At 38.2% G+C, this 121,896-nt stretch overlaps 1 protein-coding gene and 4 long non-coding RNA genes across 7 annotated transcripts; 1 reads left to right on the top strand and 4 right to left on the bottom strand.

Moving 5' to 3' along the window:
• Window positions 1–592: 592 nt before the first annotated feature.
• LOC122321273 (uncharacterized) lies at window positions 593–31,030 on the bottom strand. Of its 2 annotated transcripts, none has more exons than XR_011442534.1 (3): window positions 30,797–31,030; window positions 26,254–26,499; window positions 593–751 (listed from the first exon to the last, which is right to left on the bottom strand). It is a non-coding gene; the product is annotated as an uncharacterized lncRNA (long non-coding RNA). The 2 variants fall into 2 exon arrangements; XR_006246043.2 differs by lacking the exon at window positions 593–751 and adding an exon at window positions 25,912–26,046.
• Window positions 30,084–58,020, top strand: stw (straw). Its single transcript, XM_017243146.3, has 8 exons — window positions 30,084–30,446; window positions 41,339–41,828; window positions 42,105–42,865; window positions 46,010–46,194; window positions 56,257–56,452; window positions 56,512–56,724; window positions 57,283–57,513; window positions 57,584–58,020. The coding sequence occupies exons 1-8, from the start codon at window positions 30,335–30,337 to the stop codon at window positions 57,730–57,732; spliced, it is 2,337 nt and encodes a 778-aa protein (XP_017098635.1). The 5' UTR covers window positions 30,084–30,334; the 3' UTR covers window positions 57,733–58,020.
• Window positions 50,949–54,587, bottom strand: LOC138926162 (uncharacterized). Its single transcript, XR_011442533.1, has 3 exons — window positions 54,356–54,587; window positions 51,295–54,206; window positions 50,949–51,233 (listed from the first exon to the last, which is right to left on the bottom strand). It is a non-coding gene; the product is annotated as an uncharacterized lncRNA (long non-coding RNA).
• Window positions 58,021–65,673: 7,653 nt separating the features above from the next.
• LOC138926163 (uncharacterized) lies at window positions 65,674–118,768 on the bottom strand. 2 transcript variants are annotated; one of them, XR_011442535.1, is made up of 3 exons: window positions 118,523–118,768; window positions 66,566–66,829; window positions 65,674–66,499 (listed from the first exon to the last, which is right to left on the bottom strand). It is a non-coding gene; the product is annotated as an uncharacterized lncRNA (long non-coding RNA). The 2 variants fall into 2 exon arrangements; XR_011442536.1 differs by having other exon boundaries at window positions 65,674–66,592; window positions 66,651–66,829; window positions 118,523–118,767.
• Window positions 118,769–119,352: 584 nt separating this feature from the next.
• Window positions 119,353–119,882, bottom strand: LOC138926164 (uncharacterized). Its single transcript, XR_011442537.1, has 3 exons — window positions 119,828–119,882; window positions 119,554–119,743; window positions 119,353–119,493 (listed from the first exon to the last, which is right to left on the bottom strand). It is a non-coding gene; the product is annotated as an uncharacterized lncRNA (long non-coding RNA).
• Between the last annotated feature and the right edge of the window lie 2,014 nt (window positions 119,883–121,896).

The raw sequence follows: 121,896 nt of genomic DNA, 5'->3' as shown, positions 1-121,896 counted from the left end.
TCGGTAGCGCTAACCTCAGCCATGAATCAATATCTTAATCACTGTAGAAACATTAGTGTGGCTTTTGGCGAAAGTTTTTTTTGAAAAAGGGCACCAACAAGAATGCAAGGACTTGAATCTGCAAGAACGAGTATCGCGGGTCCTTGTCCGGGGTCACTATGTATTAGCTGTCAGGCTTTTTTAACAGCCTCGAATTAGTTTAAAAAAAAACATCGGCAATTCCAGATCATTGAACTTTATTAAGATTAAATTCGCACCCACTCCGTTCAGTGGCTCAGCTCAAAAAAAAAGCAAGCAAGACCCCAAACCCCATGCATTCCACAAGAGCGAGAAGCTAACGGTTCACACAATAAATGCATTTCGCCGTGTACAAGTACTTTATTAAGATCGATAAAGACAATATAATTCCGAAGCGCTGCTGAGCAAGAGATCGACATGGGATAGTCAGAAAGAGTAATAACTACAATAGATAACTAAGATAAAAAAAAAAAACTTTATGCTAAACTTTATGTATCAGCGGCGTCGCTATTTTATATTTTACTTCTGTATATTTGCTTAGTATTCGCAAAAATCAAGGAGAACTAAAATACTTATCGGGAGCTTCGGTAGATGCGAGCTTTTTTTCGAAAGCCTCACCTATGCGTCCTGTTTACGGTTTGCTCATTCCAGGTGATCACCGTTGAATTCTATTTTTAACATTCTTCTCAGCGGACCAATCATTTGCCGGATCCATATGTGGAGCTACAATGAACTTCAAAGAGAAGAAAATGTGTTTAAAAATTGGGCTACTGTAATGCCAGCCGAGACAGCGATATGAACGAAGTGGTGTTTCATACATAAGCTGCAATGTTGAGGCTATAAAAAAAAAAATTTTAATATATATTTGTTTTATTTTCATTGCGATTTTAAAACGATTTTCTTAAAAACGTTTTCTTAAAAGATTTTAAAACTTTTGTGGGCCACGCTATTATAATAATTTGTAGTACATCTTAAATTAACTTAATTTTAGAATAAGTTACTTAGGTAACTAAAATAAATTATACTTTAATGCAAAATCGAATTATCATTTAATTTTTGGCATTTTGGCTGGAAAGGTGATTTCGCGCGTACTGAAAGAACCTCTTCACAATCCAGTCGAACTCTTCGCACTCCAATCCAAAAATTTGTTGAGACGCACATGGGTTTAATATAGTAAAATATTTTTAAAATATAAACACTACTTCTTTAATTCTTGTTTACTTAATAAAATACTAATTATTCATATTTGTTAAGTCATAGCATTTAATATAAATTTACAAAATATTATAAAAAATAAACAAAGTATAAGGTCATGAACTTCACGAAAAAATGCTGACTACATAAACACCAACAACAGCATTAGAGAAATATTGCGACATCTTCAAAGACGGCTGTGACAAGCTAATGCAAACACGAATCGTAGGGAAGGCGCTAAAGATCAGGTCGTCGAAAAAGAGAACTAGTAGAGTCTGTAAGAGGCGACAGTTTAAGGCATAAGAGGGTGCCCCTAACGACTTGCTTAAATCATTATGGAGTCAAGTCCAGGAAATCCACCTGACCGTCAAGACGAATATAAAGATCTAATAGACAGTGAATACAACAAGCAGGCATACCGTAAGCTTCCGTACGCCACGCTTCAACGATGGATTTCACTTTCTTCCAGCACGGCTCGGGATTTTCCCTCGACAACGAGCAACAGGTCCTCCGCATACGCGCTAATAGCACAGTATGGCTGGAGGCGCCACAGCAGGTGACAGATCAGCAGATAAAGTCGGCGCTGTGCAACACTCCATTCGACATTGTCGTGGCGTACGAAAATTAATGTCACATTTTCCACCAGCAAGACGGTAATAATGCTGCTGGAGGGATCCCTCGCGCTTACCCCGTCTGTGAGATTTGCAGGAGCAAGTCTTCCATACGCTCCCAGCTGCCTTGGCATCACGGTCAGCGAACGCATGAATTTCTTCACGCATATCGCATCGCTGCGTCAGCGTACGACCTGAGTCGTGGGAGCATTGGCGCGTGTGCTGCGAGTTGACTAGGGTTTCAGTTATCGCGCCAGGTGGACCATTCATACCGGACTCATGGTGCCACGGCAAGTTTTTGTCAGAAGGCAACTTCTTGCCTTCTAGGGGCTGATCCGGTATGCTGGACAGTGTCAACCCTGGCACAGCAGGTGCTGGAGCCCCGCTTCTTGCCCCACCGGCTGCTATGAAATTAGCAGTCAAGTATATTTTGAAGCGTGAACACCCATTGGATGGAGAAGACTGGTTTTAAGGTGAGAACCTTATGGTCTGAGCTGGACCCAAAAAGCCGCGTGAATTGAGTATGACTTTGCTTCGTTCGTCTTTGTCTGGTTCGTCTTTCAAAATCAAAACTTTGGATTCTCGATAAGCGTTGCGTTTTTGGTGCTGTGATCCCGTTGATCTGCACCTCTTATCCAGAGGCAGCATTCTCCCTCCGCCTCATACTCTCCCGGAAAGCACATATTCGAAATGTACCAGACTGGTCGCTATCTTCATAGCTTTAGCTGCTAGTCTGGGGCGCTGGCAGGCGTGCCCAAGAATTAATTGGCAGCATAATTAATTGAACAAACACTTGGAAGTTCGCTTTTGTTGTGAAATATTCTCGATGAGTGCAGCTGCGCTTCGCAAATGAACACTGCTTCAATTCTGTTTTTAGGGTGTGTTTGGCGGTCGAGCGGAGCGGACGTTCCTAGTGAACTTAGTTTATCCGGTCGTGCGCCTGGGCTCTGTGCAAACCTCTTCTAAGACTTTTCAACTTATCTTTGGAAACCTCAATTTTTCCCCTTAAGTGGAAGGAATCATTCATGATTCCCCTACATAAAAAAGGGAAAAAGTCCGAGACTGCCTACTACAGAGGCATCTCTAAGTTGTCGGCAATTCCAAAGTTATTTGAAAAATTATTTACCCCTCATTTGCAACACCTTTGCTGTTCGATTATCACTCCTTGTCAGTATGGCATTACAAACTTATTGGAGTTGACATCCTTTGTCATAGATGGTTTTTTTTAAGGGATATCAAACCGATGTAATTTACACAGACTTCAGCAAAGCATTTGATTCAGTTTATCACTCACTCTTGTTGAGTAAACTGAATATGCTGGGTTTTCCTAAAGACCTCTTAACGTGGATCTCCAGCTACTTAGATGGAAGGACACAAAGAGTCTTATTTAAAAACAAACATTCCCGTCTGGTCCGTGCTACATCCGGCGTCCCTCAAGGAAGTCATCTTGGCCCGTTATTATTTACGCTTTTTATAAACGACTTGCCCCCTGCTTTAACGAACTCTCTAGTTCTTATGTATGTAGATGATGTAAAGCTTTGTCTTCAGTACAAATCCATCTCTGCCCAATGCAGTCTTCAGTTTGACCTTGCTTTTGATAACTTTCTAAAATGGTGTTTGGCTAATGATCTAATACTTAATGGATCAAAATGCAAGCATATGTCTTTTTATCGTACTTGCCCTCTGCAAGCTACTTATTCTATTAATGGGATTGCCTTAGAAAATTTAACCCAGGTTAATGATCTCGGCATCCTATTAGATATCAAACTTAAATTTTCCGACCATATTTCCTTAATGGTTAATAAGGCTAAAGGAGTCCTTGGTTTTATCAAAAGGTGGTCAAAAGAATTTAATGACCCCTATATAACCAAAACATTATTTATTTCTTTGGTCCATCATATACTTGAGTACGGTTCATGTGTCTTGAGTTCCCAATATGGAGTACATAATAGTACAATATGGAGTACATATACTGGGATGAAAATCTTCAGCTTCCATCTTACAGTAGCAGACTTTTACTTATAAACTTACCTAGCTTAACAAATCGTAGGACAATGCTCGGTTTTGTCTTTCTGCATTACCTTATTAACATTAAACCCTTAGGGCGCACAATTTATTAGTTCTGTTTAATCATCTTTATTTAAAATGTTAATAACATTCTTGGAGGCGAAGCCCTTTTCTTTAAGGACGGTTTTTATTTCCGCAGGGGTAACATCGGGTTCGATTCCTTTCACTTTCACTTGTAGGCCCTTGCTGCTTTTCCGCTGGTACGTGTAACAGTTTTTGAGAATTGTCCAGATATTTGGACACGATTCGGAAGTGCTCTTCAGTCTTTGTTCATGGATATTCTTTTTGATAAGCGGGACAAAAATAAATTGTCACCGTTCCTGATCAACGCCGCAATTCGGTTGACCAGGGCCCTCGAGCTTTTCTCCCTGATATAGATCGGTGGGGGCGAGATTTTTTTTTAGGTATACTGCGCTTGTTGGTTTTCCTCACCTTCCTCCAGTAGGCCAAATCTGTTGCTACTGAATCTGTCTGGTTCTTCGTCGATCTTCTGGACGCGGTAAATTTTAGTTTTTTTGCTGCCGGACTACTCTGCGGACTAAGTTGGCGCTTAATTTGGATGTAGCGATCCATTCCAGTCTGTGTCGCCGGGGCCGCTTTGGCACTTTTCGAAGTTGTTGTTTTTATACTCGCTGTAGTCATCGACGTCGCGGTATTTTGAATTGCAGTGGTTGTCTCTGTCGTTGCAGAAATTGTAGCACTGCTTGTTGTTGGTGCGAAATTCGTTTCCGCCATTGGAGGGGGGTTTTTACACTGCGAACTCCATGACGCGGGAGTCGGAGTGAGCAGAGCGGGTGAGCAAGACCGTGCCTTTTGGCTTTCAGCGAGTTGCTCTTAATTGCCGATTTTTCCATTTCAGTATAGCGGGTTGAAAAATAAGTGTAGAAGCCGTTTCTTTTGTTTGCACTAATTTTTGTTTTGACACATCATAACTGTTATATAAAACTTATCTATTGCTTTTTATAAATTTTGGTTCGGCATCTTTTCGCTTTTATTGGGTTACCCCATTTTTTTATTGTTTGGTTAACTGTTTTATGTTTCAGTTTTCCCGGAGCTCGGGCACGGCACGTCTGCTCAGTTCGGTAATTCGAACAATGTTTTTCCAAGGCAAATATGCAATTAACAAAACTCCTGTTTGGGCTTAATTTTTCCCTTCTATTTTTCAACCAGCGCTAGATGACATTCTTAGGAAACAAATTAGGTATTCCGTCTACATTTCAGACATTATTATATTCAGTAAAACAAAGAAAATCATCCACAATACATAAAAAATCATATCCAACATTTTGGATAAATAAATTTTGAATAGATAAATGCAAATTTTTTAAGAAAAAGTTGAATTTTTAGGATTTTTAGTAGCAGATACAGAAATAATGAAAAACCCCGAAAAAGCTGAGAGCAATTGTCGCATTTCATTAAATTAAAGATTCATTAAAGATTATGCAAAGCTTAAAAAACTCTAACAGCCCTTTGAAGAGGGCCGAGGACGTATCTCAAAAAAACGCCTCTTGCAAAACTCTGATCCATCTTGACAAAGACTCTAAGTAGGTCAGAACAAACTTGTGCTCCAAACAAAAAGGAAATGCCAGATATAATCTGGTCAATACAGACTCTTCAAAAATTTCTGTACGGTCAGACCAAGGTGAAAATATTTACAAACCATGAATCTCTCACACACCAAACTAACCTGAAAAGCCGTAACGGAAGAAGAGATGATGAAAATACAACCGTGAACTGCTTTACAAACCCGGCAAGGCCAAGGTTGTTACCGATGCTCTAAGTAGACCTCCGATTCAAAGTCCTGCTCTGATGCCGATGCTCTGAGTAGACCTCCGAGGGGAAGTAAACACATTAACTGGCACTACTCACAGCAGTTCTAGTTCTCCTGTGAGACTAATACCAATGGCAGAAGAACCAGTAAATGGTTTTAAAAATAAAATACTATTAAATTTAGGAGAGACGCCCTCCTGTAAATTCGAACTCGATACATATTCGATACATTATTACGGATTCAATCTTTAATTTATTAAAAATTAAAAAAAAAAAACTGTCACTAACGGTTTTCATACAGACAAAAAAAACCTTAGGTCAACTCCAGAAAGTCTATCCACTTTTCAATAATTATAAAACCAGATTCTCAAAACTATTTAAAAGTCGTCTCAATTCCCAGACTATTTAAAAGACGAAACTGATCAGGAAAATGCAATTATAACAGAGAATAGAAGAGCACATAGAAAGAGCAACGGAAAAAAATAAAAATTGCCAAACAAAGTTTACTTTCCACAGATGAGGGCTAAAATAATAAAAATTGTAAAAGATTGCCAAATTTGTAAAGAAAAAAAATACACAATACCACAATACGCAGTTCAAATTAAATTTTGTTATCACAGAAACGGTAGCCAGAGATAATGAGAAAGCACTTGCTTCGGCACCCGTCATGCGAATGCTACAAGGTCAATTTAATGTCGAAGTTTACGAAGCATCCCATATAACAGTTCAGCAAACGGCAAAATCAAACCCTTCCATTCAACACTCTCCGAAATTATTCGGTGCTAAAAGTACACGCTTCGTTAAAAGATCTCTTAGACAGATCAGTTGTCAAATATAATTATTCAATACACTCAACCAGTAGCGGATACTAGGCGGATACTTCTGAAAAAAGGTGCTTCACTTAAGTGCGTCCGACTCCTCAGAAAACGCGTGAACGGAGTGAACTGGCGTAAACTTTGGAAACCTGCGTATTACAGCGTCAGTCGCCAGTCCTTCCTTCCCACTTCTTCGCTCGCGACGCGCTTATCGCAAATGGCTAATTATCTAAAATTTACCATCTGCAATTATAAAATGATAATAAAGTATCGTTTAACGATTTATCAATGTTTCAAATACATAATTCCACAATTCACTTCCCTCTCTTTCTCTTAAGCGAACGGTCGTGTTTTTTTTGTGCGCACTGCGTTTTATTATAAATATTGGTAAACCGGTGTTTACTCACTTAATCAATTGCATACATATATTGTGAATCTTAAGCTTAAACCGTATCGCTTCGCGAGTGCTGTGGTATATTTGGAGTCGAAATAATAAATTGAATAATTTCAATTCCAAGCATAGCTCAGCTCTGCTTCTTTCCCGGCTTATCTCTATTTCTCTTTTGCACTATTCAAAGCTCCCGCTTCAGCTTCCTATTTGGCACAGTGGTTCAAGGTATTGTGTTCTTTAACTTTTTATATATTAATTTTTGTTTTATTATTTAAAAAAAAAAAATGGGATTTAAACTTGTCTGCGCTATAAAGTCTTGTAACAAGATAATTTCCACATCCCAGCCTACCATCCATTGCTGGTTATGTGAAAACGTCGTGCACGCCAAGTGTGCCGGATTCACTGCCTCAGTTTCGGATGCCATTTTCCGTAGGGCGGGTATACACTATTGTTGTGAAAATTGTCGTGCTGTCCAAGGCGAAATGAGGTCGTTCATGAGACAGACCAAAAATGGATTTAAAGAGTTGATCACTGGTTTTCGTAAAGTCAATGACCAACTCTGTGCGCTTGACACTCAGTTTAGTGGCCTTCAGCTGCTAAATGAGTCCCCTAAGCGTAAGAAATCCGCAGTTTCTGATCCGCCTCAGCCTGCTCAGCCGACATTAATGCAGCCGCTTGTATCTCTGGCCACCCCAAGGGCTAGAACTGAGAAAAATTCGTCCGAATTTCTCAGGGATAATGAGCAATTGTCTGATATGTCCGCCATGGCATCCCTTCAAGTGATGCCACAGGTCCTAGGGAACGAAACCCCCATTAGAGTCACCCAAAAGGGTATTCAACAGTCCGGACCACCGGCACCGACTGATGCTGCAGTTCTCGTACCTGCGACACCAAAACCCTTACAGGTGATTCCTCCATCGAAACATATATTTGTTTCTCGGCTTGCCCCTGATACTTCTGAGACTGATATCTTGGCTTATATCAAAGCCAAAACTAAAGCCGATATAAAGGTGGAGGACATACAAAAATTTAAATATAATTATACAAGGCGCACGTCTTCTTTCAAGATTCGTGTGCCCGCGCTGATGTTCAAGACGATTTGTTCTCCCAGTTTTTGGCCAGAGAATTTTTTCGTCCAAGAACATCAGCCTAGTTCCGTGAAGAAAAAAGTTAATAAACCAGTGGGAGTGAGACTTCCCAATATCGGAAACACTGACCAAGCCTCCACCTCTTTTTTGGCCACTAACCTAAAAAACTAGTTTCGTTACTAACACTTACCTATCAGAATACTAGGGGGCTACGTAGCAAACTCCCTAAACTATATTCTGATAGTTCTTCCTTTGAATCCCACATTATAGCTTTTACAGAAACTGGGTTTAAGCCGGAGATCTTTAGCTCCGAAGTTTTTCCAAGTAAGTACACCACTTTGAGACGGGATCGACCTCAGCGAAGGGGGGGTGGAGTCTTCATTTCGGTAGACTCTACTCTTGCTTCTGAAGAGGTGAAATCCCAAGAGTTTGGTGACATAGAATTTATTTGCGTTAAAATCACTCTGTCCGTGAAATCTTTATACATTACATGTTCATATATACCGCCTATGTCTGAACCGCCTACATATTGGCAGCATTTGTCCGCTATTCGACACGTCTTTAATCTTATGACGGATCGTGACCAACTCGTAGCGGTGGGCGACTTTAATATCCCAGAATTAAAGTGGTCCAACGTCGATAACTCACCATCTTTGTCACTTATCACTCACCATGACTTCACCGCGGGCATGTTTGACATGTCCCTAGGTCAGATTAACCATGTTAGAAATTCGTTAGGTCGGCTTTTAGACTTATGCTTTGTATCTGATCCTGATGGTACCGCTCTCTCCAGAGCTTTTCCCCTTTCAACTCCAGAGGATCCTTATCACCCCACGATGGAGGTCTCTATCGAAACTATTCCTGGTATCGATCAGATGTCTCTATGCGTGGCAAATGAGATTCGCTGCTTCCGTAAAGCTGATTTTCAGAAACTTAATAACCTTATTGATACATACGATTGGTCCGATATTCTGGCATGTACTGATCTTAACGTCACCTTAGAAAAATTTTACTTTACTTTAAATAAATTTTTTGACTCCTGTGTGCCATGGGAATATCCGTCCGCTTCAACAAATCCTCCTTGGTATACAGGTGCCTCACTAACCTAAAAAATATTAGAAATAGGCTCGTACTAAAATACAAAAAAACCTGTAGTAGTGTTGATTTTTCAAGATACCTACTAGCTCGGTCGAATTTTACCGTGCATAACGCGGAATGTTATAGGAATTATATTGACCGCTGCCGGATACAATTTACTCAGGATCCAAAACAGTTTTATAATTTTGTTAACATTAAGCGTAAACACGTATCTTTTCCACCTCTGCTTACTTTAAAAAATTCTCCTGCAACCCTTGATCAGGCCATTGCCGATCTATTCGCAACATTTTTTCAAACAACTTATTGTTTTCCTAAAACGACAGATCAACCTTACGAATACAACATTTAATCAGAAAATTTTATTTTTTGTCTCGCTGTGAGCTATAATACTTTGCCATGGCTCTGTGAAAACTTCCACATAGACTTTTTAACTTATTTTTGGATACTTCGATTATTTCCCTTATGTGAAAGAAATCTTTCGTAATTCCCTTACATAAAAAATGGAAAAAGTCGGATGCTGGAAACAACATGTATACCTCTAAATTGTCGGCTATTTAAAAGTTTTTTGAAAAATTAATTAGTCATTATTTGCAACACCTTTGCTCTTCGATCATCTCTCAATGTCAGCATGGCTCCATTAAGCGTCTCTCCACCACCACTTATTTACTGGAGTTGACATCCTTTGTCATAGATGGCTTTTGAAAGGGATATCAAACTGATGTTATTTACACAGATTTTAGTAAAGGATTTGATTCAGTTAATCACTCACTCCTGGTGACTAAACTGAATCTTCTGGGATTTTCAATAGACCTCTTAACGAGGATCTCCAGCTACTTAGATGGAAGAAGACAAAGAGTCTTATATTAAAAATATACATTCCCGTTTGGTCCGTAGAACGGAATCTGCCGTCCCTCAAAGAAGTCATCTTGGCCCGATACTATTTAATCTATTTATTAATGGCTTGCCCCCTGCTTTAACGAACTCTCTAGTTCTTCTGTATTTAGATGATGTTAATCGTTGTCCATCTCTGCCAAATGCAATCTTCAGTCCGATCTTGAAAATTTTTAAAAATCGTGTTTAGCAAATGATTTAATAACTATTTGATCGAAATGCAAACTTATGTCTTTTCCAAGCTCTCCAAGTTACGTATTCTCTCTATGCCTTATTGCTTTTTTTTCCAATTGCCTTAGAAAAATTAACCTAAAATTTCTACAATGGTTAATAAGGCTAAAGGTGTTCTTGGTTTCATTAAAAGGTTGTTAAAAGAATTTAACGATCCCTACATTATTAAAAGCTTATTAATATCTTTGGTCCGTCCGATATTGGAGTCTGGTTTATATGTCTGGAGTCCCCAATATGGAGTTCAAAAGAATTTCCTAACATTTTCACTTAGAAATCTTAACTTGGATGCAAATCTTCCATCTTATAGTAGCAGACACCTACCAAGCTTGACTAATCGTAGGCTGGTTGTAGGTTTTCTACATAACCAAATCAATGGGGTAGATAGCCAACGTTTACTAACACGCTTAAATTTTAATATTCATAATAGAAGGACTAGAAATTGTAGTCCTCTATTCCTTAGCCATTGTAGTTCAACATATGCATAGTACGTCCCTTTTATGGTTCTATGTTCAAACTACAATGGTATCTTCTCTATCGTACCTCTTTTCTGCCCTTCAAATTTAAAATCAAGTATTTTAAATGTCCCTACTAATTCTTCTTAGTTGAAAAAATAACAAATAAATAATAAATCGTTTCTCGAGTGCCCCTCGGTCGTCTGGGCCTCTAAGCTTTATGATGAATGCAGGAATGCTAGCTGATGCACTAGTTGATGCACAAGCCATTTCCAAAATTCTGAAAGACTGTGAAAAGGATTAAACAGCACTAAAAAATTGTGCGGCCTAAGGGTTTAATGTTAATAAGGTTATGCAGAAAGACTACACCGAGCATTGTCCTACGATTTGTTAAGCTAGGTAAGTTTATAAGTAAAAGTCTGCTACTGTAGGATGGAAGCTGAAGATTGCATCCCAGTATAGACCTCTAAGTGCGAATATTAAAAAATTATTTTGTACGGATTCTATGCGGTCCTTATGTACTCCATATTGGGGACTCCAGACACATGAACCGCACTCTATTGTCGGACGGACCAAAGAAATAAATAAAGCTTTGGTTAAGTATGGGTCATTAAATTCTTTTGATCACCTTATAATAAAACCAAGAACTCCTTTAGCCCTATTAACCATTAAGGAAATATGGTCGGCAAATTTAAGTTTAATGTCTAATAGGACGCCGAGATCATTAACCTGAGTTAATTTCTCTAAGGCAATCCCATTAATAGAATACGTAGCTTTCAGAGGGCAAGAACGATAAAAAAGACATATGCTTGCATTTTGATCCATTAAGTATTAGATCATTAGCCAAACACCATTTTAGAAAGTTATCAAAAGCAAGGTCAGACTGAAGACTGCATTGGGCAGAGATGGATTTGTACTGAAGACAAAGCTTTACATCATCTGCATACATAAGAACTAGAGAGTTCGTTAAAGCAGGGGGCAAGTCGTTTATAAAAAGCGTAAATAATAACGGGCCAAGATGACTTCCTTGAGGGACGCCGGATGTAGCACGGACCAGACGGGACTGTTTGTTTTTAAATAAGACTCTTTGTGTCCTTCCATCTAAGTAGCTGGAGATCCACGTTAAGAGGTCTTTAGGAAAACCCAGCATATTCAGTTTACTCAACAAGAGTGAGTGATAAACTGAATCAAATGCTTTGCTGAAGTCTGTGTAAATTACATCGGTTTGATATCCCTTAAAAAAGCCATCTATGACAAAGGATGTAAACTCCAATAAATTTCTGGTGGTGGAGCGATGCTTAATAAAGCCATGCTGACAGGGAGTGATAATCGAACAGCAAAGGTGTTGCAAATGAGGGCCTATTAATATTTCACGAAGGCGGTTTATACGCACATGTAATGTATAAAGATTTCACGGACAGAGTGATTTTAATGCAAATAAATTCTATGTCACCAAACTCTTGTGATTTCACCTCTTCAGAAGCAAAAGTAGAGTCTACCGAAATGAGGAAATGAAAACATTTGAGAGCGGGTTCCACGACAAACGGCTGGCAGATGAGAGAGGGAAAGAGAGAATTATATGTTTAGATCGTAACCTCCATGGAACGATGAAAGTTTGAAACGTTCAAATCGAACGAGTGTGACAGCAAAGAGATCAGAAATATCTTCTACTATCCTTCCCCTTCAGCTCTGATTTTGGTACGGATTCTCGCGCTTCCTTTAACACCTTTTAGTATCATTAAACCAACTTCGAGGGTAGCCTAGATGGATGGTGCGCGCTCCTTGTTCTTGGGGTTCTGGGTTCGATTTCATTAGCGGGCGGGTGTTTCAATTTTTAGAAAGTTGTAGTTTTTTGCTTCATTTTATATTTACTTTTATTTTTTTTATTAATTTTTCTTTATGTTAATATAATTTTTTTTAATTGCATTCTATTAAAATTGTTGTAAAAATAAGTGACGGACGTTTCGGATGCAAAATGCCGGAAGAACTCCCTTGAAATTTTATTAGCATTTTATTAGCGGGACATAATGAAGAATAAAACAATTTTACAAATGTAAAATTAAAGAAAAATATTAGAATTGAGGAAAATTAAAATAAAATAATAATTATAAAAGAAAGAAAAAGTTCCTTCTTACGAGTCCTTTCGAGGATTTGAACACAGAAAATACATAAAGTAACTACTCTTTGCTCTACGCTACCACCCTGTCTCGATCTGCAGCGTTTAAAAATAGTATTTTCTCTACTAACTACCACATCGGCGCATTGAAAACAGAAACGAAAAATTTAAATTGAAATTTGGAAGCCAAAACATTTTTACGCCGTCGTGCGAGCAGTAACACATATGTATAAAGGTTCAAATTTTTGTTGACGGATACATGTAAAGAGTTCTAAAAGTATAATCGTATGCATGTGCGTTCCCCCCTCACCAACAAGCTCGACGAAAAAGTTGACCGTTGGGCCCTGATATTCCATCTATGTATTTTATAATCTTTGATTATATACAAAAATTTTAAATAAATCTATTATTCTGAATCTTGACTTTCAGAGTCGGACAAAAACGACAAAAGATTCTCTGCTACAAGCAAGCTCTTACCGTCTTTGTCCATAATAATATTTTTTGATGACGAAATTTTTGAGCCATTTGACATTGAAGATATTAGAGGATCAGAAGAAATAAAAAGCGTATTCATTATATCCTCCATTGTGTTTTTTTTTGAATTTTTGCTTGTATTATTCTCGCGTATTTTTCGATAATCTTTATTTTTTGATTTAAGTGCTTCCTCTGACATCATACCAATTGGAAGATAAAAACTGTTTATGATGTCTGCTTCATGAATTAAAATTCTGTGAAAGATGGCATGAAAAACCAAGGGTATTTATAAACAAAAATTTCTGCAGTTTCCATAGCATTTCCCCGATTTGAATGCATCCGTGCTTAAGTAATGTCCACAGGCCAATGCTCGCAGGACAACGCTAAATCGGAATACTCCTGTTATGCTGAATTTGGTTGCCGAAAAAAATCTTCGTGCAGTGTTTCAATTGTTAGTTCTTCCAGTACCGGCAGTACTTCCAGTACTTATAATATCCCCGGTAAGCGCCTCGTCAGCATTCAGCTTCGACAAAAATCTTAATGAATTGCGCCTTCCGGTCTTTTACAAGCTGCTTCTTTTTCCGAAATGCCTGATAGTTTGTTGATTTGAGTTTTTTGCAACTCTCTGAAATACCTTTCTCTGGGCGTCCAAATTTCTAAATGATGATCTTTTTATCGACACTTGAGGCCTGTCTTTATTTCTTTTTTTTTAAAGTTGCCTTATATCTATCGCATTTCTTCTACTTCTGGACAAGCCTACTATTGAAATTGCGCAACTTTTTTCCAATTTTGGAAAGGTCCCTTTCGTTACAATCATGTTTGTTACAAACTTCTCCTAATGCAAAGCTTTCCATTACTAATAACTTTTTAGTGGGGATCGATTCGCCGTGCCATACTAAGAAAAGTACGCGCTTCGACACTGACATTCTTCCTAAGAAGACATTTCGGACAGATAATTTTTCACACTTTAACAAAAAATTGCAACCAGAGTGAATCCATGTGAATCTGTTAAGTTCTACTTCACGAAAGACTGGTCAGCGCTCTATTCCGCGCATTGTTAATACACTTAATATCCTTTCTGACATGCACAGATTTTCTATGTAGCACATACCTTAATAGTTGTTAGGGGCCGTCCATATATTGCGTGACGCGAATTTCAGACTTTTTTGACCCCCCCTTGCGTGACAAACCATGACACGAGGTTAGACCCCCGTGACCACAAACCGTGACGTTAACCCGGACCCCCTCCCGCCCCCAGGCGCGTCACGCAATATATGGACGGCGCCTTAAAAACCAAACCTGCACTAGAATAAACGTAAACTGCACTATTTATTCTAATATGCAACCAATAAACAAAAGTGTGCATATTAAAAGATATACAATATAGATATACATATACAATATAAAAAAGTATATACAAAATTTGTATATATCACCTGCTGAAACATATGTTTACTTTGACAGTTCAAAGCTGATCATCAGCTGATTGATAATCTTAGAAAACATCAATAAGCATTTAATCAAGGTGCATGTTATCGATAGGTAAACTTAAATTAACGTTTATTTAAATTTGAAAATCATAATTAAATGCCGCTAGCGAGTCCAAATCGACCACAGTGCATCGTAGGGAATGGTCCATAAAAGTCGTCGCAAGATTCCCATTACTTGAGACATCATTCTTGGTTTTTAATAAAAACAGTGCGTACATCTACGCACAATTTTTTCGACTACTTGTCGAGCGTTAATGATGCATAATTTATCCCGTAGGAGTGACAGTAAAACATTTGGGCCTGCAAAGAGACTTAACCGGTGCAGATAGTCATCGAATTTTTCTGTGAATCGATGTTTTTAAGATAGGACAGCTGGACATCCTTTGTGGCTTCCGAAAGAGATTTCAATCTTATGTTATCCCAAAGAGTCTTATTCTAAAATGTGCATTCACGTTTGGTCCATGCTACATCTGGCGTCCCTCAAGGAAGTCATCTCGGACCGTTATTATATACTCTTTTTATTAATAACCCAAAAGGTTATTACTAAAACCTAATTAGGCAAATCTGGGCTCATAATTTCGGCTGCTATGCTACAGGCGCTTGGAACTTGGTACTTGGAAGTTACCCCATCCCACAGGTACTTGGAAGACTCACCTAGCCAAAAAGCGAAAGCAGTGTGAAGCAAAATTAAGGGGTCAGTCTCATGTGTGGGATTGAAAAAATCGATTTTTTTTTTCTCATATTTCGAAAGTACTGTTTCTTTAGAATGTACTGTTTTTTCAAATAAAAATATCAAATAAAGACAGAGATACAGCCCATAATCGAGAGCGCGCCTACACCGAATAGTATGAGTTACTCGGTAGCGTCTAACATTTTTGCTTAAATAACCTCTAAGCGTAGGCCGGGACAGGAGACTACACCCTTAAAGGCGTACTATTGGCTGAAGCTGAGGACCTCTTCAAAAATCCTAATCTACAAGGCGATTATTGGGCCATACGGGATTCAACTTTGGGGCTCGGCCAGGCAGACTAATATTCGGACTATCCAGACATTTGAAAATAGAGCCCTCCGTATCGCCACTGGGGCCCACGTCTACCACGATAACTAGACAATCCACGAGGTGCTTGGCTTCCCATGGTTGAAGGAGGAGATACAGAGAAGCAGCAGCAAGTACATCCAGAGGCTACACAACAACCCCAACGAGTTGGCGACCACTCTCTTCGACAACAGCGAACAGATGCGGAGGCTGCGCAGAACTCACCCGCTGGACCTCATCCGGAATAACTCTTAGACATTCTTATTTTTCCACCTCTAACTTAAGTTACACATAAATTTCCCCCTGTCAGTCAATCACTAACCCCTGTTGAGTAAACTGGATCTTCTGGGATTTTCTACAGACCTTCTAACGTGGAACTCCAGCTACTTAGATAGAAGAACACAAGATGTCTTATTTCAAAATGCACATTCCTGCTTGGTCCGTGCTACATCTGGGGTACCTCAAAAAAGTCATTTCGGCCTGTTACTGGGCCGTTACTTGTCTTCAATACAAATCGGCTTCTGCTCAATGTAAGCTTTATTCCGATCTCAAAAGTTTCAAAAATGTTGTGTAGCGAATGACTTAACCCTTAATGGATCAAAATGCAAATGTTATGTCTTTTTATCGCTCATTCTAGGTGTAGTTTTTCTACATAACTTTATTAATGGCGATGTAGATAGTCCGCATTTACTTACATTTTTACATTTCAACATTTCAAATATAAGGACTGGAAACTTTATTCCTCTATTTTTAAGTCCTACGAAATGCGAATGTCACGAGAGTCCCCTCTGGACAGATCTGTCAAGGCACATCAAGGGTGGGGTGCAAAAGGGTGGGAGTCACGGCAAGGTGGTCGCTCAGGGGCGCGTCGATTCTGCTAATTATTGCCATTTAATTGGCCGACACCTCATCCGGGCTAGCTTCCAGTAGGCATACCACTTTGGCATACTCCGGGGAAGATCCGCTATCTTCTCGAATCTGGAAGCCGATCGATCGGTTTCTTCACTTGACTTGAGTTCACGAGTCTCGCAGGATCACGCCTATTCGTTGCGATTCAGGAGTCGATAAGGCGTACGCCAGACATGTCCGACTCGTTGCTTCATGGCAAGGCTACCTGCCGTGGCCGGAAATAACCCAACTCGACTTCTCGACCCCGGGCTTTAGTGGAACCGTCCTTCTAAGGCTTCTTTTCCGCTCGTACACTCTACTCTTCTTGATCTGTTGGACCCTCCAGAGACGATCCTTCAGCTCAAACTACTAGATATTATTAGTAACGCTTTAACATTTGAATGTCGGACTCTCCAAAGACGGTCCTCCAACTCAACGCTACAAGCTTCCGTAGAAATCTCGTCCCGATACCCTTCAATGGGTCTTCTTATATACTGCTTGAAGTGCCCGGTAATCCTTCACTTCCCTCTCTTTCTTTCAAGCGAACGGTCGTTTTTTTTTTTGTGCGCACTGCGTTTATGACAAATATTGGTAAACCGGTGTTTACATACTTTGTGAATTAAATCTTATGAATCTTAACAATCTTAAAGCCTAAACCGTATCGCTTCGCGAGTGCTGTGGTATATTTGGAGTCGAATTAATAATTTGTCTAAATTCTATTCCAAGCATAGCTCAGCTCTGCTTCTTCCCCGGCTTATCTATATTTCGGCATTTCTCTTTTGCACTATTCAAAGCTCTCGCTTCGGCTTCCTATTTAGCACAGTGGTTCAAGGTATTGTGTTTTTTAACTTTTAAAATATTAATTTTTGTTTTATTAAATAAAAAAATTAAAAAAAATAAAATGGAATTTAAACTTGTCTGTGCCATTAAGTCTTGTAACAAGACAACTTCCACATCCCAGCCATTGCTGGTTATGGGAAAACGTCGTGCACGCCAAGTGTGCCGGATTCACTGCCTCAGTTTCGGATGACATTTCCCGTAGGTCGGGCATACACTATTGTTGTGAAAATTGTCGTGCTGTGCAAGGCGAAATGAGGTCGTTCATTGTCTCCAAAAATGGATTTAAAGAGTTGATCACTGGTTTTCGTAAAATCAATGACCAGCTCTGTGCGCTTGACACTCAATTTAGTGGCCTTCAGCTGCTAAATGAGTCCCCTAAGCGTAAGAAATCCGCAGTGTCTGATCCGCCTCAGCCTGCTCAGCCGACATTAATGCAGCCGCTTGTATCTCTGGCTAGGCCAAGGGCTAGAACTGAGAAAAATTCGTCCGAATTTCTCAGGGATAATGAGCAATTGTCTGATATGTCCGCCATGGCATCCCTTTAAGTGATGCCACAGGTCCTAGGGAACGAAATCCCCATTAGAGTCACCCAAAAGGGTATTCCACAGTCCGGACCACCGGCACCGACTGAAGCTGCAGTTCTCGTACCTGCGACACCAAAACCCTTACAGGTGATTCCTCCATCGAAACATATATTTGTTTCTCGGCTTGCCCCTGATACTTCGGAGATTGATATCTCGGCTTATATCAAAGCCAAAACTAAAGCCGATATAAAGGTGGAGGACATACAAAAATTTAAATATAATTATACAAGGCGCACGTCTTCTTTCAAGATTCGTGTGCCCGCGCTGAGGTTCAAGACGATTTGTTCTCCCAGTTTTTGGCCAGAGAATCTTTTCGTCCAAGAACAACAGCCTAGTTCCGTGAAAAAAAAGTTAATAAACCAGTGGGAGTGAGACTTCCCAATATCGGAAACACTGACCAACCCTCCACCTCTTCTTTGGCCACTAACCCAAAAAACTAGTTTCCCCACCAACTCTTACCTATCACAATACTAGGGGGCTACGTAGCAAACTCCCCAAGCTATATTCTGATAGTTCTTTCTTTGCATCCCATATAATAGCATTTACAGAAACTTGGTTAAATCCGGAGATCTTTCGCTCCGAAGTTTTTCCAAGTAAGTACACCACTTTGAGACGGGATCGACCTCAGCGAAGGGGGGGTGGAGTCCTCATTTCGGTAGACTCTACTTTTGCTTCTGAAGAGGTGAAATCCCAAGAGTTTGGTGACATAGAATTTATTTGAGTTCAAATTACTATGTCCGTGAAAGCTTTATACATTACATGTTCCAATATACATCCTATGTCTGAACCGCCCACATATTGGCAGCATTTGTCCGCTATTCGATACGTCTCTAATCTTATGACGGATCGTGACCAACTCGTAGCGGTGGGCGACTTTAATATCCCAGAATTAAAGTGGTCCAACGTCGATAACTCACCATCTTTGTGACTTATAACTTACCATGACTTCACCGCGGGCATGTTTGACATGTCCCTAGGTCAGATCAATCATGTTAGAAATTCGCTAGGTCGGCCTTAGACTTATGTTTTGTATCTGATCCTGATGGTACTGCTCTCTCCAGAGCTTTTCCCCTTTCAACCCCAGAGGATTCATATCACCCCACGCTGGAGGTCTCAATCGAAACCACTCCTGGTATCGATCAGATGTCTCCGAGCGTGGTAAATAAGATTCGCTGTTTCCGTAAAGCTGATTTTCAGAAACTTAATAGCCTTATCGATACATTTGACTGGTCTGATATTCTGGCGTGCACTGATCTTAATGTCACTTGAGAAAAATTTTATTTTACTTTAAATACATTTTTTGACTCATGTGTGCCTTGGAAATATCCGTCCGCTTCAACAAATCCTCCTTGGTTTACAAGGTGCCTCACTAACCTAAAAAATAAAAAAAAATAAGCTTTTACTTAAATATAAAAAAACCTGCAGTAGTGTTGATTTCTCAAGATACCTACTAGCTCGGTCGAATTTTACCGTGCATAACGCGGAATGTTATAGGAATTATATTGACCGCTGCCGGATTCAATTTACTCAAGATCCAAAGCAGTTTTATAATTTTGTAAACACTAAGCGTAAACACGTATCTTTTTCAGGCCATTGCCGATCTATTCGCAGAATTTTCGCAGATCTATTCGCAGAAACTTTATTCCTCTATTTTTAAGTCCTACGAAATGCGAATGTCACGAGAGTCCCCTCTGGACAGATCTGTCAAGGCACATCAAGGGTGGGGTGCAAAAGGGTGGGAGTCACGGCAAGGTGGTCGCTCAGGGGCGCGTCGATTCTGCTAATTATTGCCATTTAATTGGCCGACACCTCATCCGGGCTAGCTTCCAGTAGGCATACCACTTTGGCATACTCCGGGGAAGATCCGCTATCTTCTCGAATCTGGAAGCCGATCGATCGGTTTCTTCACTTGACTTGAGTTCACGAGTCTCGCAGGATCACGCCTATTCGTTGCGATTCAGGAGTCGATAAGGCGTACGCCAGACATGTCCGACTCGTTGCTTCATGGCAAGGCTACCTGCCGTGGCCGGAAATAACCCAACTCGACTTCTCGACCCCGGGCTTTAGTGGAACCGTCCTTCTAAGGCTTCTTTTCCGCTCGTACACTCTACTCTTCTTGATCTGTTGGACCCTCCAGAGACGATCCTTCAGCTCAAACTACTAGATATTATTAGTAACGCTTTAACATTTGAATGTCGGACTCTCCAAAGACGGTCCTCCAACTCAACGCTACAAGCTTCCGTAGAAATCTCGTCCCGATACCCTTCAATGGGTCTTCTTATATACTGCTTGAAGTGCCCGGTAATCCTTCACTTCCCTCTCTTTCTTTCAAGCGAACGGTCGTTTTTTTTTTTTGTGCGCACTGCGTTTATGACAAATATTGGTAAACCGGTGTTTACATACTTTGTGAATTAAATCTTATGAATCTTAACAATCTTAAAGCCTAAACCGTATCGCTTCGCGAGTGCTGTGGTATATTTGGAGTCGAATTAATAATTTGTCTAAATTCTATTCCAAGCATAGCTCAGCTCTGCTTCTTCCCCGGCTTATCTATATTTCGGCATTTCTCTTTTGCACTATTCAAAGCTCTCGCTTAGGCTTCCTATTTAGCACAGTGGTTCAAGGTATTGTGTTTTTTAACTTTTAAAATATTAATTTTTGTTTTATTAAATAAAAAAATTAAAAAAAATAAAATGGAATTTAAACTTGTCTGTGCCATTAAGTCTTGTAACAAGACAACTTCCACATCCCAGCCATTGCTGGTTATGGGAAAACGTCGTGCACGCCAAGTGTGCCGGATTCACTGCCTCAGTTTCGGATGACATTTCCCGTAGGTCGGGCATACACTATTGTTGTGAAAATTGTCGTGCTGTGCAAGGCGAAATGAGGTCGTTCATTGTCTCCAAAAATGGATTTAAAGAGTTGATCACTGGTTTTCGTAAAATCAATGACCAGCTCTGTGCGCTTGACACTCAATTTAGTGGCCTTCAGCTGCTAAATGAGTCCCCTAAGCGTAAGAAATCCGCAGTGTCTGATCCGCCTCAGCCTGCTCAGCCGACATTAATGCAGCCGCTTGTATCTCTGGCTAGGCCAAGGGCTAGAACTGAGAAAAATTCGTCCGAATTTCTCAGGGATAATGAGCAATTGTCTGATATGTCCGCCATGGCATCCCTTTAAGTGATGCCACAGGTCCTAGGGAACGAAATCCCCATTAGAGTCACCCAAAAGGGTATTCCACAGTCCGGACCACCGGCACCGACTGAAGCTGCAGTTCACGTACCTGCGACACCAAAACCCTTACAGGTGATTCCTCCATCGAAACATATATTTGTTTCTCGGCTTGCCCCTGATACTTCGGAGATTGATATCTCGGCTTATATCAAAGCCAAAACTAAAGCCGATATAAAGGTGGAGGACATACAAAAATTTAAATATAATTATACAAGGCGCACGTCTTCTTTCAAGATTCGTGTGCCCGCGCTGAGGTTCAAGACGATTTGTTCTCCCAGTTTTTGGCCAGAGAATCTTTTCGTCCAAGAACAACAGCCTAGTTCCGTGAAAAAAAAGTTAATAAACCAGTGGGAGTGAGACTTCCCAATATCGGAAACACTGACCAACCCTCCACCTCTTCTTTGGCCACTAACCCAAAAAACTAGTTTCCCCACCAACTCTTACCTATCACAATATTAGGGGGCTACGTAGCAAACTCCCCAAGCTATATTCTGATAGTTCTTTCTTTGCATCCCATATAATAGCATTTACAGAAACTTGGTTAAATCCGGAGATCTTTCGCTCCGAAGTTTTTCCAAGTAAGTACACCACTTTGAGACGGGATCGACCTCAGCGAAGGGGAGGTGGAGTCCTCATTTCGGTAGACTCTACTTTTGCTTCTGAAGAGGTGAAATCCCAAGAGTTTGGTGACATAGAATTTATTTGAGTTCAAATTACTATGTCCGTGAAAGCTTTATACATTACATGTTCCAATATACATCCTATGTCTGAACCGCCCACATATTGGCAGCATTTGTCCGCTATTCGATACGTCTCTAATCTTATGACGGATCGTGACCAACTCGTAGCGGTGGGCGACTTTAATATCCCAGAATTAAAGTGGTCCAACGTCGATAACTCACCATCTTTGTGACTTATAACTTACCATGACTTCACCGCGGGCATGTTTGACATGTCCCTAGGTCAGATCAATCATGTTAGAAATTCGCTAGGTCGGCCTTAGACTTATGTTTTGTATCTGATCCTGATGGTACTGCTCTCTCCAGAGCTTTTCCCCTTTCAACCCCAGAGGATTCATATCACCCCACGCTGGAGGTCTCAATCGAAACCACTCCTGGTATCGATCAGATGTCTCCGAGCGTGGTAAATAAGATTCGCTGTTTCCGTAAAGCTGATTTTCAGAAACTTAATAGCCTTATCGATACATTTGACTGGTCTGATATTCTGGCGTGCACTGATCTTAATGTCACTTGAGAAAAATTTTATTTTACTTTAAATACATTTTTTGACTCATGTGTGCCTTGGAAATATCCGTCCGCTTCAACAAATCCTCCTTGGTTTACAAGGTGCCTCACTAAAAAAAAATAAGCTTTTACTTAAATATAAAAAAACCTGCAGTAGTGTTGATTTCTCAAGATACCTACTAGCTCGGTCGAATTTTACCGTGCATAACGCGGAATGTTATAGGAATTATATTGACCGCTGCCGGATTCAATTTACTCAAGATCGCAGATTTTATTATTCGCAGAATTTTTTCAAACAACTTATTCTCCTCCTAAATTGACTGATCAGCCTTGGAGTTGTCATCCTTTGTCATAGATGGCTTTTGTAAGGGATATCAAACCGATGTAATTTACACAGACTTCAGCAAAGCATTTGATTCAGTTTATCACTCACTCTTGTTGAGTAAACTGAATATGCTGGGTTTTCCTAAAGACCTCTTAACGTGGATCTCCAGCTACTTAGATGGAAGGACACAAAGAGTCTTATTTAAAAACAAACAGTCCCGTCTGGTCCGTGCTACATCCGGCGTCCCTCAAGGAAGTCATCTTGGCCCGTTATTATTTACGCTTTTTATAAACGACTTGCCCCCTGCTTTAACGAACTCTCTAGTTCTTATGTATGCAGATGATGTAAAGCTTTGTCTTCAGTACAAATCCATCTCTGTCCAATGCAGTCTTCAGTCTGACCTTGATAACTTTCAAAAATGGTGTTTGGCTAATGATCTAATACTTAATGGGTCAAAATGCAAACATATGTATTTTTATCGTTCTTGCCCTCTGCAAGCTAATTATTCTATTAATGGGATTGCCTTAGAAAAATTAACCCAGGTTAATGATCTCGGCATCCTATTAGACATCAAACTTAAATTTGCCGACCATATTTCCTTAATGGTTAATAAGGCTAAAGGAGTCCTTGGTTTTATCAAAAGGTGGTCAAAAGAATTTAATTATCCCTATATAATTATAGGGTTCATGTGTCTGGAGTCCTCAATATGGAGTACATAAGGACCGCATAGAATCCGTACAAAAGAACTTTTTAATATTTGCACTTAGAGGTCTATACTGGGATGCATCGACAATGCTCGGTGTAGTTTTTCTGCATAGCCTTATTAACGGGGATGTAGATACCCAGCATTTACTAACACGCTTAAATTTTAACATTCCTAATAGAAGGACTCGAAACTTTAGTCCTCTGTTCCTTTGCCGTTGTAGTTCGACATATGCACTGCATGACCCTTTTAGGGTATTATGTTTGAACTACAATGGTCTCTACTCTATTACATCTCTTTCCTGTCCCTCTAATTTAAAATATAGAATTTTAAATTTCCTTACTAACTCCTCTTAGCTTAACGAATTTTAAATAGCTTAATATGTACTAACAAATCGTTTCTCGAGCGCCCCTCGGTCGTCTGGGCCTCTAAGCTTTATGATCAATACAGGAATGCTAGCTGATGCTCTTATTGATGCACAAGCCATTTCCAAATTCTGAAAGACCGCGAAAAGAAGAGTTCCGCGCCTAATCAATCCTTCCAGAATCACACCACACTCCCGTTTGCGGGTCGCCGTCCGTACCTCCTCACCTTTTCCGGCCACGGACCTCTGCTATTGCTATTCGGGGCACCGACGAATTTAGAGGGCCCGCTACACTTTGCACTTTTGACGTTCCACGGTGTTTTTTCTTTACGCATTTTTTAAACAACGCTGACGCTGCCGTTCCGCGAACCGTTAATATTAATGAGATTTTGATCACATTCTAACAGAAAAAGAGTGAAGATAAATTAATTGTACCAAAGATTTGCATGGATGGCGCCACTTTGGCAATATCAGCCTTTAAAACAAATAAAACTGAAACTTCCGACTGAAGTTTTGGAAATTCTATCAAGCGAAGGTGGCCCTTCGGTTAAAGAACCAATTCCCGTATATAAAAATCAAATTTTAATCTTTGGGGTTTCAGATCCCCAATTTCAGATCTTCTATACTCAACCTTTAAGTTGATTTAGTTTTTAGTTCAATTAAGAGTTATGTTTGTTTTTGGCGTTAAGCCCTCTTATTTTTTGTTACTTTTATTTAAAGCCTTCGTGTTCAAAATAACCTCGAATCAAAAAAAGTACATATGGCAGGACCATAGTGGCAGGACCATAGTGGCAGGACCATAGTGCGGGTGTCTCGAAAACACCCATGATTCCGGGTGCATGCCTTTTTATTTACTTGGTAAGTTTCTTAAGTATGGTCGCAGGCACACACAAAAAACGGATGGGTGGATCCGGCACAAAAAGAAGATCATAAAACGATCGTAAGAAAGGGTTTTGTTGTGCACGAAGTGTAGACGCTTAGGTAGTTAGAAAGAAATGGAAAGAAGGATTTTATTTGGCTTAAGATCTTTGTTTTCTTAACTCAATGTGTCGCATTGGAATACAAAAATAATTAAAATTTAAAATAATATGTACGTACATAGTACATTTAAAAACAATAAAATTAATATAAAAACTTTAAACAAAATTTTAAAAAATTGAATAAAACCTTTTTAAACCAAAAAAAAATGTTTACGAATTTTTATAAAAATTTGACTTAAAATCCAAATGTAATGAAACTGACAAAATTAAAGTAATGTATAATCCATAAATATACTTATGTACTGCATTGCGAGAATGAACAAACATCTACTCGTTGGATCAAACAAATTGCTTAAAAATATTATTACCCAAATAGCATAGAAAGCAGCCGATCAATTCTTAGATGCTTTTTAAATGCTATTTAAAACACTCGGGTATTTTCCAAAACACCCGAGTCTTTCATGTGTGTTTTCCTACCCATGCTCTATTTCAACGAAAATTTTTTTACATCTTCTCTTATTCCACTCTTTTTGAGGATTACAGGTATGATCTGCAGGTATGAGCGAACAAAAAATACCCGGGTGTTTTGAGTCTTAGGACATACAGGCGTAAAATCACGAGTGCAAGAAACAGCAAAGCAGACTTTGTACTCATACAAAAATTGTGTGTGTCGCTATCTTTTGTCTTATGAGGGGCGAGTGGTACGCGCACACAATTTTTTGGGTGCATACCCCATATAGGGTGTCAAAAAGTGTCACCCGTGCCGTGCTCTGGTGGGCCGCTCCTCGCACCCGAAAACACTTGGCCCCCAGCTGCCACAGGACGGTCCACCTTTGTTTAGACATTATGTTGAACATAACAAATAAATGTTTAAAAAATTTAAAATATTCAAATTCAAATTAAATAATACTTTCACTAATTATCAAAAGAAAAAAATTTATTTACAAAATATTTATTCATAAATATATATATAAATTTATAACAAAATTTATTCAAAAACACATCATATTTACACCTCTTTTTGTGTCCCTTTCCAGTATGTTCAAGCATTGATCACGATATACAAATTATAAAGATAGAGTTTCAGGAATCGGACCCATGAAATACGAGACAAACAGCATGGTCTAAAACCGATCCCCTTCAGCCTAAGACAAATACATACATAAGTGGAGCGCTTATCGTACTTGAGAAAGGGTCGCATAGCATGTCGGCGTGCAGTGCGTTGATAAGTAGTTTTAAATAGATTTAAGATTTTCATGTATATTTCTTATAAGAGAATTGTACAAAATAAATAGAGTTTCCAAAGGGAATTCATTGGAATAAGACCTTTTATTGGGGCTCCTCTTACCTACCTTCCTGGCCACCCTTGCATCCTCTTCAACTCACTCGCCACCTATGCGCTGAGTTCTGAGTTCCCATCTGCTCTCTCCCTTTCAGCTCCTGCCGAAACCGGGCAAGAGCTCTAGCGGGCAAGCGTTGGTCTTGCTGGCGTTGGCCATATCCCTTGGTTCATGGCTCCTCCTCCTCGCGTTCCTCCCTGGCCCATTGCACGGACCGCCGCGACCGCTGCTGCTATTCTCTTGGAGGATCTTTTCTCTCTGAAAGAGAGAACATAAAATTCAATCACCAAATCTTATTATATTCCCGTCTTTCGCCGAGAACAGCTTATTATCAAATCTACGCAGACTTTTCAACTTATCTTTGGAAACTTCAATTTTTCCCCCTGAGTGGAACGATCATTAATAATTCCCTTACATAAAATAGGGAAATAGTCCGATGCTGCCAGGAATCTCTCCTACAGAGACATCAAATAATTACTCCATATTTGCAACATCTTTGGTCTTCGATCTTTTCTCCTTGTCAGCATGGCTTTATTAAGTAGAAGAACACAAAGAGTCTCATTTCAAAATATACATTCCCGCTTGGTCCGTGCCACATCTATGGTTCCTCAAGGAAGTCATCTTGGACCGTTTTGGTAACTGTTTGGTCATTGAGGGTTTTCAATGCCGTAATCCGCATCAAAATAAAATGCTGGATTTAAGTAATGTTAAAACGGTGTGCATTTTTGTTTCTGCTTGCATGATGCCGAATGCTCAGCAGATAGACCAGCTTTTGGTGCATGCAGAGACTCAATGTTATTTACAGAGAGGGCGGCCCGACTAGTCAGAAGCTAAAGCATTCTAAAAAAAGGCCCGTTGAGTCGAGCGGCCGATAGAGAGTCGACTTGCGACCAACTAAGTGCTTTGTAAAACCTTAAGCCTAAATAAATAAACATCACACTAAACATTACATTAACATTAAGCCGCTGTGCGGCTGCCTGACCCGACACCATATTTTTTATAATGGTTAATAATGCTTGATTTTATTAAAAAGGGGTCAAAAAAATTACCGACCCCCTTACAAGCAGACTCTTACTAATTAAGTTACCAACCTTAACTAATCGTAGGATAATGGTGGGTGTAGTTTTTCATAACCTCATCAATGGTGATGTAGATAGCCAGCATTTACTAACACGTTTCAATTTCAATATAAGAAACTAGAAACTGTAGTCCTCTATTCCTTAGCCATTGTAGTTGGACATATGGACAAACCGACCCTTTTAGGTTCTTATGTTCGATCTACAATGGTCTCTACTCTATAACATCTCTTTCCTGTCCTTCAAATTTAAAATAAAGTATTTTAAATTTCCTTTTTAATTCCTCTTAGTTTAATTAATTTTAAATTTATAATAATAATAAGAGGCGCTTTCTTGAGCGCCCCTGGTCGTCTGGGCCTCTAAGCTTTATGATGAATGCAGAAATGCTAGCTGGTGCACTAATTGGTCCACGAGCCATTACCAAAATTCTGAAAGACAGCGAAAAAAAGATCCCAAAGCCAAGTCCAATCGCCAATCATCAACCCATCACAGTCGACAAGTCTCGACCTACAGTGAGACAATGAGAATTCACCTAGGTAAGGCGGCTTCAGAACCATCTCAGCAGAAGATCAAAAGTTAAACTAAGTCGACTTCCAATGAATAAATGTTGGCAACTAATGCCAAGATAGAGCGCACCAACAACAGGCGCTGCAGCACAAGCGAATGCCCGAATCAGCCGTTTAGCAGCAAAACTGACCGACTGTGCAAGCGGAACTGGAGAACCTGACTCGGACCGGAAGGTGACCAAGTGATACGCAGTTTTCTGTAAAGTTGGCGTTTCTCACTATTTAAACCAAAACAATGTAGACAATGCAAAACAGGAGTTTCCTCCCGCGAATCCAAGTTTGAGCGGTAGTCCCAGGGACAACCTCTATGTAATATTTACACCATATGTACATATTACATATATATTTACATATATATTTTACAGTATGCAAATACAATATTTACATACAGGTTGAAATGTCTAATGAATTTCTTGCACTGAAACGTTTTTGGCACTCCAACAACAAAATTCATTCGGATTAGCACGATTGAGAAGAATAGGGAAAGCACGAAAAATTGTTATTTTAATTGCCCTATGCCTATGCTGGGAGCAACGAAACTTATGGCGTGAGCAACGAACCTTATGGCGTAAGCAGTCTCACACAACTCCGTATGCATGAGCATTTGCAAAAACAAACAAGAAAGGAAAGCTAACTTCGGGCGGGCCGTAGTTGATATACCCTTGCAGTTAAAACCGGATATATATCGCAAAAATCGGATATAGTTGGCCGATCCGTATGAGAATATGATAATATAACCCAATTTATTATAATACAAAATCTAAAAAAAGTCCCAAACTTCTGTCTTCAAAAATACCAAAGTTGATATTTCTACCAAAAACTATTTCCGATCATTCAGTTATATGGCAGCTGTAAGATATAGTCGGCCGATCCTTACGAAAGTCGCATGTCGTATTATTTTGCCAAAAATAGCTCTCATGTAAAATTTGAACTCTCTAACTCTAAAAACACCGAAGTTATACCCGTTCCGATCAATCAGTTATATGCCAGCTTAAGGATATAGTCGGCCGATCCCGGTCGTTCCGACTTATATACTGCGTGCAAAGGAAAGAAGGGTGTGTGCAAAGTTTCAAGTCGCTAGCTTTAAAACTGAGAGACTAGTTTGCGTAGAAACAGACGGACAGACAGACGGACAGACGGACATGCTTATATCAACTCAGGAGGTGATCCTGATCAAGAATATATATACTTTGTAGGGTCGGAGATGTCTCCTTCACTGCGTTGCACACTTTTGACCAAAATTATAATACCCTCTGCAAGGGTATAAGAAGTTTTTTTTTAACAATATGTTTCAATCCTTGCATTCAATATTGACTTGACAGACTTTACATTCTGTTCGAATGTATGTCCCTATGAGTTCATTTTATTTGTAATTTTGTATATACAAATACACATATAAATTTATATGTAAATACAAAAAAAAATTTTTTATGTACATATACATATGTATTTACAAACATGCATAATTGCGCGCATGTAAGTTCGTACGTTCATATGCGCATGTATTTATATATGTATTCATTGACAAACATTTGGAATTTACTTAAGATGCATATATTTACAAACATACATAAACATAAACATAAACATACATATACCTAAACACGTACATTAAAATGTATCTGTATGTGCTGATATTACTAAAAACAGCTTTTACTTTTTCTTAGATGAAGAGGCCAATGCCAGGCTAGGTAAATTAATTTACTATCTCTTTATGTTAACAGAGTATGTAAGTGATTTATGTTGTAGATACTAAAGGGACAGAAAGTGATTTTATTCAAACGTTATAATGTTATAATAAACGGCCAAAAATATTTGTTTATGGGAACTAAAATATTTGTGCATATGTACACACATACGTACATATATGATATAAAACCAATACTTATATTTATTTCTATGTGTCAGGTAGAATATATATGTATACATATAGTTTAAGTAGTTTTTATTTAGCTTCTAAAATTTATTGAGACTAAAAGACTTCACGGTTTATTATTTTACTCATTTATATTTTAGTAGGGCTTTACAAAGCTTTTGTGGTTTGAGCCATGCGCTTGATGTTGTTGCTTTGAAATCGTGATCAAGTTGGCTGCTGCAATTTCTTGCGCTCTTTAAGCCATGGTATGATTCACTCAAGCCATTCCTTTCCCCGACTTGTTCGTAAGCTCGCTTTGCAGTAACTTTTCTGTTTAGGAAATTGTATATAGTCATACATACGCAGACATTGCTTCAGTCTGGTGCCTCATCGTGTAGCGCGTACTTCAAAAAACAGTTTTTGATTCAAAAAAATCTATGAGAGAGTTTAGTATTTAAAAAAAAAAAGACATTTCATATTTGCTCTGCATATTATGAAAATATACGGGAAATAAATATTACAGTGCTTATTTAATAAGTTTCTTAATAGTTGCAAAGTTAAAATTTGTGAAAAATTTGTGGAATTTTTACTTTAAAATGGGAAGGCTCCAAAAAATTTGCAATTGTATTTTGATTATACTTTATGTATTATCAAATATTCCTAAAAACGTAGCGGTCCGCATCTCTAATTCAAACCAACGTATTAAAGGTAAAAAAAATTTTATTATAGATAATATGCACATACTTGTACATTTTTTTTCAATTTTGATGTGTTTGTAAAAAAAAGGCTTATAAAAATAAAAAAAATGTTTCACCCCTTAAAAAATGGAAACATTTTTAAACATGCATACAAACATATTAACATAACGATTTTTATTTATAATTAACATCGAGAAAGGATCTGGAACACGAAAACTGTGTTTCTGTTGTTTTCAGTAAAGATTAACAGAATATATTATATATACAATATGTATTAATATGAATTTATATATTTTTATTTTTTATTATTTGTATACCAATAATTAAAATACTCCCAATTTTAAAAATTTCTACTCTTACTTAAATATGAAACCGTTATTGTAGGCAAAAGATAAATAGTTTTTTTTTGGTTAAAAACCATATTGTGAAAGTATTGTATGAAATATTAAAATACTATTGACATCATTAGGTTCATTCAAGTTATATAAATCAAACGTAAAAAAATGCCTTCACAAATAAACTACTTTGGATAATCTTATGTACATTCACTGTGGCAACGAGTTCACATTCACATTTCGTTTAAGACTGGTCTACCACGACATAACCGGTACCTATTCACAAAAACAGACAAGAAAAAGGGGCCATACAACGATTCGGCGAATCTTGCATACCCTGCCATGCAGATTTAGACATTCTTATAGAGTAATGCTTACATTTATTATTAGACGTTGGTATAAAGATTTAATTCCATTTAAATAATTTAAAGCATAAGTTATTTTTCTGAGAGTATTAACAAAAATGTATGACCTAAATAAAATGACCTATGTATAAAAATGACCTAAGATATGCAATAAAAGGTCGAAATGTACATATATAAGTTATATACAAGTCGAAACGGCCGGGATCGGCGAACTTTATAGCCATATGTGTACATACATATATCGGAAATGTCATAAATTTGGTGCTTCTTAAGGTAGAGTTTTGGGACATTCCTTGCACTGTACTTAAATGACTTTCTATATCCGATAAATATAAACTATAAAAATTATATGAACTTCCACTTAACTGTAAGGGTATAAAAACTTCGGTTTCGCCTGTAGTATATTTCATATATTGTTTGCACTACATTTGATACAGAAGTTAAGATGTTTTTTATCTTTATACGAAAACCGGTCATTATATAGTATTATTTCGAAATCCCACATTGGCAAATTATTGTGCGATTTTCATGCGATGTTGCTAAGTAAAGCGTGTTGTTTTGTTTAAAAAGCTTTTATACGGATAAACAAATACATTTCATATATATATATATATACATATATACATATGTATGTACAATGTGTGTTTAAATCTAACGGAAGTTCTATCTAAGCTGATCAGAATATTTATGATATTGAAAGGTGGCATTGTATGACTTGCTAAGTCAGGTTGTTATATACCAAAATAGAATAAATAAATAAACATGAAAATATAGTAAATAAGTTAAAAATTATTTGTTGGGAAATAAACTAGATATAATCGTGGACAAAAGTATTTTGACAAATAAAACGCGTTTTTTTTTGTAATTACAATATATAGTATGTATGTACATGACATTAATAAAAATTCAAATATTAATAAAAATATAAAATAAAAATTCATTAAAGTGGGAGGTAAAATTAAATAAATAAATGAAATAAATTTTATTTTGCAAACACGCAGGATCATAAGTTTTGAATTGTTTCCATGGTAATATCTCGAAAATACTACGACTTCAGCATTTGTTTCCATATTGAACCTTACTAAATTTATCTTCCTCTTTTGTTCTATTTAAGCACAAATTATGTATGTATAAAGATTTCTATCTATAGGAATATATATTTCTATAGGGTTCGAATCACGTGCCTTAGTATATGCGAGGAGAGTACTAAATAGAACCTAAATGATATACCAATCGGAGGCTTGAAAGATGAGCAACTCTGTTTAACTCGATGGTATTGAGTGGGAGCCCTTTTGAATCAAACGTTCGCCCGAAGTATTAAGAAATTGCCGCCGTTGCCGTTTCCTACATTTAACGGAGGCTACGCACAAAAGCATGAGTTTTGGTTCGATGTTCCCAACGTTTATGTGCAGATATTAACCAGCTTATAAATCGAGAGTCTGCATTAGAAACTGAGTGCTCACTGCGCTCAAAAAATAATAAGTTTTAACACTTGAAAAAAAAGTCCGACTGTCCTTACCTTAGGTTTTACCAAAGATTATAAAGTACATAGATGGGAAATCAGGGCCCAAAACGTCGAGCTTGTAGGTGAGGGGGGAACGCACATGCATACGATTATATTTGCGCACTATCCATCTAGGCTACCCTCGAAGTTGGTTTAATGATACTTCAAATTGGTTTTAAAGCAGGGATCGGCACCCCAATACATTGATATGATTTTACCGCATTAGTGTTAGTAACGAATAGCAGAAAGTAGGCTGTGTGCATGACGTTTCACACATGTATACTGTGTGTGTGTGGCAGAGCTCGGGCAGAGAAATTTCCTATGACCCCGAGAAATTTCCGTCGTGGAACCCGCTGTAAAAATGAAAACATTTGAGAGCGGGTTCCACGACGTGGCCTGACAAAATGCCGTAGAACCCGCACTCATAGACATTTTTACAGCGGGTTCCACTACGAACTGAGACGATGTTAAGGTAATTTTAAAATTTGGTATTTTTTTTATTGGAATATAATTATTGGTTCCAGCGCTGGAACCCGCCATAGTACATTTTTCTTTGTATGAGATGTCCCATTTATGTACTTTATAATCTTTGGTTTTACCTACCCATAAATATTTATGTTTTGTCGATTTGCCGGAGATACAAAGCACAACATTCGGTTGCAAAAATTTTAAAAATTTTTTTAAAAAACCATACGGCTGTACTGGCGTAAAAGTTAACAAGAAAAGAAAGCTAACTTCGGGCGGAGCTGAAGTTTATATACCCTTTCAGTTACAACCGGATATATATCGCAAACATCGGATATAGTTGGCCGATCCTTATGGGAATATGAATATATAATCCAATTTATTACAATACAAAATCTAAAAAAAGTCTCAAGCTTCTTTCTTCAAAAATACCGAAGTTGGTATTTCTACCAAAAACCATTTCCGATCGTTCAGTTATATGGCAGCTAAAAGATATAGTCGGCCGATCGTTATGAAATTTGGTAGGTCGAATTAACTGACCAAGAATATAATCTGTACCAAGTTCCAGCTTTCTATCTTCAAGAACAAAAAAGTTGGGTCATTTCCGATCGTTCAGTTATATGCCAGCTGTAGGATATAGTCAGCCGATCCTTATGAAATTTAGCATTTCGTATTATTTTGCCAAAAATAGCGCTCGTGTAAAATTTGAACTCTCTAACTCTAAAAAGTTAAACCGATACACCGAAGTTATACCATTTCCGATCAATCAGTTATATGGCAGCTATAGGATATAGTCGGCCGATTCCGGTCGTTCCGACTTATATACTGCGTGCAAAGGAAAGAAGGGTGTGTGCAAAGTTTCAAGTCGATAGCTTTAAAACTTAGAAACTAGTTCGCGTAGAAACAGACAGACAGACGAACATGCTCATATCAACTCAGGTGGTGATCCTGATCCAGAATATATGTATTTTATAAGGTCGGAGACACTTTTGGACAAAATTATAATACCCTCTGCAAGGGGTATACCTTGCTATATAGTTCCGCAATATCAAAGCCGGGCCACTCTCTGGTTGTGAGCTTAAGCTTTGCAGTTTCTATTCGAGATGCACTGTATGTACATATGTTACTGCATTAGCACCATAAACTGGTCTATCTTCTGCATCTACAGGCGGAATAAATATTCTTATAACTTTTTAATAATTTAGATAAAGATTTAAATAAGTATTTAAATAAAGAAAACTTAATGACCAAACAAGTGCAATAATTAACAACTAAATTATAATACCAAAAGGATAAAATAAACAAACATTTATTTTCTTTGAGATGCTTTAAAGACTGAGATTCCGTTTCAGAGTTCCCTCCCTTAGTTAGAATACTCTAACCAAGTAAGCTAAGCTTGTGGGGCTCATTCGAGTTAGTTTTCTTTTTGGAATCTGCTGCATTGCAAAGGTAAATCTTATAGTAAAGTTTTGACCTCTTAACGATTAAGAGACAAACAGAAACTTCAAGCTGGTTAGGCGCTGCGTCGTACACAGCTTGTGCGGTTAAGCCCAGCGATTTATATCCTGGCTCTAGCCATTTTTATATTTTTTATTTAAACATATTTTTGTTGATTTTTTGTTAATATTTTTTTTTTTAACTTTGCTTTTATTTCTTGAATCTTTTCTTTGCGAGACTAACAAGAGGTGTATCAAATCTTATATTTTTAACTTAACTAACAGTCATATTGACTGATACGGAGTTAGACGGCCCTAAAAATCGATTGCTGGGTTGGGAGGTCATTGCGTCTAAGGCGGGATACGCTAGAAACCCGAGTCAATCCCCGAGCGAGAAAATTTGGGTGTGAAGACAGTTTTTCTCTGTATGACTCTTTTTGCTTCTGGATTTCGTCTTTCACTGCGAGGATGCCCCGATCCCGGTGGATGTTTTCGTTGCGAACATACCAAGGTGCCCCTGTGATAGTTCTCAAGATTTTTGATTGTGCGCGCTGTATGATGTCTATGTTGCTGCTGCTCGCGTTCCCCCACAGCTGGGAGCCATACGTCCAGATTGGCTTTAGGACTGAATTGTACAGTAGTAACTTGTAGTCCAGGCACAGTGGCGATCGTGAGTTTATGATCCAGTGGAGGCTGCTGGCTTTCAGTTTTAGGTGCATCTTTTTGCATTCGATGTGCTTGCGCCAGGTAAGTCGTCTATCAAGGGGAACGCCAAGGTACGTTACGTCGTTAGCTTGAGGGATCTGCATACCGTTTAGTAAAAGCGGAGGGCATGTTTGTCTATTAGGAGTAAACGTTATATGTTTACAATTTTGTTCGTTTATTTTAATGCGCCAGTCGGACAGCCACCTTTCCACTATTGTGAGATGATTAGCCAGTTGGGTTGTTGCCTGCGTTGGGCATCTGGAGCGACTAAGAATAGCGGTATCGTCGGCGAACGTTGGGGTTGTTAGTTGTGCGCTTGTAGGAATATCCGCAGTATACAAAACATATAGACACGGGCCGAGTGCGCTTCCTTGTGGAACTCCAGCTTCGATGGTGTAGTCGCCCGAAGTAGCTGCGTTGCATCTCACTGAGAATACCCTATTGTAGAGGTATGATTCCAGTAGCTTGTGGGTGTATGTTGGAAAATACGTTTTAATTTTGTGCATGAGTCCGATGCGCCAAACTCGGTCGAAAGCTTGAGATACGTCGAGGAAAATAGCGCTGCAGTATTCTCGCTGTTCGAAGGCTGAGCGTATTTCGGATGTTAATCTGTTCACTTGTTCAATGGTTCCATGCTTCCAGATGTGGTATTATGCGAGTTAACAATGAAGGTTAAGTCGCTAATGCGACTGGCTAAGGGGAGGACTCTGGCTGAATTTCTGGCAGGAGGAATGATTTTGAGGCTGGGTTTGGCTGGAAGACACTTTGGAGATGTGTGGCGAATGTTTCAGCTCGGTCTTCGTCGCTGCGAGCCCAGCATCCCGAAGAGTTTCATATCGGGGTGGTCGTTTCAGTTGGGGCGCTAAGATTTGGGTGGGCCCTCCACAGGGGGTTCTTTGTGCTTGTTGGCGAGAGATTCTGGATGTACCTCAGCTGTGCATTTGCTTCCTGTTGGTGAAGAGCCTGGTCGAGTGATCGGGTTGCTTCCTTAAGGCGTTGTTTTGAAGCTGGTGATCTGCTGTTTTGCCAATCACGACGCGTGCGCCTCTTTTCTGGCACGAGCTGTTCGATTTGCTGATTAGATTTGAAGTGTTTGTTTCGGTCCACATCTTTCCTATGAGGAGTAGAGATTTTAGCTGTCGCAACGAGTACTTCTTCCAGGGCGCTCGTAGTGTAGTGAATGTCCGATTCCATGTTAAATTCCGAGGCGAGTTCTATGTGGGCACTCACGTACTTTTTGTTTTTTAGCCAGTTCGTTTTTGGCGTCGTCAGGCTGAAGGGGTGTTCGGTTATTTCTGGGCTTTGAAGAAGCGAGTGGTCTGATGATAAGTCCGAGACTGCTTTGGCACTTATTAGATTGCGAGGTATGTTTTTTGTCACTGCAAAATCAATAAGGTCTGGGAGCTTTCGTGAGTCTGTTGGCCAGTATGTGGGACTTCCAGGAGAAACGTAGTCCAGTTTATTTTTCACATTTATAATTGCATTGTACAATTGTCTTCCTTTGGGAGTCACTAGACGTGATCCCCAGTGCGTATGTTTGGCGTTGTAGTCTCCTGCGGTTATAAATCGATCCCCAAGTGAATTGTAGAAGTCCATAAATTGTCCTTCGGAGATTGAGAAACGAGGAAAGCAGTAAACGGCAGCGATTGAAAGGATTCCGTTGCTTGACTGAATTTGTATCGATGTGGCCTGCAAGAAGTTTGTTGCAAACCTTTTGTGAAAGTGGTGTTTAATGCGTTCTCTGATTAGAACTCCAGTTCCGCCGTGGGCTTTCCCATCTGGATGATCTGTGCGGTAGATTGTGTAGCCTCTTATATGAAAGATGTATTTGCTTGTTAGATGCGTTTCCACCAGTAGCATAACGTCAATATGGTTTTCGGTTAAGAATTGAGATAATTCTAGTCTATGCCGTGAGACACCATTGGCGTTCCACATTGATATTCGTAGCGCCTGCATAGATTATTTAGACTGTTGTGCTACGAGCAGCTGTATCACCATGTTCTGGTTTTGAACAAGCGTTTGCATGGTCGTTTTCATGAATGACATAAGCTCCATCATACTTTGTTGGAGGGTAAGCATCATAGTTTCCATTTTGCTGTGCGGCTGTTCTGGGGCCTGTTAAGCCTTTTGAGAGTTAGGCTGAATTGGAATTTCCCTTCCAGATCGTAGAGCATCGGCGTAGGAGAAGCCGTTGGTGGTGTTTAGTGGACCGAATGAGGATCTCGCAGCTTTGGCGAAGAAGACGTCTGGCGTAGTTTTTGACGCAATGTACACATTCTGTGGATTTTGGTTGCGCGTTGAGGTCGCTTGACGCATGCGACTCTTTAACTCCTTATACACCATACATCCTCTATAGATTGCTGTATGGCTGCCTCCGCAGTTTCCACATTTCTTCACGGTACTATCCTTGTTTGTAGTGCAGAAAGCAGAGTTTTGGGCGTCCCCGCAAACTACACAGACATCCCGAAGTGTGCAGTAAGACCTGGTGTGTCCATACTCTTGTCAATTAGTCCATTAAACTGGACCGTTGCGTTTATGTGGCTCTTCAACAGTGATTTTCCGGTGCGAAAGATATTGCAGGTTGTAGATTGGGTGGACTTCGTTCTTCTTCAGCGACCTGCTTTCTGGCTCGAGCTCGACCTTGAAGAGGGGTTGTGGCTTTTTATCTTTATTTAGAATGTTAATAAAATTCTTGGCGGCGAAGCCCTTTTCTTTAAGGGCGGTTTTTATGCTCAATGAGCTCATTGCGTGGCTCTTCCTTTTTTTTTGAACAATGCTCTAGTTTTGGTTAAGCACATCACAACTGTTATAAAAAGCTTGTCTGTCGCTTTTAGTAAATTGTAGTTCAGCGTCTTTTCGCTTATATTGGGTTACCTCAGTTTTTTTATTAGCTGTATTATGGTGCAGTTTTCCCGGAGCTCGGACAAAGCACGTCCGCTCAGTTCGCTAGTTCGTAAGTTCGTAAGTTTTTATATAAAAAACTTTTTTTTTGTTTTGCCATATCTGGTTTCAGTAAGTCTTAATATAATTTTGGGCTCATGAGCAAATCTATTCGGGAAAATTTTGGTTAAGTTTGGTACTAGTTTCGATTCACTAAATTGGAGCCAGGGAGAAAATTTGAGTTACCACACAAAATACATTTTATTGATCACATTCACGACTTTTGAACACGCTTCAAATGGAACCATTCTGATCAAAAAACAAGAAAGGAAAGCTAACTTCGGGCGGAGCCGAAGTTGATATACCCTTGCAGTTGAAACCGGATATATATCGCAAACATCGGATATAGTTGGCCGATCCTTATGAGAATAAGATAATATAACGCAATTTATTATAATACAAAATCTTAAAAAAAATCCTAAACTTCTTTCTTCAAAAATACCAAAGTTGATATTTCTACTAAAAACCATTTCCGATCGCTCAGTTATATGGAAGCTATAAGATATAGTCGACCGATCATTATGAAATTTGGTAGTTCGGATTAACTGAAAAAAAAAAATAAAATCTGTACCAAGTTCCAGCTTTCTATCTTCAAAAACACAAAAGTTGGGTCACTTCCGATCGTTCAGTTATATGGCAGCTATACGATATAGTCGGCCAATCCTTATAAAATTTGGCATGTCATATTATTTTGAACTCTCTAACTCTAAAAACACCAAAGTTATACTACTTCCGATCAATCAGTTATATGGCAGCTATAGGATACAGTGGGCCGATCCCGGCCGTTCCGACTTGTATACTGCGTGCAATGGAAAGAAGGGTGTGTGCAAAGTTTCAAGTCGATAGCTTTAAAACTTAGAGACTAGTTTGCGTAGAAACAGACAGACGGACTTGCTCTTATCAACTCAGGAGGTGATCCTGATCAAGAATATATATACTTTATAGGGTCGGAGATGTCTCCTTCACTGCGTTGCACACTTTTGGACAAAATTATTATACCCTCTGCAAGGGAATAATAAAACCTTCAGAGGTTAGTCAAGAAAAAAACTTTTACAGCGTTTCCAAAATAAAAAAAATTTTCTATTTTTTCTAACTGTTCACTTGTTTTTTTGAGTGTTTGCATAACTTTGTTTATACCCTTGCATAAAAAAGTATATAATAATAATATATAAATAATACGACGGCAAAATAATACGACGTACCACATTTCATAAGGATCGGCCAACTATATCCCATAGCTGCCATATAACTGAACGATCGGAAATGCTATCTGGTAAAAATAACAACTTTGGTTTTTTTTTAAGATAGAAGTTTGGGATTTTTTTGAGATTTTGTATTGTAATAAATTGGTTTTATTATGATATTTTCATAATTATCGGCCAACTATAACCGATTTTTCGACATATTTTCGGATTTCACTGCAAGGGTACATCAACTTTGGCTCATCCGAAAGTTAGCTTTCCTGTTTAAATCCTAACACAAAATTTTGTTGTTGGTCAATTGTTGTTAGCTCTTATAGTTTTAAAAACTTCTTAAACTGTCGTATGTGACTTAAATATCCAAAGCTATAAGCTACGACTTGTAGGAATTGTGTTGAATGTCTGTTGCGTGAGTGTTTCCCTAGGGTGGATCAATAGCGCAATTAAAAGCGGCATTTTCCCGGGCTTTGCTATAAGAGGTCTTCTCTAATGGATGGGTTTACTGGGGAAGTTTTTAAGAATGGATATCCCCACCATTCCGGATTTCATCTATGTCTATGTATTTATTGTATGCTATGTTGTTGAGCGATGGAGTATTTTCCAGTGTGTGAAAATGTGCCAGAATGATTCATCTCTGAAGTCACCTGATAGGGTCCGAGGTATCCTTTCAGAATATGTAAGTTTTGTCTGGTTTCATCTTTCGGTTGGTATATCATTTATTCAGATCGGAAGCACAAAAAACAAGAAAGGAAAGCTAACTTCGGGCGTAGCCAAAGTTTATATACCCTTGCAGTTTAAACCGGATATACATACATCGCAAACATCGGATATAGTTGGCCGATCCTTATGGGAAAAGGAATATATAATCCAATTTATTACAGTACAAAATCTAAAAAAAGTACCAAAATTCTATTTTCAAAAATACGAAAGTTGATATTTCTACCAAATACCATTTCCGATCGTTCAGTTATATGGCAGCTATAGGATATAGTCGGCCGATCCTAATGAAATTTGGTAGGTCGAATCAACTGACAAAAAATATAATCTGTACCAAGTTCTATCTTCAAAAACACGAAAGTTGGGTCAGTTCCGATCGTTCAGTTATATGGCAGCTATAGGATATAGTCGGCCGATCCTTACGAAATTAGGCATGTCGTATTATTTTGCCAAAAAAAGCTCTCACCTAAAATTTGAACTCTATAACTTTAAAAACACCAAAGTTATACCATTTCCGATCAATCAGTTATATGGCAGCTATAGGATATAGTCGACCGATCCGGGCCGTTCCGACTTATATACTGCGTGCAAAGGAAAGAAGGGTGTGTGCAAAGTTTTAAGACGATAGCATTAAAACTGAGAGACTAGTTTGCGTAGAAACAGACAGACGGACAGACAGACGGACAGACAGGCGGACAGACGGACAGACAGACGGACAGACAGACGGACAGACAGACGGACTGACAGACGGACAGACGGACATGCTCATATCAACTCAGGAGGTGATCCTGATCAAGAATATATATAGTTTATAGGGTCGGAGATGTCTCCTTCACTGCGTTGCACACTTTTGTACAAAATTATAATACCCTCTGCAAGGGTATAAAAAATGGTTAGCTTTTTGGCTTTATATAGTTGCCTACTCAAGCAAGGTATGCGGTTCATTATTATTTGGACTGTGATACATAGTAATACACAGTAACAAGCCGGCGGTGGTCCGAAAGACGCGAGGAGCTTATGACAAGTGCAAGTACGCCCGAGCGAGACAAGGCCGGGTCATACCGCGATAATAAACCAGACAGATAAGACTGCGGAAGCCGATCAGAGATGCATCATCGACCTTAACCACTGTCGCTATAACTAAATATATATACCATAATATTAGAGCATAATAACATAATACAAGAATTAACTCTCACAAGATCAAATACTAAATAATTTTATTTTGTTATTAAGATAATCAAGGTGACCTGTCAGCATCGGGATCTTACTGGCAACAGCATGTGACTCCTTCCAGCGGAACGACAGCCTATGAATCTCCATTTTATTCGGCTACACACGGTCTTGTGCAGACCCATCCGTCTCTAAGTACCGGCCAATCAGGCCCAGTTCCGCTAAATAACAACAATCTGGGAAGTGGTGTGCCTGTCACTGGTGCAACCAATAGTAAGGCTTCCTTAACAGCAGGAAGCGGATATTTAAACTCTCGGGGAAGCTTGCCAAACTCTGCGCGCTATCCGTCTCATAAACTTACTGGAACTGTGGTTGAGCCAAATCCAAAGTCTCCCTTCCGACACTTGGATTTCTCTACTAGTGCAACAGCTGAGTTACGGCGAAATCCTTCTTTATCTGCTCCAGATGAATGCGCACGCGCTTGTCGTGAGGGAGAACCTCCTAGAATTTGCTATTATCACTTTACTCTGGAGTATTATACCGTTTTGGGAGCGTAAGTAAATAACTAAAATACATAATTTTTCTACCCGATTATACAAAATGAAAAAAAAAATACTTTGTATATGTAAATAACACATTTATTTTCTTAAGAAGCAATTTAAAAATCACTCTTCCAAGCCAACGATTTTTTATACATAACGCCATAATAATGCCATGCCTCACACATATTAATAACTAAACTAAAACTAACTAGCAAAAAACAAAAACATAAATAAAAAAATAAACTACGTATAAACTTAAAAAAAAAATTTTTTTTATTATTAACTAGCGCATGCCAGGTGTGTACACCAAACGCAACAAATACAGTTTGGAGCCATTGCCAGTGTGTTTTGGCTGATGGAGTGGAGCGCGGAATTCTTACTGCCAACCGCATGATACCTGGTCCAAGTATTCAGGTGTGTGAGAATGATAAGGTTGTTATTGATGTGGAGAACCATATGGAGGGAATGGAGGTGACTATCCATTGGCACGGAATATGGCAACGGGGCTCTCAATACTATGATGGAGTACCTTTTGTCACACAATGTCCGATTCAGCAGGGAAATACCTTTCGCTATCAATGGACTGGAAACGCAGGAACTCACTTTTGGCATGCGCATACAGGTCTTCAAAAACTAGATGGACTTTATGGAAGCGTAGTCGTTCGCCAACCTCCATCAAGAGATCCAAACTCTCATTTATACGATTTTGATTTGACTACACACATCATGTTGATCAGTGACTGGTTACACGAAGATGCCGCGGAACGATATCCTGGGCGTCTTGCGGTAAATACAGGCCAAGACCCAGAATCAATGCTTATTAATGGCAAAGGTCAGTTTCGTGATCCAAACACGGGATTTATGACCAACACGCCTTTGGAAATTTTTACAATAACTCCCGGCCGGCGCTACCGCTTTCGTATGATAAATGCCTTTGCTTCGGTCTGTCCGGCTCAAGTAACTATTGAAGGGCATGGAATGACGGTTATTGCAACTGATGGTGAACCTGTACAGCCAGTTGATGTAAATACTATAATTTCATTTTCGGGTAAGTTATTTTAAATATTATCGGTTTCGGTGTTTTAATTTACAAATGACTTTTATACACTTTTTTCTATCAAAACGTAAAAATTACGAGTTGCTATTCTCTCTTTAATATTTCCCCTTAATTTTACGAAGAGCCTTATTTAAAAACATACATTCCCGTTTGCTCCGTGCTACATCTGGCGTCCCTCAAGGAAGTCATCTTTGCCCGATATTATTTACTCTTTTTATAAATGACTGGCCTTCAGCTTTAAGGAACTCCCTAGTTCTTATGTATGCAGATGATGTAAAGCTTTTTATTCAGTACAAATCCATCTCTGCCCAATGCAGTCTTCTGTCTGATCTTGAAAACTTTCAAAAATGGTGTTTAGCTAATGATTTAATATTTAATGGATCAAAATCCAAGCAGCTGCCTTTTATTGTTCTAGCCCTATTTGTTCTGCAGGCTAGGTATGTATACTCTCTATGGGATTGCCTAGGAGAAATTAACTCAGGTTAATGGTCTCCTATAAGACACTAAATTAGACGCGTCCTAGTAAACACTAAACTTAAATTTGCCGGCCATATTTCCACAATGGTTAATAAGGTTAAAGGAGTCCTTGTTTTCATTAAAAGGTGGTCAAAAGAACTTACTGACCCATACCTAACCAACACCATTTTTATTTCTTTGGTCCGTCCGATACTGGAGTACGGTTCATGTGTCTGGAGTCCCCAATATGGAGTACATAAGGACCGCATAGAATCCGTACAAAAAAATTTTGTAATACTCGCACTTAGAGGTCTATACTGGGATGCAAATCTTCAGCTTCCATCCTACAGCAGACTTTTACTTATAAACTTATCTAGCTTAACAAATCGTAGGACAATGCTCGGTCTAGTTGTTCTACATAGCCTAATTAATGGGGAGGTAGATAGCCAGCATTTACTAACACGCTTAAATTTTAACATGCCTAATAGAAGGACTAGAAACTTCAGTCCTCTATTCCTTAGCCATTGTAGTCTTATGCTCGAACTAAAACTAAATAATAAATCCTTTCGCGCCCTTTGGTCGTCTGGGCCTCTAAGCTTTATGGTGAATGCATGAATGCTAGCTGATGCTCTAATTGATGCACAAGCCATTTCCAAAATTGTGATAGACCGCGAAAAAAGTGGTTATTTAAGAAAAAAATTTTTCTTTTCCTCTATTCCTTAGCCATTGTAGTTCGACTTATGCATAACACGATTCTCTTAGGGTCTTATGCTCATATTGCAATGGTCTCTACCGAATTATCTCACTTCCCTCTCCCCCAAATCTTAAAATTTATATTCTAAATTTCTTCTTTGGAACTATTAAAATAATAGATTAGATAAAAATCTAATAGATTAGATTAAATAGATTACGCATTAAGTTATTTGCTTTTAAGGCAATTCTATTAAGGATTAAGCTTTCGAAATTAAAAAAAAGAATTTATTCCTGAGCACCTCAATTCGGATCTCGAAAAGTAGTTTGGCAATGAACTTTCTGTTTTTAGGGCTTGTGTATCGGGTTTGACAGATTTATGGGTTACTTTAATGCAGTGGGGGGCAAAACTAACACATGTTTAAAATTTGAGTGTGTGCGTAGCAGAGAAAAAAAATGAGAGCAGAGAATTCACTGAGCGAAAAAACTTATTTTTTTTATTTCATTTTTCGTTAATTCAAAAGTGGAATGGGCACTAAAATTGAGTATTTTATTTAAAAAAAAGGTTTGCTAGCAACATTTCTTAAACAAATGAAAAATTACGCTTTCCTATCTATATTCTCCATGAAGAAAACTTTTTCCAACTTTTTTTTTTTTGATTTTTAAGTTTGGGCTGTCAAATAAGTCGAAATGAGAGCAATTAAAAAAGCTTCTAAAAAAAATTGAAAGTGCTCACACTGTCAGTGTGCCGGCAGCGCTGCGGCAGAATTTTCTACCCTATACTCGCGTGCTATGTAAAATGAGAGTTTGCCCACCACTGCTTTAATGCCAAAATTTATGGGGTGTGGGGAATTTTTGGAATGATGAAGGGGTCTCAATTTTATTGTTTTTCTATCGATCTAAATTAAAAAGGTTTAAAGCAGTGGTCGGCACTCAATACATTGATATAGTTTTAACGCATTAGTATTATTAACGAATAGCAGAAAGTAGGTGTGAGCATGACGTTCACACATTTATACTGTGTGTGTGTAGCAGAGCTCGGGCAGAGAAATCGCCTATGCCTGCGGTATAGGGCCGTGCCGACCACTGGTTTAAAGCAAGATAATTATTTGGAAAAATGGAAGAAGCTGTTTATGACAGGATATGGAGCTGTTTATGACACCATTTTAATTCCATGGGAAGTTTTTTCGAAATCAAAAAGGGTTAAATCGGTTACCTTTTTTTTCGGTTAAATACACAGTGAACTTAGGTTGTCAGAATTCCTTTCGTAAAAGTAAGCTCCGGAGCCTGCCCGATACTATAGTTTAGTAAAATTACATTGTTGCATTTCTACAAAACTAGCCTAGATTAGTTAGTTAGCAGCGTAGAACAATAGATTAGTTAGAATAATTAGGGGAAAAATTATTAATGAATTTGAAGCTTTACCGCAACTAAAGCGTTTATAGTTTTGCTGGTTTTATAATATATTTTAACCTATATAATTTCATACGCAGCACATGTTGCTATTCGCTTATTACAGCAGCTCAATTTTCTCACTAATGCACTCTTACTGTTGCCTTGCGGGGCAACATTCCAGGGGCATAGGAAATTTTTCTGCCTGAGCTCGGCCGTATACACAAAGTATAATCGTATGAAACGTCATGCTCCCAGCCTACTTTCTACCATTCGTCACTAAAACTAATGCATTCAAATCATTTAATGTATTAAGTGCCGATCATTGTTTTAAAAGTTTCTTAAAGTGGGGCTGGAAGAGATGTGTACTGGCTATCATATAGTCGAAAAAAACCACTATACATATACTGATATTCTTTTTTTTTTTTTTTTATTATGGACACACAAAAAAAATACAATTTAACAGAATAAAATACCATTAAAATCTTTATTACAAGTCAACATTGAATATAATCTAGCTATGTCCTAAAAAAGTTTGCAATTAAATAAGAATATTTGGAATAAAATTCAAGCAAATAATAAAGTTTATTATTATAGGAGAACGTTACGATTTTGTAATTTCCGCGGATCAGCCAGTTGGTGCTTATTGGATACAACTGAGAGGTCTCGGTGAGTGTGGAATTCGTCGAGCTCAACAACTGGGTATCCTACGGTATGCAAGGGGTCCATATCAACCGTCTTCCCAGCCGCCAACTTATGATGTTGGAATACCACAAGGTGTGGTAAGTATCCTACAAAAATATGCAGAAAATTTGTTGTCCTTTATTAAAAAAAACCAGCCCAATACTCATCTGTCGTTTCAATTTGACATTGTTATACCCTTGCAGAGGGTATTATAATTTTGTCCAAAAGTGTGCAACGCAGTGAAGGAGACATCTCCGACCCTATAAAGTATATATATTCTTGATCAGGATCACCTCCTGAGTTGATATGAGCATGTCCGTCTGTCCGTCTGTCCGTCTGTCCGTCTGTCTGTCCGTTTCTACGCGAACTAGTCTCTTATCAAAGGAAGCAGGCCTTTGACGGGTTCGTCGAACAACTCGAGCCAGGCGACCCTCAACATAACTTATGGCGAGTCACCAAATCTATCAGACAGCCGCTGAAAAGGATCCCACCTGTACAAAGAACCGACGGCAGCTGGTGCAGATCGGAGATGGACAGGGCCAACGCTTTCGCCGAACACCTCGAAGGTGTCTTTACGCCTTTCGATCGCTGCTCACCGGAGGATGCTGCTGAAACTGCCCGTCTGCTAGCCGAGCCTTCTAGGGACGCCGATCCAATACCACCAGTGACTGAGGAGGAAACAGCTGAGCTTATAACCATCATGAGCAACAACAAGGCCCCGGGCGATGATGGTATCAATGCAATTGCATTAAAAATGTTACCACCTCCAAGCATTCAGCTAATTACGAGGATCTATAATAGATGCTTGGAGATAGGGTACTTCCCGTCCACATGGAAACGTGCCCAGGTAACTATGATACCTAAGCCCGGGAAACCCGAAGCAAACCTTTCGTCCTACCGACCAATAAGTTTGTTACCAACGCTCTCCAAAATACTTGAACGAGTGTTTTTAAGCAGAGCACTGCCAGTATTTGACGAGGCTGGACTGATCCCTGACCACCAGTTTGGCTTCAGGCGGCGACACGGTACGCCAGAGCAGTGCCATCGGGTAGTGCAGTGCATCCTGGACGCGTTTGAAACCAAGAAGTACTGCATGGCCGTCATGCTGGACGTGAAGCAGGCGTTTGACCGAGTCTGGCATCCCGGTCTTCTATATAAATTAAAGACTGGCCTACCCCGACCATACTTTCAGTTCCTAAAGTCGTTCTTGGAAGACCGTAAATTTGCTGTTAGATGTGGCGAGGCCATCTCCGGTATTAGAGAAGCTCACGCTGGTGTACCCCAAGGCAGCGTTCTTGGCCCGTTGATGTACAATGCTTACACGGCCGACCTCCCTGTTCTTCAGAGGCCTGACCTGCTCGCAGCAACCTATGCAGACGACACCGCCTTCCTTACCACCGCCGATAGCGCATTGGGGGCAGCCGATACGATGCAATTGCAACTTGACTTGCTCAGCGACTGGCAAAAGCGATGGAACATTGCCGTCAATAACGAGAAGTCCACTGCCTCCACATTTTCTCTCTGCAAAGGCAACTGCCCTCCAGTTAACCTTAACGGCTCTCCAATCCCACAGGTAGACAATCCCAGGTACCTGGGATTCACCCTAGACAGGAGGCTCACCTGGAAGCCCCATCTGATTAAGAAGAGGAAACAGGCTATTCAAAGACTTCGATCCTTCAACTGGCTTATGGGTAGGAGATCGAAGCTGAGAACTTCCACTAAACTCCTCATTTACAAGGCAATAATACGCCCTATCTGGACGTACGGCATACAGCTCTGGGGAACTGCGAGCAAGACGAATGTCCGAACTATGCAAGCTTTTGAAAATAGAGTCCTTCGAATCGCCACTGGGGCCCACGTCTATCATGACAATCGCACTATCCACGAGGTTCTCAATTTCCCTTGGGTCAAGGACGAGATACAAAGAAGCAGCGCACGTTACATGCAGAGGCTTCATAATCACCCGAACCGGTTGGCCAGCTCCCTGCTGGACAGCAGCGAGCAACCCAGAAGACTTAAAAGGACACACCCGCTGGACCTCCCCTTACTACTCTAATTTTTTTTTTTCTACCATATTAATATTTAAAAATATCTATACGTGAAGTTTACGTGATAAAATTTAATGGTTGTCCCTAATGGACAGTTTTAAATAAACATTACCCTGCTATTACAAAAAAGTTTTGAAGCTATCGTCTTGAAACTTTGCACACACCCTTCTTTCCTTTGCACGCAGTATATAAGTCGGAACGGCCGGGATCGGCCGACTATATCCTATAGCTGCCATATAACTGATTGATCGGAAATTGTATAACTTTGGTGTTTTTAGAGTTAGAGAGTTGAAATTTGACACGAAAACTGTTTTTGGCAAACCATTACGACATGCCAAATTTCATAAGGATCGGCCGACTATATCCTATAGCTACCATATAACTGAACGATCGGAAATGATCCAACTTTCGTGTTTTTGAAGATAGAAAGCTGAAACTTAATACAGATTCTATTTTTGGCCAGTTGATCCAACCTACCAAATTTCATTAGGATCGGCCGACTATATCCTATAGCTGCCATATAACTGAACGATCGGAAATGGTACTTGGTAGAAATATCAACTTTCGTATTTTTGAAGATAGAAGTTTGGGACTTTTTTTAGATTTTTTATTTTAGTTAATTAGTTTTATTATGATGTAATCATAAGGATCGGCCAACTATATCCGATGTTTGCGATATATATCCGGTTTTAACTGCAAGGGTATATAAACTTCGGCTCCGCCCGAAGTTAGCTTTCCTTTCTTGTTTTATTATTTATCTATTCTTATGTAGGGGTCGTTCAAGTATTACGTAACGAATGTTTTGGCTGATTTTGACCCCCCGTTTCCCCGTCAAACAAATCGTAACGTTTCGTCCGACCCCCCAGTAACAAATCGTAACGTTCACGCTGACCCCTCCCCCCCTAAGGAGCGTTACGTAATACTTGAACGACCCCATATTATAAAAACTAATAATAATAAGACACAAATAAAATTCTAAATATAACTTTTACTTATTTCTAAAAATTACTTTTAAAAATTATCATGAATTTTTAGCTTATCTAAGATCGGCGTATCTTAGCGGTGAACATAATAGAAAATATTCAATACATATCCTGAAAGAATTATTTCTGACTCCATAAGCAAAACTCATTTATACATAATATGAAGAAGTACATCTAAAATGAATTTTTACTCTCCGCTAAAGCATAGTACTGAGTTGACGAAAATCCGCTGTCCAACGAGTGACAGCTGTCAAACTCCATATAAAAAAAAAACGGTGTAAAAAAGGAAAGAAGAAGAAATTTTTGCCTTCTAGATTTTGCGGGTACTGAGTTGACGAAAATTTTTGTTATCGATTTTTATCGTGTTGCCGGATCAAAAAAAATAAACAGCTGCTCTCGGGGAGTTAAAAGAAATATTTCAATTTATTTTTATAGGTGTGACATGGAGGGTCAGTTGACCAAACAAAAAAATAGTCGGCCCGAAAAATTTTCGGCGCGCGAGGATAAGTTGAAATTAATTAGTGCGGTCAAGACGAAGCCCATCATATGGGATTTGACCCACAAGGGGCATTTTAATTCCATAAAATGGCATTGAAATGATTTGTGATTGATTTTGATTTTGACCCAGTTTTCTTTTTCTTAATCAGCTCCTTAGCGGCGAAATACATAAACAAAACACCAACATCCAATCGTTTTGAATTCATTTTTGCTTATTTGTTTTTTGTTTACAAACAAAAGCTGTTCATAATTACCTTATTTCTTCATTTTTTTGGTCACACTACCTCGGCAGCCGAATAAAGTGCAAAATCGCTATCAGAATTTCAACAGCGGTTTTTCGTCAACTCAATACTATGCTTAAGAACGGTAAACCTTTGAAACCGCAATATTTTCGAATAACGTTTTTCACAATTTCGATTAATATTTAGTTCGATAAAATTTACACTTTTTGCACCCGAGTACAAGGGTATTGTATTCGTGTGAGTGTATGTAACATAGAGAACATCCGTCCCTATAAAGTATACATATATATGTATGTATTCTCGATATACCCGAGTTCGTCTGTCCGTATAACGCGTGCCTCACACGGACTGTAAGAAATAGATCCATAGGATTTGGTATTGGTACTTCTTAATTCCAACAAAGTTCAAGTTAGAGTCCCATTTTTGCCACGCTCACTTCCGCTTCCAAAACGAAAATCTCGTTGTAGTTCCAGTTCATCAATGTTTTTGTAAATGTTCTAATGCCAAACTGTTCCAATGTCTAATCCTTTCCTACAAATTAAAAATCAGCACAATCAGACATTTTTTAGAAGAGTTTTAGACTTTTTATTTAGCTTTTTTACTGAATTGCTTTAGTAGTTTTTTCCCCAAGCAAAAACGTATGCAAAATTTTTTTTTTTTTGAGAGTTTTTCTCATTACATTCATATGATTATAACACATTAATCTTAGTAACGAAAAGTGCATTAGTGTGTGTGTGGCAGACCAGTGCCTTAAAGCAGTGGTGGATAGAGCTGGAAAACAATCGATGGTGGGCACTATCGATTTTTTCGATTGTTTTTCTATGAAACCATCGATACTATCGATTGTTCTATACAACTTTTTTGAATAAGCAGTATACCTATTTAATATGCCAATAAGTTCGCTCGTACTTTTCTTTAATAATATATTTGCTTAATTTTTATTTATGAAAACTAAAAATTAGAAAACATATTCATATATGAAAACTTTAAATTAGAAAACATATTCATTTATGAAAACTTAAAATTAGAAAACTTATTTATCTATGAAAACTTAAAATTGGATAACATATTCATTTATGAAAACTTAAAATTAGAAAACTTATTTATCTATGAAAACTTAAAATTGGATAACATATTCATTTATGAAAACTTAAAATTAGAAAAAAAAACTTAATTAGAGATCATTTTACATTTGATTTTTGTTTAAAAATATTAACATATCCACTATATTCGACTTCAACGAGGATCGACGATCCGATATTATTTGGCCGGCTTTACTAATAGAACGCTCGGACTCTGCCGAGGAAGCTGGCACGCATAAAAATTTTTTGGCAATGCTTTGTATTGCTTTCATATCTGTCTTTTCCTAAAAAATAAGAGAATTGGTTATTTTAAATTACTATTGAATAATATATTATATATTTTACCTTTCAAAACAAGATAGGATCAATTTCCTCAGGCTCATTTGGATTTTTCAGGTACTGCCTTAGAAGAATAATGCTATCTGCTTTAAATGAGTTTGTTTGTTGAGACACTTTATTTTCTAGATATGTAAACATTTTCGTTTTTGATTCCAGTGGTGTTGAAGGTGGTGTTGGAATTTGCTGTGAAGTGTTTGAAATTAAATTTGCGAATATTTCTTTTTCTACAGCTATTGCTGCTTGTTTAGCATTAAAAGGAGGCAAAAATCCGTTCCTTTTGAACCTCGGGTCAATGAGAGTGGCAATGCGTGCAGTAGTTCTCGTTTCGTAAGAAGAGAATCTTTCAGGCAACCGTGTTTGTAAAAGAAGAAGAAGGTCAGAAGCTGTTTTCGAGTTTAGTTTTGATGATAAAACGTTAAGTTTCTGATGAAGTTCGCAAATGACGGGTATGATTAAGGGGAGGGTAAGGTATTAAATTTTTTTTTTTTAATTTTTTTTTTATTTTTTAAATTGAATGCATAATATTTGAGAAATATTGTGTCAAAATTTCAAGGCAATTAAAGCAAAATTGACAAAGTTATTAGTTATTGACGAAGTTGCTCATAAACGTTTTACACTGGATTTTTGTGTGTTTAAAACTTTAAAGCGTTTTTCCCACAACTCACGTTTTCAAAGTCGGTGCCCCTCATAACTTCAAAACTACTGCACCGATCCTTTTGAAATTTTAAACACTATTTCTGTACATATTTTACGAGGTAACGCTGTCGAGTTTTTTGAACTCAAAAAATTGAGTTTTTCACTTCAAAGTCTTCGAAAAAATTAAAAAAATGCAATTTTCAAAAAACCTTCACAGCGTTACCTGGGGCGAACTATTATCTAACGAATGAACTTTCATTTTTTGATTACAAATGATCCAGCACCGAGTTATGAGGGGCACCGCAATTCAACTTTTTTTGGCGACACGTCCGGACAATTGCTACCATTGCCATATTTTTATACCCTTGCAGAGGGTATTATAATTTTGTCCAAAAGTGTGCAACGCAGTGAAGGAGACATCTCCGACCCTATAAAGTATATATATTCTTGATCAGGATCACCTCCTGAGTTGATATGAGCATGTCCGTCTGTCCGTCTGTCCGTCTGTCTGTCTGTCTGTCTGTCCGTTTCTACGCGAACTAGTCTCTCAGTTTTAAAGCTAGCGAAACTTTGCACACACCCTTCTTTCCTTTGCACGCAGTATATAAGTCGGAACGACCGGGATCGGTCGACTATATCCTATAGCTGCCATATAACTGATTAATCGGAAATGGTATAACTTTGGTGTTTTTAGAGTTAGAAAGTTCTAATTTAACATGAGAGCTATTTTCGGCAAAACAATACGACGTGCCAAATTTCATAAGGATCGGCCGACTATATCCTATAGCTGTCATATAACTGAACGATCGGAAATGACCCAACTTTCGTGTTTTTAAAGATAGAATGCTGGAATTTAATACAGATTCTATTTTTGGTCAGTTCATCCAACCTACCAAAGTTCATAAGGATCGGCCAATTAAATCCGATGTTTGCGATATATATCCGGTTTTAACTGCAAGGGTATATCAACTTCGGCTCCGCCCGAAGTTAGCTTTCCTTGTTAAATATTTTTTTGTAAAAATTTTATTAAACATTCTTCTAATGTCATACTTTAATATACCGTTGGTTGAATAAATAAATTTTAACTGTGTCGTCAGGAAAAAAATCACAAAAACATGGCTTTTTTCGCATGATTTGACCTTACCCTCCCCTTAATGAAATAGTTGTACTCTTGCTAGCAGATACTTGTTTTGTCGCCTCATAAAAAGGTGTTAAGATGCTGCAAACTTCCTCCAAAACTTGAATTTCGTCAGCTAACAATGGGCTCGGCGCTTTATGCAACAACAAAAGAACTGACGAAATAGCATCTTTTATTAAAATTGTGCGTTGAATCATTAGATAAGCGCTATTCCAGCGAGTCGGCACTTCTTGTATCACACCGTATGGTGCACTGCATTTCTGCGCTTCTTTTAGCTTCTCATAAGCCATTGAGCTGCTTTTAAAAAATGAGACAATTCTTTTACATTTGTTCAGCAACGGCAATAGAGATTCCGATTTTAGAAGCTCTTGAACCAACAAATTGATTGTGTGCGCAACACAAGGCATATGTTTAATTGCCATTAGATCACAAGCTTTTTTCATAGTTGCGTCGTTGTCTGTCACGATTGTGACAACTTTTTGAAAAATGTTCCAACTTTTTAAGACGCTAGTAAATGTATCTGCGATGTTGGGCGCAGTGTGGTTGGTTGCCGTTAAAAATTTTTCAGTGGATAAAACAACACATTTCAGCTCAAAGCTGTTGTTTATGTAGTGACAGGTAACGGTCAAATACCCTTCATTGGCCCCGGACGTCCAGCAATCTGTGGTTATGGCTAAGTTTTCAACATAGCTCAATTCCGTTTGTAATTTCAGCTTTAGTTTGGCGTATTCAGATGGAAGAACTACATTCCTCAAGTGCGTCTTGCTGGGTAACTTATACCATGGATCAAGTTTATTAATTAGCCTTCGAAACCCCACATCATTAACCACACTAAACGGCTGAACATCTTGAGCAATCATAAACATTACATCTTTGTCTAATTCAGCTTTTCTTGCCGAATCATTTGGGTAGAACTGATCCTTTACCAAAAAATATTTCCAAAACATTGGGCAACGGAGTCTTTTCTGTGCTTAGATAGTCTGGATGTGCCCGTTTCAGATGATCGAGCAGGGTAGATGTGTTCCCACACGTTTTATATATCTTACAGCACCGCTTGCAAGTTGCACTCTGATTTCCAGTTTTTTGAAAATGCTGCCACACGAGTGAATTTTCTCGCTTTCGCTTGAGTTCCATGTTGATCCACCTACAATAAACACAAATAAATAAATATACGTAAATCGTGTCAATTATACGAAAAAAAAAACCAGTGTAATGCATATTAAAAATGCGTACATGTATGCGGGCACATGAACGCAACATTTTGTAGACATGAATTAATCATTAAATACTTACTTTTCAATTAATTTCCACAGCTAGCTCCAACACCACCTTTACCGCGACTGCGCTTATAACACTTATCCTGATAAAATCGAAGAAATTGTATATAATTTTAATAATTAAGAATACATACTTTAGCCACTTACGTTCTTCTTTTGAGACAATATACATAGAAATGCAAGAAAATTGCGGAAAACAATCGATAGTGCCAAAAAAAATCGATGGTTCACAAAATACCAAAACCATCGATAGTATCGATAGTGGCATCGATTGTTTTCCAGCTCTAGTGGTGGGCACGAAATCTAACGGTCGGAGCCGCAGCTCGGCCAAACAACAAATTACAACAACAACCACCACCCTCGCGATGGTTGTCGTCGCGTTGTGCGCAAAACGACCCTTAATAATTGTTGTTGCAAACTCGGGACCGCGGGGTCGGGCCCGCTACCTGCTTCAAAATTTGTGTAGCATTGTTTTTGTAAATCTTCACGGCTCACTGACCGCGCGACTCGATCGTCTGGCCCGATTTGCTGGCGCCAAAAATTACGAATAACGGGGGGAGCCTTGAGAGCCCGAGGAGCCATAGGCTTGCCCACCCCTGCTTTAAAGTTTAAACGTAAGCCTAAGTGTGGGTAAAAGAGATGAGTACCGGGTATAATTATAGTTGTTAAACTCGACTGTAGCCGTCGTTTTTTGTTACTTTACTCTGGCCTATAAGCGGGCGAACAATGTGGATTGCTTCAGAGGCATATTGCGGAGATCGAATGATGCCCTAATGGCCCCAATTGAAAGCTTATTCTCTTAATTAAATAAGTTTACTGTTATTTTACGAAATAATCAACCATTTTATTATGAATCAATTATTATCAAACCAAATATTTCAAGCTACTTATTATAACCCGATATGAATCAAGCTGTAAAGTTCGGAATCGCAATCGAAAGCGTAGCGGCTTGGCTTTGTGTGTAGTTTTTCCTGTGCGAATATGAATATTACAATTTTTGGCATTAAAACGTAATATATTTTTATACCCTTTCAGAGGGATTATAATTTTGTCTAAAAGTGTGCAACGCAGTGAAGGAAACATCTCCGACCCTATAAAGTATATATATTCTTAATCAGGATCACCTCCTGAGTTGATATGAGCATGTCCCTCTGTTTCTACGCGAACTAGTCTCTCAGTTTTAAAGCTATCGACTTGAAACTTTGCACACACCCTTCTTTCCTTTGCACGCAGTATATAAGTCGGACGGCGGTAATTGGTTGACTACCTATATCCTAGCTATACACCTATACGTCGGGGATGACTTGATAATACACTCTGAAGGGTTATAAAAAGGCCCTTAGTTCCAAGAAATTTAAAGTTAAATAGTTACATATCTTAGAAAAAGACAATTATTAAGGCACTTAAATTGATAAGATACAATTTTTTTAAGGTAAAAGTTGGTAGTTTTTCTTGGTATTGATCTGTGAAAATTGTGATTTTTTTGAAATTTGACAACCCGAAACAATCGCTTACAACAATTACGTTAATTTTACGTTCAAATAAATTATCCCATTCTAAGACCACTCTTATTTCTAAAATATTATCTAACAAATTCTTTATTTAGCTAGCTATCTATGCACTTTATGTACCTTTAAATTTATATAAATTATATATATATTTTTTTGCTGTATATAATGTAATAAATTTATATGTAAAAATACATAATATATTAATATAGTAAATATATCAATGATTATTTTCAATGAATCTGTGAATCGTAATGTGAATATTTATTTCTTTCTTTTTAATGATTCAAACATGTAAATTACTACATTCATAAAAACCTCGTAATCTTGGAAACTTGCACATGTAAATAAAAAACGCATGTTATTACGCCTTCTATCCAAAATATACTTACGAAACAATAAAAAAAAGGTTATGAATCCTTTGGACGCTCAATGCAACCGTCAAAGAAACGATGCCATTTGCGTAAGTCAACTGAAGAATTCTCTTGAAATAGATCGCGGAATATTAGCAGAAAAGCCGGATGTAAAGATTTTTCTACCATTTCGTTTTTTTGTTTACCGTGCCGAAGATCTTTTTCAACCAAACACCTATAATAGATTTTTAGGTATGTAATGAACCACAGGTAAAACTAAGAATTTGATCTAATATACTCCAATGTTTTAGTTGCACCTACCGGAGACCACGTAATTTCTCTGATCGACGAAATTTCTTATTTGTCGGCGCCAGCACCGTTAACCTCGCAATATAACGATATTAACCCAGAACAATTTTGTAATGGGGACAATCGTCCTGCTGATTGTGGACCAAATTGCATGTGTACTCATAAGATTGACATACCACTGAATGCAATTGTAGAAGTTGTTTTGGTAGATGAAGGTAAACACATTCATAATTGAGAAAACGTACCTTTTTATTAAATCGAAGATACAAAAAACTTTAATTCTTAGTATTGGAGCACCTTTTATTTGGTTCTGTTTTGCCTTTTGACTTATAACTTCAATTTTTCTAAAAAATGTATTTTAAACAATATAAGCGGCTTATATTATTTTTAATGTTATACGGGGTCGCGCATTGTCATGTGGGCCACTATGAAGATTTTATTTTTAAATATTTACGTTTCAAAATTTAATTGTATAGGTATCTTTATCTAGAACACCCGTGTTTTACACAACATGTAGATCTAGGCTTGTAGAATGGTATTCTATATGCTTAATAACGTGAGCTGTATTCATAAAAAATGTCAGGCATTAATATTTTTAACGAGCCCAAAAATTTTTTTGTTTAAATTTTTTGTTTTGTTTTTTGCGTTTTAACTTTTAAATTAGTTTGCTAGTAAAATAAAATTGGTTTTTTGATTCCATTCGAACGGGCATTCTTCCCCCTTTTCCCTATTTCTCAGTATAATCATTAACATACTAAAATTATTTTGTTTAGTTCAACAACCCAATTTGTCTCATCCGTTCCACTTGCACGGATATGGATTTAGTGTAATCGGAATTGGAAGATCCCCGGACTCCACAGTTAAGAAAATAAATTTAAAGCACGCTCTTGATCTGGACAGGAGGGGTCTATTGCATCGACAGTACAATTTGCCACCGACCAAGGATACAATTGCCGTACCAAACAACGGCTACGTTGTTCTGCGCTTCAGGGCTGATAATCCTGGTAATGATCACATTGTGTATATGTATTTGTAGGTGTATATGTTAAAATATTATTTTCTATATTTTCACAGGCTTTTGGCTCTTCCACTGTCATTTTCTATTTCATATTGTCATTGGTATGAATTTGATTTTGCAGGTAGGCACGAATGCTGATTTGCCACCCGTGCCACCTGGATTTCCAACTTGTGGCGATCATACTCCGTCAATACCCATTAATTGAAAATCAGTACGCCTACAACTCTATGCTGATAAAAAATCACTAAAATATTTAGAGCAGAATATGACTTTTGTATGATAACTAAAACCCAGCACGACATATTTTCTTTTGTATAAACATGAAAAAAAATAATCCTTATTAAGCATGGCTGACATTCCAAGCTCAACTTTAAATAATGCTTTCTTTTTAACGCCAAGGTGCCTAACACGAAATATATGTATATATTTGTATATTTGTAAAAACAACCAGTACAATACATTAATTTATTTTATTAAAATTGCATTTATTTTATATTTGTCTTATGATTTTTTTTATAATAGTGTAGCGTCCGTTTTAAATGTGTGTATATACATATGTATATGTATATAGCATGAATGTAAGAGTATATATACATATAAACATGTACATGAAATCATGATTTTATGAATGAAAAAATATGTTTTTCAAACATAAATATGTAGATCCAATTTTGCACATTGATTATTAATAAAAAAATATAAACAAATGATTAACAACAAATATGGATATATAAAAAACGTTGATCAAATCATTCGATGAAATTTATAAAATATATAAAACAATTTTTTATTTTCTCTGTTGGGTCTTTATAGTATACATAGTTTCTCGGTTAACCTTTATTATATGTACATACATAGATACATATGTAGGTAAGAATGTTTTAATTTGCTATTTCTTTTATACCTATTGGTTTTCTGTGGTTATGCTATTTTTTTTTTCTATTTTTAACTCTTTATTAATAACATATTGAACGTTTTTGAAACATACATATCCATGTAAATGATTATGAAATAAATATACATAATTATTAAATGAATATGCTTATTTATATCTGTACATATGTATGTATACTAATGTACATATGTACTTAAAAAATAAATATTGTACTTCTTAATAAAACGTGCAATTTATTTAACTAACAAATTTCATCTTTACAATGTATAAACAATTAATTTAAAAACTAAAAAACTCTATTCACTAATTCAATAAATAAAAGTTATGTTAAATACTAAAATTTTCAAGAAAGGGCTAAAATAGAAAGAAATGCTTACTTCGGTCGAAGCCGAAGTTCACATTTCCTTGCAGTTAAATGAATGTGGATGTGGTAGTTGACCAATCATAAGGCCATTTTCGTATACGAAATAACAGTGTGGGGCAAACTCTCATTTTCCATAGCACGCGTGCATAAGGTAGGAAATTTTGCCGCAGCGCCTTAGAAGCCCTCTCATTTGCTCTCATTTTGACTCATTTGACAGCCCAAATTTAAAAATCAAAATGTTTCCACTGAGAAAAATTTGTTCAGAAATTGGGTTGGAAAAAGTTTTCTTAAGGGGTTATATATCTTTTTTATTTTCAAAAAATCGAAAATTTTTGTATTTTTTTATCTTGAAATACAACTTCTTGAAAACATTTTCCCAAATTTTCATAGAGATTGGAGCAGTAGAAAAAAAGTTACAGCGCTCCTTACCGCGCGCCTTGTCGCGGCCTTGAACTGAACTTGAAACTTTAAGCGCGAATATCTCGAAATGGTGTTTCTTGAAAAATGACTTTGCGGTGACATGGATTGGCGGAAAACTACTGAACCGATTTCTTTCAAATTTTTTTTTAAATGTTCGTAATGAAATGAATTCTGTGCTTGAACGATCGACTTTTTACGCAAAAACTTTTTTTTCGCCGAAATGAATTTTTTAGTGAAATTTTTAGAGACCAAAAAGTTTATTTTTAGCATAAAACGTTCCCGTATGCATAAAAAAAAAAAATTTTTAATCGATCGTTCAAGCACAAGGAATTACACTAAACTAATGAAATTTTTTACTTTTATGGTTTCAGTTGACCTGTTCGACCTGGGGAACTGTCACCGCAAGGCTCTAAAAAAAGCCTCTAAGGGAAACAGCCACCCCTTTAAAACAATTAAATATTTTTCCACCAAATTTTGCACAAACATTGTTAATAAAGTGTACTATCAAAAAATTAAAACATCCGTGTAATTAAATAATTGCTACATACCTAAAAAAAAATCCGAACTTTCCTCTTCTTCGACAAAGAAGGTATATAACCCCTTAATGAAGAATATAGATAGGTAAACGTAATTTTTCATTTTATTAAGAAATGTTGGTAGCAAAGCTTTTTATACCCTTGCAGAGGGTATTATAATTTTAAAAAGTATCCTATAAAGTATATATATTCTTAATCAGGATCACCTTCTGAGTTGATATGAGCATGTCCGTCTGTCTGTCTGTCGGTTTCTACGCAAACTAGTCTCTCAGTTTTAAAGCTATCGACTTGAAACTTTTCACACATCCTTCTTTCCTTTGCACGCAGTCTATAAGTCGAAACGACCGGGATCGGCTATATCCTATAGCTGCCATATAACTAATTGATCGGAAATGGTATAACTTTGGTGTATTTGGGATAGAGAGTTCAAATTTTACATGAGAGCTATTTTTGGCAAAATAATACGACATGCAAAATTTTGTAAGCCATATAACTGAACGGAAATGGTTTTTGGTAGAAATACCAACTTTGGTGTTTTTGAAGATAGAAGTTAGGGACTTTTTTTTAGATTTATTTATTTATTTATGAAGATCTACCAAGTAATTTAAAATTAGAAGGTAGAGGTAAGGTTGAGAAATAGAAACGGAGGCATTCAGCTCGGTTTTTTACAATAATTACATGCGTGCTATTTTATATGTACATTTTGGCTAAATTAGAATTATCCTAAATGATGTGATATACGTTTGTATTTTTTAGAAATATTATTATTTTTAATATGTTTGGTAATGTGGGGTTTGAGATGGATTCTAGTGGATTGGTATTTTTAAAAATCCGTTGCCTTTGGTAGTTTAGTGACCTGCAGTTAGTCAGTAAGTGATTAATTGATAAGGCTTCGTTGGTATCATTGCAGAACGGACAGGTCCTGGTTACAGTTGGGTCCATATAGTTGGTATGTGTAATTTTTGTGTGTCCAAGCCTGAGCCTTGTTATTATTATCTGTTCTCTACGTGAGATCGATGAGTGAATGTTTTTGGTAATTTGGTGGCAGTTGAGTTGTGGGTGAATAATTTCTTGGTACCAGCGTGAAGTTTTGGATATGTTTGATTGTATTTTCGAGAGATATGTATTTTTAATATATTTTAGTATGTTCTGCGTGCTTAAGTTTTCCATGGTTGTGAGTGGTTGTCTTGTAGCTTTTTTTCTAGGGCATCTGCAATTTCGTTTCCAGGTATTCCCACGTGACCGGGGATCCAAAGTAGTTTAAATTTATTATTGTTATTTTGTCGAAGATTACGAGCCTTTGAGATATAGTGTTTGCTGTTATTAGTGTTTTTAATTGTGTTTTAATTTTTATGGCAGAGAGTGAGTTTGAGCATATTTTATTTTAATCTGATAATCTCAGGAGGGTTACTTTTTTGTCGAATTTATTTAGCGGTGTGTTTATTTTAGAGGGCTTGTGTTCCAGGGCGGTGTGGTTTTTGTAAGTGGTGTAAATTGCTTAAATGGCAGTTGGTGGACTTGTGAGTATTCTATAGTGCGATCTATTGTTGATTTGTATTGTGGGCGTTTAGGCGGGCAATATGCTTTTAAAATTTTAAATATTGGGGAGGCTTTGGCGTTAACTAGGAACCTCATGATTTTTGACGTAAGGAACTCTCGTCTGTCTTCTAAGGCGTATGCATTTGCTTCGTACAGTATGTTGTTTGTGGGGGTGGTTCTGAAGGCTCCGAGGGCAGTTCTAAAGGCTGTGTTAATTGTTGTCTTTACTTTGCACAGTATTGTGTACGGGCAGTAGCCGTAGATTGGAAGACCGTAGTCTGCTTTTGAGACGATGGTTGCTTTTGTTACGTTTAGGAGCGTAGGGGTAATGCAGTTGAACTTTGAGTTTGAGAGACATTTTATTACGTTAATATACTGTTTGAGGTTGTTGTTTAGTAGTTCTGTGTGAGTATTCCATCAGTATTTGTTATTGAAGTGGAGACCAAGGATTTTTAATGATGTTACTTCTTGCATTTGCGTGTTTCCTGTTGTTATGGTGCAGTTACATTTATGTTTTCTGCAAACGTAGAGGTGTTTGCATTTTGTGGTAGATAACATGGCTCCTGAGTATTCTGCCCAGTATGTAATAGTGGATATTATCGGATTTAGGTTTAGAGTTATGTTTTTTTTGTTTTTTAGTTTTAGGATGATGTTGAAGTCATCTGCGTATGCGCTTAGGCTGATGTTCGGATGAAGTGTGAGCTTTCTGATCGTGAGTTATATGCGGTCACAAACAGGATCACGGAGAGTGGGGAGCCTTGAGGAATGCCGTTTTGCATTGGATGAAAGGAGGAGGTTTCAGAGTCAATGCGCACGAGTAGTTTTCTATTTGTCATGTAGTTTCTTAGGTAGTTAATAATTTTTGGGCCAGTTTTCCAGGTAACAAGTTGGTCAAGTATTGAGTGGATGCCATTTCTAACAAAGGCCTTTGCAAAGTCTAGTGATATAATAGATGCGTGGTTTCTTCTTGAGAGAGCTTGTGCTAAAAAATGGTCTATGAGTAGTAGACTGTCTATAGCCGATTTCCCTTTTCTAAAGCCAGTTTGACTGTTATGGATTAGTTTGTCGTTTAATACAAACCACCACAGTCGTTTGGCTATAATTTTGTCTAGAATTCTTGAAATGAGTTTAGTGAGATTGGACGGTATAAACTCATACCGTCCATACAAGTGGTTTTGTCTGAGTTAGGTTTTAAAATTGGTACTATTAGGCTATTTTTTGTAGGTTTGTGGGATATAGCTGTTGAGGATTGGGTTTTGTAGGCTTATAATTCTATTTTTTGTTGTATTATCTATGTTTTTGATCATAGCGTAGTTTATTCTGTCCAGTCCGGGTGTATTTCCTTTTAGTGTGTTTAATGCTGCTGAGAATTTTATTGAAGTTATGGGCTTTTCTATTTCTTTTGCTCTATTGCAGGGAGTGTATGATAGGTTGTTTGAGTTAATGATTGAAGTTTGTTTTTGGTTTATGTATGATGTGTTGAAGTTTGCGTCGGATGAAGTTTCTGAAAAATGTTACAAAATAAATTTGCGATTTCTAGTATGTGGGTGTTGTTTTGATTTGTGGTTGCGTTTAATATGCAGTGTATGTGTTTTTTTCGGGTTGAGTCCGCAAAAGCGTCGGATGTTACTCCAGATTGTTTTTGGCGGTGTTTTGGGTGAGATTTGTGTAGTAAAATTATTTATACTTCGTTTTTTTTCTTGTTTTAATGTTAGTCTAAAAAGGGCGTCAGCTTTTTTGTACTTTAGAATGTTTTTTGTCGATATGTTTCTTTTTAAATCGTTCCATTTTTTCATTTTGTCGTCTCTCAATTGGCTAAGTTTGCTATTCCACCATGGTACATTTTGGGCTTTTTTGTAGGGTGTGTCTGGGGTATTGCCTTATGCGCGCTGGAGAGGATGATTGTGTGAATTGTTGCGGCTTCCTTGTTTATGTTTGTGCTTGGTTTTCTCTGTGCGGAGTATACTTCGGTGAGCTTGCAGAATTTTGGCCAGTTTGCTTTTGTTCTCTGCTCTGTTCTTTTATAACTGCTGCTACAAGTGTTAAGTGCTTTCAGAATCGCTTATGTTAATGTGTTTGTTTTTTTTTGACTTTTTGGTTGGATAGTTTTGGTATGTTTTAGGTTGGTCGCTAGTGTCTTATTTTTGTCCCTTTGAAAAATTCGTAGTTTTAGGTCTTGGGACCTTTCGCATGCTATGTTGTCTTTTGAAGTGTTGGGGAGGTCGATATCCATGTTGGAGACATCAGTATTTTGGTGCGCGGGTGAAGTTAGTGGTGTTGTGATGTTTGCAATTGGAGTAGGTGTGTGATGGTCATTAGGGAGGTCATGATATGATGTTTATTTTCTTTGATGTTGTATCTATGATGTCGGCTTGTCTTTATTTTGGTTTGTGTATTGGGGAGTGAGTGTTGTTATTTTGTTTGTTGTTGTTTTGTCGGTGTGTTGTTTAGATACAATAGATGCAAAGCTGGTGCTAAGCTGTTTAGAGATGTTTAGAGTTTTGAGTTCGGTAGCATTTACTTCCATGTCTGTAATGTTTTGCAGTCTAAGTAACTTAGTGCCTATAAGGTGTTCTTAGTTTTAACCAGCAAGTAACCCGCCCGAGTATTATTGCATGACTCCACTATTTATTTATAAATAGTGCAAAATCTCCGCATGCAAAATCTATGGCTTTTTTAATTATGAAGGGTGAAACATGTTCGAAAGACTTATTGTCAGCTCTGTTTTTCACTATATATTTTGGTTCGGCAAGATGTTTATGGTATATGGATGTATTAACTATGTCAGGTGGTTTATCCATTGTTGTTGGTTTTTGTCGAATTCAGTTTAATACACTTATTTGTTTTTTTTTTCTGAGGTTTATTGTTGGTGTTGTTGGGGATTTGTGCTACTGAAGTTCAGGGGAGACACGTCTTATCTCAAAGAGGTATTAGATATTTTATTGTAATTAATTGGTTTTATTATGATATTCTCATAAGGATCGGCCAAACATATCCGATGTTTGCGATATATATCAGATTTTAACTGCAAGGGTATCAGGGTAGGGTATATCAACTTCGGCTCCGCCCGAAGCTAGCTTTTCTTTCTTGTTTTTATTTGATATCAGTTTATTTTGTGTATATGTACATAATTTCATTCAAATTCAATTAATTTAAATGAATTTAATCATTCAATCATGATACAAAAATAATTAATATATGCAAGGCTTATGTATTTTTTTGCGTTTATTAAGCTTTTTTCAGGCGGAGCTGCAGTTTATATACGTTTTAGTAAAGATTTAATATAGCACGCAAATATCGGAAACAGTCCGCCTGTTTCTTTTTTCGAGTTTAATTTTTGGAGTTTGAGTTTGAGAAAAGTTCCAAGTTTCTACCTTAAAAATTAAGAAAGTTGGGTAATTTCCGATTGGTTAATTGTATGGCATCTATTGGATATAGACGCCCGATCCTTTCTCGAATCTGGTAAGACGTTATAAGAACTATCGCCAAAAATACATAGAATGCATAGAAAATCCAAACTAAAATCCAAATCCGATCCATCAGTTATATGGCAGCTCTAGGATGTATAGTCTGGCGATGGCGGTAACGAACAAAATATGGAAATATAGAAGATTACATTTACCCTATTTCTGACAGGCGATTAACACAGTCAGAAAAAATACCTAAAATATGACCACTAACTCGAAAACACAACCACAAATTATCTTTTCTTTCTTGATTAATCTAACAATAAGCAACAATAAAAAAGCTGGTTTTGGACTGGTGGTTTTTGGACGTTTGTCCATGGGAGCTCAAAGGGTGGAATGAAATTATACTTGGATGTTTTAGCTGACAGAAAATGTTAACCAAAATATATCTCCTTATCGAACTCATTACAGTTCACACGCAGTCAAGAACTCTACCGCTTCGTGATAAAAAATTACAGCTTCTGAACATTAGTTGCTTTTAGTACATTCCTTTGTTTCAAATATACGCTATATGGATTTTATAATCTAAGCTTCAATATCGAATGTCCAATATTTATGAAATTGCGCTGAAGAAACTGTTTTAGTTTTCTTTTTTCATGCAAAGGATCTTGTGTGTTTGTCGCCGCTAGTTACCGTCACCATTTTCTTACCTCAACTAAACTATAATATTTTAACAAAGGGTGCAAAATTCCATAATACTGCTTTTCACAACATCCGTCTCCAATATGAATTGGTTTGACTGGAGCAAACCACTTTTTACATTTGGTCAAAGTTGGTAAGAATTCTCGAATTAATCGTAGTAAAAATAAATTTTTTGATGCTGCACAGTGAAATATGGCTTTCTTGAGTCTTATGGCTTAAAATAGTGGAACCCATTTTTTTTGGGTCTTCTTTTAAAGGTGACAGTTAAGGGTTCAAGATAGTCGGGACCAGTATATGTAATGTTTCTGGCTCAGTTTTATTTTAAAAAACGGTTTTTTTTTTTTGCAATATTGACATTAGTATTTGACGCTCTTTATATGTGATCGTAAAATAATTACCCAGAATTGACGAAAAATTTCGTCGAAATTTAATTAACCAGAATTGACGAAAAATTTCGTTAATTACTTACTCATTACCATGTTGGACATGGTAAAAGCTGATGATCAAATGTGCTAAAATGTGCCCTTTTGGCAACATAACTGGCTAGCGATGTTGGTAAAAATGATGCGTAATCGTAATGGGGTACTTTTGGATAATAAAGCATTCTTTTTTAATGAACTTTTGTATCAGGGAATATTTCTGATTTCGAAATTGACCATAGTGTAACTTCCGCCCTTATTGGTTATATTCCTTGGTATAATACCTCACCCTTTTGTAAATGGACTTGGACTGACTGGTCCCTTTGCAAGCAAAGGTCGCAGCAAAGGTTGTCCTCTTTTAAAAACCGTGGTGCTTTGTGATGCTATCCACATACTTTGTGGATCGTATTTGCTAAATTTTGTAGTCCCGGTACCTTTTTAAGCTGTATTTAGTAATCTAGGTACCCAATGCCATTCACTTTCTTTATAAAATGCTTCTTAGTATTTAGTTTTTGAAGCGAATATACAAAACTGCGTCTTGGAGTTCTAACGTTGAAATCGAAAGGAGTTCCAGAGGGGCACATTTTGTCTTGCCTTCTACAAATGTTACCTTTATGTGGTCAGGAGATATAATTCTCTAACAGGCCATAGTCAAAAATGCTCCTTTCTTCATATGTTTTGCATTGAAACCTATCCAATAATCATTAGATCTTTCAACATACCAAATGAATCAAATACAGACATAGTGATTCTTACAATTGCCTTTCATGGAAATTCTTTTAGCTGCAAGTATATTTTTATGAACTTCATTAAGCTTGTTGAATACTAATTTGCTGAATACCGTTATTGAAAATTATACAAATCGGATTGAAGTGGATTGGGCACTAAAGCCTTTATATTGAAGACAAAAGCTAATGTCATCATCGTACATGCCCTCGGTCATCTACGCCTCTTAGCTTTGTGATGAATGCAGGAATGCTAGCTGGTGTACTAATTGGTGCATGAGTCATTTCCTCAATTCTGAAAGACCGAGAAAAAAAAATAGATCAGTACCAGTGTACTGTTTCCTTAAAGTTTCCTTTAAGTTTCCTTAAAAGAAGCAAGTGGTTAACAGAATCAAATGCTTTACTTAAGTTAGTGTCAATGAAATCTGTTTGTAAGCCACTCCGGAATCTACCATTGATTAAAGAAGTTAGCTTTAACAAGTGGTAGTGAGGCGGCGCGTCATGAAATCATTCTGGCAAGGAGAAATTATTTCGCTACAAATATGTGGATTAAAACAAGAAAGGAAAGCTAACTTCGGGCGGAGCCGAAGTTTGTATACCCTTGCAGATTAGATTGTAGATTGTATACCCTTTATTCCTATACATCTTTTAAATTAGACATACATATCTACCCTTTTTCGTCTGGCCTTTTTAGAATGGTGGGAGTGACTGTTACAGTCATAAAAATTACAACAGAGTTTACATTCTTAAATTTGCAACCCTTTACTTTTTGATAACACTAAAGACATCCATGGGATTATCCCATTTTAACCTGGTTAACAGGTAAAATTTGGTAGACCGTCATTTGGTTTATTTTCAATGAACACGTGCAAGGGGTCAGAATTTTTTAAAAGACCTTAATTTCGCAACCCTTTACGCAGGTATGAGTGCAATTTATAGAATGGCTTCTTACTGTACAATATCAGGTAATACTTTTTTTGATTGGTCGAATCGGAAGAAAAGCGCTACAATTTAAGACTCAAATGATTGAAAAACACCTAAATTGCACAACAGGTAGCCCAGGTACAAAAAAAGAAAAATCCATTTTTATTGCCTTTTTTAAAAAGGGTAATCTAGGGAACCTTTAAAGGGTCAAAGGATAATTCTTTTTTGTTTGGATATTACCTAGCTTGGCTATATATTTAGAAATCCTTTAATCCCTAGATCAGTCAATGAAAAAAATTTACCGAGTGATGACGTTACTCTGTCAGTCAGTATTTTTACAAGTGCAAAAATTTTAAAGAGAGCGGAAGTATTTTTTCGACGTCGCGGAAGTATTTTTTAAAAGTGCCAAATTTAAAGTGTGATAAAGTGGAAAAAAATTAAAGTATTTTTACAAGTGATACAAAATTAATAGTACGTTAATATCGTGCTTAAAAACACAAACTTTGGTAAGTATATTAACTTTTTAATTCTTTAAAATCTTATACCCGTGGACGGCATTCCATGTCGGTGATTTTATATGCATTCCATAACATTCCATAACTTTCATTTTTTTCATACAGGACTATAAAAAATGCCACGCGTATCACGGTTATCCCAGGAACAACGCCGCCAAGCTGCTTTAAACCGCAGCAGAGCCCGCTATGAACGGAATGCGTCCCAAATAAGAGCTCGGAACTCTGAACATATCGCTAATGTTCGAGACAATAACCCTAACGTACGGGAGGAAAGTCGTGTTCAGGATTCCATTGCACGCGCGCAGCGGAGAAGAAGCGAAAGGGTTCGCAACCTTGAACGGATTCGGGACGCACAAGCGCATTCAACTCGTCGGGAGGACTCTGACGAGCGCCGACAAGAGCAGTTGCGAAACACTGCTGAGCATGCGTCTCGGAGGACTAATCCAGAAATCCGTTCTGTAGAGCGTATTCAGGATGCTGCAAGGCATTCAAATCGTCGACAGGACCAGGACTATCGTGTCTCAGAGCGGACTCGGGATATGGAGGCACGCGCAACCCGTCGACAAGACTCTGAGGAGCGAAGACAAGAGCAGTTGCGAAACACTGCTGAGCATGCGTCTCGGAGGACTAACCCAGTAATCCGTTCTGCGGAGCGTATTCAGGATGCTGCAAGGCATTCAAATCGTCGACAGGACCAGGACTATCGTGTCTCAGAGCGGACTCGGGATATGGAGGCACGCGCAACCCGTCGACAGGACTCTGAGGAGCGAAGACAAGAGCAGTTGCGAAACACTGCTGAGCATGCGTCTCGGAGGACTAACCCAGTAATCCGTTCTGCGGAGCGTATTCAGGATGCTGCAAGGCATTCAAATCGTCGACAGGACCAGGACTATCGTGTCTCAGAGCGGACTCGGGATATGGAGGCACGCGCAACCCGTCGACAGGACTCTGAGGAGCGAAGACAAGAGCAGTTGCGAAACACTGCTCAACACTCTACTCGGAGGACTATTCCGGAGTTTCGCATTCCTGAACGCATTCGGGACATGGATGCACATGCGATCCGTCGAGAGGACCCCGAGGAGCGACGACGAGAGCAGTTGCGAAACACTGCTGAGCACTCTACTCGGAGGACTATTCCGGAGTTTCGCATTCCTGAACGCATTCGGGACATGGATGCACATGCGATCCGTCGAGAGGACCCCGAGGAGCGACGACGAGAGCAGTTGCGAAACACTGCTGAGCACTCTACTCGGAGGACTATTCCGGAGTTTCGCATTCCTGAACGCATTCGGGACATGGATGCACACGCGATCCGTCGAGAGGACCCCGAGGAGAGGCGACGAGAGCAGGTGCAAAATACTGCTGAGCATGCCTCCCGGAGGACGAATCCGACATTTCGAATTTCAGAGCGGATTCGGGACGCCGCAGCGCGAGCTGCTCATCGCGAGGACTCAGAGGAACGAGCCAGAGAACAGGAAAGGAATACTGAAGAGCATCGACAGCGACGAAGGGATTCTGAGGAAAGACAGCGAGAACGGCATAGGGACGCCAATAACCGGAGAGCAACCAGGAGAAATCCCATAGCAAGAACACAGGAGCAACGGATAAACACATCACAACGCCGGGAAACACGACAACAGCGGAGGATTCGGGAAGAACAAATTCGGCAAATGGCAGAGGATCGATTAATAAACTTCAGGATGGACCCCCAAAATCGACTGGATGCCTCCCAAAGGCAGTCGCAACGCAATATGGACGCAAGAGCTCAACTTTCGGAGGACGAACTGGATCAGGAACGAGAACAACAGCGAAATAGGATTCGAGCAACAGCAAGGGATCTTTATCACAGGAACATAAAGGAAGGACCAACGGAAATTTGTATTTGCTGTGGAGGAACATGGTTCCGTTCGCAGGTAAGTGGATTATACATCCTGGCTATCTCCTCTAAATTTCCCCTCCTAAACGTTGGCAACGCTTTTTATTTGTCACGAAAATTTCCCAGTCCGTCCGGCAAATATAACTTTTGCAACACTTGTCGTCGTGCCATCTCTCTTGGCAAACTACCATCACTCTGCCTTTCCAATGGGTTTGACTTCCCAGAAATTCCTGAGTGCTTAAATGGACTCACCTGCCTCGAAGAACGCCTTATTTCACCGAGAATTCCTTTTATGAGGATTATTTCCCTCGGCTATGAAAGGCAATGCGGAATCAGAGGGGCAGTAGTGAACGTTCCAATTTCAGTTCCTGATATTGTGACTGCGCTTCCGCGCTCTTTCGACTCTACTCATGTCATCCAAGTCCATTTAAAAAGGAGACTAGAGTATGCTCACAATTTCATGACTGAAACTATTCGACCCGCTCGGGTCCTTGAAGCTGTACGGTACTTAGTGAATACCGAGCTCTACAGAAAGCACAACATTTCACTGAACGAATCATGGCTGGCAGGACTTCAAGGAATTAATGAAATTCCTTTTATTGCGGATGAATCTGATCGCGAAGCAGTAGAGCAACTTCTTCAGCAGCAACACCTATCCCAAAATGCTGCAGAGCTCGAAGAAAATTTAAATCCCGGAGGCCATGAAACATTATTGGAAAATAATGACACTGCAATTCAGCGCATTGCATTGGCACCGGGTGAAGGCCGTCGCCCAACAAGCTTAACGCTTGACGAAGACGCAGAGGAACTTTCCTTTCCAACTATTTCTTGCGGAGAAATATTTAAAGGAAAGACAACCTATGCAAAAAAAGCCAGATCTCAAATCCGATTTTACGACCGTCGATGCGCTGTAGTTCCTAAAGTTTTATACATGTATAAATTTTACGAAATGCAGCGCATTCAAAATTCTATTTCAATTGCTTTACGCAAAAAGTCAGGTGCAGTTACCGCTGGTAATCTGCGGGATGAGTCATTTGTTGACAGACTTGTTCAACATGATGATGGCTACCACATCCTTAAAGGCTTACGGTCGGCACCAGCTCATTGGGAGGCTGAAAAAAAAAAAGTTATTGCTATGATTCGACAATTTGGCTTGCCAACGTTTTTCATAACTCTTTCCGCTGCTGAAACTAAGTGGAATGAACTTTTAGTTATCCTTTCCCTTCTATTGGACAATAGGGCTATAAGCGAGGAAGAAGCGGCAGCTCTTTCCAGCTCCGAAAAGGCTCGGTTAATCCGATCCGATCCAGTGACGTGCTCTCGATACTTCGATTACAGGTTGCGACAATTAATGAAATTGTTCAAAACCGATATTTTTGGGGAATTCAATCTTTCCCATTTTTATTGGAGAATCGAATTCCAGCACAGAGGATCTCCGCACTCTCATGGCATGTACTGGCTTGCTGGTGCTCCTAAGCTCGAAGACGCCGAAAATACCGAGCAAGTAATAAACTTTATCGATAGGTTTATTACTACAAATGGAGACGATCCTGAGCTACAAGAAGTAATTCAGTATCAACGCCACAAGCATAGTGCTTCCTGCCTGAGAGAGTTACGCGGACAGGAGTTCTGCCGATTCAATATGCCATATCCTCCTATGCCCGAAACGCTTATTTTGCATCCAATGGAAGAAAACGAAGTAAATGTTGAAGAACATAAAACTTTGTTCAAAAAAATTAAGGAAGCTTTAAGGACCATTTCTAATGAAGACGCAGCTTTATATAATAATTTTGATTATTTTCTGACCCACCTTGAAACTAATTTTGAAGCCTACAAATTAGCCTTACGTTCCAGCTTGAAAAAGCCACAAATTTTTCTTCGCAGACAATTCTCCGACCGATTGCTCAATGCTTATAATAGAGATATTCTAGGCTTACACAGAGCTAATATGGATATTCAATTTATCCTAGATGCTTACGCCTGTTGTAGTTATATTATTAACTACATAAACAAATCGAACAGAGGCGTATCGCAGTTGCTCCGTGAAGCCATGGCAGAAATAAGCCATGGGAATATTTCTATTAAAAGGAAATTACAGCACCTCGGGAATAAGTTTATTAACGCTACAGAAATATCGGCCCAAGAAGCAGCTTACAATATTTTGGGTCTGCATATGTCAGAGGCAAGTGAAGGTACTATTTTTATAAACACTTGCCATCCAGACAAACGAGTTAGATTGACTCGCTCAAATGAAGAATTAGAGCGACTACCAAACAACTCGGTGGATATTTTTGAGCGTAATATTCTTGACCGATATGTGCAAAGGCATGCGCAGTTGGAAGGAATTTGTTTAGCAGATTTCGCGGCTTGGTACAGATTTGTCAAGCGAAATGCACGATCTGCCGCTAATCATAGGGAAGACTATGAGGAAGCAAATGATGTGGAGGTAGATGACGAAGATGAAGTTGCTGAGCAAAGCTATCCACTGATGGATGGGTCTGGTTGTGTTAAGAAACGCAGGCATCCCCTGATTCTAAGGTGGGTTCGATTTAGCATTAACTCTTCACCTTCCGATTATTTCCGAGAGCATTTAATGCTCTTCTATCCTTGGCGAAATGAAGAAGCTGAACTTCTTTCCAACGACATTGAAAACACATTCCGAGCAAACCACGAAGCCATTAAGACAAAAAAAAGGAACTATGATGTGTTTGATGATATGGAGTTAGAAAGAGTTCTGGAAGATTTGCAAGAGGATAGGGGGGATAATGCTCCTGTTGCGGAAGAACCTGCCTCCCAATTTTTAGACGAAGAATTTAGAGCTTTGGCAGTACCAAATATAGAGCGGAACGTAAATATTCTTCAGGATGACAACGCGATAAATAACCCTGAAGAAGACGGCGAACTTCAAATAATTAGACTCCCCCCGTTAGTTTCCAATGATGACCTTTGTTCGCTAACTCGGTCCCTCAACTACAAGCAAAGACAATATTATGCACATGTGATGCATAATGTTGTTTGTAAAAATATTTTTTACGAATATGTTGGTGGAGGGGCCGGTGTAGGAAAAAGCAGACTGATTTCTACCATCTATCAGTCTGTGACTTGGCGAGCAAATAAGCTTCCTGGTGCTACGGATTCGGCAAAGGTTTTATTATGTGCTCCAACTGGAAAAGCTGCTTTTGGAATTGGAGGACTGACACTGCATTCAGTGTTTTCTCTTCCAATAAATCAAGCTTCAGGTCCCTTAAGACCTTTAAGCAATGACAGTTTAAATACAATTCATTGCAAGTTGATCGATCTCCAATTAATTATAATTGATGAAATTTCTATGGTTGGTTCGAAAATGCTTTCATTTTTGGATCAAAGGCTTCGCCAAATTTTCCGAAGCCCTGACATAAGTTTTGGTGGAAAATCAATTATTGTTTTTGGAGATCTAAAGCAGCTTTCCCCAGTTGGAGACAGTTGGATATTTTCGGAAAGGACAATTAATCCTTATAGCGTTTTAGCAGGAAATAGCCTATGGAGCAACTTTATGTATTTTGAGCTCACAGAAATAATGCGCCAAAGAGGCGATCATGCATTTGCTCAAGCCCTGAATCATTTATCTGAGGCTTGCATGACAATTGCAGATATAGAGCTCCTAAAACAAAGAGTTGTTTCACCCAGCGAAGTTCCTGATGATGCCATTCATTTATTTTCTTCTAACGAAGAAGTTAACAATTACAATTCCATAAAACTAGCGCAAATTGGGACGGAAGAGTTGGTTTCCACTGCTGTTGATACAGTGAAAACTGCGAACATATCTGCACGAAACAGAGAAAACACGTTAAGATATGCTCAAAATATGAAAACCTCTGAAACACAAGGTTTACCATATAATCTTCATCTCAAAACAACCGCTAAATATATGGTAACCGTCAATATAGACACAAGTGACGGACTTGTAAATGGAGCAACTGGTCAGCTAATGCAAATTGACCATTGCTTAGTGAATGGCTCAAATTTAGTGACGCGAATTTGGATTAAATTTTTTGAACCCACGGTTGGCGCTATCGCCAGATCAAAAGTTCGGAACAGTCCCGATCCCGAATGGACTCCAATAGTAAAAGCCTCTCGAGTTTTTCAATGTGGAAGATCGGAGCATGCCTCTGTTGACCGAAAACAATTCCCAATTGTTCCTGCTGAGGCTATTACCATCCACAAAAGCCAAGGAGCAACATATAGCAAAGTCGCCGTGCATCTTAAAAGAGGCATCAAGCGAGCTTCGCTATATGTTGGATGCAGCAGGGCTACTAGCGCATCAGGACTTTTCCTTTTAGGCGACTTTGTTCCTCCAACAAGATTTGGAGCACCAAATGTCCAAGACGAACTTCAAAAGTTAAGAGAGGAAAAGTTCTTGACTACGCATTATGAAATTGTGGTCAGCAGTAATGAAGAAATCTCCCTATATTACCATAATGTTGAGTCTCTTCGAAGCCATCGCGAAGATATTTTCAACGACCCTATTATTTGTTCAGCAAATTTTCTTTGTTTTGTCGAAACTTGGACTCTTCCCAGCGAAGACTTTTCTTTACAAGGTTTCGACATTATAAGAAGAATTGATAGCAATCGATTGAATGGTATTGGCAAAAATGGAATTATGATTTATGCCAAGCAAAATATTGCCGAAAATGTAGTTTTCTTGTTTGAGACAAATAAGTCTTTAAGCTCAAGAACTACATACCAATCAATTGCCTTCAAATATCTCGATACATCTTTTATTGTTGTTTATAGGAACCCTGCTTTTCCTATAACACAATTTCGAAATGAAGTTATGGCGGATGTAGAAAGAATACGCAGCTTAGAAAATAATACAAAATTGGTAATATTAGGAGATTTTAATATATGCAGGTCTACAACCACTGATCAACTGGAGGTATCTTTAAATGAAGTTAACCTTATTCCAATCAATAATTGTGCGACTACAAAACATTTAACGCAAATTGATTGGATATTTGCTGAAAATGAGCTTAGGAATGCTGTGGCTCTTACATACAAAACGAGCTATAGTCATCATGACGGAATTTTTCTTAAATATAGCTGCTAAAATTTTTTGTTTAATTTATTAACTTATTTATTTATTTTAATTGTATATATTTCATTAAATTAGTCATACTAGTATTATTAAATTATTATTGCTTAGTTGTTTAGTTATAAAGTGCAATATAAGTTAAGTTATTATATTTCCCTCTCGTGGATTGAGACCTTGTCGTGGTGAGGGGGCTGAGTATGTGAGGATTCATAATAAATATCACGGAAACCAGCATCAATCCTTTGTTTTAACTAGTTTATAAAAAAATTATTTATTGATGATACCTATGATAGCCGTATTTTATGACTTGCGGTTCTTAAGTTCTTATATGAACCAGTGCTCTCTAAAAATTGTAAATAAGGCTTAAAGTTATTTCTGAAGAAAACACCAAAGTTATCGCGTTTCTGAATGTTCAGTCCCATCTTTCTAACTTAAGAAACAACCATCGTATTTCCGATCAATCCATTATTTTGCAGAAATAGGATAAAGTCAGCTGATCCTTATAAAATTGGGTAAGTTGGATCAGTTGGCCAAAAATAAAACCCGTAGAAAATCCCAAGTCCCTAACTTTAAAAACACCAAAGTTATGGCATTTCCGATCTTTCAGTTGTATGGCAGCTATAGGATATAGTCAGCCGATCTTTATGAAATTCGTCAAGTCGTATTTTTTTGCCAAAAATAGAATCCACAGAAAATCCCAATCCCCTCACTTTTAAAACACCAAAGTTATGGGATTTCCGATCGTTCAGTTGTATGGCAGCTATAGGATATAGTCGGCCGATCCTTACGAAATTTGGCATGTCGTATTATTTTGTCAAAAATAGCGCTCATGTAAAATTTGAACTCTCTCACTCTAAAAACACCGAAGTTATACCATTTCCGATCAATCAGTTATATGGCAGCTATAGGATATAGTCGGCCGATCCGGGCCGTTCCGACTTATATACTGCGTGCAAAGGAAAGAAGGGTGTGTGCAAAGTTTCAAGACGATAGCTTCAAAACTGAGAGACTAGTTTGCGTAGAAACAGACAGACGGACAGACAGACGGACAGACAGACGGACAGACAGACGGACAGACGGACAGACGGACAGACGGACAGACGGACAGACGGACATGCTTATATCAACTCAGGAGGTGATCCTGATCAAGAATATATATACTTTATAGGGTCGGAGATGTCTCCTTTACTGCGTTGCACACTTTTGACCAAAATTATAATACCCTCTGCAAGGGTATAAAAATGTGAATTAAATAGTTTTTCCAAAAATCGGAAATTTAGAAATACCTCTTTAGTTTTCAGTGTTTGATGAAATGATGAATTATTAAGCGGAGGGTAAGGTCAAATCATGCGAAAAAAGCCATGTTTTTGTGATTTTTTTTCTGACGACACAGTTAAAATTTATTTATTCAACCAACGGTATATTAAAGTGTGACATTAGAAGAATGTTTAATACAATTTTTACAAAAAAATATTTTAAAATATGGCAATGGTAGCAATTGTCCGGACGTGTCGCCAAAAAAAGTTGAATTGCGGTGCCCCTCATAACTCGGTGCTGGATCATTTGTAATCAAAAAATGAAAATTCATTCGTTAAATAATAGTTCGCCCCAGGTAACGCTGTAAAGGTTTTTTGAAAATTGCAATTTTTTAATTTTTTCGAAGACTTTGAAGTGAAAAACTTAATTTTTTGGGAAAAAATCGGTTAATTTGACATTGCAAAATGAAAATTATGAACAAAAAAAAAAACGCTCGACAGCGTTACCTTGTAAAATATGTACAGAAATAGTGTTTAAAATTTCAAAAGGATCGGTGCCGTAGTTTTGAAGTTATGAGGGGCACCGACTTTGAAAACGTGAGTTGTGGGAAAAACGCTTTAAAGTTTTAAACACAAAAAAAATCCAGTGTAAAACGTTTATAAGCAACTTCGTCAATAACTAATAACTTCGTCAATTTTAAAATTTTAATTGACTTGAAATTTTGACACAATATTCTTCAGATATTATGCATTCAATTTAAAAAATAAAAAAAAAATGAAAAAATTTTTGAAATTTTTTTCATTGCTGTAATAGGCTGTTGTTTTTGGGTGCAAATGTTGTTCGCCAAAAACTGGGTGAAAAAATCCCTTAAAAAATCAAAGAAGCCTAATATATTCAAATTATAATTTTTCTGCCTTCCACCTTTATATCGGCTTTTGTTTTGACTTTGATGTCGGCGTACATATCAATCTCTGTAGTATCAGGGCAAACCGAGAGACAAATATATATTTTGGTAGAGAGATCACCTATTGGAGTTTTGGTGTCAAAGATACGCAAGCTCCAACATCAGTCGGTACCGGGGGTCCGGACGTCGGTTTACTTTTTGGTTATTCAGGGGGTTTCATTCAATTGGATCTAAAAGATCCAATATACTGAGATATTCGGAATTATTGGAATTGGAATTATTCTTAGTTCCAGCCTTATTAATTTTTGCAGCCTATGGGGTAGCCAGAGATATGAGTGCCTGCGCAATTGTCGGCTGAGCAGGCTAAAGCCACTAAAGGTGGATTTTTTTCGTTTTAACGACAAATTTAGACACAGAAGGCCGCTTAACTGAGAGTCAAACCCACTGAGTTGGTCAACACTTTAAACCCGATCGTAGTCTGTCTTTTAAACGATCATAGTTCGTCCTGGAAAGCACAACAACTATAGCACCAATACTGAAACCAGCCCAAGACTTTGCATGTACAACTTTTTACGTTTTAGAACGTGAGCTGGGATAAAGAAGTTGTCTTACTAAAAGGCTTAAGTTAGCACACCAGCTTTAGTTCCATTATAATATAAACAAGAAAGGAGCCGAAGTTTATATACCCTTATATATCGCAAATCGCAAACATATATCGGATATATATCGCAAACATCGGATATAGTTGACCGATCCTTATGAATACATCATAATAAAACCAATTAACTAAAATGAAAAATCCAAAAAAAAGTCCCAAACTTCTATCTTCAAATATAAGAAAGTTGATATTTCTACCAAGTACCATTTCCGATCGTTCAGTTATATGGCAGCTATAGGATATAATCGGCCGATCCTAATGAAATTTGGTAGGTTGGATCAACTGGCCAAAAATATGTATTAAGTATTGTATTAAGTTTCAGCTTTCTATCTTCAAAAACACGAAAGTTGGGTAATTTCCGATCGTTCAGTTATATGGCAGCTATAGGATATAGTCGGCCGATTCGGGCCATTCCGACTTATATACTGCGTGCAAAGGAAAGAAGGGTGTGTGCAAAGTTTCAAGACGATAGCTTCAAAACTGAGAGACTAGTTCGCGTAGAAACGGACAGACAGACGGACAGACAAACGGACCGACGGACAGCGCATATCAACTCAGGAGGTGATCCTGATCAAGAATATATATACTTTATAGGGTCGGAGATGTCTCCTTCACTGCGTTGCACACTTTTGGGCAAAATTATAATAAACTCTGCAAGGGTATAAAAATTTCAAAAACAATGTACCTGGAACAACTGTAACAAATAGAAACAACCCGGAAGCTTTGAAGAGAGTGCAATTGGCGTGTGCAAAGGAAACTTCCAAACAAGAAAAAAAAAAGACGCAACACCAAAGAAAGGGAAAGAGGCAGAGCTATGCTTGGATTAGAAAACTAAGATATCTATTAATTTAACGGTACGCACACGGTAAGCGATATGGATTTAGTTGTTATTTAATTTGAATATGAATTTGGTTCAAACCGGTTTACAACAAAATTTAGATTAAATCGTAGTGAGCATAAAAAATAAATGAAAAAATAGAAGCAGGATAAACTTATGCAGGTGATTCTCTGAGATTGGCAGTATTTCTTAAATTTAATCTATGTAGCTAGCTCCTAATAAGTAGATCAGATTATATTTAATTTAATTGGCTTCTTATAAGTAGACTTGATTTTCCGTATTCATACCGAACCGCTTTGCAGACGTATCTGCAAATTCATTACCTGTAATTTGGACATGTCCAGGTACCCAGTTAATCTGGATTATTTTTTGGTTATTGTAAAGAGTGTTACGGAAAATGAGTCAGAGCAGATGGATATTTTTTTTTTGACAGTTTTTGTGTAGCTGCGTAGACTGATGCATAGTGTGGTAGAATACTGCTATTTATACATTTGTTGATTGAGGTGATGCTAAAGCTGGTTGTATTCCCTGTTATAGAAGCGTCTGTATAAATAAATTTAATTTTTAATTTCAAAGAATAGGCTTATTGTTAGCAGTGAGAGTATGATTTATTGAATTTTCATTTAGTTTTCAGTTAGGGGCGATCTTATTGTTAATGAATTTTGTTGGAGTAGAAGGCAAATTATGATCTATAGAGAAACGCACTTTTCTTTCTAAGGCTGATTGAAGTTTGTATTTAAAGAATAATTTGAATCTTTTAATTTGTTTAACCATATGAAGGTCAATGCTATTTAATAAAGACTTAAGTTGACATGAGGTTATAAGGTCACGTCTAATCTCCAGTGGATAGATATGAGATTCTTGTGATAAATTGTAGATTGGTGTTGACGAAAACGCCCCTAAACTGGCTCTTATAGCTGCGTTGATAACGGTCTTAATTTTGTTAAGATTTGATTTTGTAGAGTATTCGTAAATGAAAATACCATAGTCTATTTTAGAGATGATTAGCGCTTTGACTGTATTTAATAAAGTTTGTGGGCTGCAATTAAGTTTGTTGCTAGAGAGAGTTTTAATTATATGAAGTCTATTCTGTATTGAAAGAATAATGGATTTGATGTGCGAGTTTCAGTTGTATTTTTTATTAATTGTAAGTCCGAGAATTTTGAGGGTGTCAACATCTGATATATTAAATGATGTTGAAATCGTCAGCGTAGGATTGTAAAAATAACGACGGATAGTGGTGATCCCTTAGGGTTGCCATTACGAAGGTCTAACATTCTGCAGAAAGCATTCCCTATTTTCATTTTTATTTTCCTGTTTGTCATGAAGTTTTCGATTTAACCAATAATTTTGGGGCCGAGTTGGGTATTTAAAATTGTATGAATTCCAATTTTGTCAAAAGCTTTGTGGAAGCCGAGAGATAGTATTGAGATATGGTTTTTTCTCTGTAAAGATTTAGTGATCAGATGATCTACCAAGAGTGGAGCTTCAGATACCGATACTGATAAAAATCAGTTTGGGTTCATAAAGGGTAAATTTTAATGAGCCCAATGATTAAGGGTAAATTTTAATGAGCCCAAACTGATTTTTATTCAATAGTTTGTTGCTAGTTAGAAGCCTATTGGCTTCTAAAGTTATTAGTTAGAAGCCACTTTTATTAGTTAAAAGCCACTAAAGCCTATTGGCTATAATTTTATCGAGAACTTTAGCAAAGCGAAAGTTTAGTTAAATGGGACGATACGAATTAAGAAATGTTTTGTCAATCTCACAGTCGATTGTATGAATATGTATGAATGAATATGATTGTAAGAATAATCAGCAAACGAAGATGTTGTTAGTCATGTGTTTGTCGAGATGTCCGCTGTATAGAGGATATATAATGTTGTCCCTAGCACGCTACTTTTAGGAACTCCTGCTCCAGGCACAGTGACGATCGTTTTAGGTGCAACTTTTAGTTTTAGGTGCAACTTCTTACATTCGATGTGCTTATAGGTGTTTATAACGTGGGAATTGTGTGGTCTTTTCTCACCTTTGTTATCATTATTATAATTGACATTTTTCATCTCACTGAAAAGTGCCCAAGTTTTGCGATTTTGGGAGTTATGAGGTCGCAGCCCGGGGATTTTTTCCGATTTAGTTGATTTTTGATGATGTTAAAGATTTCGTTTGGGCGAAACTCAATTGGCTCATCATGAAGCTGAGTCTAGGTTGTTCTTGGCAATGATAATTTCATTATAGAGTTGCTTCCCTTTTGGAGTCATAAGACGAGATCCCCAATGCCTGGCATTGTAGTCTTCTGCTGCTATGAAGTGGTCTCCTTGTGATTTGAAAAACTGCGTTAACTCATCTTCAGCTATAATGAAGCGAGGGGACAGTATACGGCGGCTAGTGTGAGTTGGTTTGCAGCATTTAGTTGTATATTTATATATTTGGGCTGTAGGTAGTTTTTAGCAAATTTTTCATGATATCAAATTTTTCATGATAGTTGTGCTTAATACGGCTTCTGATTAGAAGTCCAGTACCAGCATTTGCTTTACCATCTGGATGATTTGTTGCTTAGAATGAATATCCTCGTTGAACATTTTATTTGTTTCTAAGGTGTGTTTCTGAACGCATTTAGATCGATGTGATTTTCGAGTAGGAATTGAGCGAACTCAAGTTCATGCTGTGAAACTCCGCTGGCGTTCCACGTAGGGAAGACAGTATTTGCATTGTTATGAAACCAGCATTTGAATCAATAGATTTTGCTTTTGAATTTTTTTATATTACCCTTGCTTTTATTTCTTGAATCTGTCCTTTGCGAGACTAATCTGTTCTTTGCAAGACTAACAAATTTTATGTTTGCAACTTAAATTAAGAACAAGCTAGATACAGAGTTAGACGGTTATAAAAATCGATTGCTTGGTTGGAAGGTCGTGGCATCGCAGACGGAATCCGCTGGAAACCCGAGTCAATCTCAAAAACAATTTTTCTTTGTAGGGCGCATTTTGCTTCTGGATTTTGTCTTTCACTTCAAGGTTGCCCAGATCCCGGTGGATTTTTTCGTTAAAAACATACCAAGTTGTCCCAGTGATAGTTCTCAAGATTTTTGATTGTGAGCGCTGTGTCTATATTGCTGCTGCTCGCATTTCCCCACAGCTGGGAGCCATAACATAAGTCCAGATTGACTTAAGGGGCCCATCCACAGGCGAGCATGTTCGGCGAACATATTGTGCTCGACGAAATTTTTCCTGTGGATGGTAGTGTGCGTTGTCAAATTTTGTGTTCGTCAAAATGTTCGAATGGAATTGAAATCGTTCTATTTTGACAACGTTTGCAACAACATGCTCGCCAATGGATGGCAATGTTGGCACGAATGTCAGTTTGAAAAAACGTTTTGGGAAAGAAAAATGAATAAAAAGTGATGATGATGTTGATATAAGTGATGAAAAATGATGTTCGCACGAATGTTGGCTCTAGTTAGTGGGGAAAATGAAATTCAAGTAGGCGTAGTAGTGTGGATGGGCCCCTTTATGGACTAAATTGTAAAGTAGTAACTTGTAGTCCAGGCAAAGTGGCAAAAGTAAGTTTATGATTCAGTGGAGGCTGCTAGCTTTTAGTTTTAGGTGCATCTTCTAAAACATTTTCAGGTGCGTTTGATGTGCTTACGCAGGATTACTCGTCTATCAAGGTGGACGCCAAGGTACGTTACTTCGTTCGTTTGAGTATGCGGATATACCGTTTAGTGAAAGCGAAGGGCATGTATGTCTATTAAAAGTGAACTTTACATTTTAACACTTTTGTTCGTTTATTCTAACGCGACAGCCACCTTTCCACTACACTAAGATGATTAGCGAGTCGGTTTGTTGCTTGGGTTGGCCATCTGGAGCGGCTAAGCGGACAGCGGTATCATCGGCGAACGTTGACGTTGTTCGTTCGTAGGAATATCCGCAGTTTACAAAACATATAGACAAGGCTCGAGTGCGCTTCTTTGTGGAACTCCAGCTGCGATGATGTAGTCGCCCGAAGTAGCTGCGTTGCATCTCACTGAGCACACTATTGTAGAGGTATGATTCCATTAGCTTGTGGGTTTATGGTGGCAAATACATTAAGCCAAACTCGCTTCATCGGCCGAAAGCTTGAGATACGTCGAGAAAAATGCCGCACATTATTCTCACTGTTTAAAGGCAGAGCGTATTTCGGATGTTAATATATTTACTTGCTCGATGGTTCTGTGGTTTCTTCAGAAGTCAAATTGGTGTGCCGGGATAATTTTGCAGGCTTCCAGCGAGCTTATGCGAGTTAACAAACAGTTTTTCAAACAATTTAGACCAGTGGTGGGCATAACGCACACATGTTTAAAATTTGAGTGTATGCGTAGCAGCAAAAAAAAAAGAAAGCAGAGCATTCACTAAGCGAAAAAAGTTTGTGTATAGAGCGTTTTTAATTAAATTTTGTATTTTATTTTAAAGAAACGTTAAGTAGCAACAGTTCTCAAACAAATGAAAAACTACGCTTCCCTATCTATATCTTCTATGGAGAAAACTTGTTTCAACCAAATTTCGGAGAATATTTTTCTAAGTGGAACCATTTTTTCTTAAGTTTGGGCTGTCAAAAATGAGGCAAAATAAGAGAGCATCTAAAAAAATTTTAGAGTGCTCACACTGACAGTTTGACAGTGTGGAAAATGGAGCCCCCCACAAGGGATACTTTTTACTTGTTGGCGAAAGTTGTACGTACCTCAGCTGTAAATTTTCTTCCTGTTAGTGAACAGCCTGATCGAGTATTTTTGGTACTTCCTTAAGGCGTTGCGGTCGATCTGCTGTTTTGCTAATCTTGACGCGTGGGCCTCTTTTCTGGCACGAGCTGTTCGATTTGCTGATTGGGTTTCAGCTGTCCGATTCCTTATTATGCAGGACCCATCCGGCGCGAGTTCGATGTGGGCACGCACGTACTTTTTGTATTTAAGCCAGTACGTTTTGGCACCGTCAGGCTGAAGGGGTGTTCGGTTATTTTAGAGCTTTTAAAAAGCGTAAATAGCACAGGCGAGTGATCTGATGATAAGTCCGAGACTGCTTTGGCACTTATTGGACTGCGAGGTATGTTTTTTGTCACCGCAAAATTAATAAGGTCTGGGAGCTTGCGTGAGCGTGTTGGCCAGTATGTGGGACTTCCAGGGGAAACATAGTCTAGTTTATTTTTCACATTTATAATTACATTGTACAATTGCCTTCCTTTGGGAGTCACTAGATGTGATCCCCAGTGTGTATGTTTGGCATGGTAGTCTCCTGCGGCTATAAAACAATCTTCAAGTGAATTGTAGAAGTCCATAAATTGTCCTTCCGAGATTGAGAAGCGAGGAGGGCAGTAAACGGCAACGATTGAAAGGCTTCCGTTACTTTACTGAAGTTTTATCGATGTGGCTGGCAAGAAGTTTGTTGCAAACCAGAGAGAAGTAGGCTTAGGCCGACGTAGGCTTTCCCATATGGATTTGAAAGTTGTATTTGCTTGTAAGATGTGTTTCCACCAGTAGGATAACGTCAATATGCTTTTCGTTCAAGAATTTTGACAATTCATGTTTATGCCGTGAGACACCATTGGCGTTCCACATTGATATTCGTAGAGCTTGCATAGATTATTTAGACTTTTGTTCTACGGCAGCTGTATTACCATGTTCTGGTTTTGAACAAGTGTTTGTTTTCATGAATAACATAAGCTCCATCATACTTTGTTGGAGGGAAGGCATCATAATTTCCGATTTGCTGTGTGGCTGTTCTGTGCCCTGTTGAGCATTTTGTGAGTTAGGTTGAATAAAAATTTCCATTCCAGATCGCAGAGCAGGCAAAGGAGAAGCTGTTGGTGGTGTTAAAAGGACCGAATGAGGACCTCATAGGACCTCTTTTGACCTCTCAGTGGTCAAAAGAGCCGAGTTGCTTTCAATCGCCAATTTTTGCGTTTCGGTATCAGGTTTGAAAAGTATAGTAAGAGTAGCACTCGTTTTTGTTGTTTTTGTACTCGCTCTAATCGATGATATTCATGAACGTTTCTGTTCCAGCTAGGCTAGCGTTGCCACGGGTTATTTTGCGTTGAGAATTTGAGATTCATACCAGTCTGGACAGCCGTCTTTATATGTTCATTGTTTTTGTTCTGTTTTTCGGGCAGCGCATCGGCAGACGTATTTGCGCTGTTAGCTGATATTGTCGTTAAACGTGCCGTCGATACAATTTCGACGTTGTTAAAGAAATATTACTGGGCTAATTCTCTATATTCTTTGGCTGCAGAGACATTGATGGTAGCGAGGGGTAGCAAGAACGCGATCTCTCGCTCAACTGCATGAGAAAAACGTACGTACGATTAAGAATTCGGTGAAGCTTGCATTATTTTCGATTTCTTTAAAAGAGACGTACGCGTTGTTTTTATGTACTGAAAGCCGTCTCTCGTCTTGCTTACGTTCATTAACCGTCATTTTAACCGATTCATTATAATCGAGGTTGAGTTTTTTTTTATGAGTTTATTGAATAGTTTTTCCCGGAGCACAATAAATACACGTCTGTACTCAACTTATAATGAATAGGTTCTGAGTATGAGTATCTGACCTTTTAAAGACGTTTAAGGTTTTTTTCAATTCAGTTTTTTCAACGTCGTTATTTAACTAATTTCTTAAATAAACCATTTTAAGCCATATTAAATGTTTGTTTTTCTAAAACTATACAAAAATGAAAGAAAAAAAAAGTGTTTTATCTTAAGTGTCGAAAGAAGTTACTTTTTCTTTAAAATATTATATTTAAAATATGTAAAAGTAATATAATATTATATTATAACGATCTTATTTTATTTGCTGCTCTGCGTTGAAAAAATCCAGGGGATATACTCGCCAGTACGCGGCTGGATTAAATATGGAAAATTCATGTTAAATAAAGTATAAACGATGAGAGGGAACATTCATTGACAACCATAAGCAAATGTTTCGTAAAATTGATTTTGTAAAACAGAGTGTATAAAACAAAGACTACAAAACAGACAGACATACGAATGTCTATGGTAATTACAAAAACCGGATATAATAAATACACAAAATTAACTGGATCTATAAGAGACGTATAATAAATAAGTGCTATTATAAGTTGGACGTAGTACGAAGCACTTAAGGTAAAGCACACATTTGAATCGCCGCACACAGAAAGAACGCAACAAATAAAATTAAACTACCATATGTGACACTAAAAGAAACTTAATTTAGTTACATACCTAATTCATTCACCTTACCTAGTTGATTGCCCTACTTTTATGTACATGTTTGCAGCCCAATTACATCTTATGAACAGAATTTTTCTTAAATTTAAATAAATAATCACCTATTCGCCATTGTTGGATGAAAAGAAAAAGCTTCATTTTGCGTAAATTTTTTTATTTTTTTTTTTATGACCCGATTTAGGTATGAAAAAGCCGTAATCTTGTCGTTTTACTTGAATGGGAGCTATCGTTTAAACAAGCAATGGGAAAATATGAGTGATAAAAAGAATAAAGTGATTCACTTGAAAAAGTAAACACCGGAGCCTTCGTCGCGCCATCGTCGTTGAGTTGTTGCTCTGGCCCGGTGTCTCGTATCGCTCTTTTGGTCTTCTCTTGCGACTCTTCATTGCCTAATGTCCAAGCTTTTCACAATTATGCATCACAATTATAATCGTATTCTGCATTTTAAACCCCTTCTTTTTTGGGCCCTCCATTCCAGAAAGTTATAAATTTTAGCTAAACGTGTGTGCCTTGAGTAGTTGTTGCAGCTCAGCCCGCATTTTTATGTTGTAAAAGCTATTCCGACTAACAATTACATATATGATTTTAAAAATGTTTCACTTATGAAATAATGTTAAATTAAATACATTCCCATATTTAAAAATTGTTGAATATAACATTTTACTTTGAGACTGCAGTATAAAAAAGTAAATAAAATGTAACTCTTAAAACAGCTTTCCTTTCTGGGCATCCATACCAATGTATTTTGTTATAAAATACCAAAGTTATTTATGTATTTATTCATTATTTTTTTTGTTTTTTTTCGACAAAATATTTCGATACGGCCCTGAAAAGGTTTCAACATGATATTGAGCTTTTCAACACTTTTACTGAATTAAGAGTATTTTTCCGACTTGTAGCGTTTTTTGGTACATTTCTTTCGCACCTAAAACCTGTTAAATCTATTTAAGCGCACTCAACGATTCGCTCAGTAGAGCATCTTGATGACTTCCCTTCCAAAAATAGGAATCTTATCACCGATCGGTACTGCACTTTTTCCATTTCCTTAAAATTCACGAGCTTGCCAACTTTCACACGTAGTTTTAAAAAAGCTTTGAGACCGATTCGATTGAAATTTTTACAGTAGTCGTCCAAAAGAATGTTCTAATCGATAGTAATATCGATAACCGATTTGGAACACCTCAGTCGTTGAGGCTAAGTATTTATCGGACCTCGTACTCAGCTTCCCTACGGAATGCCTTCTATAATTTAGGATGTTATTATTTCTCCAAGGACAAAAGTATGAAAGAAAACTTTTGTTTTGGTTTTCGTTTCTATACCTCTAATCTTTAAAATTTAAAAAATACTACAAAAATAAATAATTTTAAAATATACATAATTTTTGGTGGTCTTAAATGTTGCCTAAGCTGTGCCTAAGCCTACATCGGCTTTTTACACAGAAAGTACCCCAAAAATTTTCGAACGTCTCAGGTGACACAGAAATTAGCTTTAATAGCGGTTTATATTCAGCGTGTGCTATGATCAAAAAGGATTGGACGCGCATAAGTTAAAATACACAAGACTGAATTCTAATAGGACACCCAGATGTTAACCTTAGTTAATCTTTCTAAGACGCACCCATAGAGAAATGATGAGTTCGATAAAATTACATGAGCTTTCATTTCGATTCATTAAGATGGTCTAAAGAATTCAATGACCCCGATTTACCGGAAACTTTAAACGTATGTCGGTCTGTCCGATACTTATTGGAGTATGTCTTGAATTAAGTGAGTATGTCTATGTAGGAATGCTCAATACGGAGTAGATCATACGGTCTGGGAATACTCCCAATTCCCAATGAATAATCAACGCGTTCAATTAAATGTCCTTTATTGCGGTTATAGAGAGCGTAGCGGGGCGTCGACTGTGGTGGTCGGATCGGTGCGATGAGCTTATTACAAGTGCTGCTACCTGGAGCTTAGCGGAGCTTAGATGGTGATTAAAATATACAATTTCCGCTGCTCACACAAGACCAAACAACCCCTTCTAGGGTATTATTTTGGACTACAATGGACTCTACCACAACTACTTGCTCTACTATCAACTTTAAAAGTCTTGTACTTAACGCCTTGTCTGAGCAACAATTACTCTTGGATCTATCTAAGATTCACGCGTTAGCGTGTAAAGTTTTTTTTGGGTCCAAAAATTTGAAATCAATAGTCTTAAACTTAAATACCAGAATATTAGACAAACGGACAAATGCTATTAAAAATAGTATACGTTATATGTGTGCGTTATATAATATATACGTTATCACTTTCTATCCTTCTTCTTAAACGCACGGTCGTGTTTTTTTTGTGCGCACTGTGTTTGTGATTAATCTTACTGTAAACCGATTTTTACTCACTTAAAAATTAAATTTAGAAGCTCTGACATACTTAGAGCTTCCTAATGAAGTTTTGAAAGAAGAAGCTCGTTGTCGGTTCCTTTTGTTAACTTATATGGTTTTACTTTCCCAGTCCCCCGTGATAACTCTTATAGCCGTGCTGCTTCGGGTCCTACAGATGATCAAGAGATGAAGGCCAACCAGCAATTTGGGACAGGCTTCCAGATGAGTTATTTTTTTTTTTAATTGGCTTCCCTAAGTTGGAGTTAATAAGAGGCTACTACAGATGAGGCAAATGTCATACTGATTGGGCATATCATGAAGAAATGATCTAGTGACAGCTGGTCATCAAGCTGATTGACTTATTAGCCGTTTGGCTATGTTTTTTGACTTCGCTCCTCCTCCGACTTTGAGAGGGTTCATGTGTCTAGAGTAAAAGTTGAAACCATTTTTATTTTGAAAGATTATTAATTCTGAAACCTTGAAACTGTCCAGGTTTTGAAACTCCGCTCCGCTCATCCTGGGAGCGTTCCTGCTTGGGTTCTGGTCTCTCCTTCTTTGACGCTCCTGTGTTTTTAAGGCTGTGGGCTTCGGCGTTATGCCGTATAATGAAGGTACGCTTCTTGGCCATTCCACCTTTTTTTCTCAGAGCTCCTAACAATCTTTACATGCTTGTGACTTTAAGAAATTTTTCCTGCGGCCCTCACGGATACCCTTTAGGTGCCCGGGGCTGTATATTTACGAGGACGGCCCTCGAGGAGAGTTCTACTATAGATCCGTCACTTTATTCACATCTAACCTTCACACGTTGAGTTACGTTGCTTCTCTTAGCGTTCTGTTTCACAGTAGGCAAAAACACGCAAAAAATGTAAGCACAAACTCCAAAAAACAAAATTTCCCATCTAATATAAATATGTACATGTGTATGAAACGGCGGCTGCACAATATTGGTACCTCCACTAACCAGACTTCAGATAAAGTACTATCCAGGCTAAGATTTTTAGATGAAGCATGCGGCTTATTCTGTATTTCTTTTTGTTTTTCTTATTATATTCCATCTCATCCTAAAGAAAGAGGTATTGTAAATTAAATGTTAAACCTTCAAAGTTACCGAGCGTTTTCTGTAACTGCAAGATATGTCTAAAATATGAATGCAATAATAATACATATGTAAGACAATAGCAATAATCGTGCGCGTCTCAACGCTTTACTCTTTAAGCGGAGCGACCGATACTAAATAGAGAGTTAAAACTGAAGAGACGGCCCTAAACAATACGGCAGATGCAGGTGGCCGATCAACTGAAAGGGTGAGAGAAGGAGTGCATTGTGACGTCATAAGATGCTTTTATATATACGGTGCTTTTATATATTCCAAGCTTGCAAAGAGCTGCTGAATTATTAAGGACTGCACGACCCAAAATCCTCTCCCCCTTGATGTTGTAGACTTCCAAATCATCTTCAAGTAGGGATAATAAGTCCCTCCAAAGTCATTCTTTCCAATTGCTCTCAACCGTTGCAAACAATCCGACCAAAACAAGTATTCCTAAGTATCAGAAAACCAGTTGCCAATTGGATTCTTCTGTCTCAGTGCAGTTCATAAAATAAACTCGCGTCAATTAGTAGCTGCACCTGCTGACACCTTAGCTAACTCTGGGTTGGTCGGTAAAATAGTGGCTTCAAACAGAGTCTTACTGGAAGGCCACTCGTAATTTCAGTGTCCTTTATTCCAGATCCATCAAGATATTTGCGACACAAACAAAGACGCCAAGTCTCGCCTAGGAGGTCCACAAGATAATGTGGGACGAACCAATAACGTGGGATGAACTTTTTACTTGAATAGACGAACCTGTGACCATCGAGAAATTCCTGCGCTTCAAAATTTGATATTTCTGCTCACGGAAACCTGCCATTGACTTCCACGTCGGAATGTAGTCCATAGTCCCCAGTTCCACCTGCATCTGCTTTCATTTAGGTGAGGTGGGAGGGTCCACCTTATAAACTAGACTCTGCCCAAGGGCGCATTCAGCGATTTGTTGTATGCGAGTTGAAGCTTTGAAGTAAAAACCTCATCCTGCTCGGGTTCATGTTTTAAATGTCAATATGCAGCGTGAATACGTTTTCGCGTGTTAAGTTTCCGAGCGTTTGGTATAACTCCACAAAATGTCCAAAACTCCTTTCCAATAATAAGTCCGATACTTTATATATTTAAGTGCTTATTTATTTATATTAAAAGGAATAATAACAATTGTCGTGAAGGATTGCATATATAAGGACTCTAACAATAATCGATCGCGGCTCAACGCTTTGCTCTTCAAGGGAGCGACTGAGCCCAATAAATGAGTTAGAACGCGAGAGATGGTCATGAACAAAGCCGCAGATGCAGGTGACTGCAGAAATGGATGTTACGTCGTTAGATGACGCTTCTTTTAAATACGCCAAGCGTGCTTAGACTTAAACGCCCAACAGAACCTTTCAAAAGACAAAAATTATCTAAAAATCGCTTCAAGGGTTGTAAAGTTATGTATTTTTTAATATAAAAAGTTTTTTTTTATTTTATTTTTTAGCACAATTCTAAAAAAATTTCAATAAGCATTGACTAAAGTTTTCAGAATTATGGGAAACAAAATAGTGCTTGACAACTTCTTTTTATTGGACGCCGACGTAGTTGGGTTACTTTTAAACTTTAAGAGTGATTTTTTTATTTTATATCGATATATTAAATACTGATTATTTTTAAAGAACAGAATAAATCATTAATACGATCATTTAAAAATATTCAACACTCTTAAACTATAGTACAACAAATTTCTGAAAACTTTTAAAATGTATTTATTATTTAATAAAGGCTGAAAAAGCTCGCCATAATAAATAAATTGAGTATCTTCTTTCAATTATATTTGTATACATCTTTGGTTTTTACAGATTCTCAACCCTTTGGATGCCATTTGTGAGCGCAAACGGTCAGATGCCATTTGTGTTTCTAATTTAAAAAATGCAAAAAAAATCGATAAAGGAGTTTTAGTTGAGCGACCGGATGTGAAAATCTTTTTACCTTTCAGGTTTTATGTATACGAGCCGAAAACTTTATTCATACCAAATACATACAACCGATACTTAGGTATGTTTTTTTAGTTATTTGGTAAACGATTAAATATTTATTTCAGTGACTAACCAACACTTTTTATATATAAAACATTTAATCTTAACAATCCGCTGTGCAACCGCTTATATTGACAACCAACGCAACTATCGACTTTCTTCTATACCTAAAGTTGTTCCTAGTGGTGATCATCTGACTTCTCTTGTCGATGAAATATCGTACATATCACCGCCCGCACCTCCTTTATCACAAATCGAAGATATACCACCCGAGTATTTCTGCAATGGAGATAATCGTCCCCCTAACTGCGGACCCAACTGCGAATGTACACACATGGTTGATATACCTCTTGGAGCCATTGTCGAAGTCGTTTTGGTCGATGAAGTGCAACAGGTGAATCTCAGTCATCCATTTCATTTGCATGGAACTGCTTTCTATGTCGTTGGACTTGGGCGCTCTCCAGATAAGAAAATTCAAAAAATTAACTTAAAACATGCTTTAGAATTAGACCGAATGGGTATGTTAAATCGGGACTTTTCAAAACCACCACTTAAAGACACTATAGCTGTACCCAACAATGGATACGTTGTTTTGCGATTTCGTGCTGACAATCCTGGCTATTGGCTTTTTCATTGTCACTTTCTTTTCCACATCGTCATCGGCATGAACCTTATACTTCACATTGGCACACAAGCAGACCTACCACCTGTGCCACCAAGGTTTCCTACTTGTGGCGACCATGTACCACCTGTTACTTGGTTTTAGCATCCTAGATTAGACGTTTAATTTAATATTATATATGGCTTAATATTTTGAATAATTAATTTAAAAAAATGATTGAGCTATTTAATAAATTATGATTATTATTTAATATATTTTAAAGAATCGCATTTCTGTGTATTCTTTTTTTAAAAAAGGCCAATACGAATTAATAAAACTGTCATATATACAGAAAAGGCTGTAACATAATTAAACAAATTTATTTAAAAACCCATTTCATTTTATAGTTGCGTCGGATGCGGATCATCTCGTATCACTTATAGACGAGGTGTCGTACATATCCCCCCCATCTCCAATGCTTTCACAGTTTAATGACATACCTAAAGAGTATTATTGTAATGGAGACAATCGTCCATCGAATTGTGGTGAAAATTGCCAATGTACGCATAAAATTGATATTCCTCTTAACTCTATCGTCGAAATTATACTAGTGGATGAAGTACAACAAATAAATATAAGCCATCCATTTCATTTACATGGCACTTCGTTTTACGTACTTGGTCTTGGACGTTCACCCGATATGAATATCAAACGAATGAATCTAAAACATGCACTGGATTTAGATCAACGAGGAATGCTAAAAAGGCAATATCTTAAGCCCGGTCTAAAAGATACCGTTGCCGTTCCAAATAATGGGTACGCTGTACTACGTTTTCGTGCGGATAATCCCGGTTTTTGGCTATTCCACTGTCATTTCCAATACCATATTGTAATCGGTATGAACTTAGTATTCCAAATTGGTACTCAAAAAGATATACCTCCTGTGCCACCGAATTTTCCTCGCTGTGGGAACCATTTACCACCCATTACAGCTGCATCTTTGTGGTAATTATAACAAATTTTAGAATGTGGTTTTCTATCTATATAGCTATTTTCAACACATATTGCTTGTATGAAAATAAATAATATTTAAACTGAAAAAGCGGTTTATATTTTATGCGCTAAAATCTGTTTAATGTTGTATCTTATTTATAAAAGAACGTAGAAAGTTTCTGGTTTTTCCAATATTTAATTATAATTATAAGTATATACTATACATACTATATTTTTAAGTACATGTACTTAAAAGTACTTAAAAGAAAAAACTATATAATTGATGGTTTCATATTAGAAACTAAGGAAATTTATCCGATACAAGGCCAGTTATGTTGTTGAAACATAATATGCTAACAGGATCATGCTGACCATATATTGCGCTGCAATAAAGAAGATTATGTTTTTAGGAACGTTACATTTTAAGCGTTTAAGTAGCTGTTTGCATCACCATTAATAAGGCTGTCGGGTCAAGAAGCTAACAACTAATTTGGGCATAATAATTAATTATTAACTGATGTTTTGTTGGTCGCAAGCCGACTCTCTTTCGGCCGCTCGGCTTTACTAATTCGGCATTTAAAGTTAGCGAGCATCCGCTCAGCCTGTTCTGGAAGGTTGGCGCCACTCTCGTTCTTATTGCGCTCGCATCCTTTTTTTTTTTTTTTTTATTTTAACGTTGCTTTTATTTCTTGAATCTTCTCTTTGCGAGACTAACAAGAGGTGTATCAAATCTTATATTTTTAACTTAACTAACAGTCATATTGACTGATACGGAGTTAGACGGCCCTAAAAATCGATTGCTGGGTTGGGAGGTCGTTGCGTCTAAGGCGGGATACGCTAGAAACCCGAGTCAATCCCCGAGCGAGAAAATTTGGGTGCGAAGACAGTTTTTCTTTGTATGACTCTTTTTGCTTCTGGATTTCGTCTTTCACTGCGAGGATGCCCAGATCCCGGTGGATGTTTTCGTTGCGAACATACCAAGGTGCCCCTGTGATAGTTCTCAGGATTTTTGATTGTGCGCGCTGTATGATGTCTATGTTGCTGCTGCTCGCGTTCCCCCACAGCTGGGAGCCATACGTCCAGATTGGCTTTAGGACTGAATTGTACAGTAGTAACTTGTAGTCTAGGCACAGTGGCGATCGTGAGTTTATGATCCAGTGGAGGCTGCTGGCTTTCAGTTTTAGATGCATCTTTTTGCATTCGATGTGCTTACGCCAGGTAAGTCGTCTATCAAGGTGAACGCCAAGGTACGTTACGTCGTTAGCTTGAGGGATCTGCATACCGTTTAGTAAAAGCGGAGGGCATGTTTGTCTATTAAGAGTAAACGTTATATGTTTACACTTTTGTTCGTTTATTTTAATGCGCCAGTCGGACAGCCACCTTTCCACTATTGTGAGATGATTAGCCAGTTGGGTTGTTGCCTGCGTTGGGCATCTGGACCGACTAAGAATAGCGGTATCATCGGCGAACGTTGACGTTGTTAGTTGTGCGCTCGTAGGAATATCCGCAGTATACAAAACATATAGACACGGCCCGAGTGCGCTTCCCTGTGGAACTCCAGCTTCGATGGTGTAGTCGCCCGAAGTAGCTGCGTTGCATCTCACTGAGAATACCCTATTGAAGAGGTATGATTCCAGTAGCTTGTGGGTGTATGTTGGCAAATACGTTTTAATTTTGTGCATGAGTCCGATGAGCCAAACTCGGTCGAAAGCTTGAGATACGTCGAGGAAAATAGCGCTGCAGTATTCTCGTTGTTCGAAGGCTGAGCGTATTTCGGATGTTAATCTGTTCACTTGTTCGATGGTTCCATGGTTTCTTCGAAAGCCAAATTGGTGTGCCGGGATGATATTGCAAGCTTCGAAATGTGGTATTATGCGAGTTAACAAGCATTTTTCAAACAGTTTAGACAAACAAGATAGAAGGCTTATTGGTCTGTATGATGACGGAATTGTGTGGTCTTTTCCAGGCTTCGGTATCATTATAATAATGGATTTCTTCCACTTTTTTGGGAAATAGCCAAGATTAATGATTCCATTAAATAGTTTGCAGACGACCTCTATAGCGCATTTTGGAAGTTCGATCAGCATCTTTGGGGTCAATAGGTCACCACCGGGAGCCTTTTTTGGTTTTAGCCCTCTTATGACTTTTTCGATTTCGTTCGGCCGGAATGGAGGTGCGGCTGGCTGAGGGGAGGACTCTGGCTGAATTACTGGCAGGAGGAATGAATTTGAGGCTGGGTTTGGCTGGAAGACACTTTGGAGATGTGTGGCGAATGTTTCAGCTCGGTCTTCGTTGCTGCGAGCCCAGCATCCCGAAGAGTTTCTTATCGGGGTGGTCGTTTCAATTGGGGCACTAAGATTTGGGTGGGCCCTCCACAGGGGGTACTTTGTGCTTGTTGGCGAGAGATTCTGGATGTACCTCAGCTGTGCATTTTCTTCCTGTTGGTGAAGAGCCTGGTCGAGTGATCGGGTTGCTTCCTTAAGGCGTTGTTTTGAAGCTGGTGATCTGCTGTTTTGCCAATTACGACGCGTGCGCCTCTTTTCTCGCACGAGCTGTTCGATTTGCTGATTAGATTTGAAGTGTTTGTTTCGGTCTACTTCTTTCCTATGAGGAGTAGAGATTTTAGCTGCCGCAACGAGTACTTCTTCCAGGGCGCTCGTAGTGTAGTCGATGTCCGATTCCATGTTAAAATCCGGGGCGAGTTCTATGTGGGCACTCACGTACTTTTTGTATTTTAGCCAGTTTGTTTTTGTCGTCGTCAGACTGAAGGGGTGTTCGGTTATTTCTGGGCTTTGAAGAAGCGTTAGAAGCACAGGCGAGTGGTCTGATGATAAGTCCGAGACTGCTTTGGCACTTATAAAATTGCGAGGTATGTTTTTTGTCACTGCAAAATCAATAAGGTCTGGGAGTTTTCGTGAGTCTGTTGGCCAGTATGTGGGACTTCCAGGGGAAACGTAGTCCAGTTTATTTTTCACATTTATAATTGCATTGTACAATTGTCTTCCTTTGGGAGTCACTAGACGTGATCCCCAGTGCGTATGTTTGGCGTTGTAGTCTCCTGCGGCTATAAATCGATCCCCAAGTGAATTGTAGAAGTCCATAAATTGTCCTTCCGAGATTGAGAAGCGAGGAGGGCAGTAAACGGCAGCAATTGAAAGGATTCCGTTGCTTGACTGAATTTGTATCGATGTGGCCTGCAAGAAGTTTGTTGCAAACCTTTTGTGAAAATGGTGTTTAATTCGTTCTCTGATTAGAACTCCAGTTCCGCCGTGGGCTTTCCCATCTGGATGATCTGTGCGGTAGATTGTGTAGCCTCTTATATGAAAGTTGTATTTGCTTGTAAGATGCGTTTCCACCAGTAGCATAACGTCAATATGGTTTTCGGTCAAGAATTGTGACAATTCTAGTTTATGCCGTGAGACACCATTGGCGTTCCACATTGATATTCGTAGCGCCTGCATAGATTATTTGGACTGTTGTGCTACGAGCAGCTGTATCACCATGTTCTGGTTTTGAACAAGCGTTTGCATGGTCGTTTTCATGAATGACATGAGCTCCATCATACTTTGTTGGAGGGTAAGCATCATAGTTTCCGTTTTGCTGTGTGGCTGTTCTGGGGCCTGTTGAGCGCTTTGAGAGTTAGGCTGAATTGGAATTTCCCTTCCAGATCGTAGAGCATCGGCATAGGAGAAGCCGTTGGTGGTGTTTAGTGGACCGAATGAGGATCTCGCAGCTTTGGCGAAGAAGACGTCTGGCGTGGTTTTTGACGAAACGTACGCATTCTGTGGATTTTGGTTGCGCGTTGCGGTCGCTTGACGCATGCGACTCTTTAACTCCTTATACACAATACATCCTCTATAGTTTGCCGTATGGCTGCCTCCGCAGTTTCCACATTTCTTCACGGTACTGTCCTTGTTTGTAGTGCAGCAAGCGGACTTGTGGGCGTCCCCGCAGACTACACAGACAGCCCGAAGTGTGCAGTAAGACCTTGTGTGTCCATACTCTTGACAATTAGTGCATTGCACTGGACCGTTACGTTTATGTGGCTCTTCAACAGTGATTTTCCGATGCAAAAGATATTGCAGGTTGTAGATTGGGTGGACTTCGTTCTTCTTCAGCGACCTGCTTTCAGGCTCGAGCTCGACCTTGAAGAGGGGTTGTGGCTTTTTATCTTTATTTAGAATGTTAATAACATTCTTGGCGGCGAAGCCCTTTTCTTTAAGGGCGGTTTTTATTTCCTCGGCGGTAACATCAGGTTCTATTCCCTTTACTACCACTTGTAGGCCCTTACTGCTTTTCAGCTGGTACGTGTAATAGTTTTTCTGTACAGTGTCCAGATATTTTGACACTATTCGGAAGTGCTCTTCAGTCTTGGTTTGCACCTTTGTTTCATGGATGTTCCCTTTGATAAGCGGAACAACATGAAAGTTTTCACCGTTCCCGATCAACGACGCAATTTTGTTGACCAGGGCACTCGAGCTTTTTTCCCTAATATAGATTGGAGGGGGCTTGGGTTTTTTTGCGGTGTCTTGGGCTGGTTGGTTTTCCTCAGCCTCCGCCAGTAGGGCAAATCTGTTAGTAGTGGATCTGTCTGGTTCATTATCGTTATTCAGGACCCGGTTAATTTTTGTTTTGTTGCCTGCCGGATTACTCTGCGGGCTAAGCTTGCGCTTAATTTGGATGTAGCGATCCATTCCAGTCTGTGTGGCCGTTGCCGCTTTGGCACTTTCCGAGGTTGTTGTTTTTGTACTCGCTGTAGTCGTTGACGTCGTGGTACTTTGAGTTGCAGGGGTTTTCGCTGTTGTTGCAGAAGTTGTAGCGCTGCTTGTTGTTGGTGCGAAATTTGTTTCCGATATTGGAGGGGGGGTTTTACACTGAGAACTCCATGACGCGGGAGTCGGAGTGAGCAGAGCGGGTGAGCAAGACCGTGCCCTTTGGGTTTTAGCGGTCAGTAAAGCCGGGTTGCTTTTAAGCGCCGATTTTTCCACTTCGGTATCGCGGGTTGAAAAGTAAGAGTAGAAGCCGTTTCTTTGGTTCACTGAACTTCTACGCTCGTTCTTTTGGTCGTTGCTCAATGAGCTCATTGCGTGGTACGTATTTTTTTTTTTCAACAGTGCACTAGTTTTGGTTTAGCACATTACAACTGTTATAAAAAAAAAAAAAAAAAAAGCTTGTCTGTCGCTTTTAATAAATTGTATTTCAGTGTCTTTTCGCTTATATTAGCGAAAATATAAGCGAAGTGAAGTTTTCCCGGAGCTCGGACAAAGCACGTCCGCTCAGTTCGGTAGTTCGATTACCATTTCCAAAAATTGCTCGCATCCTAAATTGGATTTCACATATTGTACATAAATCCTTATTTCATATGCGGCCCAAATAAAGTTTATAACGTTTAACTTAATTAAATTCAGATTTTTATTTACTGGCATTGAAAATAATCAATGACCAAACATTGGTTAACCCCGACGTGATCGTTAATATATTTAAATATTTACACATTAACAAATTACAAAAACAAAAACAAAACAATTTTGTAAACAGTGTTATGTGAATAAGTTTCATACGTGGCTAATACGTTTGTTTATAATAATAAAAAAATTAAAATATATAATATATTATACATACATACAGAAATAAACATAAACGTTAGTTCGCAAGCACACATACATATTTACGATCCACAACGCAAGTGCATTCGCCCGCGCATAGACTTCATACAAGCATACGATCCACAACGCAAGTGCATTCGTTCGCACATAGCTTCATATATATATACATACCACAATCGTGTTCGCCGCGAGCAAATAAAATTTACTTCGGTTGTTCGGAACTTAATATAATAAATCATAAACTCCAGCGGCTCCGTCACAAGAGCACCCACTCCAACCCGTAGTGCTACTTTAAAGTTCAAGGCCCTGGTATTCTCCAGGACTTACAGAGGATCCAAGGAGCTCTTCAGTCTGTTTCCAAGGTGGATGATGCCATGCTACACGTACGACAGGGTCAGATAGCCACCATGTTCAGCGACTTCAAAGCCATCCACGGGGAGCTTGAGGATTTGGACATTTTGCAGATCAGCAGTGACCTTCGATGGACTGTTTCGGAGCTCGTAGCGACGATGCAGACGGAAATTGAGCACGATACGACCCTTCGCTCATCTCGAATTGCTGCCCACTCCACCCTTGCCAACGGAATGTCCACCATGCAGGCTGACCCAGGGTTAGGTCAAAGTTTTCAAGTGCTGCCTCCTCTGCCGCTCCCTACGTTCAGCGGTGGATAGTCGGAATGGGCTGAATTTTACCCGTTCTTCTCTACAATCGTCGGCAGCAATCCTCGTATTAGTAAGGTGGAAAAGTTGTAAAGGTTGCGATCTTGCCTCCGGGAGTCCGCTTTCGAAGCAGTTCGTTCCTTGGAAGTCTCCGACGAGAACTATGATGTTGCGCTGAATTTATTGGAGAAACGATTTAATAACCGTCGCTTAATATTTCGGGCACACGTGAACGAGATTCTGGGCCTCAGTCTGTTGGAAAGTGGCTCAATAGCAGCTCTTCGAGGTCTTTCGGAAAAATTCAATGCCCATATGCGAGCCTTACAAAATTTGGGTACTTCAGTTCAGATCGCCAGCTGCATCATCGTCCAGGTTCTACTTCAAAGGTTGGACCCAGCTACCCAGGCTAAGTGGGAAGAGAGTCAAAACTCCTCAGGTTCAGACGCCATCCCTACTTGGGAATCGATGGCCGAATTTTTGGAGCAGCGATGTAGGACGCTGGAGGCTATGGACTGCATGGCTGCATACGCCCCGCTCACGTGGGAAGGCGTCGAGTTGCAAATAATAGTAGATCATCCTTTATTGTTATTAATTCGCTTCCCTCTGCCTGTGCTCTATGCGGTTAATGGTCCCATACAATGTCTGCATGCCCCCGATTTCTATCAATGCCCCCTCAGATCCGCCTTGGTGAGGCCAGGCGACTCGGTCTTTGTCGGAAGTGTCTGCAAATGGGCCATCACATGCGTGAGTGCCTCGCTGCTAATTGTCGCAATTTTCTGGAGCCGCAGGCATCTAGCGGCCAGCCTTTGGATGGTCCTCCCACGTCAGCCATAGCCGAGGTCACCGAGCCTTTAGCCTCTTCGCCGTCCACTGCTAATGCACTAATTGCTCAAGGTCGCAGTGGCGATATATCGTTGCTGGCTACAGCGAAAACTCTTGTTCGTAGTTGCGCTGGATCCCTTGTTACATGCCGAGCTCTGTTGGATTCTGGATCGCAGGTGCACGTGATCACTTCCCGGCTGGCAAGTCAGCTGCAGCTCCGGAGGTACAAATCAATTATGGCGGTGTCTGGTATTGGCGATACCGGTTTTGCGACAGATGGATTCTCTGTTGATGTTCTCCTGCGGTCCCACTGCTCCGAATACTCGGCCCTGGTTAACGCCGTCATCGCCGCCAATATCACGGACCTGCAGCCTAGCTTCAGTTTGGATGTCTCCAGTTGGAATATTCCTGGCAATCTTTCGTTGGCTGATCATGAATTTTTCCGCCCACAGCGCATCGACCTTCTTATCGGAGCCAGTCTGTTTTATGAGCTGTTGTGTGTTGGGCAAATTAAGCTCTCAGCCGACCTGCCATTGCTGCAGAAAACTCAACTTGGATGGGTCGTGTGTGGAGGCGGTTCACATGTCCAGAGAAGATCACTCGTTTCCACTCGTGCCCACAAGGATGTTCCGGAGAGCGCAACAATGCTGGATGATCAGCTGGATTATCTGCTCCGCCGGTTTTGGGAAATCGATGACTACTCCGAGCCTATTGTGAAGCGGACGAAGGAAGAGCTAGATTGCGATGCGCATTTCGCGCAACATGTTGCTCGGCTGGATTCCGGCGCTTACGCTGTGAGGCTTCCGTTAAAATGCGGTTTTAAGTTGCTGAGAGAGTCTTACCCCCAAGCCGTTCGACGATTTCTTTCCCTCGAAAGGAAGCTCTGTCGCCGTCCTCAATTGAAGGAGCAATATGCTGCCTTCATAAACGAGTATTTGGAGTTGGGTCACATGTCTCCAGTCCCTGCTGATGCGAGCGTCACTGGTCAATACTTTCTACCACACCATTGTGTTTTAAAGGAGGACAGTGCAACAACCAAGCTCAGGGTTGTCTTTGATGGATCTGCTGTCACCACTTCTGGATATTCATTGAATGACGTGTTATTCCCAGTTATTCAGCCAAAGTTACTGCATATTCTGTTAAGGTTCCGATGCCATCGGGTGGCCATTACTGGAGATATTTGTAAAATGTGTTGTTCCGTCAGGGCTTTTCCTGAGGACAGCTATCTTCAGTGTATTCTTTGGCGGGATTCCACCCAGGATGAGTTACAGGTTTTTAAGCTGGATACTGTCACCTATGGAACGAAGCCTGCTTCATTTTTAGCAGTTCGGACATTCCATCAGTTGGCAGATAATGAGCAATTAATGTTTCCAAAAGGGGCCGAAATTCTGCGTCGCGACTTTTATGTTGGTGATCTACTTTCCGGAGGTGACTCTATAGATGAAGCTTTTAGCATAATGCAGCAAACATCCGGGATCCTTGCCAAAAGCCAATTTCCTGTAATTTCAAAGACAAAGATCTTTCTCCAGAAACTGTGCCGTGAGAAGTTGTCCTGGGATGAAAGTCTTCCTCAAGCTCTTTACTGCGACTGGAATATGAGTTGTAGTAGCTTTGTTAGTACCCAGCGCGCCGAATTCGCGCCTAGATGTAGCGCGCCTAGATGGGCGTTAACATCGAAATCCGAGGTGGAGGTCCATGGATTCTGTGACGCCAGCATTGAGCCGTATGGGGCATGCGTCGACTTATGTCGGAAATAGCCCAGTTGTAGGTCTATGTTGGAAAGTATTTTTGCTGGTGCGATTCTGATGTGGGTCTGTCTTGGATTCGAGAAGAACCCTCTTGGTTTAATGTTTTCGTCGCCAATCGAGTTTCGACCATTCAGAGGCTAAATAGAGAAATGGAGTGGCGGTATGTTCCCATTTCATTGAACCCAGCAGATATCCTGTCGCGTGGTGCTCTCCCCAGTGAATTGGTTGAGAATAAGCTGTGGTCTCACGGTCCTCCGTTTCTCATTGGATCCCAAGAGGCGTGGCCAACCGCGGTCCCAACTGAGAGATCAACCCTGGAGTAACGTGCAAGGGACCTGCTCATTCAATCTCCGTACGTGGATATAACAGCGGTTTCTAAGTACGCTAGTTCGTTTCCAGCACTGCAGAGGGTATTTGCATACGTATACAACTTCTCTCAACGAATTCACCACAACGGTGTTACGGCTAGCGATATAAAATGTGGAAAACAGCTGTTATTGCGACTAGTGCAGCGTGTGCATTTTTGGGAGGACATAAAGGCTCTTCAAAATGGAAAAGAGATAGCGGTATCCAGTGCCCTTGCCTCATCCTCTCCCTTCTTGGATAAATTTGGTTTGTTGCGCGTAAACGGTCGGCTAATAAAATCGTCGTTGGAATTTGACAGTCATCATCCAATTATACTTCCAAGAAGCCATCCAGTTACGCTGGCTATAATTATTGACTTCCATGAGCGAAATTTACATACGGGACCTCGCGGACTGTTGGCAATTATTCGGTCCCAATATTGGCCAATTAGGGGGAGAAAAACCGTGACGAAGGCAATACACAAATGCATCCGATGCTTCCAGACTAAGCCTCGGTTGTTGGAGCACATTATGGCTGATCTCCCGGAGCAAAGAGTTAGCAGCTCCCAGGTCTTTGGAGTCACTGGTGTGGATTTTTGTGGGCCGTTCTATTATAAGCCGGAAGTGCGCAATAAGGCTCCAGTAAAATGTTACATTAGCATTATCATGTGTTTTGCTACCAAAGCCGTCCACCTGGAGCTTGTAAGGGATCTGTCCACAATGCCTTTTTTTACAGCCTTTGAAGCGGTTTATATGCACCCGCCGAAGGCCTCAACATATTTGGTCGGACAACGCAACCAACTTTGTTGGAGCTAAAAACGAGCTGAAGGAGCTGCGCCGATTGTTTCTAAGCGAAAAGCAGCGAAGCGAAGAAAATGCTGCAGTTTTGCTCTATGGAGTCCATCGAATGGCATTTTATTCCTTCTCGATCTCCGCATTTCGCTGGTCTGTGGGAAGCGGCTGTTAAAACCGCAAAGCACCATTTTTACCGAGCGGTCGGATCCGCAGTTCTTGGAGGAGCGGCGAACGCTGCTGTGCCATATTGGGGCTATTATAAATTCACGACCCTTAATGTCTCTTTCAGAAAATCCTGCAGACCTTGATGTTCTGACCCCGGCTCATATTTTAACTGGTGGTCCGTCAGTCAGCTTTATCGAGCCTGATGTCACAAAGCTGAACTTCAACCGGTTGGACAGCTGGCAGCGCGTGTCATTCCTGCAGCAGTCTTTCTGGTCCCGATGGAAGGAAGAGTACCTAAGCCTTCTCCAGCAGCGCTCCAGTTGGCGTGCCTCCGGTCCTGCCCTGGCCCCGAACGATGTGGTGCTAGTAAAGGACGAGAATCTACCTCCGATGAAATGGCCACTTGCCAGAATAATAGAGTTAATCACTGGTCGAGATGGAATCTTTCGAGAGGCGGTGATAAAAACTTCATCTGAAGTTACCAAGCAAGCAGTGACTAAGCTGTGCCTTTTGCCCCATTAAGGGTGAAGTTGGAGTAGAAGCCCCAACTGGGGGAGAATGTCGGGTCAAGCAGCTAACAACTAATTTAAACATAATAATTAATTATTAACTGATGTATTGTTGGTCGCAAGCCAACTCTCTTTCGGCCGCTCGGATTTACTTATTCGGCATTTAAAGTTAGCGAGCATCCGCTCAGCCTGTTCTGGAAGGTTGGCGCCACTCTCGTTCTTATTGCGCTCGCATCCTAAATTGGATTTCACATATTGTATATAAATCCTTAATTCATATGCGGCCCAAATAAAGTTTATAACGTTTAACTTAATTAAATTCAGATTTTTATTTACTGGCATTGAAAATTATCAATGACCAAACAAAGGTCATTGACTTGTCATTGTCATTGCACTAAATAATAAATAAGACTAAAGAGTAACATAAAAGTCTACCTCGGTTGTGCCGCGAGGTCTTCAGTACGTATCCGCCTAGCAAAGAGTACTCGTTGCCCACACGAATTTAGAGCAAAAAAACTTAAAAGCAGACGGCGTTTTAAGGGACGTCGACTGATATATACCCAGTTTCTTTCAATTAATTCATTGCAAAACATGTTGCATCAACCACTCCTGAACAAATATAAAAGGTAGGCTGACTTTTTTAAAAATATTAGGTAAAATAGAATATAATTTATTTTATCAATAACCCAATAATTAAAACTCAAATTTTTCTTAGAATAGCAAGCCTGAAAATGTATATTTTCGCATACGCATACATACATATGTAAGTTATCCAACCCGTAAATACAGGCCACTTATGGCTTTTATAAACAATATTTTCAATCTCTGCATTTGCTTTCTTTGCTATGTCTTTGGCTCTGAGGTCCGATCTCGGTTCCCCATAAACAAATCAAAATCAAAAGTAAACATCAGCTTCCCTCCGAAGCCCAATCAATTACGCCTTTTGCGTTTCAAGTACCCACCAAATTGCATCGATCGGCTTAATCGAATTTCACAATAAGATGCGACAGTTTCATCTTAAGCCTCTAATCTAAACAAAACTGATGGCCGAGGTTCTTTGGATCAGATTTAGAATTAAGAAGGCAGTCCCTTTTTGACCGAGACCGCGAACGGTTGACAAAAAATATTTAACAGAAATCAAAAGTGTCTTGTAATAATTAAGTTTAATAAATAAAGGTTTAACACCAAGTTGTGAAATTAAAAAATAAATTTTACATTTTTTTAATTCACCGAACTACAAACAATTTAACTGGCGCCAAAGGTGGGGCCGCGTCACATAATACTCCAAAAAAATTGTTTAATAAAAAATAAAAAATAAAAAATAAAAAAAAAAACATAAACGGAACTCGCGCGGTCAACAACTCAACATTTTTAGTGGAAAAATTAAAACATCCACCAAACGAAACTACCAAGTGACAGTGATCGTTAACAACAAAGTAAATGGAAATTAATTAATGAAATAATCTATTAACAGTGAATTAAAACAAAGGTGGACCGAAATTTTAAACCAAACAATTACAAGAACACAAAACTAAAAAAATCAATGCACAAAGAAAAAAAAACAAACAAAAGTAAGATTCATGATTTAACAAACAATATAAAGACTAAATCTGGAAGATTTGATAAATAGCTTTTGTGAATTAAATCTAACAATGGCAACCGGAGGTTCAGCACCAAATTTTTCTACAGGCAGTGTAGCCACAGCCGGCGGTTTAACAGTAGAACTGATAAAAAGATTAATAAACGCTCAATTGAATGAAGTTAGCAGGAAAGTAGAATGTTTAGAAGGAAGGCTAGCCACAGATGCAAAAACTGTATAAAACACAAACACAAAAAATTGACCCAGCTATAAAATGCGATACAACACTTAAACGCACATGATGCTCTTACCAATCATGGCACAGTTTTAAACGTTAAAGCAATCTTATCCCGATTTGACTTTGTATATAGTGACAAACGACCAATACATGTTCTCGAGTCAGAACTAAGTATTCTCAGGCAAGGACGAATGACAATTACTGAGTACTATAACGAAGTCAATAAAAAAATAACCTTACTAATAAACAAAACCATAAAGACATACGGAAAGGACAGTGTAATTACCAAAGAAACAAACAATTCAATAAGGAACAATGCTCTACGAGTATTTATATCCGGACTTAATGGATCTATTTCAGAAACTCTTTTCTCATTAAATCCACCAGATTTACCCAATGCTTTGGCAAAGGTCCAAGAATTAGAATCAAACAACTTCCGTGCTCAATTCGCAAATAGGTTTAATGGATTTAAAAATAAAAGTAAATATCGGAAATCGGGGAAACAACTTACGATTTGATCAAATACGACAAAATAATAATACCACTAAAATGGGAAATAATTTTAATCATAACCAAAATTACAATTGGCCACAAAAGGGAAATTTTTGGCAAAATAATAATCAAAATAATAATCAAAAGCAACAAGCTATCGAGCCAATGGATGTTGATCCACCGATTCAACTCCAGAATAAATCTAACAACAATCGGCAGCCGAGCCAAAATTGGCAGCAAAATAGTAACCAAGGAAGATATAATAATATTTATTATCAAAATAAAAATCGTTCAAATTTCTATAGCACAAATCAAAATAGAGAGCAAACTCAAGCTCAAAAAAGAGAATCAGATGGAACAGAAAGTCAGCCAGCTAATAAAGTAACCAGATTAAATAATATCAATGAAGACCATTTTTTAGAACAGACCCCTACAGAGGAATGCCTTATTTAAATAGGGTAGATCGAAAAACCAAGAAGCAGCTAAAAGTTTTAATAGATACAGGAGCCACTGCTTGTTACATAAAAAGGGGAATTTTTGAAAATAAAAACGAGCTACCAATATACAACAAGGTAACAACAGTTCATGGCTACTCAATTATTAGGTATTACCATATTATGAATATATTTGAAACAAAACAATTATTTTATGAAATCGAAGGTTTAGAATCTGATATTCTAATTGGATTCAATTTATTAAGAAAAATTGGAGCTATAATAAATATAGATAAGGGAATCTTGGAATATAATGGGAAACAGGAGAAGTTAAAATATTATGATAATGAATCACCAATATCCAAATGTCTGCAACAAAAATTCCATCTTTGCTGTAATAACAAACAAAAAACGGTGCAAAAAAAATCAGAAACAACAAAATAATAAAATAACTGTAAGCTTTCCAATAAAAGTTTTTGGTTTATTTTACTAACTTTTGTAGCCCAAAGTTGACCCAAAGCATCTTCTTAAGGCGCGCAAACTGATGCGCGAGTTATATACATTCAGTGTAACGGTTTGGCACATGTTCTGAAGGTTCTTCGATCTACAAACAGGGTTTAGCCGTGCTTAGGGAAAGTGGGCGTGGTTTTTGAATCTTCAGTAGGTTTAAGGTCGTTATACGAATCGACCTAGATCGAGTCGAAAAGGGACTGGGAGAAGGATTCCGAAATAGCATTGTGAGGGGGTGAACACATTCCTTGGCTAAGGTCAATATTGGAAGTGGCTAAATTTTGTTAAAGTAGGTGGCGAGATTCCTTCCTTTCATTAACATTATAATTTGGGGAAATTTCTTATAAAATAAAATATATTGCGTCCTCGTAGGTGTACAATATATCTATAATTAGCTTTATCGCTTTATCTAGCTTTATCGTAATAGGTATTTTTTTCCATGTTTTGCTTTGCCATGTCTCTAACTTGGTCAATATTAACAACATTTTTATTTTCGACAACAGGTATGAGACCAAATAGCCTTGCTTCTTTGCAAATCAGCATTTCTAAGCAGTTGAATTTCACAAAGAGCATCCTGCCATGACCTCTAACCTGTCTCAACCGCCGTTAGCATAGATTTTAGAGTACTCATAACTCGCTTTACTTGACTAGCACCTGTGGCGATCAAATGTAAATCTATTTTTTGAACAGAGCAGAAATTATGGAATGCTGTACTAGAAAAACTACGTCCGTGATCTGCAATCAGGCAAGAAGCGACACCGAACAATGATATTAGCGACTTTAAAGCCTTAATACAACTCTCTGTATCCAGCCTTACTGTATGGGACAACGAAACAACACGATTATACGACACGATTATATATTCCTTCTGATCATTGTTACCACTAAGCTTCCCTGTAAGGTCCATGTGGACTGTATACCACGGGATGTCAATCTTCGGTATAGGCTGCAATTCGGCTTGTACCTTGCGCTTGCGTATGTGACATTTTTGGCAGAGTTTGTGGGTCCTAGTGAGGAACTGGCTGCAGTCGAGAAGAAGACTTCAGGGTTTGACCTGGAGGCTATGAACTGATTATTTTGGGTGCGGGCACTAAATCCCCTCTGGTGGATGCGACTTTTCAGCTCCTTATAAACTGGGCAACCTCTATAGTTAGCAGTGTGATTTCCACCGCAGTTACCGCACTTTTTCGAGTTTTGGTCATCTTTGCTCGCTGGGCAGTGTGCGGAGTCATGAAGCTCACTACAAACTACACAAACCGGGCGCAGTTTACAGTAAGACCTTGTATGGCCATATTCTTGGCAGTTCGCACATGGTACCGGGCCACTGCGTTTGTGCGGCTCCTCAACTGTAATTCTGCGGTGCAGCAGGAACTGAAGATTGTATATAGGGTGCACTTCGTATTTCTTTAGGGGCTTAATTTGTGGTTTGAGCTCAACCTTAAAGAGTGGCTGCGGCTTTCTATCCCTGCTTGGGATATTGAACACTGTCTTAGCGCTAAATCCCTTCTCTTGTAGCGCCTTTGTAAATTCCTTCTCTTGTAACGCCTTTGGAAATGAAACAACTATATCAGAAGTAATTTCCAGACTAAAAAGCAATGTCAAAGGCGAAACTGTAGAAGTATTATAAGCCTAACTGATGAATCTACAGCAACAAAACTTCTAACCAATATACATCAGAGGTTGAGCAGATGACAAAAGCTCTAGAAAGTGCGTACATAGCGGACGGCTAAACCCTTGAGTTAGCCAGAAGTTATTCTACACAGTCTGCAGTTAAAGCAATGACAAAGAATTGCACAATTGATAAGTTAAAACTTATCATGCAGGCAGGTACCTTCAATACCATGAATGATGCCATATCAAATTTCGTAAATAGTTGCACGAAAGCACCTATTTATGCACCCAGTTTAGTGACGTATTCGGACTCGAAACCGAATCGATCACTACCAATAACTTCTACAAAGAAAAGCAAAGATTAAAGGATGATGAACCAGTCTACATACAAAATTTTAGAAACCCTCAAAGTCAAACAAATGAGATACAAGTATAAGTACAAAAATTAATCGACAATAAAATAGTCGAACCGTCTGTATCCCCTTATAACAGCCCACTTTTGTTAGTACCGAAGAAATCTGACAAGAAAAAATGGCGATTAGTAATTGACTATCGTCAAATTAATAAAAAACTGTTTTCGGATAAATTCCCGGTCCCTAGAAATAATAACATTTTGGATCAACTAGAAAGAGCAAAGTACTTTTCATGCCTTGACTTAAGGGGGGACATCTGAGTAGAATTTTGAAAAAATCGAATTTTTTTTTTTCGCTTAAAAAATTCTTTAGGGTCTTAAAAATGACATATCAAAAGATAGAGTCCGGCAAAAGTGTCTAAGTGTCGAAATTTTCCATTCTGTGGCGATGCTTCACAGGTATATCCCACAGTACTTAAAACTTTAAACGCGTTTTTCTCGAAACCACTTTTTTTGAGTTGGCCGAACACATAACTCGAACAACTCTTAACCTATCGATCTAAAATTTTGACAGTATATTCAGAATACCTCTGTCTATCGACACACGTTTTTTTTTATTTTGCTTACTTTTTTTTTTATCAACAATTTTGTGACGTGTTTTGTTCGTGAAAATTGAAAATTTTGTTCAATCACTCACTATTTTGCAAAAAATCAAAATATCGAAAAAATCCTACGTGTGTCGATAGCCGTTGAGATACAAAAACTAACCAAATTTGATTTTTTGTTCTTGATCAAAAATTAAGGATGTTAGGTGTTCGGCCATGGACCCCCTTTAAAAAAATAGGGCCTACGAATAAGGGCTGCAGGGCCGCCATTTTGTTTTCGATTTATTAAAAAAATTTTATTGTGTACTTTAAATATTATATAATAAAACCTCATTTACAAATTTTCGATTAGCTGTTTTGATTTGGCCAAAAAAAATTCCAGAAAAACCGTTTTTTTTTGGCCTCTTACTCAGATGTCCCCCCTTAATGTCAGGATTCCACCAAATTGAACTAGAAAAAAGTTCAAGAGATATAGCGTCTTTCTTAACAAGCAATGGCTCGTATCGCCTCACGCGAATGCCATTCGACGTAAAAAATACGACGTCATTAAAAATTACTCAGTCCCACATGATGCGGACAGCGCTAGACGATTCAACTACTATCGTTATGAGAATATGAAATTATAACCCAATTTATTATAATACAAAATCTAAAAAAAGTCCCCAAGCTTCTTTCTTCAAAAATACCAAAGTTGGTATATCCACCAAAAACCATTTCCGATCGTTCAGTTTTATGGCAGCTATAAGATATAGTCGGCCGATCCTTATAAAATTTGGCATGTCGTATTATTTTGCCAAAACTAGAAAATCCATAGAAAATCCCAAATTTCTAGTTCAAAAAACATTAGTTCAAACAAAACATTAGTTCTAGTTCAAAACAAGTTATGCCATTTCCGATCAATCAGTTATCAGTAATAAGTGGCAGCTATAGGATATAGTCGGCCGATTCCGGCCGTTCCGACTTATATACTGCGTGCAAAGGAAAGAAGGGTGTGTGCAAAGTTTCAAGTCGATAGGTTTAAAACTGAGATACTGGTTCGCGTAGAAACAGACAGACAGACGGACAGATGAACATGCTCATATCCACTCAGGAGGTGATCCTGATCAAGAATATATATAATTTATAGGGTCGGAGATGTCTCCTTCACTGCGTTGAACACTTTTGGACAAAATTAGAATACCCTAAGTACAAAAGTACAACAGAATAAGAATTGGGAGCAATTTATTGGGCAATAACTTATTTCAGAACACACATTTATGGTGGACACTTCAGTGTCAAAACAGATGACAGACCATTAACATACTTGTTCTCAATGGTAAATCCGAGCTTGAAGCTAACGCGTATGAGTAAACTTAAATTAGAGGAGTATAATTTTATAGCCGAATATCTGAAATGTAAAAACAATTTCGTATCGGATTATCTTACATTATCCAGAATAACCATTCAACAGCTACAACAAATAAAAGGATCTGTAAAGAAAGTCACTACAAGATATCAAAGTAGACAAAATTCCTGCGCAGGAAGAGAAAAAATAGAATATCCAAGGCAATCTATAGAAAAAGCTTCAAAGACCAACGTATAGGAAGTCATAAACAATGACGAAGTACGTAAAGTAGTGACCTTGCATTTAAAAATTATGCTATGTTTTTTTAAACATGGTAAGAAAATTAGTGCAAGATATGATGTTAGCGATTTATATACGAATGGAACTCTTGACTTAGGCCAATTTTCCCAAAGGCTTAAAACGGAAGCCTATATAAATAAAATTAGCCAACTCAAAGTGGCACGGTAGAAAAATATCTTTAAACACGTTTCAATCGATAATTTTGAAAAAAAATAGGGGCAGTAAAATGTTAATTATATTGAGAGTAGCGCTACTTAACCCGGTGACCCAAATAAAAACAATAAAAGAAAAATAAGCTCCATTGTCTACATTCCATGATAATCCAATACAAGGACGCCACACAGGCATCTCAAAAACCTTGTCCAAGGTCAAAAGACATTATTATTGAAAAGGTATGAATCGAGATATTACTGAATACACACGAAAATGTGCAAAATGCCAAAAATCAAAAGGGACAAGGAAAATAAAAACTCCTTTAACAACAACTGATGCGCCAATACATGCTTTCGACAGGGTTATAGTAGACACCATTGAACCACTATACAGGTCTGAAAATGGAAATGAATACGCAGTAACATTAATTTGTGATGTGACTAAATATCTAGTCGCGATTTCAATTCCAAAAAAAAATGCTAACACAGTAGCAAAGGCCATTTTTGAGAATTTTATTCTAAAGTACGGTCCAAAGAAGACGTTCATTACGGACATGGGAACAGAATACAAAAATTCTATAATAAATGATTTCTGCAAGTAAGAAGTCACAGAAGTTATGATGAATACATACGTTCATATAAATCGGTTGATAAAACTAATTGGGACATATGGATCCAATATTTCGTTTATTCTTTCAACACAACGCCATCTATTGCACATGACTTTTGTCCATATGAATTTGTTTATGGTAAAACAAACAGTTTACTAAAACATTTTAATAGCACAGACAACTTAGAACCTATATAATTTAGATGATTATGTTGAAGAAAGAAAATATAGATTAGAAATAGCATATAAAAGAGCTAGAATTATGTTAGAAGAAAGTAAGAGAAATAATAAAGAATTATATAATGAAAAAGAAAGAAACGTAGATATATCGGTGGGAGACAAAGTCCTACTTAAGAATGAAACAGGACAAAAGATAGATCCAACTTTTTTAACCTTATACAGTAGAAAAGTTAGAAAATAACGATAATATAAATACTAAAAAGAAAAAACAAAAAGAACATATGGATAAATTAAAACTTTATAATAATTGAATGGAAAACTCTAATATAAACTAAATATAAAATAATAAAAGGAAAAATGAAATTCCTTAAAAAAAGAAAATTCCAAATAAAAGAAAAATTATATACACATAGTTTTAAACATATACATATACACTTACATATTAGCAAAAATATTAATATAAACCCACTATTAATATAAACTGCTCACTGCTTAACAGTGAACAGCGCAAAAGCTAAGAATTCGTTTATTAAAGATCGATCAGAGCAGGCTGACGTCTGCTCCTTAATCAACAAGCAACTGGACTAAATCTTCTAAATAAAACTAAACGGCGATCCTGCCAGGAGACACTACAATCCAAAAGGGAGGCAAAGAATATGGCCTACGCGTCCGGTACATCCGGCACACAAACATCGTGCTACTTTTACAAAGCGACAACTCACTTGTTATAAAAATGTGCTAAATTCCGCCCTAAAACCGTTTCTGAAAGACTCAATTAGATAGAAAACAGCATTGGTAGACAACCAAGGATTAGCAGGGCAAGAGTGATTGTTAATAAGTCTCTCCGTGCAGAGTTTACCCAGCGCATAGAAGCCTCTGTCTTTCCGCATATTGTAACTGATCAACCAGCTCATTGCGAGTTAGAAATACCGGGTACTTTGGAGTCAGGGAAAGAAACTTGGGGAAGAAACTTACGCATTGATTGAAAGTTTTTTGAAATAAGACAACCTGGACAATCAAATGAGACATAGTACAGTACATTAAGTGAACATAAGTGAAAAACACTTTGTAGAAAACCTAAAAATACCAGCTAATGAAAGGTTTATTGTAAAACTACGTTTTGCCGTACACCTTTCAGCCCTAAAGGAGTCGAATGACATTGATATCAAAAGGATTCTAGCACTAGAACGACGCTTGACCATCAACACATATACCCAAAAATCATTATTTTATTCCTCACTACTGCGTCTTGAAGCCTGACAGCAGTAGCATTAAGCTGTGAGGTGTATTTTACGTACAGGTCCCACTGTTCAGAGTGAGCTGAAGCTGGAAATGATGCGTAGGGCCGCTAGTCGGTAGGATGCCCCAAGCTTTTTCCTATGCCCAGTCCTGGATTTAAAAATAGGCCGCATAGGCCGCGGCCTAGGAGCGGTAGCGTCTTGGCGGCGGCCGATTTCAGAGGACGGTCACTCAACTTATTTTCTGAGTATGAGAATATAAATCCGAGTGTGGCGATTGAGGTTGAAAAGCATGGAGAATTTTTGTACGCTACTGCGAAAGGACCAGTCCTGGATTTAGAAATAGGCCGCGGCCTAGGGGCGGCAGCGTCTTAGCGGCGGCAGATTTCAAGGGACGGTCACTCAACTAAAGAGGATAAAAGTCATACACGTCCAATGATTTTCTCATGGTTTTATATAAGTACTTTAAATAAATCGCCTTAGAAACTCATTCCTATTGAAACTAATATTATCGCGTGATGAGTAATAGATGAGAGCAGCGCAGCAGGTGAAGGCAATCGGCGCGGCAGTGTCTCAACGTAACAGCTCCCGCTTCCTTCCCACCGTCGTTGCGCGGCGCGCGCCCGTCGCTCAACTCCTGTGCCAGTGTTTTGTTTGGCAAGCATCGATCGCATACGCACGCTACTCTCGTGGTCTTGTCTTTGAATACCGACTTTACTTATCTAAACAAAATACGTAAAGACTACTAAACAAAAAATCACAGCGATACTTTGATGTTAAGCTCAGTTTTCATTGACACAGGTAAGTGCAACACAATAGTGTGCAATCAATACTGTAAAATATTTTACTATTAACACTCTTTAAATGAAAACTGTCCCTCAATAAAATGAAAGATACTTTCACATTGGTGGTTTATTTATTTCTACATTTTATATTATTTAGAGTCCGACTTTTCTGTTGCTTTTATCTTTACAGCTTCTGTGGTCGGAGTAGAAATATTTAATAAAAATTTCCGTATGTATTACACTTAACGTAAACCGCAATTTAAACCGTTAAAGTAGGGGTGCCCAAGCTCCCGTATGCAGAGCTCCCGTATGCAGAGCTTGGGCACACCTACTTTAACGGAGAACAAACTCCCATGCCAATGCAAAAAATCACCAATTCATTGGTGCGTGAATTTTTTTCCCATCCATGTGGGTGCGCTTAAAAATGATATTATAGTAACATTCACAAGGTGCTTAAAAAAATCAATATAATAAAAAATAAATTTTATTACAGCAATTATAAAAAGGCCCTACATTTTGTACAACAGCTTATTATTATACTATGACAAATAATGCCAAGCTTCTTACTTAAACAAAAATGTGCGAAGAAGAAATTTATCGCTTCAGGTCGACCATTTTGGAAGAAAAAAAACAAGAATGAATTTCTTGCAGTGAAAAGTTTTCGGGACTCAGACAACAAAATGCATTCGGATTAGCACGATTGAGGAAAATAGAGAAAACACTACAAAATTGTTATTGTAATTGTCCCTTGCTTATTCTGGGAGCAACAAAGCTTATGGCGCGGGCAACGAACCTTATGGCGTGAGAAGTCTCACGCTACTCCATATGCATGAGCATTTGCAAAAACAAATGAGCAGCGAGAGCAATGGGATGAGCAACACAGGTTTAGGTTATAGAGTTACTAGTTTAGTAATGATAGTTTATAGAGTTTATAATAGCAAAACGAAAAACTTTCACTATCTCAAAGAAAAAGCAATGATGATGAGCACACTTAAGGAGTATCAAGGTAAAACAAGAAAGGAAAGCTAACTTCGGGCGGTGCCGAAGTTGATATACCCTTGCAGTTAAAACCGGATATATATCGCAAACATCGGATCGTTCAGTTATGTTACTATTATATTACTTTTATTTTTCAGTCTCCTTCCTTGCGTTGCACACTTTTGACCAAAATTATAATACCCTATTGTAATAATTATAATACCCTACGCATCCGGTACATCCGGCATACAAGCATCGTGCTACTTTTACAAAGCGACAACTCACTCGTTGTTTATGTGAGGGGCCGTTGGGCCGCCGCTCAGCTGAACTTAAGAGCGCATCCGCGCTGTAGAGCGCACCCGCGCTGAAGAGCTCATCCGCGGTGAAGAGCGCATCCGCGCTCGCCCCTCTATGCACTCTCGCTCTCTCGTCGGCCGTCACCGATCGACACCGATCACCGTTCTAAGTTAAGTTTAATCTTCTGTAAACAGCCAAATAAAGCTGAACCCGTTTCTTTTGAATTCCCGAAAAGACGCCCCGACTTCTTATTTCACCATAATTCTGGAATCTTTTGCGGCAGCAACGCCTCCTACAACATTTGGGTCCTTCGAGCCGGATAATTCCTGAATTTTCTTCTGCCAGCAGTTCCCGGCATTGTTCCGCCAAGAGATAAGTACATTTTTCCGGCTCCTTCTCTCTGCCGGTCTTCAGCAGTGGTCCGAACATTAAATTTCGTTCACACTAGGAGCACCGGTCACGGAGCGTGCGAGACAGTACACGGCCAACTCCCGGCGCGGTTCACCACTGGCCGGCAGTCGTCAAGCGCTCCACTGCTTTCGTCCGCCACTCATCGGGTGCCGTCCACCGCTCGTCCGCCCGCATCATCCGCGCCTAGGCAATTTTCCGCCTCTCCTCGAGGGCCCCCGCAGGACGCAGTCGCTGCGCCCACCCTATCGTAGCTGCTGAACCGGAACAGCGTCAACACCGGGACCTGGATCTTCGACACGGGGGCCTTCATCGACCCGTGTACGCCCTCGAGCTGCAGTGACGCATAGCTAGCGACGAGGGATCTGTTGCAACCCGAGCGATTGCAAGGGTGGCGGGATGTTTAGGTGAGGGGCCGTTGTATCAAGGTAAAACAAGAAAGGAAAGCTAACTTCGGGCGGTGCCGAAGTTGATATACCCTTGCAGTTAAAACCGGATATATATCGCAAACATCGGATATAGTTGTCCGATCCTTATAAGAATATCATAATAAAACCTATTAATTACAATAAAAAATATAAAAAAAAAAACCTGCGTTGCACACTTTTGACCAAAATTATAATACCTTCTGCAAGGGTATAATAAAAAGACAACCTAAAAGAAAAAAGATGACGGGTGAAACAACGAATGAGAACCTGTAATACCCACCAGCTCTAAAGATTATTACAGAGTAAATACCTTTTTGGTCATCCTTGGTAGACTGCGTAAAGAATTATTAAAGGTTTTCATTGTCTCAAGAAAAAATTAATTCTTTAGCTCTTCTCTACATAGAAGCCGAGATAATGAACACCATAAACTATGATGATATTATTAATGATTTTGCTATTAAAAACGTCCGTAAAAAATGGTATATCTCGATTTTTATTTCATTACGCTAATTATAATTTTATTAAACCTTCTTTACTAAATTCGGAAAATTATTATTTTAGAAAGGTATGTAAGTACATGGGGTGGCTGTAATAAAGTATCTTACCCTTATAAAAAACATGAATCCGGCACTGGAAAGGACTAGTCTTAACATTTCCGGGAAAAACATTGCATTAAAAAATGTGCTGTACTGAAGGAAATCCCGCACAATTTACTATCCGTGAAGAAGATGCAGAAATTAAACGAAATAGCTTGTTTGAAGATATTATGTAGGCGTGTATTAACGGAAAGCAATCTACTAAAAATTTGATAAGTTATCAGGCTAAAATTTGATTATTATCGTTGTAGGCTAAAATTTGATAAATTTAAAAATAACGAAAATATTGACCGCCCATTGTTCGTAGATCATTCTGACGTTTGTGGTCCGATTACGCCCTCAACTATTCATAACAAAAACTACTATGTAGTATGTCACATTACTGTGTGACATATTTAATAACTTATAAATCAGGTGTGTTTTTTGTATTCAAAGACTTTGTGAGGCTCATTTTCACTTAAAAATTGTAAATCTTTATATTAATAATGAATTATTATATTATAATATAATGAAACTTTATATTAATAATGAATCTTTATATTAATAATAGAAAAAGGTATCAGCTATCACTTAACGGTTCCTCATACTTCACAATTAAATGGTGTTGCAGATCGGATGATTAGAACAATCCCCGAAAAAGCTCGCTCTATGATTAACTGTACTAAACTTAATAAAAGTTTTTGAGGTGAAGCAGTTTTAACAGCAACTTATTTAGTCAATAGGTCTCCAAGTAGAGCTTTGGAAAATATAAAAAAAAACACCATATGAGATGTGGCATAAAAAGAAGCCAATATTAAAATACTTGAAAGTATTTGGATCGACTGTATACCCACAAAATAAAGTGCGTAAGCGAAAATTTGATGAGAAATCTATTAAGACTTTACTCGTCGGGTATGAGCCCAATGGCTATAAATTGAGGAAAGAGGAATCAAGAAAATTTATGATAGAGATGTAGTGGTGGACAAAAAAGGCATAAAATCTATGAATTTAAAATTTAAAGTTTAAATGAAAATGACTCTGTGTTAAAACATAATGATGTTAGCAGAAGTCATGATTCTCCAATTGAAGAGAATGAAGAGTTCGATTTTTCATCACAGGAAATGAAAGAATCAATGGGTTCAAAGTCTGGTGAAAACTCAAATGAAAATTCCACTTGTCTCGAGAATACCGATCCAGAAGTTGAAACTGGTGATAATATACAAGAAAACGAAAATCAACAAGTCAGAATAAAGATAAACCAAAATTATCATATAGATTTTTAGAAAAATGTCTCATGAATACCCAAATATGCTTATGTGATATTCCCAATACTTATGAGGAAAATAAATTTCGCGATGACAGAGCTTTGAGGGAGGAAGCCATTCAAGATGAATTAAATTCGCATTTTGTAAATAAAACGTTTTGCTTAGTGCAAAGGCCTATGGATAAAAACATAGTAGATTGCAAGTGGGTTTTTAGTTTAAAGCAAGACGAAAATGGTAACTTACTCAAACATAAGGCAAGACTGGTAGCGAGGGGCTTAACCCAAGAATATAAGATGGATTATGATGAGACCTTTGCACCTGTTGCACGAATTTCTAGTTTTAGATTTCTTTTAGCATTTTCTAATCAATATAATTTACTGATCCATCATATAGATGTAAAAACAGCATTTCTAAATGGAACTCTAAAAGATGAAATTTTTATAAAGGTTTCAAAAGGTTTAAACCAATATGATGGAAATAAAGTATGCAAACTAAATAAAGCTATTTATGACCTTAAGCAGGCTGCAAGATGCTGGTTTGAGGTTTTTGAAAATACACTTAAAAATTTTGTATTTCAGAATCTAGAAGTGGAGCGATGTACATATATTTTAAATAAGGGAGATATAAGTAAAAATATATATTTACTTTTATATGTTGACGATGTGGTAATTGCCACCAGTAATTCCGAAAGTATGTCTCACTTATCTTCAAGTAAAACTTATCTTTCAAGTACGTTTCAAATGACTGGGTTATGTGAAATACGACATTTCCTTGGTATAAAAATTATGCTGGAAATGAGACTGATAGGAGAAGTACTACAGGATATATATTTAAAATTTTTGAAAATTGTTCAATTTCCTGGAATACTATGAAACAAAAATCAGTTGCTGCTTCATCAACCGAAGCCGAATATACGGTCTTATTTGAATGTGTAACAGAAGCATTATGGCATAAATGAAATTAAATTAAAATTAAATGGCCCAATAGATATTTTTGAAGACAACCAAGGTTGTATTAGTATAGCCAATAAGCCTACTTGCCACAAGAAAACCTAAGCACATAAATATTAAATATCATTTTACCAGGAAAATTGAAAACAAACTAATCTGCGTCAAGTATATTTCCTGATATCCAATTGGCTGATATTTTACCGAAGCCACTACCAAAAGCTAGATTCACTGCACTGCGAGACCACCTGGGGCTAACTGGATCTTCACCCTGAACCTTAAGGTTCATGGAACTGAAATTTTTCTTTATTATAACGGGGTTTGTTCTTTTATTACTTTTAGGCTGCTTAAGTTTTTAAAATATCTTTTTTTTGCAGGGCCTTTCTCAATTGTTCCTCAGCTGGGCCAATACCGCCGACTGCAGTTATTAAATCTAGAAGTATAAAGGATTAAACAAGTTTTAATAGATTGAAGTGGATAATGATAGTTAAATAATTATCTTTTAAAATACTCACCGATCATAACGCCAAAAAAATTGTCTTCTTTTCTTAGGGCAGCTTTCCCCTGAAAGCCATCCACATTATACGCCAAGACCACTTCATTGGCTAAAATATTTTTTAAGTTTTTTAATATCCCGCCATTTAATATTAAATTTTTAATTGCATCGATCTGTGAAAGAAATAGATCTTTAACTAAAAGAAAATTTTGGATGTGCTTATATGTACATACATAGAGCTCTCGGTTAGCGATGTTTATTTTCGAATTAACCTCAATCAGAGCATCTACGGTCTGAATGGGAAATTGGCATGCCAACTTCTGCCTCTGTCCATTGTTCTTGGTCATCCCTTCAATGAAGGCTGTTTGCTCCGAAGAAGTTTCTACAAGGACCTCTATTTTTTTTCCATGACTTTTTGTTCAGCTGAAAATAAATATATAAGTATAATATAATAAAATAATGGATATCAAAATAAAAAAATCAGTAATCAATCAAACATACTCATACCTTTTAGGGTCCTTACTTCATCCAACCTTTTTCGAGAGCCTCTTTTGTTTCGACTGCAAATAAAAAACAAATTCAAATTGGCCGAAATTAAAAAAAAACTTAGACACTCACCTCGAAAGGAAAAAACTTGTTCGGTGAGATCCGAAATAATCTTCTCAATAGTCTCTCCACATTTGCACGATTTCTTGGGGCTTTTATATAATATAAATGACATAATTTAGGGTTAAACAGATAAAAGTAAGACAATATCCTCAATCATCAATATGGTGAAGTAACGGCATTATAATCATATACTTTAAATATGGTATTGCGACTGCTTTACAAATAAACTGGTTTAATTAAAAAATTTCTTCAGAAGATAAGGGTTCCGCATCTACTACGTAAATACCCAAGTCAGAGGATCTTATAGGCTCCGTATAAAAATTCCGCAAGTTCTTGAATCGGTTACCTCTTAACGTATCTTCCATATCTTCCTAAATGTATCTGATTCTATTCTAATAGGAATATCCCCTTCGATGTAACAATAATTATTTGTTTCCTTCTGGATTAATGTGCTTCCTTTAAATATTTTTATTAATTTTTTCTTTTTTCGGTCTCTAATCCCTCTTGGATAGGTAAATTATGTTCTTCGTCAATTCTCCGGTGAAATTGGTCTAAAATTTTTGTTGGCTTTCTGACAAGGTTTTTTAAATGTTGCAAATAATTTTTAAAAGCATAAGCAGAGCATTTAACTGGATCACCAACCTGTTCCACTGTTTCTTTAACATGTAGTAAGCTATGTATGTTATATGCAACACTATTTTCTCCAAATATAATTGGAAAATTTAAAACAAATAGGTTCAACATTCGCTGACAGGTTTCCAAATTAATTGTTCGCTGATATGGGCAGCAAAGCATCCCATACGCACAATGCGATAACAAAAACACATAATATTAGTCGTCAGATAATTCATTTTTGAGTACAAATATTCCCGTATACAGTAAAAATTGTCTGAATTCCGTTGCTTTCCAGTTGCATAGTTCATTTAAGGGTCTTGGCTTTCTTGCGAATTCTTTAGGCCTCTTTTTGCGTATGTCAATTAATTTTTGAGATATTTTAGATTACTTGTCGTTTCGTCAATTTATAAGAGGTCTTATTTGTAATCAATCGAACAAGAAATTTACGCATGACTCCTAAGTCAAATAAATGCATGCAGTCTAGTGGAATTTGGGAAACCATTTTTACATTCAGGGTTTCAAGTGGTGTCATTTTTGTCAAATATTGTTTTATGTGATGATCGGAATATTTCCTACTTTTAAAGTCTTCGTCGGTTATTAAGTCTTCACTCTTTGTAGTGTATGTTAAAACATTGTATATCTTTTTTCCGACTTGTATGCATTTTGAACATTCATGCGAAGATGTATGTCCGGGAGTCCCAGCCCTAGCTGGGGAATCACAACAATAGCCCTTAATTTGAATTTTATATTTCTTTCGTCTGTGTCAATTCCATTTTGAAGAAGATCTTTTAGCTCACAAGTAAAATGGCTTAAAAATTTGTCCAGACTATTGGGCTTAGATTTTCCCAAAAATATTCCAACAGGGACAACAGGAGAATTTTTAATATTTGTCACTTTTATCAAAATTGGCCATAATTGACAATTTGAACTCCATCAATGTCATTAACAGCTTCACTGTCATTATTTCCATAATGTAAATTTTCTCTAATAATTTCCACTTCGTCTTTGGGCACATTTTTGTTCTCGACTGTGGAACTTAACTTTTCTTTATATTTTTCTTTTTGCTGCTGCTTAAGCCTTCTTTTATGTTGTTCACTATACATTATTGTAACTGCCGTACTATTATTGTTTATTTAATATTTACACATTAGTACACATACAAAAAAATTACAAACATATTTTATATTACAAACATATATTATTTTTTAAGTCACTCACCGAATAATCGATTGATCCGCTGTGCACTTCTTAACTCAAATGCTTGCAAAAACTTCGTCAGCCAGCAAACACAGCTGCGTTTAAGCGAAAGAGTAAAACAAAACAAAACAAAATGTTCTTTCTGGACAATTTTT

The sequence above is a fragment of the Drosophila bipectinata genome, chromosome 2R (assembly GCF_030179905.1).
Source record: "Drosophila bipectinata strain 14024-0381.07 chromosome 2R, DbipHiC1v2, whole genome shotgun sequence".
In the NCBI taxonomy this organism is placed as follows: Eukaryota; Metazoa; Arthropoda; class Insecta; order Diptera; family Drosophilidae; genus Drosophila; species Drosophila bipectinata.
This window is presented reverse-complemented; position numbering and strand designations above follow the sequence as displayed.

Bases quoted from the DNA above. Each gene is read 5' to 3' on its own strand.
- stw (XM_017243146.3), top strand. From the start codon at position 30,335: ATGGGAAGGCTCCAAAAAATTTGCAATTGTATTTTGATTATACTTTAT. The intron at 42,866-46,009 runs GTAAGTTATTTT...TTATTATTATAG, and splicing joins TACTATAATTTCATTTTCGG to GAGAACGTTACGATTTTGTA. The intron at 57,514-57,583 runs GTAATGATCACA...ATATTTTCACAG, and splicing joins CTTCAGGGCTGATAATCCTG to GCTTTTGGCTCTTCCACTGT.